At 41.4% G+C, this 132,040-nt stretch overlaps 1 protein-coding gene across 7 annotated transcripts; it reads right to left on the bottom strand.

Moving 5' to 3' along the window:
• Positions 1-43,388: 43,388 nt before the first annotated feature.
• On the bottom strand, positions 43,389-115,418 carry LOC148026603 (uncharacterized). Of its 7 annotated transcripts, none has more exons than XM_087691050.1 (6): positions 114,782-114,802; positions 69,255-69,355; positions 46,922-47,074; positions 46,423-46,599; positions 44,267-46,208; positions 43,389-44,175 (listed from the first exon to the last, which is right to left on the bottom strand). In XM_087691050.1, the coding sequence occupies exons 4-6, from the start codon at positions 46,458-46,460 to the stop codon at positions 43,984-43,986; spliced, it is 2,172 nt and encodes a 723-aa protein (XP_087547176.1). In that variant the 5' UTR covers positions 46,461-46,599; positions 46,922-47,074; positions 69,255-69,355; positions 114,782-114,802; the 3' UTR covers positions 43,389-43,983. The 7 variants fall into 7 exon arrangements, with proteins under 7 accessions (XP_087547176.1, XP_087547173.1, XP_087547172.1 ...); XM_087691047.1 differs by having other exon boundaries at positions 44,267-46,308; XM_087691046.1 differs by having other exon boundaries at positions 44,267-46,308; positions 46,918-47,074.
• Between the last annotated feature and the right edge of the window lie 16,622 nt (positions 115,419-132,040).

A 132,040-nucleotide genomic window follows, 5' to 3' on the forward strand; every position in this document is an offset into this window, starting at 1 on the left:
TGCTTTCATTTTTCTAGTGTGGAAGCGAGTCTCTGCAGCAGGTAGCACAGCCGAAAAGTGCAGGAGTGCATTGTCTCAGGTTGAGACGCCCTTCGCGGTGAAGCAAGAGGGCAGTATATGCTACGGGAAAGGACTTTAGCCCTTGGTGACCCTGTTTTTTTAATTTGAGGCCATTTCGGGGCCTGTTTTGGAGGCGGAAGTTTTCTGCACGCACTCAGGAAAAGGCCCTGTTTTATGTTGTGCGACCACTATTCTACAGGTCGGTGAAAAGTTACCACAGAAATTGCATCGTATGCTTGTGTGCAGAGACATTGGGAGTTACAAAATCATCCTTGGTTCCTATTTATGCAAAATCGTCACTAGGAAGTGACTATGTGGTCAAATACCACTTTCGCCAGTTTTGCAAATTTGCCCTTGTGAGGGTGAAGCTGTGTTTTTCGCAGTGACAGAATTTTTTGCAGTGTTCTGTAATGGCGTCTGATTCTCTTTCACAGATTGTCACTAAAAAGCTTGACAAGAACAACTTCCAAGCATGGAAGTTTAGAATGACGAAGAAATGGTGGTGCATCTTCTTCAGGAGGAACTTCAAAAGAAGATGTCCTCTACTCAAATGCTAGAAGGGGTAGAGGCAGAGGTAGAGGAGGCTGATTTGGAGGCCGTGGTAGAAATCAGAATATGTAGCAAACTCAAGAAAACCAGTCCTATGGAGGAGGACGTGGTAACTCTAGAGGCAGGGGGAGCCAAAGAGGTCGTGATGGATGGCAAAGAGGCCAAAATGCAAACAGTAATGTTGAATGCTACTACTGTGGTAAAATGGGTCATATAGCTAAAGATTGCTATAAAAAGCAAAATGACATCATGAATGGAAAACTGCAACAAGGAAATTATGCATCTTCTAATAGACAAGGTGATGACAGAAATGAGCATTTGTTTATGATGCAACACATGAACAATTCTGTGACAAGTGCAGAAGAAAGCAACGAAGTGTGGTATATTGACTCAGGTGCATCAAACCACATGACAGGTCATGCAGAATGGATGGAGGATGCAAGGAAAATGGAAAAACCAAGATATGTGGAGACTAGTGATGATACTGCACATCCTATTCTGCAGATTGAAAAAATTCATTTGTCTATGCAAGATGGGAAAAAGAAATACATGTCCGATGTATTTCATGTCCCGAATATCACCAAGAATCTGGTTTCTATTGGACAAATGGTTGAGCAGGGCTTACAGGTCAGATTTAATCCTCATGGATGCTTTGTTGAGGATATGAAAAATAAAGGTCGCTTGATAGCAAAAGGAAAGAAGAAGGGTAGAATGTTTACGTTGGGTGCAGACATGCCTGAAATTGAGTGCAGCAATGTTTGCACATGGGACCGGTGTTGTTGCAGATATTGATATCTGGCATAAACGCATTGGTCATGTTAATGTACAGCGACTTAAATCAATGCAGGCCCAAAATATTGTTGCAGGATTGCCTAAATTCAAGGTTGCAGAAATGCATAAGGTATGTGAAGCCTACCAATTTGGAAAATAGGCAAGGAAACCATTTCCTAGACATGTTCAAGAGAGTAAGAAGCCATTGGAATTAATCCACTCTGATGTGTGGACTACTAAAGCTGCATCTCTTGGAGGCTGTCATTATTTTGTCACTTTTATTGATTACTATAGCAGAAAAGTTTGGGTGTATTTTATGAAAAAGAAAAGTGAAGTTTTTGGGCATTTCAAAACTCTTAAAGCTATGGCTGAAAAAGAAACAGGCCTGCAAATAAAATGCCTAAGGTCAGATGGAGGGGGAGAGTACCTCTCAAATGAGTTTGCAAGGTTCCTGCAGGAGCATGACATAAAGCAGCAATATTCATGCAGTCATACCCCACAACAAAATGGAATTGCAGAAAGGAAAAATAGGCATATTGGAGAGGTATCTCGTGCCATGCTCAACGAAAAAGACTTGCCAGATTTTTACTTGGCTGAAGCAGTTGCTACAGCAGTCTACATAATGAACAGGACTCCCACTGCAGCAATACATGGGATGACTCCAGAGGAGAGGTATACTGGTAGGAAACCAGATATTTCTCATTTGAAAATTTTTGGTTGCATTGCCTATGTTCATATGCTAGATGAGTTGAGATCCAAGTTGGATCCAAAAGCTGAGAAGTGCATCTTTATTGGTTACTCTTTGCAGCATAAAGGGTATAGATGCTATAACCCTTCTACTCGTAAGTTTACAGTGAGCAGAGATGTTGTTTTTGATGAGATGAGTAGCTGGTATAAACCAGTAAATGTGATTAATGATGTAGATGCACAAAATGGTAATGCTGCACAGAATTCACAGCAGCAGTCACAAAATATTAGTGGACTTGGAGCGTCCTCTAGCAATGGTTCACATTCTTCCCCATGGACAAGCAGATTGAGATCAGGAGAATCTTCTCAAAGAAATGTAGATAGTGGTATGCAGGTATCACGAAAAGGAAAAGAGAAGGTAGATCAGTCCATGTTTGATGTGAATGCAGGTCACTCTTATGTGGATGGTGAATCCAGTGGCTCAGAACAGAGCATTGATGATGAGTTAGGTATTCCTTCTATTGTTACACCTGGAGTAAGGAAGACCAGGGATGTTTTGAGAGCACCTGAGAGTGAATCTACTTTGCGCAGGTCTACCAGAGCTAGGTATCCTGTGGATAGGCTGAAATATGATGGATTTACAGCCATTCACTATGCCTATATAGTCAAAGTGATACAGGAACCAGAACCCACTTCTTTTGAGCAAGCCATGGGAAAAGAAAAATGGGAGAAAGTCATGGATGAAGAAATGAATGCCTTGGAAGAAAATGTTACATGGAAATTGGTACCTTTGCCTAAAGGTAAGAATGCAATTGGTTGTAAGTGGGTTTATAAGGTGAAGCACAATGCAGATGGTTCTGTGAACAAATACAAGGCAAGATTAGTAGTCAAGGGGTATGCACAAACATATGGCATTGATTATGAAGAAACATTCAGTCCGGTTGCAAGGATGGCAACCGTAAGAGCAGTCATTGCTATGGCTGCATCAAAGGGATGGTCTTTACATCAGATGGATATAAAGAATGCCTTCTTGCATGGTGATTTGCAAGAAGAGGTCTATATGGAGCAGCCACCAAGTTATGTGCATGCTGTTCATCATGAGTTTGTTTGCAGGTTGAAGAAAGCCTTGTATGGCTTGAAGCAAGCACCTAAAGCATGGTCTGACAAGATAGGACAGTATCTTGTCACTATTGGCTTTCAGATTTCCAAGGCAGATTTCTCACTTTATGTGAGAAAAACAGAGAAATGTATTATGCTACTTGTCATTTATGTTGATGATTTGATTATGACAGGTGACAGTGATGAAGATATCCTTCATGTGAAAATGCTATTGAAGCAGAAGTTTGAGATGAAGGATTTGGGAGAGCTGCGTTATTTCTTGGGCATTGAGGTGATTAGATCACCAAGTGGGATACAGCTCTTGCAGAGGCAGTATGGATTGGACATGCTGTCCAAATATGGGATGACAGGCTGTAAGCCTATTTCAATTCCTTTGGAGCAGAATGTGAAGCGCGCAGATGCAGGTGAGCTTCTGGAAGACCCTACTATGTACAGACGCATAGTAGGAAGTTTGATTTATATTACTATTACCAGGCCAGATTTGAGCTATGCTGTTGGATTGGTAAGTCAGTTTATGTAGGCTCCAAGGAAACCACATTTGGATGCGGCTAGATGCATACTCAGATATGTGAAGTCCACATTGTAGTATGGACTATTTTATGAGACTGGGGTTCAGATACAGTTGCATGGATACACTGATGCTGATTGGGCTAGTAGTATTTCTGATAGACGATCTACCAGTGGATATGTGTTCTGTTTTGGGAGTGCTGCAGTCACTTGGAGCAGCAAGAAACAGCCTACAGTTGCCTTGTCGAGCACAGAGGCTGAGTACAGGGGTGCAGCAATGGCTGCATGTGAGGTAGCTTGGTTGCATAAGCTACTTTATGATATGTATCAACCTACAGATGGGCCAGTTGTCATTTATTGTGACAACATGAGTAGTATACACTTGGCAAATAGCCCAGTCTATCATGCTAGAACAAAGCACATTGAGGTGCATTATCACTATGTGCGGGAGAGGGTTTTACTAGGTCTTATTGATCTAGTTTATGTCAGCACAGAGGATCAGGTAGCTGACATATTTACGAAGGCATTGGGCACAAAGAAGCTGCGCAAGTTCAGAGACATGCTTGGTGTACATGAATTGGGATTGAGCTCGAGGGGGAGTGTTGAGATATCGAGCTCCACTCGTGATATGCCAGGGTGACCGTTGTGCATTTATGTCATCGACTTGTTAGTTGCAGATGCGGTTGGTACACCGCCCATGAATAATAGCTAGATGACAGCTATCCTTATCTACTCTAGTTTGTGGCTCAGTTAGTATGCCACCTTAGTTAGTTGAGTTTGGTTTGAGACCCATATATAGGGTTCTTCTATTTCTTTGTATAAGAGTTCTTTTGGCTTACACAACTAAGAAGAAGAAAACTATTTTCAGCCTCCACCTCTGTGTGTATTCCCCCATTGTGCAAGCAAGAAAGCTACAAGTGAGACTACTTTCTTCTCTCCCACAATCCTGACAATCATAAGTCTCTATCGGCTCATTCAAGGTTATCAAATAAATATCCTCTGTAGTGGACCCTTCCTTAGATCCATCGCTCGATGACGTCTCACTATCAGATGGATCATCTACTATTTCTAGTTTAATGGAGGACAGTGGAGCTCTCTCACTTTGAGGAGACTCAGGGTAAGCATCTACTATTACACAATGGGCACCTCGACCTAGAATCACTCGACCAACGGGTATATCAACTTGACAGTCTATCCGTAGAATCCATGGCCTGCCTAGCAAAACTCAATAGCTTGGATGTCCTCCAAACCTTATCACCCTAAAGTCCAGATAGCATTCCACGCTCGCAATTGTAACGTGGACCTTATTATTGCAACCTTTTGGTTGTCTTAGACTATCATCAGCCATCCTAAGAAGTGTGGAGCAGTCTTTTTGGATCTCTAGACCTAACCTCTCCATCAAGTCTGAACTTATGATATTGACGGAGGATCCAGTTTCCATGATAGCGTGCTCCACTAATATTCCATCCACATATGCTGGAACCCTAGGGCAATGCTTTTCAGCATGATCGAACCAATCTTCCCCCACTCTAGCTATGCCCAAAGGTTCTACTATATACCCTATACACAGGATTTTCTTGAATTCCTTGCATACTCTTGGAGAAAGTTTAATCAAGTGTAGGAGATTCACGTCTAGTTTGACTTCACAAAGGGAACTTGCTAGATCAAAGTCGTGGTAATTAGCCAAAGTTCTCTTCTCGCGCCACACCATTCTTTCCTTTGGTCTTTCCATCGGCTTTGGTGCCTCTTTTTTAGCCTTTACCTTTTTTCTTGGCAATCCTTTATCCTCCTCAGGATCGACTTTACTACCAATAGGTCTTGACGGTCCACCTTCCTTATCAGGATTCAGGATTCACTTTTCCCTAGCATCTTGCTTAGGGCTTCCCTCAACAAGTTTTACAATTCCTTTGTCACCCTCTTTAATCTTTTGACCTCTTGTTACGGCTCGTAGATTAGAAGTTTCAGTATCATTGACACGTACAGCCTCAATAAGGTTGACTCCACTGCCATGAGGTAACTCCTCTACAACAGCCTTTCCTCTTTGCAATATTTGCCTTGGTCCATCATCTTGCTAGAGATTATTCCCTTGTGTGCGATGGTTAACTGGACTTGGTTTTTTACTCCCTTTTTGGAGAGAACTGATCTTACTCCAACAGGTAGCAGCTAAGTGGCCAAACTTCCCACAAATATCACATTTGACATTCGGGCAATTTCTAGGGAAATGTTGGCCCCTACACCACTTACAGTTGAATCTTGAGGGGCCACCCTCTTCAGGGCGTCAGCTCCCTATCAAATTCTGTTGCTTCTTAAGAAAATTGACATCCACAGCTATTTGTCGATACTGTTCAGAGATCATATCGATGTAGTGCTTCATCATATCCTTAACTTCACCAAGGACATTAGAAGAACTTGGCTCATAGCCGTGATCTTCAGTATGTCGTCCCATGGGCCTAACCACTTGATAAGGAATTAGCCACTAACCAATTGGGACAATAGTAGGATTCATTGTCTGGTTTCCACCACTATTTAGTAAGGCCGCCTAACTAGCCATAGACATAGTCATGCTAGGAGGAGCTGGTAACATAGGCAAAATTTGACATAATACTCCCTCTGCTACTCGTATTTAACATGGGGCCCCCTTGACTCCCATTGGTCAAGGCCAAATTATTACCATTCCAATTTATCCTTGCTGCATAAGCCTCTTGCAAACGCGACTCTACTCCTTCTGCTTGGGTAATGGTAGTGTCAATATCGGCCAAAGCAACACTACTCAACTGCACCTGGATATTAAAATCCAATCCATGTAGGAAATATTGCAACTGTGCAGCCACTGGAATGGGAATATAAGCGTTAAGTTTGCAAAGAACTTGCTTTAGTTTCTTGGCATATGCTTGGACATTCTCATTTGGCTCTTGGCGTGTTACGTTCAGAACACGCAACCAATATTGCCCACCCTTCTCAAGGGCAAACTCCCTACGGAAAGCCATAAAGAATTGGGCACTGCTAGTTATGGTTCCGTCTTCTAGACCGTGATACCACACTGCTGCTCTTCCTTTTAATGTCATGTTGAGGAACATCATTAGGTGTCCTTCATCTTGGATTCGATAGTTGAACATGAGTGTTTGAAACTCCTTAATGTGGAGTTCTCCATCTTCTTCTGCTAACCCATGGAAAATGGGCAATGGTGCTCCTAATGCCGGTAAATCCGGTGTACCTATTGGAATTGCAATAGGTTGTGCCATTGCTACCACCGGATTGACAACAAGAGTTTGTGTAGGCAACACTACATCCCCACTTATTGTGGGTTGATTAACTGAAAATAGGAAAGTACCAAGACTTCCACTTGCGCTCAAAGAGCTAGTCTTAACACTTAAGGTACTAGAACCACTACCACTTATGCATAACAAGCTGCTCCTTTGAGGAGAATAGTGTCTTACAATCTCCAACCACTGTCTAGCCCTCTCAGCACGTTCTGCTTTTTGTATTTCGGCCTGACGGTCCTTGTTAGAGGACATAAACCAACTATTTGGTCCCTAAAAACCCTAGATTCGAGAACCACCACTTGTTGGCGGCTCCTAGCAGACGCACCACTGATGGGACCTAAAATGCGCTGGCATTGTCTATAGCACTAGCCGGACCTCATACATACGACGCAGACAACCCCACCACACAGCCTCGCAGGCCAAGAGCATCTCAACTCACTTTACACTAAATGCTTATGATGACTTTGCGTTTGTATCCAATATGTAGTCCAACGTCCACCTTTCCTTCTCCTCAGAGGGAGATCCCATAACATATAGGCATAATGCCTCGTAATATCACATAGGGAAGCACCTCTTGGCTAATTGCCATGGCTCCACTACGACTCTCCTACACCTCAGGGATTAGCCCCAAGATGTGTCGCTAACACATATGACATTCGCACAAACTCTACTCTTTCATAATTCAATGTTCCAGGAGATTTTTATTTTTCCTCACAAAACTTTCCCCAACGGAAGCTCCCGTCTAAACCTACAAATTGGGTTTCCTGTCCTCTCAGCGTTGGTCAAAGCTTATCCAACAAGTGCAATGCATTCCAGGAGATACCATGTGGCATGCTTGATTCAAGGTGTATGACAATTTTGCACAACCATTTTATGGTTAAAAAACTAGCCATGTGAGGTGCGAAAAACAGCCCTTTCATGAATTTTAACTAAGCGTTATGTGTTGCGCTGCTTTAGGGACTAGCACCAAAACTTCCGTGCTACTAGTTGCTTACATTAAATTATGGAATGATCCCTAAATGCTATGCAAAAAAAGAGAACTCAGAGTTTGTATCTTTTTAGCAATTAGATCATCATGCAACCTTCATCCTCCCCTCACCGTTTAGGTGTTGCTACGGTGCATAGGTGTAAATGGTTGTTTTGTATCACTTTTGTATGTAAAAAGTGATAAACACGGACTATAACACAAAGGAAAAGGCCAAACCGAGGCTTGATCTCATAATTTAACCTTGCCAAACATTCACGTACATAAATCTTATTTTTCCATAAATATTTTTAGAGCAAAAGTACTAATTTTCTTCATGTTTTGCTATTTTTTTCTATTTATTATTCATAAAAAATAATTATTTTCTGATTTATTTGTATTGACTTATCATTTTTACTGAAACTTAACATTTTCTCTGATTTTATTCCATTTCCATCCCTTTTCTCCAACTCAAAATCGAAAAAAACCACCAATTTTCATTGAAAATGACATTTTGCGGGTTTTAAAGAATTAATAACGGCTCTAAATCATTACGGGTTCTGTATTTCTATAGTTACAGCCCTCAATCATGATGTAAACAAGGTTCAAACAAAATTTCATTGCATATGAACAACATTTGGACCATGAAACAACAAAAACAATCAAATTTCTTTGTAAAATTGAAGCATACCACATGTCTTATGTGTTGTGGATTTTTTAATAATTATTCTGAGTAGCCCATAGACCGATCAGCAACCATTCTTCAGTACTAAACCTCTTTCCTCAGCCTCCTCTTCATCTTGAAGCAATCCGATCATAGCCGGACAAGCATTCTTCAGCCCCTCTCCTTCTTGATCTCTTGCACACGAATTGCCTCTATGTAGGAGAGAGAGGGAGGAGAGAGAAATACAAGTTTTTTATCTCTTCACTCAGTGCATCATTCCTCGATATGTTTGTGGCGATGGAGGGCAAAGAATAGAAGCATCTCAAGGCCAGGAGCATTCCTCTCCATTCCTTTGATCAGAAAATCATGATTGGGGGGGGGGGGGGGGGGGGGGGGGGGAATGGGGCGCAAAAAACTGACGCCCCTCCCCTCAACGTTTCATATCGTGGGCATTTTTGCTCTTAATTAGAGCTTTAAGGCTAAACACCCCAAATATCTAATTCATGCATTTTGCATTCACACTTTTGGCAAGTGGCTTTTTCAATTTTGGGGGGGCAAACGACATTGAATTCGAGGTTCGTCTCGACAGGTGGCTCCGTGGCATCAAAATCTACAAAGTTGGGGCCCATCACACTCTTCCTGGCTTCTAGATCCAGTAGCTACTTCACAACCCCAAACCTTGCGGAGATTAAATGGGGGATCAAACAACCTCGGAATGGAGATCCGAGACTTGCGTTGGATTCCTGACGTCGTTTTGCGTCTAGGAAAACTCCAGCTCGGCCATCCGCCACCGTTTGATTTCCATGAAAATAAGCACCAGCGCTTTAGGCACTTGCCGCTTAAAATCGTACTAATTTCCACCACCGCCTTCGACGGAGTCTATTTTTCCCTTGATATTCGTAATTTTTGGCTATTTTTAAGCACTTCTCAGCATCAAAATCATATGTCATTCTACTAGTGCCCCTAAGACCTCACAAGCCTCTAGTAGCATGGAACTTGCAACTCCAACCAAGCATATCACACAAGAAGTCCAACCACATCCTTAGGGGCAATTAAAGCTGCAACCATCCGCTACCAAATTATCTAGTTAAGTCAAACCCCAACCACCTACAGACCTTCGACCCTCTTACAAACAAAGATCAATTCTCACTTTGGCCGTGAACTTCCTTGAAAATATAGGGGATGACTTGGTCACACTGGCCTTCAATGGTTGGATGCCACGTTTACCACACTTGCTAAAAGCTATGATCAACTACACCTAGGTCTTTTGGACAAGCCTTTAGTAACGGAGGTATGCATGCTGCCTTACTCATGGGAGGAATCCAAATTCATATTTGTTAAGGCTCCCCATGTAGCCAAGGAATTAATTTCCACTGAGATATCCCAAGAACATACACGAAAACAACACCTCATCACATCTTACGACAAGAGCACAATCCTTGCCACGGATTAGGAAATTGAGGAGTTGAAGCACATTGCTAATAACAACTCCTCTTTCTTGATGAAATGGTATGCTCTCCAAATTCAATGGGAGAAAGAGGGCTACCAAATCATGACTAACGCTGAGAGCAACATTGTGCCATCAAAACCCTGGTGTATGACCCCACATATGTAGCTCCAATCTCCACCACCATTCGTAACTAACCCCTAGAAGAGCACCTCCTATCCACCTGAATTTAGATTGAATTCTGACTGAGGAGGAGTTACACATTGCTAGTTGAATCGACTCCGGTGACTTCCTCATGGATGTTTTTACCTACATCACTTAAGTAGGCATCCGTCCTTTCAACATGGACTGCTATGCTAATCTGGAATACAATCTGAACTTCTATACTTGGCTCATACAAAAGTAAAACACCACGAGCACACACTAAATGCCCTTAACCCCCCAAACCTTAATCCTACGAAGGATTCTTCTCAATTCCAAAGAGGAGGGGGTAAGGTGAATGAAACTTGTAGACAAAAAAGCCTCAATCAATGTCTAAAAGCGGAAAAGAGAGGATGAAAATCAACTTGTGACTAAGGAAAACTGTCATAATTTTTTTTGGAATAAATGGATTGCTTCTCTTTTTGTACTTGAGTATTTTATTCTTTCCATAAAAGCATAATCAATTCCTACTTATCTTTCAACAAGAAATCATCTTAAGGACACTAACAGTGAACTATGGCATCATGGCAAGAACTCAAAATGGCACCACAACAAAATCGAGCCCATCAGCTTCTATTCACAGAAGAAGAAAGGGCAAAGTATTGTATCTCCCTTGATAGTCGTGCCTACAACTAGCTAAAGTTCAGAACTATCTACAACATTGAAGAAGTCCTGGCCAAGGAGGAGGCTACCAAAAGAGTTGCGGAATATTGCAATTTTGTTAAATATGTCGAGAAATTCGGACAGGAGACCGACCACACTAAGTGCATAGAGTTCTTGAGAACCTACAATCCTCCCAATAGAGAATGTGGCACTATGACAATCAAAAGCGAAGAAGGAGCCAAGCAGGTACAAGTCCAGTTGAGTAAAGCCTTGGTGGAGAAGGCACTAGGGCTAGAGCACAAAGTGGAAAGGAGGCCCAAAAGGGATGTCTGTGCCATGTTGAACATGAAGAAGGACCAAGTTCTGACCAATGATGGCATCAGCATCCAAGACATCTCGGATCCAGAAGTAAGGCTTTAGGATAAAGTCATCCACTCCCTGTTCTCTAGACCAATGTATAATCTTCTTATGCACAGGAATCAATGTGCCCATGTTGGAGAGCTTGGCAGCCCATTCATTGGATGAGGTTTATTCGAATGGGTATGTGAGAAAGAGGATCAACCAATCAGCCAAGACACTAGTCTTAGGGAGCAAACTGGCTCTTGCGGGAAATCCCCAATGTCAAAGACGGGAGCTGAAAGAAAGAAACCGTCATCGAAAGCCTTGTTCATTGGATATAGTGGTGTGATGACTACTCTTGTCCAAGAGGTAGTGAAAGAGGCATAGAATGAAGAAGGAGAAGGAGTCGACACCGAACAGGTTGCCTCCCCACCATGAAGGAGAGCAATCTAGTGAAAGAACAATAAGTGAGAAAGAGGAGGAAAAGGAAACACAATCTAGTCATGGAAGGGCTAAGAAAGCAAAGAAAAAGGGTGCATAGGCAAAGCAAGAAAAAGGAGAAGGCAGACTTAGAAAAGGCTAAGAAAGAATCTAAGAAAGTAGAGGAAGAAAGAAAAAAGAAGAAAAAGGAGGATTCAGAGAGGTTAAAAGAAGAATCAAAGAGAATCGAACAGGAGAGAAGGAGGAAGATAGCTAAAAGAGAGGAAGAATTGAGAAGGAAGGGAGAAGAGGACATTGCGCTAGCATCACTCATGTCAATAGAACAGCGGTGCAGACAGGACGAGTTGGGTGCCATGATCCCACCACTAGATGAAGGCCCAAGCTCAAGTGCCCAAGTTCCAGAGATCACGCTGCCTCCAATGAAAGTAGGCAAGGGCAAGGGCCTAATGGATCCCATCCCTACTCTCCTAGTGCCCACCACCACCCCTAAAACCACAACCACCCATGGCTCCACACCTAAAATCAATGCCAATAACATCTTGGCATGGGTGCAATTCTTGGTGAACAAGGAAATGGCCCAAGGGGTAGGTGAAGGAACTCTCAAGGCAAGAACTAAGAGACCGGAAGTAGTTGACGGTGAGTCAAGACAGGACCCTAAGAGGCAGAGGGTGGAGACCTCCACAACCTCCATTCCCACAATGATGATGCCACCTACAAACTATGATGAGTACGTCCAAGATCTTCTCTCATAGTTAGAGAAAGCAAAGGAGGATAAGAAGGTAGGAGTGGGTTGAGCTGGAAGCCTAAAAGGAGTCTGTTGGCGACATTCCAATTAGAGAAGACCCGCTAAGTAGCTATGTGCCAAAAAGAAATACATGAGCTAAAGGTAAAGCTCAAAGCTAGAGAGGACAAAGAAGGAAAGTGGGAAGCAAGGCTGGCTAAGGAGAAACAAAACCTTGTGAGGAGGCACCAACGTATGGATGAGCTGGAAAAGTTGTATGAAGAGCTGCAAGAAGAAATGAGCAACCTTGGGGCAGGAGGAGCAAAAGAGGTTGGAGAGAAAGATTAAAGATCAAGAGCAAAGACTAATGGTCCTAGCTCAAAGGCAAGAAGAGAGTCTTGAAGAAATGAAAAGAAGAGCATAAGATTGGGCTAATCATAATCAAAGAAGAGTCAAGGACTTGGCATGCCATCTGGCCCATGTAGAAGGAGATAAAGTGTTAGTAGAGAGCAAGGCAAAGGCCGCTCAAGTGAGCCTAGAGATCCAACAATGTGCCTTCCTTAACACAATCTTGGATATCACTCAAACAGAAGAAGATGAGGCCATTGAACTATTAAAGAGGAAGTTGGATATTGCTCATAGGGCTCAAAGAGTAGGATTACATATGCTAGCACAACCAATGGTTGTCAGCCTCAGCCTTGAAGAACAGAGAAGTCATCTATTAAAGGGCATGCTTGACCCCACAAGAAGTGGATGCCCTAGGGTTCACTAAGAAAGTACAACAGGAGAATAGACAAGAGGAAGAGGCAGGAACAAGTTTTGAGATGGGACCTCAAGAGGAAGAACCCCCTTCCCCTCGACCAAAAGAGGAGCAGGCAAGTGGACACCTCTGTAGAAAGGAAAGTTGCACTTAAAAGGAAGAGAGAATAGATGGTAGAGAAAGCATGCATGAGGCTAAATGCTCAACCACCAATAGTGCCAATAGTACCTATCCCACCAACCAAGATGGCTTCCCAACAAGCTTTAATGCTGAACTCATAATCTGGGAGCAACAAGAGAATACATGTAAGTCCTTTGACTTTAATTTACGATTTCCCGCCAACTTGTGCAGAATTCTACAAATCAAGGTGGTGGAAGAGGTAATTAATGTCAAAATCAAGTTGGGAGGAAAATGGATATCTGAGAGGGCATAGAACCCTACCTTATGGGGAACAGAGAACCCAGAGTAGTGAAGGGCTATGAATGCAAACCAACGTGGAGAAGGTGCATTTTTATGTAAATATGGATGCCTGGATGGCATTTTGTAACACCCTACCCTTCAAAATGAATAATCAAACTTTCATGCCATATCCAAGAAGGGTAGGAGTGGATTTTAATCCAAGTATCCACAGTAGATATGACTTTCCATGGGTCTATAATGCGAATGCTACTAAACCCGTAGAAGCCCTAGTCTTCATGACAGAGGACCTATACGACTCGATAGTCCACTTCATCGATGAATTATATTATTTCCTCGATCTCGCTTTCATCATCACATGTAACTATCTTAGGCTGCTTAGGATACTACTAAGGCATGATCTGACACTACAAGAACACCATCTTCCAGCCCTCTTTTTTTATCCCAACGGCATAGACAGCTATGCTATGGCTAGATTAATGATGCGAGCTGCTCTACTCCCCTCATTTTGCCTAGCCCTCCTAGAATATATGAATGATATCTGCTCCACCCACTACAATCATCCATTTCTTTCCACTACCACTGTCCAAGTACATCTGAAACTCAAGGGGGTACATGCAGAGCTATAAATTCCTTGAAAAAACTCTTAAGCCCCCAAAACCACTCTCTCATGACTCGGATGACAAAGACTAGCTTCTCATCATGTTTATGTTTTAAAAATTTGAAAAAACAAAGGAAAATGAAAAGAAAAGAGAAGGAAATCACAAGAAAAAACAACCAAATCACCTCAATGCATGTAAGTCATAGCCACTGCACCTAGGGGTTCTCAAGTTAGGAACATCTGATGGCTTTGGTCGGCTAGCTATGTCCCCGACCCCTTAGCCCATTTTGATTCCCCACTTTACGCTTAGGGCACCTCAAGGGCAAGAATTTCATACCTATCTCCCTAATCCGTGCACCGCACCTACAACAATGCACGAACTAGGTCCTTAAGTGTTGGATAACACTACAGGCTTGCCTGAGGTTCTCGACCCAACTCCCAGTTCCACTAGCACCTTCACCACCCACTACAAGGAGAGGTAGGTACACTCCTAGGAAGTGCACAACTTTGTCTTGTAGGTAGAGATCGAGTCGTATCAACCTTGGAGGGAACGAGGGATTCTCCAACATCATCTTCAATTTCAAGGACACATCCATCCATCCACCATTCTCCAAGAAGGATCCATCCAACACCATCTTCAATTTCAAAGGACATATCCATCCACCATTAGCGTCAAGGAGAAACCTGCACCAACCATCTTCACTTTCAAAGGGCAGATCCATCCAACACCATCCTCAGGGGCTTGTATACAAACTCAAAAATCCATCTAGCTCCACCCACCTCACTTTCTAGCCACTACCCACCATTAGTGCCATGGGACTAGCACTCAGCTAGGAGGGGATAATGTTAACCTTAGCACAAGAAAAAGCAAGAAAAGTAGAAAAGTGCTAGTCAGGAGAGCTGAAACAGGTAGCCCAAAAGAAAATCGAACCTGGAAGAGCCCAAAAGCATAGGCATGGCCACAAGAAGTCCAAGGTGCAGTCATCAGAGCCCAAAAAGTTCTAAAAAAGAGAAGGCACGCCTTTGAATGTAAAGGCGTAGCCAAAAACCTTGTAAAAGAGCGTCAAGCTCCCTCCTACACAAATTGTAAGGGTAAACAGGCAGTAGAGAGGAAGCTAGGAAGATAGAAGGACAATAGAAAAGAGGACCTAGGCCACCCTTGACCATGTAAAAAAGGGAATGACCACCCAAAAGGGATAAGGGTTTTGTATATAAACTCAAAAAGTGAATGAGAAGCTCATTCTTTGGTGTGTGGCAAAAGCTCTTCTTCTCCTTCTTGCTTGCTTGTGTGTGCTTGAGAGAGGAAGTGTGAGAGGTGAGGGAGTGTGTGTATGAGGGTGAGGGATCTTGAAGAAGAAGCTCTCCATCATCTCCTCTTTTCTTCTCTTCTCTTGTCTCACACATGGATATGGAGGATGGAGCTTGAAGGAGAGGGATTGAGGTTGCTTGAGCTCACATCACGAATTATGAAGCTACCGGTGTGCACGAAGGAGAAGGGTACTCAATCGGGCATCAAGGTAAGCTCACTATACTCATAGAGAGGGATAGTATGTCAGCTATGTGAGAGGTATCCATTAGTGCTCAGCTTGAAACACTTGAAAGAATAAGTGATCCATGGGTCTTGGTGGTCAAGCGTGAGCTCCCAACAAAGGCATTCGGCTGGGTTCCTAACTCTTATAAGGTTTCTCTCTTTCCAGGCCTCAGCCTTCTCCTCCATCTTGCCTTAACTCAGCCTCGCAGCTCTTGTGATAGTATAGTTAGTACCTCTTCTTGTTCTTTCTATATTGATAGCATCATTTCCTTATTGTGTTTGTGATGATTGAACTCTTCTTTTAGTTGTTCCTACCCTTGGAGGGCCCAAGGAGTTGGTTATCCGCCTCCAGTAGCTTTTTTATTGACCCCATGTCCTTCTAGGCCTTAACCTCTTGCAGTTCCTTCAATATTTGTTCCTTTTGCCTCCTCTCCTTTTAGAACTCATGGGCTTGTGCCTTTATCCTCTTCAGCTCCTCTCTTAGGTTTTTTAATTGTTCGAATTGGTCCTCCATATCCTTTTGCCCCTGTAGTATGAGGCTTGAGAAGTCTGTTTCTAACCCCATTTCTCCCTCTATCTTTTACTTATCTCATTTTAGAACTCATGGGCTTGTGCCTTTATCCTCTTCAACTCCTCTCTTAGGTTTTTTAATTGTTCAAATTTCTCCTCCATATAGTATGAGGCTTGAGAAGTCTGTTTCTAGCCCCATTTCTCCCTCTATCTTTTCCACCGGTAGCTCTTTTGCACTTTCTTCTTCCTTCTTTGCCTCCATTTTCTTCCTTGATTATAATTCCTTATTTAGGTTGTTCACCTATCTCTAATAGATGGTTATCTACTTTGTCTTCTCTAGTTGGTAGGCAATGAACGTGTCCTTTTTCACCTCTAATTCTACCACGATGGCCTTCCTGTCTTCCTTCATCTTTTCAAGTTAACCTAGGAGTTCCTGCACATACTCATCGTAGTTGGTCATTGCTAGCATGGCCAATGGCATAGATGGTGTGGATGCTTCAACCTTGGACTTCTTTAGGTCCTTTCTAGATTTTTTTTCCACGGCAACAGGTCTCTTTATCCCTATTATTGGGGCTCCATTACCAAGCACTGGGATGAGGTGCTTCATCGATTTCAATGGGCACTGCACCCATGCCACCATGTTGCTTTGGTCCACTCCCGCTTTTGAGGTCTCCTAGGGGTGGTAACTGACATGGAATCAAAGTCGGTGGTGGTGGGTTCATGGGGGCCTTTCCCTTGCCCAACACAATGGTTCCTTGGGTTCATGGTGGGTTCATGGGGGCCTTTCTTCTGCTGTAGTGCTGGAGCCTGGCTCATCACTTGGGTTTCTCCTTGTGAGTTCTTCACATCAAAAGGCTTGCTCTATCGACAATTGCAAGGCTAGGACCCTTTGCGTTCATATTTTTCTCTTTTTAACCTTTCCTCATTTTCCATTTGCTTCCTTCTTCATTCATTTTCCTCCCTTCTTGACTCCTCTTCCACCTTTCTTAGTCATTCCTCTTCCTCTTCCTACTTCTTTCTCCATTCATCTTTTAATTCTCTCAATTCCTTTTGTGGGGCTTCTACTTCCTTGTCTTCTTCTGCCACGATTTTCTTCCTCTTTCCTGGGATGTTCAACTTGAGTTTTCTTTTTGCACCTTGGCTTGATGGGACTTAGCCCTCCTTCCTTTCCCCACTAATGGTTCTCTCACTCGAGTCCTCTTGTTGCTATTGAACTTGGGGTGGAGCTTCCCTCTTTTTAGGTGACTACACAGGAGATCTGTGGGCTAGTGAGCGCTTGTGGGTTTCTTCTACCACTTCCTATCTTTCCAAGTCCCCAATAGCCTCCTAGATTATGGCGGTGAGCACACCTCCAAAACCTATTTTGGAGGCCTTAGCTGTTGGCTTTTTCCTTGTCGTCTCTGCTATGGAAGCCGTAGACTCCCCACTTGCTGCTCTGGCTCCTGTATCTAGAGCTTTTGCTGAGGATTCAAATGGTCTTGTCCACATAGCCATTCCAAGTGATTTCATCCAGAGACTTGGTTGCAAGGCTCTCAAGCAATGGTACTCCAATCCTGCTTATCAAGGCATTATACCTCCTCTAACTAGAGAATAGAGCATGGACTTTCTTTTCTTGTAGTTTGATGTCGGGGTTGAGGATGTCGACTAGGCTAACTCCATCATTTGTGTACAATTGGGCCTTGCCATCCCTAGCATATTGTAAACATCTCTTGGGCTGCCTCTCGAACTTGTTGACCAATCTTACAACTATTTCCAGTATTTCAGGGCTCAACTCCACTTCTACTCTGGGAGTCTCTCCTCCTTGTCTCACTATCATGATGCCACAGTTCCTGTTCCCATCAAAAGTTCATAGGAATTTTGTGCACTTGTTGTAGTTGATGGCTTGGCCGACCTTTTGCATATATTTACTAAGGTTAGCCTAGTCGATCATCTATTTCACCACTTGCTCTTTCATCACACACTTTCTAAGTTCTAAATGCTTTTGAATTTAAGCTAATTAAAGGTCCTTGTTTCTATTGTTAGGCCATGTTTGTCCTACTCTTCTTTCGTGAATGGGAGCTTGCTATTTTTATCATGCCCAACCATCTGAGGTTCCTATCATGACGCAACAACTCACTATTAGTTTACTTGAAATGAATTTTTGTGAAAAGATGAGGGGGTTATAAATATATGCTAAGGAAATATGAAGTGCTCAAATATAGAATGAAAATTTTTGCTTCAAGTATTCCACATAGCTCAACTCAAAATTCCACAAACCCTTAAGTACAAATTGACTTTTATTAGTTTTTTTTTGCATTTTAAAGTTCGGTTTAAGGTTCAAGTCATGTCTTCTTTTCCACCTTACCCCGTCCCCCCCCGAGAGTGATGAAAATTCTTCCTTGGATTAGAGGACGAAGGGTTAAGGGCATGAAGTGCATGAGTGTTGTGTTTTACTTCATCATGAGCCAATCGTAGAAGTTTGGTTTATACTCCAAGTGGGCATGACAGTCCGTGTCATGAGGTCTAATGCCTATGTGTGTAATGTAGGTGAGGACATCAGTGAGAAAGTCACTGAAGGCCATCTTGCTAGCGATATGCAATTTCTCCTTAGTTAGGATTCGATCGAAATAGGGGTGGGCCATGATGTGGTCTTCTAACAATTGATTGTGATCAATAGCCAATACTCTGAAAGAGGTAGAGGCTACATACATTGGGTCATACTCTGAGGTTTTGATTGCCCATCTCTGCTCTACTTTTGTCATAATTTGGCAACCCTCTCGTTCCCATTGGAGATGAAGAGCATACCATTTGTCCAGAAAAGAAGAGTCAAAGTTGGCTAGCTTTTTCAGCTCTTCGAGCTCTTGTCTTGTTGCAGAGACTTTGCTCCTACTATATAGAATGTGATCAATCATTGTGTGCGAGATTACTCTTGAGATATTTCAATGTTGATAATCAATTCCTTGGCTACCATGGGAATCTTGACAAACATGAATTCAAATTCTTCCTAAGTGCATGGCAAGGAATGTACCTCTGCTACTAATGGCTTGCTTAGGAGCCCTAAGTCCAACCATTCATAGCTCATGGATAGCATGGTGAATGTGGCATCCAATCATCCTGATGCACATGACAAGTTGGTCCCCCATGTTTGTGGCAAGGTGCGAGGCCAAGGCAAGGATAGACCTATGCTCATAGGATGGTCTGAGGCCTATGAGAGGTTGGGGTTTGGCTAGATAACTCCACTACTGATGCTTGCCTCCTGGGCTATTCAATGGGCTATTTGACAGCCACTTGTGCGATAGATTGGTCCTCCGACTTAGACTATGTGGTGCCTTTTGCTCGTAGAGAAATTGGGATGCTTGGAGTGACAAGTTGATTTGGTATAAGGGAAGCTAGCTGTGGTTTTGGTTGATAGGCTCATTGAGGTTCTATGGGTTTTGTGCTTTTTGGGTCAATAGCTTTGTCATTCCTCGCTACCTTAACATTTTGTTGAGATGGGCTGGAGGGCCTAGATTGAGGGGCACAATCTTGGTTATAGTGGCTACTCTTACATTTATAGGTAGGTTCAACATTGGAGGCTCGTGTGGTGGGTGCGTTGGTGTTGGTCGATTGCTAGAGCTCCTAGCCATCATGCCAATTGGTACTGATGGTGGTGGGACCCTACTCTTCGGCAATTGAGATGGTGGGACTTTATGGGACTCACCGACTACCCTGGTATCCTATTTATAATCCTCCTCTTCATCTAAGAATGGTAAATCAATGGTGCTAACACATGCATCCAATCCCACTCATCCTCAGGGCAAGGGATATACTTTGTTTAGTAGCCCATAGGAATTGCTGGCTTGTTCGTCTCCTTTCAACATGGTGGAGATGGTTCTAGGTTGACTGAAGTAGTCTTCCAAGTATCCATCTCAACTCTCATGGCTTTTGATAATCTTTTGCCTAAGAACATTAGACAGTTGCCTGAGTCTTCTATCACTCCTACATTTTGCATCCAGGGTTGTCCTAACAGGACATTGTAGTCCACTCCTTTCATGACTATGAAGTTCACTGAGAACTCGACTCTCCCACTATCTTCAAGGGAAAGTCTTTTAGCACTTCAAAGGGTTTGATCTTCATTCCATTAGCGAGTATGACATTAAACCATGCAGTCTCCACAAGTGAGTTACCCCAAGCTTGCAAGACTACATGGGTGAGCACACTAACTCCAACTCCCATATCTATAATTCCCTTTCTTGTAGCATCTCCTAATATGTTGATAGGCAAGATTAAATGCATCTCTATGCCTTTTCAAAAGGCATTTACATGCAAAGACTTAGTCATTGAGTTAAAGGTTAAGCTTGGTATGTGTGTTACTATGTCGTTGTCAAGCAAGTTGGTCAATCCAAGCTTGTCATGTCATTTCTACCCACTACTTCAACCCTTGCCATAGCATCGGGTTTTGCCTCAACAATTCTCCCAAAGGTAGGATCACATGGGCCGATATCAATATCGTGAGTAAGTTTCCTGTAGGGGCGAGCTCAACCACAAAGACCCACGGACCACTTATTGTTTCAAGTATTTCAAGCCGAGCACTAATGGCTACCTCTCACATAGCTGATGCACTATCTCTCTCTATGAGTGTAGTGAGCTTACCTCCATGCCTGATCAAGTTGTCTCCTCTCCCAAGCACTCTAGTAGCTCCACGACCCAAGTGCAAGCTTCAAGCGAGCTTGATCCTCAAGCTCCACGCTCGCTCCCAGCTCCATTTCCACGAGTAAGACAAGAGAAGAGAAGAGAAGAGAAGAAGAGAGGAGAAGATGGAGAGCTTCTCCACCACGTTCTCTCACCCTCACACACTCACTCCCTCTCTCAAGCACAAGCTCAAGCAAGCAAGAACAAGAAGAATAAGAATAAGAAGAAGAAGAAGAAGAGAAGAGCTACTTTTGGCCACACACAAGAATGAGCTTCTCATTCACTTTTCAACTTTATATACAAAACCCTAAATTCTTTTTGGGCGGTCATCCTCTTATCCCCTTTTTTACATGGTCGGTCATGGCCTAGGCCCTTTTTTCATTTGTCCTCCTATCTTCCTAGCTTCCTTCCTACTGCCCATCTACCTTTACAATTTGCACAGGTGAGAGCCCATGTCGGCGCTCTTAAAAAAGATCATGGTTCACCTTATGCTCTTTTACAAAATTATTGACTTACGCTTTTTCTTATGTGCCTTTCTCCTTGATTTAGGACTTTTCTGCACTTCTTGGTGTTTCCATATTTTTCTTGGTGCATCTTCGTCTTCGGTTTCACTTTTGCCTTGGCCTTGTCTTCTGCTTTAGATTTTTCAGATTTTCCTCCTTGTTCATCTAAGGATTAACATTAACCCCCTCCTAGACAAGTGACAGTGCACTCATTGTCTTAGGTAGCAGGCTACTTTGGCATGCACCGAAGACGTGGGTGGAAGGGGCTTCTATGGTTTGCCTTAGAGGAGTTTTGGTGGTGGCGCGGATGAAGGTGGTTGGTGGCACTTTGTTGGCTTGATTGGTTGGTGATAAGGTTGTTGAAGTTGGTGATAGGACTAGTTTTTGTTGGGAGTTGCACTCATGGGGTAGCATAGGTGTTGATGTTCTAGGGATTCTATAGGCAATAATTCTTTGGTGGGCTTGCAGGATAATAAAGGATAAGAATTCAAAGTTTAGTGTTGATGAAGAGTTGACGGTACTTTTGTTGGAGTCTTTAGTACCTGCAATTGAAAAACCTCTCATATATGGTCTCTTCCTAGGGATAGTGCTAGTCTTCTTATCATGCACAAGACGTAGTTTGATTAGTTTTGGAGACAGGTTGAACTCTAGGTGAGGCAAAGCCAAGAGTAAGGTCCTGCACTTGAGGACCCAAACTTTGTGGCGCATATATTATCTGAGTGCACGTGCATACTTAGATATTACGTTGTTAAAAGACTATTGGCCTGGTTTCTCGTAGCAATGTGTGGATGAAGCAAGGATTCAATGGGGTGGAAAAAATTGTCAATGTTGAGGAGAAGTACACTTGAAGGCTTCTTGAGACATCATCTGTAATTTTTTCAACAGGATGTAGCATAATTGATCTCATTGATGCCTTATCTTTTGGAAGATGGTGGCTACTTATATTATTCGAAGAGTACAGTTTACTTTTCATGGTCTTTCATGCCTTGCTTACCATCATTGATTGCAATGGTACTGAGAAGGAGTGCAAAAAAGAATTGTGTGAATGGTCCAAGGTGACAGGTCTAACACGCAAGCTCCCTAGGTATGTCCTACCCTTGATGTGCCTTGAACAATTCTGGGGGATGTGTAAAGGGCTAGGAAACTAGGGATGGAGCCAGTCGACCAAGGTCGCTAGACGTACCTAATTTGAGGGGCCCTAGGTGCTGTGATGTGATCCGAAATGAACACAACCAATGCAATACATTGAGACTATTAGCCTTTCATTTGGACTAAGAAATGCAATACATTGAGGCTATTAGCCTTTCATTTGGACTAAGAAATGTCAAGATACAAAAGCTATGAAAAATGCATATTACAAAGATGATGGTGTTACTAGCCTTGATGCCAGAGGAATAGTTGTTGAGATGAAGAGATACATTTGAGATTTTGCAAAAATCTTTGTAACTTGTGAGACATCAGAACAATCGAAGTAGCAACTATAGTGAGCCAAATGTAGAGTCTAGCTAAGAAAGGGAGAGTAGCCAATGACTATGCTTTGGGCCACGCTCAAATGCAATGAGTATTTTTTGCAAGGGTGATTTTGTATTCCAGTGGGGCTTCCATCACAGCTCTTTGTTTCTTGGTATTTATGTCACTTTCTCCATAATGGTTCTTGTGGGGTTAGTGGTCTTATGGGTGACTTGGACATTGAATGCTTTCGTAGAGAGACCTATGTCATCTTGCATTCACTCGGCAACTCTAAGAGTATATGCAATTCATATACTTCGACCACAATGAATAGGTGCAGCTCAAAAAGACATCACTTATCTGAATCCCACAGTGTTGACTTCGATGCATATCACCTACGCTTGATTATCATTGCTTGTGTGTGTGTGTGCTAGCTTTGCTTCTTTTGGTATTATTTATACACAGTCACAAAAAATATTGTTTATTTATATACACATTTATAAATGCATGTCACTTCATGAGGATAAAAACCAATTGTAAAACCTAGGATTGTACTGGAGTGTGGCACACGCATCTAGTACTAGTGGCAACCTACTCAATAATAACAAATATTTTACAACATCGAGTAGCATGGTACCTTGTCCGAGTCTACTTGCAACATGTAACTCCTCCTCAGTGAGAATTTTATCAATCAGAGAGTTCTCTTGGCTAGCTTTGCCTATGTCCATACCCCGAACGACAATTAGTACTCCAAAGGAATTTGGCGCCACATAGGGGCTCTTTGAGACCGCCATTTGGCCAATCTCTCGTCTAAGAATGTCATAATCTAGGCTCCAAGTTTGGCCGTTGTAGCATGGTTTTCAAACCAACTTTTTTCAAATTGACTCCCACACTTTGATTGCCGCTTTAGTTGCTCTATCTCAAAGAGGTTTGGTTGGCAAAGCACTTCATTGAATGTCATAGTTAAGTGTAGTTCGTTGGCCTCCTCGTTAGAGATGAGTTGCATACGTTCATATAGGAGCTTGTCATAGTGCTCGTTAAGATATTCTTGCTCTTCCCAAGATAGCGGATATGACAAATATTCCTCAACCTACTCCCTAGGGAATATGCCCATGTCAACAAGGACGTAAGAACGTGCAAATAATTTGAGTTTAGCCTCCACCTCAGTCAAGCACTCTATGACACTTCTATGTTCTATGAAGGCTTGATCGGTTAGCTATCTTATGCAAGGTTCTGGGAGTTTTCCTAGGCTTTAGCATAGTTGGGGGCTTAGGCCTAGATGAGCAAGATTGGTCAATGCTAGGATTGCTCATATCCTTGGGATTTTATTTTTTCTCCTGGGGCTTTGCTGCTATTGTGTCATGGTTCTCCTCGAATGTGACTGGCATAGTTTTGTCAACCTGTTGTGATAGTGTTATATCCACTCTTGATTGGTGAATGCAAGTTCTATTGTTGTCGGTGGATTAAGTGTTGCAAGAAACCTTTGATGGTAATGGTTGCTTTGACTTATCAGAACACACCGATGTGTCTAAGGTTTCACCTTTATTAGGAGAGATAGCAATGGGTTCATTTGTGGGTGGACTCGATGCTTCATTCCTTAGTTCTTCAACACCCTTGGTCTCAATCTTCTTGGCATCTACCGACACTTGAAACTACCGTTGTTTTCTCCCCTTTTTCTTGGGCAATTGAGGTATATCCTTTAAAGACTTAGGACCCTGAACTAGGTCAGTCATTGATGTGCTTAATTGGGCCTCACTATTCTCTTTCTCTAGTGTGTCCTCATGGGACATAGCTATGGCTTGCTGAACAACCTCGCTAGGTTGTGAGGGTACAACTGCCTCTCTTTGTTGAGAGTCTAGCTCTTTAGCCAATTATCTTTTGTTTAGCCCCTCATCCAATTTCCTTGGCAGTTGCTTGTGGTCAAGCGTTTTCTCTAAACTCTTGTCCTTACCCATTGGAACATGCCGCCATTGCTTCTTATCAAAGCGGGGTGTTGTGTTTAGAGTTGTTTTTCTCTTGCTCAGGAGGTTCAAGTAACTCTAGTGTTCATGTCACGTAGGCTTGTATGAAACCAACTAAAGAAGTTAGGGTTGTATTGATGGGAAGCATAGAGATCTAGGATTGCAGGGCCTTGAGTGAGGCAGAAGACATATGCGCTAACATCAAGTACCATGCTCCTACTGCTAGCGTGCTAGTCACATGTAGATCTTCTTCTAGAAGTAGTTTATCATACAAGGGGTGTTTTTGGACAGTGGGAGAAAGCTAGACCTCATGGATCATTGTCAACACTCTTAATGAGGTCGGGCCAACATACATGGGATCGTGTATTGATGTCCAAAGGGCTTTCCTTTGCTCATCGAGTGTCATTAGTCGGTGACCAATTTTGGTTTCGAAATACCATTTCTACATGGAGTTACCTTGTCCTTTCCCTTTTCATTTCATTGCTTCAAGCTTTTCCTTGTTTGTCTCACATTGAGCAGTATAGAGTGAAGGCATCAAGTGCAATTCTCTAGCTGTGGCCTTTGGGATGTCCTTTGTGACTTCCTCAGTAGAGCTACATAGCGGGAGCAAACATATTGTTGCTCGTCCCAAGTCAAGGGTTTGGCTATGAGCTTTGTGTACTCTTTTGTTGGCATTCCAATGTCCACATGAATGTACGCACATGTGATGGCTGTCAACTTGTGATCAAGCTTCATCATGCACTTCATCTTTGGTTCATTGGTTAAATGTGCCATCGCCTTGGCCAAATCTTCAAAAGATTTCTCCTCAAGCCTAGGCTTTAGGTGCTTCGGAAGCTTTGGAGGTTTCAAGGATGTTGGTTGCAACACCTCTTCTACATATGAATTTCTAATGACACATTCCGCAAGGGGCGTCGTCAAGGCCAAAGGCTGTGATTGTTGTGATTCCTAATGGGAAGTAGTAGTGGCTAGTTCAATGGACTGGCTACTATTGGTAGACTGCAGTGTCAATTCCTTAGGCTTATCAGAAGTGGTTGTGTCTTTAGTTGCCCTTTGAGCATTCACTTGTGTAGATAAAGCTAGTCATGGTGGATTGCACAGTCATATCCTTAGGCCGAGAATTAGGGGTGGTGTCATGTCCCGCATCTTGGACATTTGGAAGCTCAAATGGAGATAAATATTGGGATTAAGCAGTTGTACTTGACAATTGTTGTTGTGCTTCCTGTGTCCATTTAGGGAAAGAGGATGTAGGAGATTTTGGACTCCTAGGTGGACTTGCCAGTTACTTGTGGCTATGAGATGATTCTGCCATTTTCTTTATTAAGCAATCAGTCTTATCATGAGCAATGTTGCACCTATGGTGCTCATTATCCTCTTAGGAAGTCAAATGCTCCTTGGGCACTAGGGGCTTATGTGCACACTCGACCGATACATCTGATATCCTCTTGTTAAGCATGCTATTGAGGATCTATCTTTCAAATAGTCCTATTTGGTTACTTGATTTCAATCATGAGGGGCTCAGTCACTCCAATGTTTTTGACTCGAGACTTGGATTTTTGTTTAGATTTCCTTTTGCCCTTATTCATTTTTTATATGATCTAGCCTTCACTTGATAGAGGTGGTTTAGCAAGGGGTTTTGGTACCCAAATCCATTGGTTACTTGTGTGATACCCTTGAGCACGTAGCAACACTTTGGATATCCATCGCGGCATTGTGCTAGCTCTCCATCGATACCTTCATCTATAAGGCTTGGGGTTCTTTTGTGGTCTTCTACGATATTTGTAAGTCCAAAGCCTATCCTTGGCATTGTCTCCTGACCTTCTTGTTTCAAGCATGGCCTCACTCACTGGTTCTCTCTATTCAACATGCACTTCTATCAACTCTTTCAACAAGTCCTTGCTCTCGTTACTAGGCTTACTTGGCATGTCAGAATGTTCATTGTCTTTCCCCCAAGGTTTGATGAGGTCACCCCTAAAGGTTATGAATATCCTCACACCCAGTAGTGTCAAGTGTATTCTTTGTGCTACATAATCAGTCTCACACTTCCTTACCCTTCTGAAGGGTCTTCCTAGGAGGGTTTCCTTTCCACAATTAGCACTAGTTGGAGGAACATGGAATAGGATAGGCAAGCTTTCTGTTTTAATAGTTACAAGGATTTTGCACTTTCCTATAAGTGCTTATTGTAAGAATATCAAGCTCCTATTACTCTTCAGTCAATCTATCTTTATGTGTGTGATCGATATTAGCTGGATACAGTTGTACACATATGTGACATTCAATAAGTCAGTGTAGTCAATGACTCAACCACAGTTAGTCTTGGTTAGTTATACCTATGAGTGTAAGTCTCTTTTAGTTAGTATGATGGAAGAATAATGGAAGAAAAACAACAATGAGATGAGGCTCATCTTCCACTCCACTCTGTCTCTCTCCCTCTCTTCCAACATGGTATCAGAGCTTGAATGCTTGAAGCCTGAAGGCTTGGTAGTGACCATGACATCAAGACATCAGATCTGAAGAAAACGTCATCAAAGGAGATTGTGCTTGCAGCCCGTTTTTTTACAAAAGCTATATCTTGCTACAAAAATGGTTTATGGAGAAACAGCCAGCAATTCCTGACCGTTTCAACGTGGTCTACAACTTTGCATAAGAAAGTTTTTTCAAATTCCTCACTAATTTTGAGATATTCAGCACAGACCTGTGCAGACTGTGTTTACTGCAGTAAACAGCATGTGATTCCAGGGCACTGGTGCTTTCATCCTAACAATGTATATATCCTTATTATCATGCATCTGAGAATGATATTTGAGTGTTAAATTCTCAGTTTTGGAGCTTATTTGTAGGCTAGAAACAATGAACTAGTTGCTGTCCTAAATTTGGAAACAATATACCTACACGGTTGAAGTATCTGTGATGCTTATTTGCTAGTGACAAATGCTTGGATTATACCACTTGAGTGGTAGATGCTTTTTAGGATATTGTGAGTGATAAAATTCCAAAGTTTGGATTGATTTGTTGCTAGTTATACTAGGGTATTGCTAGTCATTGTTTGTAGGAAGGATACCTATCATCTTCGCTTGACATACATACAATGTTTCCGACCAGTTGGACATGTATCAACTCCAGCATAGAGTGGCAGCTGAATGAGATGTTTTGGGGCTGTTTTGAGGTCTGAATACTCTTTTTTTAACAGGAAAAAAATTATTGGTTATAGTAGTGGGCTAGTTGTATTTGATACTACTACTTACATACACAACAAACATTGATACTTATATGGATATAGTTTGTTGCTGGGATGTTTTGCCACTACCATAGAATGTTTTGAACTAATTTGATCTTGGTTTATGCTTAATTGACTATGTTTTTTCATTGTTGGAATACACTTTATAGCAAGCAGGTTGTCATGAAAATTGTCTTAAATTGCAAGAAGCTGTCCTGAATAGAAAGAAAGTGGTCCTGAATTGTAGGAAAAGGAGTGAGATACTTATAGGTTGTATACATCACTGAATACCTAAGCTGCAACTATGGCAAATGCTCAAGGCACTGACAATATCACTCAAATTGTGGGAGAAAAGCTGGACAACAAAAATTTTGCTTTATGGAAGTTTCGTATGAAGAATTTTTTGGTTGGCAAATGTTATTGGGACTTATGTACAGGTGATGAGGCTAAATCTGAAATACATGAAAGGAGTCCGACAAATGATCAGAAAAGGGCTCATAAGCTATGAATTGAGAGAGTATGCAAGGTGTTGCCTTGGTTTTCCTTATGTATATGCTATGGTTATACAGATTACTGGATGCAACTCCCCAAAGGATGCATGGGACATACTCATGAAGAATTATGGAAATGTAACACATGCAAGAAAGATTCAAGTAAAGCAACAATTCAATAACATGTCTAAGAATGGCAGAAGCATTTATGCCTACACTACAGAGATCAAGAACAGCGGATCAGCTTGCCACCATTGGATCTTCAATGTCTGAGAATGATATGATTGCAGTGACATTGAATGGACTTGGCAAAGAGTAGCATTTGATACGTCTATTTCTGTGAGAGTTGAATCCCCTGATTGGGATGAGCTAATTGCTTTGCTGCTGCATGAGGAAGTTAATCTTGGGCTGAATACAGGTTCTAGTACGTCTCAAAGCAGAGACATTGTTGTTTACGCTAGCTAGCGTGGTAAAGGCAGCAGAGGCCGTGGCTCTTTTCGAGGTCGAGGAGACACTCAAAGCGGCTTTAGAGGCACAGGGAGATCACCCCATGGTAGAGGTGGTAGATCTGGTTCCTGGCAGTCAAATGATCAGACAAACAGAGATAAGAACTGTCATTACTACGGAAGATATGGACAAATTACAAAGGATTGTTACAAGATTCAGGGAAATATAAAGGCAAAGGGGCAAACAACACGGGCACTATTCTAGTAGTGCTCATGATGAGCAAGTTGACAGATTGTTTGCCATGCATCATGTGTCTAAGAATGCATCTAGGTAGAACAAAGATGAGAGATGGTACATTGATTCAGGGGCTTCAAATCATATGATACCCCATGGAGAATGGTTTGATGAGATGGTTGCAAGTTCATATGGTTATGTGTGTATTGGGGATGACACCCAAGATAACATTCAACACACATGAATTGTTTCATTGTTAATGCCTAATCGCAAGAAAAAGAGACTGCATGATGTACTACATGTACCTGCAATAACAAAGAATTTTTTGCCAATTGGACAAATGGTAGAACAAAATCTGCAGGTGAGATTTAATAGAGATGGATGCTTTGTTGAAGAATATGGTAATGGTTGCAAATTGATTGCTAGAGGCCGAAGAGATGGCAGAATGTTTATTCTTGATGCATCAATTCCATAATTGAAAGCAGTCATGTTTGCACATGATGATGGTGCTATACGGGATGTTGATATAGCATAAGCAAATTGGCCATGTGAATGTACAAAAGCTGAAATATATGCAGCAAAAGGAGATTGTAATTGGACTGCCTAAGTTCAAGTATCATGACTTTGGACATGTATGTGATGCATGTCAGTTTGGAAAGCAAGCATGGTTTCCATTTATGAGACATGTACGGAATAGCATGACCCTTGCAGTTGGTACATTCAGATGTATGGGGTCCATCTCATAATGCTTCATTTGGTGGTGCTCGTTACTATGTATCCTTCATTGATGATTTCAGCAGGTATACTTGGCTTTACATACTGAAACATAAGGATGATGTGTTTGATGCATTCAAGGACTTCAAGAAGCATGCTGAAAATGAATTGAGCTGTAAAATTTCATGTCTTAGATCAGATGGAGGTGGATAATATATCTCTCATTACTTTGACAGCTACCTTGCTAAATATGCGATTAGAAGACAATTAACTTGCAGCTATACACCGCAGCAAAATGGTGTAGCAGAAAGGAAAAACATGGTACTACTGGAATCGGCAAGAGCTATGCTGAATGTGAAGAGTTTGCCAAATGGTTATTGGGTTGAAGCAGTAGTGATTATTATCTATGTGCTAAATAGAACCCCGGCAGCAGGGATTCATGATGTAGCTCCATATGAGAGGTTGTATGGTCATAAGCCTGACATTTCACACTTGAAGGTATTTGGCAGCATTGCATATGTGCATGTTCCTGATGAAAAGAGGAAGAAATTGGATCCTAAATCTGTCAAGAGTGTGTTCCTTGGTTATGAACAAAATCGGAAAACTTACAAGTGTTATGTACCATCTACACATGAGACATTGATTAGCAGCAGAAATGTTGTTTTTTATGAGCTAGCATCGTGGTATGGTAATCCTATTGCAGTGGCTACTAATGGATCAATCAGCACTAATAATGCCAAAAATACACCTACGTTGAGTACATCTATGAGTGGTCCTACAAGTGATGGGTCACCTACAGTAAGTCCTTAGTCAGGACGCTTGGGGAGTCGTACTCGTACGTCCACTGACACGGATATGTCAATGAGGGGGAGATTGGATAAGGGAAAAGAAAATATACTTGAGAATGTGGCAGGTCCACTTACAGTACGTTATGAGTCATCTAACAGCGATAGTTTGGATAGTAAGTTGGGAATTTCGTCTATTATGACGCCTGAAGCAAGGCAGAGTTGTTATGTACCGCCTCATGAGAGGCAAGCTCAGAGTGAGCCGCAGTCATGGAGATCTGAGAGAGTCAAAAAACCAGTTGACATGTTTGCATACACTGGTTATTCAGCCCGTCATTATGCATATATGGCTAGTGTGACAGGTTACAAATAACCTACAAAGTTTGATGATGTAGTTACAGATGATAATTGGTGTGCTGCCATGGATGAGGAGTATGCAGCCCTGGCTAAAAATGAGACATGGGAATTGGTTGAGTTGTCTAAAGGAAAAGTCCCCATTGGCTACAAATGGGTGTACAAGGTTAAGTGCAAGCCAGATGGTTTGTTACAATACTGGCAAAGGCTAGAAATCATGGCAAATGGACGTCAAGAATGCTCTCTTGAACGGTGATTTGGTTACGAAAGTATATATGGAGCAGCCTGAAGGCTATGTTCACCCAGACTTTCCAACACATGCATGTAAGCTAAAAAAGGATTTATATAGACTGAAACAAGCACCTAGAGCATGGAATGCTTAGATCAGCAATTATTTACAGCAACATGGATTTAGATTGAGTGATGCAGATTACAGTCTGTTCACGAAGAAGAGAGATCATGGATATGTGTTTCTAGTGGTTTATGTAGATGATCTTATCATCACTGGAGATGATAAAGAGGATATTGCTAAAATTAAATCATGTTTACAAGCTGAATTAGAGTCAAAGACCTTGGTGAACTAAATTATTTGGGATTGAGGTAGTCTCTACACCTCAACGTATATGGCTACTACAGAAGCAGTATGCTCATGACATGTTACAGAAGTATGGTATGGTTGAAAGCCTATGGAGACACCTCTTGATCAGAATATCAAGCTGCAGATTGATGTTGGGAATGACATAGAGAATGTGACCATGTATCAACAGATGGTGGGCAGCTTGATATACTTGACTATTACCCATCCTGGCTTATGTTATGCAGTGGGGCTAATTAGTAAGTTCATACAGAAGCCTCGCAAACCACATTTAGATGCAGTCAGGAGGATCATGAGATATATTAAGGGTACTATAGATTATGGGTTGTTTTATGCATATGGAAATTCCCTTGACTTCACAGGGTTTACTAATGCTGTGAGAATGCATTGTGATAACCTCAGTAGTGTTACGTTGGCTAGCAATCCTGTCTACCATGCTAGGTCCAAACATATTGAGGTTCACTACCATTTCATCAAAGAAATGGTTCTTACAGGGCACATTGACTTGAGTCATTTGAAGATTGAAGACCAAGTAGCAGGCATATTTATGAAGTCTCTTAGTAAAGAAAAGTTCATATACTTCAGACAGCTACTTTGAGTTTATCAGATGATTTGAGCTTGAGGGGGAGTGTTAGAATATCAAGCTCTCGTTGCTCTTCAGTCAGTCTATCTTTATGTGTATGGCCGACATTAGTTGGATACAGTTGTACACGTGTGTGGCATTCAATAAGTCAATGTAGTCAGTGACTTAACCATAGTTAGTCTTGGTTAGTTATATCTATGCGTGTAAGGGTCTTTTAGTCAGTATGATGGAAGAATAATGGAAGAATAACAATAATGAGCTGGGGCTCATCTTCTGCTCCACTCTGCATCTCTCCCTCTCTTCCAATACTTGTGAGTGTCCCCCGTGTAAGGACTAAGAGTTGCATTGGTCCATGTGAGCTCTGGTTGGTCTAGTAGGGTCCATGCTTTATCGGTCAAGATATAAAATCAGCTCCTTCATCGATGAGAGCATCAACACAATGCTCTCTTTTTGCGATGAGTTTGACCCTATGCACAATTTGAAGGACCGTTCATAGCCAAATTTTGAACTATTACTCTAGATTTCAGCCTAGTGATGGATCTATGATGTGCTTTCGGCTCTATACGGTCTCTAGGTCAGTTTCAGGGGTTAGATGTGTCAAATTCGTTTTATGTTCACTTGTCTGATTTTGACCATTTTCTGTCTGATTCTCAGAGGTCCGATTCTCAAGAGTCCAATTATCAGAATCAGAAGCCCGATTTTGGGTTGGTCGGATCGGCCAGTCCGATTATGAGATGGTCTGATTTTTGTGCGTCCGACTTCGAGAGTCCGATTCTGGGAATCAAACGTCCAATTTGACAAGTGTCCAATTTTGGAGTGTACGATTCTAGATGGTCCAATTTTTGTGTCCAATTTTCATGCATCTGATTTTCAAGTAGTCCGATTCTAAGAATTGGACATCCAATTTGACAAGTGTCCGATTCGAAGTGTCCAATTCTGGATGGTCCGATTTTCATGTCTGATTTTTGAAACCAGATGGGGTATGTCTGATCAAACAAGATGGGTTGGTCCGAGTCCGAAAATCAGACCGTCCAATCCTAGTGGGAATCGGACCGTCCGAGTCCGATTCTGAGAATCTCAATATCCAAGAATCGACCAAGCTCTCGCAAGGCGAAACTAAATTTTTTCCTTGCTCACTTTTTTTCTTGCTCCAATCATTCTTGTTTTCTTTTGGCTAGATGTTTACCCCCCCCCCCCTCCCCCCCCAAAAAAGGAAGGCAAGGCAACCTACTAGGTCTTTGCAAGGCAATGAATATCTACTCTTCTTATGTTTTTCTTATTTATATTCTTATTTTAGAAGTTAGATTCCATTTTTACACATCTTTGTATTGTATGTATTATAGATACATTAATCATATTCTTCCTTTATTTCCCAAGCAAACTTTGGTAAGATTGTTCGATTCCTACAGAGGAGTTTCTAGGGATGAAAAAAATCAATGCGATTCTAATGGTTTTGGTTATGAGGGATTACACAAACTTCCAAAATGTAAGAATAGACCCTAATGAAGGACTATATATACCTGGAATAGCAAATAGACTCCAAAATACAATTCCGCAAACAAATCAAACCCTCTTGCCATGTTATGACAGTAGAAACCACAATGCTTGTTTTCCTTTCTTTTCTTTGTTTTTTCCTACCCTAATGCATCCAAATCACAAAGCAAACACCTACGCTACTCCAACCTACTTTTCCAAATACAAAAAACCAAAAACTTACTTGCTAAGAAGATCGAATATCTCTTCAAACTCCCTCACTTCCTACCTATCTATCTCAAGCACCAGTTCGGGGAAATCCCTATTTCAATACTCGATTTGGAGCATGCAAGCACTCAAGGCTTGAATCTGTTGGTCTCGGCACAACGGAACCAAAATGTAGAGGCGAGCTCAAGCTCAACTGCCAAGACCCACGGACCACTTATTGTTTCAAGCATTTCAAGCCGAGCACTAATGGCTACCTCTCACATAGCCAATGCGCTCTCTCTCTATGACTGTAGTTAGCTTACCTCCATGCCTAATCGAGTTGCCTCCTCTCCTAAGCTTCACATGCAGCAAAACAAGCTGCCTTGTACTCTGCTTTGGTAGAAGACAATGCCACTATTGGCTGTTTCTTACTAATCCAAGTGAAAATTCCTGAACCCAAAGAGAAACAATAACCAGAAATTGACTTACTGGAATCACTCTCTCCTGCCCAATCTGAGTCACAATTCCTTACAAGAGAAGTTTTGGAACTCTATGTGATACCATAGTCAAGAAAATCCTTCAAGTATCTGAGCACCCGCATCCCAGCCTTCCAATGACTCTCATGAGGTTTGTTTGAGAACCTGCTCAAAACACCAATAGCAAAACTGATATCCGGTCTGATGTTACACAAGTAGATCAAACTACTGACCATCCTCCTGTACCTCCCAATGTCTACCAGTGATGTGTATCCTCAATGGATAACTTTACCAAAATATTTACTGAAAAAATAGGGGCATAGTAAAATTTTCACAAATGTACCCCAAATTTGTGAGAGATTGCATTTTTAAAACCTACTCTTCAAGAGCTTTACATTGATATATGGCTTGTTAGGGTTTGGAAGTGGGACAACAAAGTTATACCAATGATTCTTTTTTTTCCTAATATAACTTTATTGTCCCACTTTCAAACCCTAACAACTCATATATCAATGGAAATCTCTTGAAGAGTAGATTCTAAAAAGGCAATGTTCAACTAGTTTTGAGTTCATTTTCAAAACTTTTATCATGGCCCCATTCTTTGAGAGAATATTTTGGTCAAACTCCCTTACAATATCATTTTTCGACGTCAAATTTTCCCTAATGGAACTCCAAGTTCTCTACAGCATGAGAACTTGGCCTTCATTGTGGAAATTTTTTTACTAAGCACAACAACAATGGTCTAAAAATCTTCTTTTGTAAACTTCTAGAAAGGTCAAGAGGTATAACAATTAATCTCTAGTTCTTTATTAAAAATAGAATACCCAATCCTAAGATTTTACAGCTTATAGCTATTAAACTTTAAATATTAAAGCTTTATCTCCCAATAAAATAGCACCATTGAGCAAGTGTTTTAGATACTAAATTTGTGGACGTTCGTTGAAGTCTTGGCAGAGGTGGCAATTTTAGAGGTGGTAGAGAGTGATTTTGGAGGCACCCTACTGCTGACTCAGACAAATTGGTAGCAGTTGATTTGCATCTCCTTCCTTCTCAAGAAAAAGCATCCTTGCTCCCAAAACCACTAGTGGAGTGGTGTTTACATATATGTCATGTGGTTTTATGCAATTAAAAGATAGAAAGAACCATAGTAGTCATTTTTCCAAAAAGTTAAAGAGAAGTATACTATCAATATTAATAGAGAACCTTTGAGAGCCAAAACACTTTGTGTAGAGTATTCTTTCAATGTATAATAGAGCAATTATGAGAATTGTATAGCCCTCTAAGATGGATGTATGCCTTCACTATAATGTTGACACATACACCAATCACCTTACTCCGATACCAATGTTCTAGTTCTTTAACATGCAATTGTGTAAATTAATTGAAAACAAAAAGAACACAAATTGCAAGAGAGAAAAGAAAATAGAGAAAGCATGAAAGATGCAATATTAGGTGCAATCTCCCTTTATGCATGGGCAAGCACCTCCCCCATGCATATATTTATGGATTTATATTAAGCTTTTTTAACCTAAAAATTCATTGAAAAGCATTCCCTTTTTTTAGCTCTTATTTTCTTTGCACAAACACCTTTCTTTTGTCCTAATATTTTCTAACTCATATTCTAATAAACATATTCTAAGGTTTTCAAAATAATAATCAACCCCTCTAGGCCTTACACAATAGTTACATCTAAATAAATAAATTGTGTGTATCTGCAAACAATATCATTGCAGTATGCAGTGCCCCAAAAATACAATAATTCCACACTATGAAGCATTCAACAATAAACAATTCTTACACATTGAAATTGTATCTACTCATAGTAGCATAAAACATATTAGTATCCTTCCATCTATCTACTAGGAATAATGTGACCAGTATTGTACACATGCACAGATGCAACAAGTTACAATCCTGTAGCAAAATAAATAATATTCACAAAATAAATAAAATAAAAATCCTTTTATTTTCATAGTGAATTCCATCATTTTTCATAATAGTATTCTTGCTTAGCAGTGTTGACATATACACCAATCACCTCACTTTGATACCAATTTTGTATCCCTTAACCATACAATAAACTTAATCATAAGAAATTTGATAAAGAACTCACAAATTGCAAGGAAAAGAAATAGCAAAAGAGTGAATTACACAATCATGGGTTATAATCTCCCCCCATCCATGGGTGAGTCCCTTGCTCATGCATGTATTTATAGATTTGTGTTATCTTTTCATGCTCAAAATACATTGAAAAAGTCATCCTTTTTTGGGCTTCTTTTACTTAAATACCATGCCTTTGATCTAATAATTTCTAACACATATTTAACATACCTATTTTAAGGTTACAAAAAAAAATTCTGTCCCTTTAGACCTAGCACAAAGGCTACAATCAAATAAATTATGTGTGCGTATACAATAAGATCACACTAAAGAGCACCTAAAAATACAATAATTCCATACTATTGAAGTGGCTGAAAATAATTAATCATTGCATATAAATGCGCTCTACCCAAAATAGTCATTCCTCATAATAGTTCCATCTAATAATTTGCTCACTAAAAAACAAAACACATTAGTTCCCTACGATCTATCTACTAGGCATAATATGACCAATAGTACACACAGGTTCATGCATAACAAGTCACTATTATGAGATAGATAGAAAAATGGAAGTCCAAAAAAATAAATAAATAAAAATCTTCTTATTTTCATAACAAATGGTTCTATCAACATCTACTGATTAGACAATGTTAGTTAGTAATATATGTTAGCAATACTTATTTTTAGTATACCCTAGACGAATACTTATTAATACTATTTAGCTTTACTAGTAAGTAGTACTAGTTGCCAATGTATGTAGCATTTTAATTAACCATGTGCTTGATATTGGAAACAATCAACAACAATATTAGCACAATGCCAATAGTTAGTAGTCCTAATGATATTAAGTACTACCAAGAAATATTGTTAGGAGCTAGTAATGTTAAGTAATATTATTAGTAGTCAATAGTATATACTGCTAACGAATAGGATTACTATTAGTATAGTGCTAGTGGTGGTCAGGAGTGCTAAGTAATGCTGCAAGTAGTTAATAGTGCTAAGTAATATGATTAGTTGTTGCTAGTGCTAACTAGTTTCTATCAATTCTTATTAGTACTTCTACATAGTTCCTATTTTTATTACAATAGCAATTATGTTATCAGTGTTTTCAGTAGTGCCATTCATTCACGATACTATAAGTACAACATGAATATTACTAGCACCCTACTAGGAGTTAATAGTACTAAATAACATTGCTAATAGAATCATTAATAATATAGTAGTGCTAATTAATACTGCAATAGTACAAGCAAAGTGACTAACTCACAAGTCCAACAACATCTCGTGGTCATGTAGATCAAACTCCCTGTTATCTTCCTGAACATAGTAGGGTCTTCTATCTCCTCTCCAACATCAACACTCGACTTTACATTTTGCTCCAATGGCACTAAAATTGGCTTACACGTTGTCATACCACACTTGGATAACATATCCAAGCCATACTGCCTTTGGGACATCCAAATACCATCATCACATTTGATCACCTCAATACCAAGAAAGTACCTCAGCTCACACAAATCCTTCGTCTCAAACTTCTTCTTCAAAAGGTCCTTGACTTTAGCAATCCCATTGTCACTGTTACTTGTAATAATCAGGTCATCTATATAGATGACTATGATAGCCAAGTTGCATCTCCCTTTCTCACATAAAGTGAGTGACAAAGCATCATAAACATAAAATCCAATAGTGACAAGATACTCTCTGATCTTGTTAGACCATGCTCTAGGTGCTTGCTTTAGCCCATAGAGTGCCTTATTTAACATGCACACATATGTGGGATGCTCTAAATCCTCATAATCTATTAGCTACTCCATATACATCTCTTCTTGCAATTCACCATGCAAGAAGGAATTATTCATATCAATTTTCTGCAAACTCCAACCTTTGGTGGTTGCTGCAAAAGTAAGCACACATCTAACAGCTACCATCCTAACAACTCGACTGAATGTTTCATCATAATCCATGCCATATGTTTGAGCATATCCTTTTGCAACCATCCTAGCCTTATACATGCTAATAGAACCATCTAAATTATGCTTAATTTTATAAACCCACTTACAGTCAATCGCTTTCTTGCCTTTAGCAATGGTACTAGATTCCAAGTCTTATTGGCCTCTAATGCAGCCATATCCTCATCCATTGTTGATACATCCCAATGAGTATGACCAACAGCATCCTCAAAACAAGTAGGCTCAACATCCCCAACCACCTTTACTATATAAGCATAATGGTGAGTTGCATAACCTTTAAAACCAAATCTTTTAATAGGTTATCTTACCCTGCTAGACATGCGTACCAGTAGAGCATTCCAATGAAGCCTTTACATTACCATGTGCTCTCTATAAACCTCGTATCTTTTCTGAAGAAATACCAAGCTCATCATCCAAACTCTCTTAATCACATGAGTCTCCATCAAATCCAAAATAACTAGTAAAGGCATCACTATTATCTAACACTTCTTTTTTTCCTTTGTCTTTACCTACAACACTAATAGATACACCTAAAGATGCGAGACTACTCCTTAGTCTCCCAGACTAAGGGCTACAAATAAGAATGAGCTCTCTATTCAATTTAATGCATTGTGTCCTCTCTTGTCTACTTATAATGTCAAGTATTTAGAATAGGACTTTGTGGCTCACCCATGGGATCTTAAAATGTATACAATGGATTTCTCTATTTAGTATGCCATATAGGCTTGCTAGATATTCTAGTTATACTCAAAGATTTCTTTTTCTTGAATTTTAAGAAAAGTGAAGACCTTGGCTCTATGCTAGGACACAAGGGTAAAAACCAGTACAAAAGCTTGGATTATCTCAACCAAGAGTATTAGGGGTAAAGCATCTATCATCAAAGGTGAGGCATGCTTAACTTGGATGATTTTTACAGAGTTTTTGAGAGGGCTATAAGTTTTTTAGTTTCACAGTCTAATGGAAAGAGTTTTTTAGATGAGGAAAAAGAACTAAAACCAAAATATCTAACATAATAACAAATGAGAAAAAGTGACAAGAAGAAGAGCCACCAAAAGCACCTCAAGGTTCCCTCAATGCCACAATTTAAGGACACTCAAGCCAAGGCAAAGATAAGGGAAATACTGATTAGGAGCATGTACTACCACCCAAAATTGAATCATCCTTGGATTAGGTTGCTAGGATGTCACATATCATGAATGTTTCTCAGTCGACCCAAGCTACACATAAATGCCTAAGGCAAAAGCTAGAAGAGGAAAAGGTGGGCATGCAAGCACCGCAAAAGAAGATGAGCGAACACATCTAGGAAGTGGATGCCTCATTGTTAAGAGAGTAAAGCACAAAGCTAGAAGAATGCCACACTCCAATGTGCAAATAATAAGAATAGTATTTAAATACCTTGGGAATAAAAGGTGGAAAAAATAGAAAGAGAACTCCATTTGCTCAAGGATAACTAGTTCAACCAAAGAAATCTCAATACATCATTGATAGCAAAGGTAGCTAAGCTTGAGGTGTAGAAAAACACCCCACCCCCTACCAACAATACTAGCCCCTTTGCTTGTGTACCGCCTCACTCCATCACCTCTTTACCTTAGTCACACAATACATCCCCCTTCTAGACCTTCCTCTCCCGTCCAACATCGATCATGAGCCAAACATGCTATAAGTGCTTATATACATCTCTTCATTTATTGTATTAACCTTGCATTTATAACCATCATAAATTCTCTTTGCGTATTAGTACTCTTACTTAATCACCCTAGGACCCCTTAGAAGGAGAGCTTAGATGCTCATGTAACTTTTCTTTGACATCGATGTTGATATAGATGCTAGGGCAATGAGCTCCTTACATCTCCATGTCTTTCTTTCTCCCACGTACTTAACTTTTCCCCTTAGAAGATATGAGAGTGGGTTCAACACCTACTAATCACCCATTTCTTCTTAGCTCCCCTCTTCATTTTTTCGCTCTCTCGAAAAGCATACTTAGCTAACTTTTTATATTAAGATGAGTGAGGTCTACACATCATACACCGAGTAATGCCCCAACTTTTGTAACATTTCTAAAAAATAAGAAAAAGGCAATAAAAGGCAATCACCATAGGGCACACACTTGGGCACAATACTTAGGGTCCTCACGTTAACAATGCCCAAAAAACCTCAAGTTGACTGGCTCCTTTTGATAATCCCCTAGCTCTTTCCCCCACCCACACTTTAAGGTCCTCAAGTGCAAGAAATGATTGTAGCTAGTGGTGAGACATGTCCCCTTGGATACACCAAACACACATCAACTTTTCACCAATTGGTCCTCAAGGTTGGGACCTACCTAGGGACCTTGCTCACCTAATGTAAGACTCGCACTCCAATTGCACCAACACTTGTATCCCCACTACACCTAAGATACACCCCCTTAGGACTCATTTTTTTCCTTGGAAGTATTGTGGCCCATAAATTGATGACAACAACAATCACGCTGAAGACCCCTCCAAACCTAAACGCAACATCGAAGGGACAAGCACAATTCTATGAGGACAATAATGTTACTAATATTATGGAGCAACATGAAAAAGAAAGAAAAAATAATAAATGAAAGTTGCAATAAACAACAAGAAGAAACAAATGAAAGAGCAAGAAGAAAAGGCAAGAAAAAGACAAAAAAGTAAAAAGCAAGTACGAAGGTTGGCACATGTAGGGCAAGCAAATACGAAGGTGATACCACCATAATTTTGATTCTCATATAATTTTTGAATATTCATTGTAAATCGAGCATAGAGCTCACTCCTATGTAAATTGTAGAATAGGTAAACATTGTGATAAGCTGCAGATGCCTTGGTTAAGGGCCAAGCATTGTAAATATAGCACAAAAAGATTTAGGTTTAGGGGTGCCCATGAAGAGACTCTAAAGCATATAATGTATAGAAGGAATAAAAAGCTCACTCTTGCGTGTGCTCCTTTTGCCCCCCATGCTCTCTCCTCATTTTCTCTTCTATCATAGCTTGTTAGAGAGTGAGTGTGTGAAGGAGGTAGCTTGAGTGAGTGAGTGAGTGAGAAAATGGGAGCTTCTCTCCCTGTCCTCTTCTCTTCTTGGTCAGAGGGGATCAAAGATTGGAGCTAGAGAGCTTGGAGACCTTGGAGCATCAAAGCTTGGAGCCATCGGAAGTCATTGGAGACCATTCAAGGTCAAAGAGAAATTGAAACCATACATACCACCATCCAAGTTGTCTTAAGAGAGGGAGTGGTCGAGGAGGATCCTAAGTGAGAAATAAGCCACCAAGTGAGTGTGGATAAACTTGAACAGGAAAGGGTTCCATCCATGTTTCCTACTTATTGGCTCAATTTCCATTGACATTTATTCTTGTTCAAGTAAATCTTTAATTGAATGCAAGAGGTGACAAAATGATTGTACCCTTCGACTCCTTTTTAGGGATTATTATGCTAGTTCTTCATTATTGATATGTTGCAAGCTTATCTTAAATGTCTTGGGTCTTGAGTAGGTGGTTATATGTGGCCTCATTTCGAAGCTTTCTAATTTCCTTAATCTTGGCCTTTAACTAATGTATCTCATGGTGCTCTAACTTTCAAACATACTTTGGGTGATCTCCCATGCTTCCTCTGCAATTGTGATAACTACATTATCATTGATGTTGATCTTCCTAAAGCCTTGAGCCTCATCATATATCTTGTCCCAATCGAAGTGTAACATCCATTAATCTTGGTTGTTAACCTCTTACAATTTTTCACATCTTCACATAAAAGTTTTTCACAACATCTTCAAGACCATAATAGTTTTCAACTTGCAAGTCCACAGATTATAGTTTTCTAGGTTAAGCTTATGGTCATGGAGAGTAACCCCAACAAGATCTATTGCAAGATAATGAAAGTGCTTGAAAACAATGAATTCAATAGTTATAGGAAAGATCCTAAAGGAAAGAGCTAGGGAGAAAGACTTTAGCATCTTGGTATCTGCCCCAACAAGTAGAATGACCAGCTCATTGTTGATGAGATGGATGACAAAATTCACTTATCATAGACTAGAAGAGCTCGAAAAACAATGATATTCCAGCTCAGACTCCATTCCTCTAGACAACTAACATCACTAGGACACTAAGATGAGCATGTGATGGGCGAATATGGCATCTAGCTAGATGTATTCCTCTCATTTGAATACAATCATGATTATTATTTATGTATTTCAACCACATAGAGCTAAGCAAAGCAATAGTTATAAATTACATTGAAACAAGACATGGGTAATACCCATTGAGCCATTAGGGATGAGGTTTATGTCCTATGATGTGACCTTCGCCTCTCTTCCAAATGAATTCATGACATAACCTGGACATATCGGTATCAACCAATTGCAGAGCAAGACCAATATTTGGTCAGAGCCATATATCGTCCCATGGGCTTCAAATAGGTACTATCAAGGAAGATGCTTTGTGGACCCAAAGGATCGACTTTGCCAGCTTTACTCCATTAGATATAGGACTATATATTGTACGTGCAAAAGCCTGATGTATTATGAACTCTAGGGAAGACTGTTATTTCTCCTGATGTGCAACTACGAACTTTATTTTATTGAGACATCCTAATCATGGATCCTCAGCCTGTAATGGATGCATCTATGGTTATGTGATCCTTGGATATTGTTTCCCATCATTAAGTTTGTCTTGGGAGTATGCATGTGGATGTATTAATAATGTAGTCTTCTAATCTACTAGTTGTTTACCTTGAGGTATCAGTCATTAATCAAACAACCAAGAGTGCACATACACATGCCAGGAGAGTGCTGCAGTTGAAATGACTGGATTGGAAACAAACCCTGAATCCTTCAGTTTAATTACACATAATTGAAAAACAGGGCATATGCATGTTCACATGTGGGAGGGACCCACTTCAAATTTGAAATAAGAATTCCATTTTGCTCCTATTGAGAAGTACGTGTTGATTTTAATAGTCGAGAGAAAAGAGTAAATCAGTAATACTATTTCATCAATCACTATATGCCCACACAACTAAGGTTTTACCATAAATTGAGGTTTACTAAAGGGAAAATTGCAAAATTTCAAATGTACAACAAAGTTGATGCAGAAAATTTGTCTCAAAGATGATGTCCCAAAAATGTACAACAAAGTTGATGCAGAAAAAGACGATGGTTCAAGTCTTGCCAATGCATCACTTGGTTGCACCTATGTTCACATCGTGTCTTCATGAAAGTCCAAGCTCTTGCCAACTCAAACACTGGGTTGATCTCCTCAGTAGGGTCACTCAGGAGGGTCCCAGAATGCCAGCTTTGGCTTTTTTATCATTCTCTCAGCTGATATTTGGAGGGGAGGGGTCCTTAGCTGTGTGTATCTTATTTCAGAAAAAAGAAAGGTTATGCAGAAAGTAAGGTATGTTAATTACAATTCTGCGAATATTTTGGAAGGACAAGCGCCCTGCCCCTCCCCCCCCAAAAAAAAAAAAACAAAAAGACATTGCTAGTTTGTAGTTCAAAAACCTGCTCAAATGTACACTGTATAGGAAAATTGGATGAAACAATGAAGAACACGGCTGATCCTTCCAAGCAAAAGAAAGACTCGCTATGCTTTTCTCATGATGTGGAGGTTAAAGATACTCAACCAGCAGTCACATCTGTAAAAGTGCAGTACTTACTTTGTGTAGCTCTAACAAAGCTGCCTCTACATCCTCAAACCTTGTCTTTCCTGATAGGCATTCCAGAGTATCCTTTGGGTTTTGGCTTAATGTTGATACCTTGGAATCAGTGATCAAGCATTTACTCTCACAGCCATCCATCATAGTAAAGGCATGTTCAATCACCTACACACCCCAGATCAGATTAATCAGCGAGACCCTTCTTAACCTCCTTTTATTGTTCAACACAATGTAAAAGCTTTGATTGGTATACTACCTGTATGTTATCAGATATGCACTGAGCAAGTGCTTCAAACTTAAAAGATTCACCTTCTATTGCAGACCCTGCATGAGAAGCATTGATGCTGGATCTAAGGTCCAGCAGTTCATCTCGAAATGAAACATCCTTCTGTTCTTTAGAGGATAGCAGAGCTGAATCCTGAGAATGCAATGATTCTTTACCCAACTTGGATAGAGACTTCAATGATTCTTTTTCCAACTTGGATAAAGTTTCTGGACCTTCAAAGGCAGCATTTCCACTGGTTGAATCTCTATCAGTTTTTGAAGCTGAATAAAGCCCCCTTTTCTCTCGACTTCCACTACCTAGTTTCCATATCCAGTTCTTCCTAGATTGTGAAGTCACTGGCAAATCACTGGATGCAGCAATGTTAGAGCTCTCCTGTAAATTGGAGATTGATGGAAGAGCTTTAGATCCACTTTCTATCAAGGGATCGTTGACAGACCTCTGAATAGCATTAATATCAAGACTTCTATCACCAGCCAAGAGCTTCTGTGATACAGGGTCTTGCATTATCGACTTGGGGGTTGCAGATGTACCCCACAAATTCCCCTTGCTAGTAGACACAGGCATCAAATCTTTGTATGAAGGCATCACCTGAACTTCTAAAGCATCACCTGATGGAAGCCAAGGTTTATTTATCTTATCACTTTCTTTAGATGATTGCTTAAACCCAGATGTGTGCTTGGACAAAGGATGCAGATAATCCAACACAGTTCCTTTGATGTCGTCTGTGTATAAACATTCCACATTCCCTTCGCTCAGTGCATCTGGTAAGGTAGTTTGACTAGAATTTCTGTCCAAATGATCTGACGAGTCACTCTTGCTGTTTAAATGTGCTTCTGATTCTGGCAAACATTTTGCAGCAATCTTGTAAGTGTTGCCTAGTGTGCTTAGAGTTTCTTCATCAATAGAAGGCAGAGCTTTCTGCAGCACAGATTTTTTCCACTTTTCTTCCCAATATGAATCAGGTAAAGGTTTCCTCAAAATTTCAGGAGAGAAACTTGGAGCACACAAAAAATTGCTCCTCGTTGAAACTGTTTGTACATTATCTCCACTTTGAGGTGATTTTCTGGATTTCCCATTTTCATACATAGCCATAAACTGCCCTGAAGAAGGTACAATCCTAGCCGTGTGCTCAACCACTGGTGTAAGGAGTTTTGCACTCTCGATAAGAATCTCGACATCAGCATTAGAAGGAAAATTCAAGAGTTTCTTAAGACAATCTGTGGCACTTGGAGCAGCTAATAGTGTCTGCCGTAGGTACAAAAGCATAGACACTGCTACTGCCAAAACAAAATCGCTCCTTGATGAATGCTGAAAACTACCAGTGCCTTCCTTGCTTGTCCAAGATTCATTTTTGTTCACCACCAAAAAGATTGCATCCCACAACAAAAGAATCTTATCAAGGTCAAATTCTCTGCCAAAAAGAACCCTCAACCATCTCATAGCAAAAAACTGTGGTTCCACCCCGAGCTCCATGAGATAGTTATACAGTGTCAAGTCAGCAGCAGCCAGGACTCTATAGATTGAGTAAGATGCTTCAAGCACAGGAGACAGACCAGTAATAGAGGTAGACCCATTTGTGGGTAAAAAGTAGTCTGCCATTTTGACTCCCCCACCTTTCCCAGTCATCAAAGCATCAAACATTATATAGGCATCATGTTCAACAAACCTAGCAGATAGAAGAGCACCAAGCTCTCCTTCAGCTCCATATGTGTCACTTCCTAACACCATGATTTTGAAATCAAAACCTGTCTCGTCCACCTTCAAGTGGGGTTCATCACAAGGGGCCCTAATCTCTTGCCATTCTTCACAACGTTTACTGTTGGGCATGGCATATGTGTTATAGAACATAAGATGTTGGCTAGTTTGCTGCTTTCTGTTGCCCAGGATATTAGATAGCAGTGGCCCCTCAAACCTGTCATCAAAAAGGTCTTCATTTTGCTGCTTAATTTGCGAGAGGTGCATAACATCAATATGAAGAACATAAAGAAGTGGAGCAAGTAATTCATGCATCCCTAGAATGACAAAACAGAAAAAGCTTCAGCAATTGAATGATCATAGAACTGTCACTCCTCAAAACAAGCTCCATACTTGTATAGCATACAATACAGTTGTTTTATACACATTACCTTGTCGATAGCTGTAGTGAGGGTGCGTAAGTGACCATACTAGTAAAATCCTACGTAGCATGGCCTGGCAAGAAGAATTTTGGAAGAAACTCTCATGCTCTGGATACAAGCGTGTAAGATCCGTGTCAATTGTCCTTTCTATCTCAGCATTCTGAAAGTACCGGCTCCAAACACTGTCTGCAGCAACAACAAGTCCTTATGGAGGATGTAATGGTTCATCAAAATAGATACACAGTGCCAAGCAGGGAATACAAAAAATCTGAACCATGACTACTGCCACTAAAGTCTTTTCCTCAGCATTAGACCAAAAACAACAAAAGAATCACGAAAAGAGCACAACCCATATTTAATAAACGGATAGAGAAACACGTGTAGACACAAATCTTTTTTTTTTAATGTACTTAGCTCATTTATGTATAGGTAGAATAGGCGTCATCACAAGCTCAATTCAAAGCAATCAATAAAACATAGTCACAAAAGAAGCATCCATATCACCAACATAGCAGCGATCATGTAAAGCTTGTTGAAGCGGGCTTCTATTAGTTGTAGGAATCAAACCACCAAACTCCCAAGAATGCACGATTACTTTTGTTCAATTGTCCAGAAAGCCCAAAACTAAAAGCTTGGAGTCTTCTGAAATCGGGATGAACACCTGCCAAATGATTAGAAGAATTTGCCAAGTCTTTGCGAAAGACATCTAGCATGTAATTACCAAGAAATCATATCCAAGAATGCTCTAGTAACTAGCAATTACAAAGGGGATACTGGACTGTCTCTATAGCATGTAAACATCTCAAACGTTGACTCTATAGCATATAAACATCTCAAACATTGAGGTGAGGCAATGCAATGTCTTTGTTCATGTGTTCCCCACTCCTAGCACTCCAGTCAAAACATCTCCCATAAAATAGCCTTTCCTTAAAGGAAGTTTGTGTTACCAAATTTTGTAACCATTAGATTTCACATTCCAGTGGCTTGTCCACATTCCAAAGAGTATTAGCATGCTTATCCATCCAAAGATGGATGGTAAGCTGTCTAAAAAATTCAATGGGGTAGCATTTCTTGCAGAGAAAGTATGATATTTTCATGTTTTACTTTTGGTTTCCATACCCCAATCTACCCATTTTGATTAGAGGGCAAAGTCTGTATCTTCCTCCAAATGTGTTTGTGGTGCATATAAGGTGACAAGCACATGGAAAGGAGACCTGCTGAGGTCCTGTCCATCATTATCAATTACATCCTCGGTCTATCTAGTGCCCAGTCTCAGTGGATTATTAACCATGCTGAATTGTAAACTGTGCTAGAATGGTAAACTGTTTCAAAAGTTGCATTTTTCAATCCTTCTGCATAAGCTAAACCAGCAATGGTGAATCGTGATCTGCCAAAACATTTATTTTGAGTAAGTCCTCTCTTCCAGTCTTGGATCAATTGAGTCCAATATGAACAGCTTGAAACTTTCTCTTCAAAGGTTCCCAAATCCAATCTCACAATCCCCCCTATTTACCCTACCACCATTACACACCCCCATCTCCTAGTATTATCACTCATGTTGCAACAGCCAAGAATGCCTCCATGGATAATACACATTTTAACGGGTTAAATTTTACCACTTGGTCAAACTTCATTCAACAAGTGCTTGAATTCGAAGAACTTTGGAATCTCGTTGTTGGTACCGAGGCTATACCAAATGCTCAATTAGCTCACCCTTATCACATCCTTCAATGGAAAGCTCACAATGCCACAATCAATGTTGAGTTAATGTAAGGTTTGCTTCCACAATTTCACTCTCAGTTACAGCATTTTCCCCTCACATCTCAGCCTTGGAGTCATCTCATTGACCGCTATGCGACACAAGATTGCACTTGACATATCAATCTCAATTTTGAGCTTCAAGAGTTTTCCATTAAGGAAGGGGATGATCTAAAAGTCAAGTTAGCTGAATATCGACGGTTACACACCAAGTTTACGACTATTGGCTCCCCAAAGTCAGATCACGATCAGGTCACGTTTTTCTTGAAAAAGTTACCCACCAAATACTTCCACTTTATCTAGCACATTATCTCTTTACCTAGATTGCTAACCTTTTATGAGTTTGAGTGCTAGTTCTTGTGTTACTCGAGGCTATACAAGCAAGGATTGATTGCCTCTTCTTCGAGAGGGAAAACCACCAATGGCAAGAACTCACAAGACGCAAAGGCAAGCCAAAAAAAGGGTGATACCACTTCCTATAACAAAACCAAAGAAACACAACTCCTTTGATAGCAAATTCCTAAGAAAAATAGATTTTGCACACACTACCAAAGGTCAAGCTATGTGGATGAGGAGTGTCGTACCAAGGCCCAAGGTCTTCAACCTAGAAAACCATAGTAGACTATTGCAACTACCTCCACTCTAGCTGGCTAGTCCAATGGGGCTACGCCTCTTGCTGCTACATCAACTGCTCCGTCTGCCCCGGCAGCTACCGGATGTGGCATGCGAACAGTCTCAGCAGCCTATCTCCTTCAATACTCCTGAAGGATTGGCTGATTGATCTGCTAGTGGCTCACCTATTGCACTTTACGCATCCATTCCTAGGGCATCCAATGCACCTTCTAGGACCACTTCTTCACCTCGCTATACGCAATGGTGACCACACACTGAGCCTTTTCCTTTTTAGAGTTTCGTTGCATACTTACATATTCACTGCATTGCACATAGCTTTGCTTTCTTTTGTTTTTAGATTTATTTTTTGGAGTATCTCACTACTCACCTATGTGCTTGCAAAATTATTCTCTCTTTTGCAAGGTTTTGTATTTCAGTGTAGGGCTAACGTGCAGGCTTGCACTAGTCCTTCTTAAGTTGGAGAGAGGAGATGTGCACAATATCTTTCATGGTTCCATCTACTGAGTTTTGCTCTTCTACCAGCATGGAGACTTCTCTTCTCGTGGCGGATCGTGCAATATCTCTCTTGATGCTATCATGGCAGTGACTTTTATACTTGCTCTTCAAGAAGGGATGCTTCATCATCTTCATCCACATGGTTCTCAGCACCATATGAAGATGGACATCCTCAGGCTGCTCTTTCTTCTTCGACATCAACATCTAGGTTGAGAGAGGCTTCCTACCCTTCTTAGTATTCTGCAGGTTTTGGCACTTGTCTTCAACATTGGCCTTCCCTCCCCTGTTGTACCTTCCCCTATGCATTGCATAATTTTATTATCTTTATACTAGGACACTTGGGCAAGTCAATAATTTTCCCACGAGGGACATTGTCCAAGTGGCACCTGTTGCATGAGCATTCTTCAACATGTAGCATATTATGTATCCCAATTGTACAAAGCACCATTGAACGGATCCTGAGCTATTTCTACTAGTGGATTGCACCACCATTCTTCTTCACATGATACTTCATCACCTTTGCCTCGTCATTGACATCCTCAAGTGGTTGGGCAAGCTTGTACTATTTTGTGATTTGCTATCCTTGGATTTGGAAGGGGTGTTAGCGGACATTATAATCACCCTTTAAAAACTGCAAAGCACATTTATGTAATGATCTGCTACCCTCATCATAGTCCTTTGCCAAACCTATGGGAGTCAAATTGTCATAAATAGGCTGCTGCAAAAAGAGTGCACTTGCTGCATTTCCATGATAACTACCACTATCAAATGCATTTACATGGCCAGCACTAAATCCTTATAATCCAACAACCCCAAGAGGTGCAAATACATTTCCATATGGCCCACTTTGTGCCCCAGGCATCATGCCTATGCTGCCATACATGGGATTATGCATTCAACCTGACATACCCAAATACATTGAGTGTTGAGAACCATGCATTGGCTACTGCATACCATAGGGATTCATGCCATACATTCCCATATGCAGTCCTTGACCAACTATTACATGCAAAATGGTGCCACCACCATAAGTATCCTTGTTGTCCCATGTTTGCATTTATATGAATACCCTATTATCCCTATTCCCATGGATTCGCACTACCAAGTTGGCCATGCATTTGCACTTGTTATTCCACAAGTACTAACTATTTGTACCCATGAGCAACTTTGGGCTCTTCCAATGGAGGCTTAGGCATTTCCTTGTGTTCTTTTGGTTTTCCCAAAGCTCTAGAAGGTATCTTCTTCTCTTTGCCTTTGAGGTCCTTCTTTGGGGCATTCAAGAATCGAGTAAACTAAGGATCTTTTGCCAACTCAACAAAGATATTTGGTGCTATCCTCCTCATATCTTTGAATCTATCATCAAATTCTTCACCCTCTTCCTGATCGTCAACATCTTGAGGCATGGAAGTCCCTGCATTTGGGTCATTTCCCACATTGTCAACTTGTTGTCCATGTTGAGAACCTTGTCCAAGATCATGCATCGCATTTCCCCCTTCACCATGTGAATGACCAAACTGAGATGCATCATCACCACTTGACCCATATCACTGTGTGAAGATATGCTTGCGGTAATCAGCAGCTGAGCACAATTTCAGCAATAATGCAAAGCTGCTAACTTGCAACCAAGTGACTCGAGCCCACCAATTCAAAGGATTTGATGGTATCCCAGCAATGGAACCATGAAACCAGCCTTAATTCCATGGAGGGGTGGTAATAACCTGATTATAACTTAATTACATCAAGCAATAATTAATGAAATGCTGAAACACAAACATTTACCAATCAATCTTGGACATTGGACACCCTATTGACCCTCAATCCCCTTAGCAATCCAAATGTCCCTTGCTTTCAATAATGACCAGCAAGTCTTCATATTGATTTGCTCGAGCAATTGACCTTCACCGACTCCTTGGGAAATGAAATTAGCCCCAAATACAAACATTGGCTGGTCCTTCACTCGAATCTTGCTAAGAATTAATTCTCAGCTCTAAAAAATCAAGTCTTGAGGCTTTAATCTCCTAACACACTTCTCGAGGTTGCTGTCAAACCCTAATTTTTGCTGTGAATTAGAGTTTACAACAGAGAAAAATACAATTTCTCAACCTCTAGGGACTAGAATGCTGAGGTTTTGAGAGCAAGGCTGGGAAATGGCTAGAGAATGAGACTGAATGTTGAATAGAGAGAAAATTCAGACTTCCATCATGAGAAAATGGAAGAAATCAGCTGCTACCATGTTGAGATAGCCATGAAAGCCGTCTCCATTGATGGAACACACCGAATACGATGTTTATTTGGCTGAAACAGCCCTCAAACTCTTGTCACCTACTACTGAGTCTCTTTAGGGCATGTCAACAACTCCTAAAGGATCTCTTGCTGGCTGGAAATGGGCATGGCCTGTCAACTGTTGAAGCAGCTATGGAGCCTTCTCTTTGTCACTCTCTGCTTGCATAAGGCTGCAATGACCCTCTCTCTCTCCCCCAACCTCAAAGATGTCTTTTCCACTTGGATAGGTAAGTTTTGTCAAGTGGCAACCTTCCAAACTCAATTTTCCAACATTATCTGCATTAGTAAATAATTTTTCAGAAATTTAGTGCCCAAAAATTTAGTCTAACCAGCCAACCATTAAATTGGCTAGGCCAATTCATTTTCCAATTCTTCCGGAGTCTCCTTTAGCCCCCGGATTGGCATTAAGTACCATTAAATGCCAAATCCCTAGTGTCACCAAAACTGACACTTATGGCTAATAAAATGTCTTAGGCCAATTTCTGGCACCAAATACTACATGTATCTATGCAACATTACTTAAGACAACTTTTGCCTTTGACATCCACTGATGTCCTTAGGTCCTTGGCTTGTAAATATAAAATAATCTCCATTACACTTCACATATGCAACCCATACTTATGTGAAGAAATACCCTAACGCAGAAGCATAAACTAAAGCGTACAACAAAGCATAAACTCAAAAGAACATAGTTAGGGTTAGGGTAACGCAAAGACAATGAATATGGTGAATCTAAATAAATGAATGACTAGGGAATATACAATGCTCATGTAACAAACAAACTATGTAGAATGAAAACTGTGCCCCGAACTCTCATGTCTCGAGAACCGAGCCAAAGATAATTAGTCGAAGACTATGTCATACTCCTAACAAATCTCAAAACGTAGCAAAGGCAACCTTTGAGAGTCAAATACTAGCAAACACAGCCTACCAAGGGTTGGATCTGATGCAGACACGCAATGAGAAGAGAGAAATACAAAAAATGCAAGTACTTGAGAATAGAGAAAATTTGGGCGACAACTGGAGACTAAAGGTGAAGTGTTGAATTGTATGCAATAGCTACAAGAGAGAGAAACTTAGAAAACACAAAATCTAGATGAGAGTAACAGCTCCAACAAGTGACATTAGTAATAAACACAGCTCCAAAAGCGACAACTCCAAATGAAGACGACAGCCAATAGGCAAAAAACTGTAGAGTTGAAGCGGAAGCAGAGAAGAGAGCAGGCACAATAGTCGAGGTGCTCAACAATGCTAAACAGTGAGAGTGTGTGAGAGTGAGTTGACGAATAGGTGTGTACCAGTGTGGTACACACAAAGAATAAAAGAATGTATTTATAGTTAGGGTACGGTACACTTACACCTGCTACGATGAGTTCACATGTGTGAAGTAATGTATACACGGGAGAGCGCATAAAGGGCCTTTACATCCAACAACCTCCCATTTAAAGGTCCGAAGCAAACCTTTAACCAACTCCCACAAGTCTGATGCAATGCTCATGTGGAGCCTTTGCAAGACTTTTAGTGAGAACATCTGTAGGGTTATCTTGTGATTTGATCTTAGTCAATGTGACTAGACCATCATCCAGAACCTATCTGATAAAATGATACCGAACATCAATATATTTGGTACGTGCATGAAACATGGCATTCTTAGCCAAACATACAACGCTCTGGCTATCACATCTAAGTACAGGTGTTTTGGTGGGCAGCCCAAAATCCTTCATCGAGCGACCAAGCCAAACTGCTTCTTTTGAAGCTTCAGTGGCTGAAATATATTTAGTCGCAGTGGTAGAGAGTGCTACTATTTTTTGCAATCTAAAGCACCAAGAAACCACCCCACCACTCAAGATAAAGATGTACCCACTAGTAGACTTGCGAGTATCCAAGTCACCTACCATGTTTGCATCACAATACCCTTGCAAATCTAACGTATCCTTGCCATAGCAAATACATTTTCTTTGTGTGCCCTTAAGGTACCATAAGATACATTTCACTGCTTTCCAATGTGCTTTGCCAGGATTTGACATGAACCTGCTTATAACTCCCATTGCATAAGCAATGTCAGATCTACAAGCAACCATAGCATACATCAGTGAACCACAAGCTGAAGCATAAGGAACACCCTTCATAGTACCAGTTGCCTTCTCATCTTTCGGGCAATCTGCTTTGCTAAGCTTAAGATAAGGTGGAAAAGGTACACCAAGAGACTTAGCATCAGCCATAGAAAAATGATCAAGTACTTTGCTAATGTACTTTTCTTGTGAGAGAAATAAAAGTTATTGCTCTCTATCTCGTGTTACATGCATGCCCAAAATATGTTCAGCTACACCCAAATTCTTCATGGAAAAGGCTGAATTCAGCTGCCTTTTCAATGCATTAATCTGGCTTTTATGCTTACCAGCAATAAGCATATCATCCACATAAAGCACAAGTATAATAAGGCTTCCATCATCAGCCTTCTTAATATTTAAGAAATGATCTGCACTACTCCTTTTAAATCCATGTGAGAGCATGAAGGTATCAAACTTTTTATACCATTGTCTAGAAGCCTATTTCAAACCATACAAGCTTCTCTTAAGCTTACATACCAAATGCTCCTTTCCTTGTATAACAAAGCCTTCGGGTTGTTTCATGTACAGCTCTTCTTCCAGATCACCATGCAAAAATGTAGTTCTAACATCCATCTGATCAAGTTCAAGATCCATAGATGCTACAATGGCAAATAACACTCAAAGAGTGGTCATTTTGACAACAGGAGAAAACACTTCCTGAAAACCAATGCCCTCCTTTTGTGTATAGCCCTTGGCCACAAGTCTGGCTTTGTATTTGGGCTTGCCATCCACAAATTTAATTTTATAGACCCATTTGTTAGGAATGGCTTTCCTTTCCTTGGGCAATGTAACCAAATCCCAAGTATCATTCTGATACAATGACTTCATTTCTTCCTGCATAGCTAGCTCCTACTTTTTCTTTAATTCACATGATAAGGTCTCTCTATACGTAAGAAGCTCACGTTCATCCGTGAGCAAAATGCAGTCCAAAGAAGGATCAAATCTTTGTATAGGTCTTCTAACACGTGTAGACCTTCTTACCCAATGATTTGTGTTATCAAGTAATGGATCCACATCCAAGGGAATGTCAATGACCTCATTGTTTGGCTGTTGAACTGCATGTTCAAGTTACTATAATACAATTTCAGGCTGCTGTAATTCATTTTCAGCATGCTGATTTTGGTGCAAGCTGATGTTCAGCATCCCCTTGCTGCCCATTTTCATCTGGCTCAATAATGATATGCCGATTGTCATTATCAGCATCAAAAGGAGCTGAATTTTCATTGGCCGATGGCTGCTCAAGTAACTGATTATGCTGAAATTTAACTTTCTTTGTGTCTGAATCATTAGATGCGACATTTTTTAGCAGCTTTGACTCATTAAATACCACATCTCAGCTGCGTAGCACCTTTTTTATGCTTGGAACCCAAACTCGATAGCCCATTTCCATAGAAACATGAACCGGGGAACGGGAACGGGAACGAGGATGCCAAACCTAGGGAACGGGGATGTGGGAACGGGAATAGCATTTAAAAATTTAAAATTCATGAAAAAAATGTAATATTTCACTCATAATCTATGTGGACTCTGAAGTGTTAAAACCAAGGTATATAATCCACAAGGACAAATCATTTTAAGTTTTAACATTAAGATATCATGCATCAATCTAAAACTACTCATTAGAAATCGAATTGCAACTTACAAGGCTCAAGAGGTAAGCTATTCAATTATAAAATGCATAATACATATGCCATAAATAATAAAACAATGAACAATGAACTAAACTTTAAAGTTTAAGCTGAAAGAACATGCCTATGGTCCCATTGCCAAAAAACTTAAAAGATTACAAACATGAAGTCTAATCTTTGAAAGAACATGTTCATTGCCCCAAAAAAGACTACAAATATAAAGTCCAATCTCTAAACTGAAGCAAAATGTGGCATACCAAAATCGCCCAAAGGGCAACTACAAGATTGCAAGTACAAATATAATATTGGCATGGCACAACAACCCAAGTGTCACACTGTCATCAATGATCATAATATCATATACAATGTACATGTGTCATGTATCATGAGACTCAAAATAAGTAAACTAAATCAAAGATCATCATCATGATCTGAGGCTGCTCTAGCTATTCCTAAAGTGCTAGCCTCATCATCATGTGTACCATGAATTGTTGCATCTCCCTCAACATCAGCATGTGTCTCCTCTTCTTGCTGCATTTCCCACTCTGTGAATGGATTGGGCTTTGTTGTCATACTGTTACATAACATCCTCAAATTAGCACTAACGAATATTAGATCGTTTACCCTCTCCACACCAAGACAGTTCCTCTTCTTTGAAGCAATGTGAGCATATGTACTCCACAATTGCTCCAAACAAGAGAAGCTAACTGACTGACTCAAAATACGGATGGCTAGTTGCTACAACTCAGGACCATCTAAACCATAGTCCTCCCACCACAAAGCTGCCCCAATCTTACAACAATCCTCCTGTGCATCCCCACAACCAAAAAAACCTCGAAAGGTCCTATAACATGAAAGCTGATCTCTGATCTTTCGTTTAGTGCCATAATCAGACACTAGACCGAGACAATATAAGTCTCCATGCATCCATAACCTCAGTGTCATTCTCCTAACCCTTGCCCTGGAACTCAGGATCCACAACAAATGCAGTTGCATGCATGGGTGAGCTATAGGAGTTCCACTTCGTCACAACTAAATGATGTATCTCCTCATACGCCTCATCATTTGGTGCCAACTCCTGTAACTTTTCATTCAGCCTACCCATAGTCTCATATACCTGGCCAATGCAAGGTTGCATAGCATCTATAACCCTCAATAAATGCACAATACCATAGCATCTATCCACTTTACATCATCCCAAAAAGTGGAGTTATTTGCTTTCTTCAAGCATAAGATACCTGTAGGAGTATCTGCCAATGTTGATAAGGTGAACTCATCACTAATAAATAACTGCCTCAAGGCACCACTGCTTTCTCTTAATCTAGCTAGCATCAAGAAGTTAAAGCAAATCTAGTATCAGAGTATTTTAAAAGTGTCTTCTTCCACCGCAAAGAGAAGTGATGGTGAAGAAACTGGTGATTCAAAACAAAGCTAACCATTTGAGCTCCTTGCTCTGTGACAAGTGCAATCCATGACAGGTTACCAATATCCTTTAGTAGGTTGTTCAAGCAATGAGCCATACAATATAAAACTGTGATATGCGGATAATATCCCTGGATAATAGCACCTACTGCCCTATTTGTGGGCTCTCCATCCACAACAAATCCCACAACAATTTAAAAGAGCCATACTCACTATTTGTGGTCTCTGATGATGGAGGTACATACAAAGAGCCATACTCACCAATCTTCTTACACATCAATTTAAAATACTCTGACAATGCACGAAATTGAATGTGGTCATGATAAAAAAAACGTGCCACTGATGTATCCACCTCTTTCTTCTTCCTGGAATCCCAACTAGTATCAAGTGTGCTCTATCTACGCGCAACATGTAGCGTTGTTGATGCCATGGCCGATGCAATGCCTGCAGTAGGTGTAGAGGTAGCACTTCCTAATACTGACCTTGCTCTAGACACATCTGATGGGGATGGTGTCACAAAAGTTGCAAGGTTAACTGCAACATGTCATGGTCTAGATACAAGATAAGCTTGTTGACCTGCTACACGGTCACGAAGCTTCCTTTACTTCTCCAAGGTCACATTCGAACAAAAACTCTACCTCTGAATTTGGCTCGCGTAGGAGATGAGCTCGAACCTGATTATACATAAAACAGAACAAGTGGCAATTGGTATCCCATGTTCTAATATTTAAGTAACTTTGAAAAAATAAAATCAATAAAAATTCTAAATACAAATGCTCGGCTCAATGGATTACCTTGTTTGCTCCACCAGTTCGCTTGTATGGGCAAAGTTTGCAAGTCCATGGTCGAGATCCTCCACCACTCAATGGGCGGTCAGCATTTACTTCTTCCCACCATGACCAATCATCAGATCTTCTTCCTCAACCACCAACCCGACGAGCGGGGCGGAAAGATGAAGCCATTTCAGGCTGAAAATTGAAATAAAAATGGCTCGAGAGAAGTGAGAACTCGAGTCTCAAGAGAAGGGAGAAGGCTCAAGAGTCAAGACTCAAGAGTCAAGAGAGAAGGGAAAAGGAGAGAAGGGAGAAGGAAGAAGAGAAGAGCATAGAGGAGAAGAATGGAGAACTTGGAACTTAAAGAAGAAGGAAGAAAACCACTATGAGTTTTTATTGGCATGGTGCAAACATCAGAATGGACTAAATCCAAGATACATACCTTCCTAGCGGCTCCATGAGAGTATGGACTTTTTACATGTTTACCAAAAACACAATCGTCACAAAAGTCAAGTTGTGTGTTTTTCACATCAACTTTTCCAAGTGAAGAGAGTGCCTGTAAACCCTTTTGGCTCATATGTCCAAGACGCTTGTGCCATAACTCCATGTGTGATTGTACTTCAGAAACTGCAACAAACTTTCCATGAAGTGCCTTGTAGTAGAGATAATACTAAGTCCCCTTTTTACCACCTCCAATGACTAGCATAGATAATTCTGTATTTTCCACATACCACCGCCAAAAGTAGTGAAGCAACCTTTGTTATCTAGCTACCCAACAGAAAGCAAGCTCTTCTTGATACCAAGTGCATACCTAACATCATGAAAAATTTATTCCTGACCATTTTCTAGAGCTAGATGTATGGTGCCCATTCCTTCAATATCACATGCATGATTGTTGCCAAGGTAAACTTTTCCAAGATAACCTTCTGCATAAGTAGAAAAACACTCCAAAAATGGAGTTACATCAAAAGAAGCACCGCTATCAACAATCCACGATTGTGGCAAACCATCATGAGCTAACAACAAAGCATCTATCACATCTGTTTTAGTGATATACATATCCTCCACTGTCATGGCAAGCAGATCTGAAAATGCAACCAGCAAATCAGCATCTTTATCATCTTCTATTTCCTCAATAACAACACTAGATACCACATTTGCTTTTCCTATCTCTTTAGGGTAGAGCTGCCATACTTGTCATTCTTTTTGCCTTTTATATTTACCTACTTCTTGCATTCTTGTTCCTTTTTATAGAACCTGCAATCAAGCTTTTTATGCCCTTTGCGACCACATTGATAACAAGTTACATCTTGCTGTTTTTCCTTGCTTTTGCTGCGATTTTCGTTTTTATTTACAGCATTGTATCTTTTTTCAGTTCTTCCTCTTACTCGTTTTAACGGGTCAAACATTACAACTTGGTCGAACTTCATGAGGCATGTCCTTGACTCAAAGAACCTATGGAATCTTGTAGAGAGCTTGAAACCCTAACCTGATACCGCACTTGTTCCATACGAGATCGTCCACTCCTGAAAGGCTAGGAATGCCTTTGCTATTATCGAACTGATGCAAGGCTTATTGCCTAAGTTTCATTCTCAGCTTCAGCATTTTGACTCAGCGTCAGAGCGATGGGCACACTTGACTAACTGCTATGCAACTCGGGATAGGACCCATCCAATAAATCTTGAGCATGAGCTTCAGAATTTCAAATTCTCTAACCGGGATGACTTGACTATCAAGTTGGCTGAGTATCGGTGTCTCCTTGCCGAATTTTCCATTACAAGGACTCCTAAGTCCTTTAATGATCATGTCACATTGTTTCTTAACAAGCTGCCACGTAAATACTTCAATTTTGTGCAACAAGTGGTTTCTCTACCCAATTTACCCACATTCTATGAATTTGAGTGTCGACTATTGCATTATATACACTTATTCGATTAGTTTCATATGAATAATCCCTCAGAGGGGACTCTTGTTGCTTATTCTCAAGGAGCAGCAAGGAAAGGGTAAACAAAATCAAACTTCAAATCAAAATCAAAAACAAGCAAGGGCATCACGAGGAAACTCCCAGTCTCAACTCAAATCCAGGTGGCAGAATGTACCTAAGAAGAATAGGCATTGTCAACATTGTCAAAAGGCTGGCCATCTTGACAACAAGTGTCGATCAAGGGCAAGAGGCACAACACCAAAACCCAAGTCACAGTCCCACGTCCCTCAGTCAGGCAACCCCCATCAGGGGAAACAGTGATGGCAAGGGGCAGTGGAAAGGTCAAACTCACACTGCCACCAATCAGCCATCTCAATCAATAGCGTTCTCACTCCAGAGGGCTTGTTTGAGTGGTTTGCAGCAGAGGCCCACATCGTCTCCGTAGAGACATCCAATATGAGTCTCATCCACATCGGTGAGTTGCCTCCCGACAAGGTTACCGCTTAGGCCTATTCGTCACAGTCGAGCACATCAGCACCTGTTTGGATTGTGAACAGTGGAGCTACACATCACATGACTCCTATAGAGGACATTTTCCATACCTGAGCCCCTGCAATCGAGTAGGTCTGCGTAGGAAACAACTCCTCAATCAAGATCCAAGCTCAAGGTTACATCAATTCTGCCACTAACAAGGGTCCAGATCTGGCTTCACTGGACAATGTATACTATGTCTCGCAACTTGGGGTAAACTTGTTATCTGTTCAACAGCTTTGCCAGTTGGGGCGATCAGTTTTCTTTATAGCGACCACAGTCGAGGTCCTTGACTCTCTAATTGGTTTAGTGATTGCTCGCAATGAGGCACAACCTAATGGCCTATACCACATGACCCATTTTCGTACCGAGCCGACAGTAGCCGAGGGCTGCGTGTTCACATTGATCTTTGTGGACCCACATCCACTATTGCCTTGAACAACACGTTGTACTTCTTTTTTATAGTAGATGATCATTTGAGATACATGTGGGTGTACTTCCTTGAGCATTAGTTCGATACTTTCAAATATTTCTCTGCTTGGGTGCTGCTAGTTCATAACCAGACAGGTCATTGTGCTGGTTGCATGAGGAGTGATAGCGGTGGTGAGTTCATCTCCCACGAGTTTTCCAAGTTTCTACAGCAGCATGGCATCTCTTACTAGCTCACCTCTACCAACTCCCCCTCTCAAAATGGAGTCGTAGAGCGTAGGAACCAAACAACCATGGAAATGGCATGCAGAAAACTTCTTTGGTTATACTAGGCAGGACTTAGCTTACTTAGTCAACATTCTCAGTCAGTATTTCACAGTACCTAGGATGTCACATTGGATTGCATATCTTGGTATGTTGCATTATTTACAGTATACTTATTATTATGGCCTCACTTATGGTTCTAGTTTATGTTTGCAGGGGTACACTGATCTTGATTGAGGGAGATCCTAACACCTAGTGTTCCCATGGCAGCTACCTCTTCACCTTGGGCACAGCTCCCATTTCTTGGTTCCACCGTAAGCAAGAGATGGTGGCAGCTTCCACAACCGAGGTTGAGTAAGGGCTCTCTTCAATAGCACCACCGAGGCCATCTACCTAAGGAGCTTACTAGCAATGCTTCACTTCCCTTGTGACACTCCCACCGTTCTCTACTACAAGAAACAAAGTGCCATTGCCCTTGCAGGCAATCCGATCATCACACCATAGACGCAGCATATGGGAGTCCAGTTCCACTTTTCCAAAGAACGGGTTGAGCTAGGCACTATCCACTTAGAGTTTGTGCCTCCATTAGACAATTTTGCAGACATTTGGACCAAAGCGGTCAACCTACTTCTTCAAATTGACAAGGAGAGGATGCTTCCCTCTTGCTTTTCCTTCCAGTTTCAAAGGAGGCAGCTACTTCTCTTGATAGTGACAGTGATGATGCTGACAATTTTTAGACATTCATTCATTCATTCATTTATTCTTTTGTATTATACTTATGGACATTTATAACTTCATCCGCACTCTCAGGATGACATGATTATAAAAGGGCACTTGGGCAAATGAATAATTTTCTTGTGAGCGCACTATCCAAGTGGTATCATTGCATTGCATTTTGCGTGAGAATGACATCTTGCATCTCCCTTTGCATTACCCCATGCATTGGTATTCTATTCACATAAACATGCATCTATGTGCATTTATCGCTTTTCGGTCTTTTGAAGTGGTTGACTCTGAATCCACCATATTTGTGGCATTGCACATGGCAGTTCTCCCTAGCTTGCTTGCTTACTTGCTTTGCTTGTCTTGCTTGCTTCATATCTTTGCTATATTTGTGCCACCCACACCTTAGCAATTTTCCTTCTTCACTAATACCTAGTAATGGTAGGGATAATATGCTTGTTTTGTCAAGATCTTGGGTTTGACCATTCCTTATCGCTCTCCCATTTGGGTCACATATACTCAATAGGATGAAAATAGATTTGAAACCCTCACTTAATGTTAAATCTATTAAAACTACAAAGCTCTCCAAAAAAAAAAATCCATAGTTTATTCCATCCACCTTTGGAGGACTTGGTAGGGCATTGAATAGTCACCATACACCCTTTGTCCGATGCCCTAGCCTCTCTGGGGTAATTCCTTGGGCTCCCTTGGTAAGATAATCATCGCTTTTGTAGTCTTAGTAGGCCACTAAGCAGCCGAGGCACACCCTTTGTTCGATGCTCTGGCTACTTTGAGGTGGAACGCCTTAGGGTAAAAGATAAAGAAACAAAAAAAGGGCTTGGTTGGCCTATTTCTTGTGGCACCATTGTTGAGCCAAAGAGGGGACATTGAGCTAAAAATGCATTAGCTTCACTTAAACAGCCCCAAAACATGCTTAATTAAGGAAGATACTATGTTTATTTAAAAGGAAATGCGTTCCTAGAGAGTGTCTATATCCCATAAGCACAAACCCACTTGGGAGGGCCCAAACTTTCTATAAATAGATATGCTACCCTCCATTCAATCTCAATCTCATTTTTGCAGGTTACAAGTGTTTGCAACTTGCTGCCCACACATTGTTCGCAAAGGACATCGCAGTCCAAGCTTTCCATTGCAATCTTCACTCATTCGACGCCTATTTCCAACCCTTCGTCATCAGTTTGCTGCTATTTCCAACCAAGCGATTGCTGCTCTCCATCATCCAGCTGTCGTACAGATGGACTCCATGGTAGTCCGAAGACTCTCTGGTCATGTTAGATGGAGGAGCAAGTTATGGAGCCCACTCCATCCCATGTCTCAATGTACTAGGCTCGAAAGCATCATTATGATATGTTGAATTTGTGTTCGAAGGTCTTGCCCTCCTATTGTTCTTGCTTCTTACAAAGGGCTTTCCGATCAAAGGTCGAGATTTCATGGAAGAGAACCTTGCTCTGATACCATGTGAAGAAATATCCTAATGCAAAAACATAAACTAAAGTGTATGACAAAGCATAAACTCAGAAGAACCAATTAGGGTTAGGATAACACAAAGATAAAAACAGTGAAATTGAATGAATGAATGATTATTGAATATACAATGCTCATGTAGTGAACAAACCGTGCAGGAATGAAAATTGTACCCCGAATAGTCATGTCATAAGAACCGATGCAGAGGTGTTGAGTAGGAGAGAGTATTATACTCTTAACGGATCCCGAAACACAACAAAGGCAACCTCTAAGAGTCGAACACCAGCAAATGCAGCCACAGAAAGCTAGATCTGATCCAAATAGGCAATGAGGAGAGAGAAAGACCAAAAACACAGGTACCTGAGGAGAGAGAAAAGCTAGGCAACAACAGCTGGAGACTGAAGGCGACAGGAAGTGTAGGCAACAACTAGAGAAGAGAGAAACTTAGCAAACACAAAATCTGGATGATGGAGATAGTGTCTAGATGATTGCAACAGCTCCATCAAGTAACATTGGTAATAAACATAGCTCCAAAAGATCCAGGCGACAGCTCCAAATGAAGGTGATAGCCAATGGGTAAAAATGGAGGCTGGAATTAGGCGCCAAATGGTAGCATACAACAAGGGAAAGGTTTGACTACGATGTCCTCCGCAAACGAGGTGTATGGAGCAAAGATAATACCTGAAACCTACAAAAACGAGATTGAGGCTGAATGGAGGGCAGCCGGCCTATTTATAGAAAGTTTTGGGACCTCATATTGCACATCATTTTAAAACTCTCTCCAAATTAGAGATTTAATTAATTAAGCATTTTTAGGACTATTTAAGAGGCTAATTCAGCATGTAATGCTTATTTTAGCTCAACAACTTGAACATTTGATTAAAAATTAATCTAAATGTTAAGTAGAGCAAACAAAATTTCACATCTTCGTGACACGCTACTATGTTGCAAAGGATGCCCATTTGGTTGATTTTATGGAAGTAGATGATTATGATGAGCATGTGTTCATGAGCTTACTATTAGATGATAATGAGCCTACTTCCTTGGACCAAGCTCAGCAAGATGTACATTGGATACAAGCCACGTAAGAAGAGTTAGACTCTATTGTCACTAACTCTACATGGATCTTCTGGATTTACCACCTGATAAGAAGGCAATTGGTACGAAATGGGTTTTTAAACTCAAACGCAAGGCTAATGGTACTATTGACATGTACAAAGTACGATTGGTGGCAAAAGGCTATGCATAGAGAAAGAGCATAGATTATGAGGAAACCTCTGCTTCTACATTCTGTATCAATACAGTGAGATATGCAATTGCTATGGCTGAAAATTATGGTTGGAAAGTACATCAGTTGGACATAAAGATAGTATTTTTGAATGGGAATCTACATGAGGATGTTTATGTTTCAAAACCTCCAAGGTTTATGGTTAAGGGAAAAGAGCACATCGTTTGCAAGTTGTGTAAGACTCTTTATGGCCTCAAGCAAGCTCCTCGTGCATGGTACTCCAAAATCAATGTCCAACTACTCCCACTCTATACATTAAGAATGAAGGAGGAGACTTGTTGATTATCATTCTTTATGTGGATGACATGCTGCTCGCCAAACATAAAGAGGATAAAATTGCAGATTTCAAGGCTGAATTGAAACATGCATTTGCTATATCAGCCATGGGTTGTCTACACTATTATTTGGGGATTCAATTCACCCAAAATCAGCATGGCATCATCATGCCTCAATCACAATATATTGACAAGCCTTTACATAGGTTTAACGTACAAGGTTGCAAACCTATGTGTACTTCCATGGACCAAGGTTGTCTATGCATGATAGTGAAGAGATGTCTAATGTTGCAATTTACAGCTAACCTATTGGCTGTCTTATTTATCTTTGCAACACATGCCTAACATTCAATGTATAGTATCTCAAGTGAGCAAGTATATCATAGCCCACAGACCATACATTAGCAAGCTGTTAAACAGATCTTTAAATGTTTGCAAGGTACTCAATCACAAGCATTATTATTTCCCAGGGGGGACCACAGGCTTACAATGATTCAAATTGGGATGGTGATTCAGACAATAGGCAATCTACTAGTGAACATTGTTTCTTTCTAGGCCGTTCATGCATTTCATGGCTACGTAAGAAACAATCTACAATGGCTACCTCATCTTGTGAGGTTGAGTATAGGGCAATCTTCACGACATCAATAGAATGTGTATAGCTACGCAAATTGCTAGTTGATCTACATATGACATTGGAGGGTCCTACGCTCATTCTTTTTGGCAGTCAAAGAGCTATTGCAGTAGCACGAAATCCAGTGTTTCATGCTCACACAAAGCACATTGAGGTGCATTACCACTATGTCAAAGAGAGATGCTATGCAAGAGAGATCACCTTGATGTATGTACCCACACAGGAAAATGTTGCAAACATTTTCACCAAAGCATTACCATGTGAGAAGTTTGAGGCTTTTCAAAAGTCCTTGAACTTATTACCCTTTGATGATTGATCATCCTTGTACTTCATCACATTGGCACTATAAGGGGGTGTTAGAATTCACCAATTCTAGGTAGTGCCTATGTAATTTATGTGGTGTGGACATTTATTAAAGTGTCAATGTAGTGTATGTGTACCTAGTGTCTTTAGACATTAAAGTAGTGACACTAGGGACTAGAGTAAGTTAGTCTAACTCTAGTTAGTTGGTGGAAGGCTGGTTAGGTCAACCCATGACCTAAACTAGTGTTGTGCTTTCACTCTATCTTTTCAATTCAGCAAGTACATGCTCTACTCTCTTGCTTCAGCTCACTCACTATCACTGTCTCTCATTTCTCTCTCCTCCATAGCTGGTGCATTTCTCATAACATGCAAGGACCAATTTCACAAATTCCAATATTGCAATTGATGTCATAATTTCGTCTAGTACCCAATCCATCTGTTGCTTGAGAGTGACTTTCCATTCATTAGGATATCCCAAGTGTCTAGCAATCTCATGTTGTCATGGAATTAGGATTTGGTCACAAATTGACACATGTAAGTCATGGGCTATGTTTGGATGCAACTACCCATGCATCATTGGTGAAGACCTATCAATGCCCTAAACTTTGGCTGGATTTGTAAGACATGGCTACCCCTTGAATGCTTTCTTACATGCTAATGCTACACCCCATTGTTCTTATACATGGATAGGCTCACATATGTGGGATTGGTACATGGATTGCTTTTACCGAAGTTTCGTAGTTCAGGTTTACATCAATGAATCTTTCATGGTAAAGACATGGACATGCTTGAATATGCAGAAATGCTAGTATTAGGTGCCAAAATTTTCCTAGGCATATACTGATGATCCTTTTTCATGCCCAAAAATGAACCTCACAATGTCATAATCTTTTGGATACCCTATGTGCATTTGGATTGGTAGCTTGTGGCTGCGAATTGATTTTGCGAAATCCCAGCACCTTCGAGATATTGTGATCGGCACATTTTGCTATGATCAGAACGTACTTTGCATAGAAATTAAATCCCAATGCACCAATATCAATGCTTTTTACAAAAGTACTTGCATAATCAACATATCTCACTGAGTATATTTTGCAAACTCAACATCAATAAGGGTGTCCAGTATGTCCTGTCTACACATGTAGCTGTGCATGCACACATCGTTACACTTCAAGCTATCATTGACATGGGAAAAGCACATGGGAGGCAAATATATTGTTGCTTTTTGGATTATCGCAAAGCATTTGATATGATAAGACAGGCTGATGCAAAGACTATAGAAGCTTGGGGTCCTTGTTGAAAATATGTGGTGGTATCACATTGTGTGGCTAAAAACTGAAATCCTCCTACCTCAGGTTGTATGCAAGAATAAAAATCAAAAGGTTGTTGTTCTAAGTGTCAAAATGTTTGAGATGTACCTAGGATACTTTAAATGCTAGGTGATTAGAAAAAATAAGTGACTTATTAAACCTTACCCTAAAATAAACAGAAAAAGAAACTTAGAAAGTAGGTGGATTAGAATAATCCCACAAATGCAACAACTCAATGCATGCCGAAGATACACACAAGAGAAAGCTCAAGGCTGAGAAGAGAAGCAGTGATACAACCCAAGCAGCTCCAATCGATGGACAGCAAGGAAGTACGAGCAGCTACAAGAAGAGATTGAAGCAACGAAGGTGACTCAGAGAAAGAAGGCAAGATAGAGGAAGAGGAGAAAGAAGAAAAGGAAGAGGAGAAACAGGCTGCTAGATTCAGCTTTGGTGAGCAGAGAGAAGTAGGCAAACTGGTTCCAATTTGATCGTTACATGTATAGCCAGGAGTTGGAACTTGTGAGTTGAGTTACAATCTCCCTCGCTTTTGCACAGCTTCTGTACTTTTGTGTATGATTGATGCAGTTGTGGAGCCTCCCTTCTTATCCACCTCATACATCAAATTACCAGTCGTAACTCTTGATAGTGCTTTGAAAATTCTAAAAACTATAGCTAGTCTGCTCCTTCTCTTTCTGAGACTATCCATCTTGTATTTTCTGAGAAGACTTGTGAGTTTCAGACTCACGACGATGAGTTCCATCATATGAATGAAAGAGTGAGATCCTCTCCTTGTCAGTTTGTTTCTACCGGTAATAAATAATTGCAGGCAACCTGCATACTCTTTGTTGCCTGAGTTAAGTCAGATTGTTCTTTCTGACCAGTGTCAGACATCCCATGTTCTTTATTGCAGTGATTACTGAATATGTTAGAGTTTGCAGATTTCAGATACCCATCCATGTACATGCAGTGAAGTATAAATTGCTGTTAGATTATCTGCTCCCATTCTGAATTCACTGGTTTCATATTTTGTGATCAATGTTATACATCATGCTCTACATGATTGGGATGCTGGATATAAATATCACTAATTGAGGTGTCCCCGTCTGGAGAGGAGTGCATGATTATGGGTTACATGGTTGTTTACAAACAGCCTTCGGAGAGTCTTACCTCCCTAGTGATACAGGAAATATAGTACTGGTCTCGGTTTTCAGAGGTTGGACAGTGCTCTACGTAGCCGGCCTCTTCTTGGTCTTCTTGTATGTCAGCTAGAAAGGGCTTTCCTTTATCTCATCATAACATCAATCAATGTGACAAGATTAGAGCTTTGACCAATGCGCTTAGTCCCACTAATGCATATTAAAATAATCTTAAGAATTTCATAAGTGGATAATGAGCTAGGCATGTGTTACACTTACTAAAACTTAGCAATTTATTCAAAAAACTAGTCATGCAAGTCTAGGAGGTAAATCACCACAGCCCTACCCATGTTATTTAGCATCTTCTCTATTTGCTAAACCTCAATAATCATATCACACGAATGGGTTTAACATCACTGGACAAGTCCAAGATCCAAGAGGGATGACAAGGGAGATGACGAGCACCATTGCAAACTCTCACCCACTCTCTTGGGGCTATATACTATTTTCAATTGCAGTTGAATCATCCATATCAATCAATATATATCATATTGTTTGTACAGCACTGTTCATGGTTTTAACCAATCAACTCAATGTACCAGCATATTATCCCTCTTAGAATAAATAGCTTCCATTATTCTATTGGTTAATGGCACCTTAACCATTCAATTGCAATTAAAGCATCCATGTCCAAAGATCTGGTCTGTTTTATTGACAAGAATATTTATAAAGTACTGAATCAAACATGCAACTAGTTTGAATCACTTTGCAGCATATTTAATTGATTCAAAGCAATATATATGCTGGGGACTTCTAGTACCAAAAGGTATAAACAGCACATCATTTCCCAAAGGTGATGTTGCATCATAACCTCTTTTACACTAGTACTTTGCAAGTAAAAGGACTTTCATGAAGCAGCGTTAGAAATCAGTATTAAGGCAAAAGAAGTTTACAAATTTCTAATTCCTTTCTTTCCATAAAGTTGATCATCTGCATAATTGAAGAAATTTTAGCCAAGAAACTTTTCCTCTCATAAATTTAACTTCATGATTTGATTTCCTTGCTCTCCCTTCTATGGATCTCTTAAGAACTTAAAAAGATACATCATTCTTTACACTTGAAAGATATATCAGTTTTACCAACACTACCTTTCATAGCAGTCAAGAACCTACGCTAATTGGAGCTGATCAGTACCCATACTAGAAGAAAGAGATAATATTGTATGCTATACCAGAACAAATACAGAATCACTTTAACATGGTACTATGTGCATGCGTTCACTTCCAAGAATATGTTTAGCTGGCTTTGAAATATCAGCATATCTTGCATAGCTACATTTCCTCATAAGAAATATAAGTGAAAAGAATAGAAGATCTTCCTGAATATGAATTGCTGTGATCCTCGGTATTTCCAAAAGATGGTCTTCCATACCTTACCTGGATTTTGAGACAATGGATTGTCGATGTCTGCTAATGACCTATGGGGCTCCTCCATGGCATGAGGATCAACTAGCAGTCTTCTTCTGAGTTCTGCATACCTGCAGAGGACGATAGGCTCTCAGAAATTGATACCCAAAATTTGAACTGATGCAAACATGCAGCTATAACTTCAGCTTGTGAAAGAGAGCACCAATCAGATGGGCACTCAGGGAAACAGTAAACAAATGAGTAAATCAAGTACAGCAACACAAATGGATCAAAATATTCAAAAGCTAACAGATATGTTTCTTTCCTGGGTTAACAAATTCTTCACAGTTTGCTTCTTGGTTACAGTCATCTTGATCAGGGTGGTTTCGCACAATTCATACAGTACATTCAGTATGCAACTATGCACAGTATGGAACATACACAAAACTTTTAATAATAAAACATATTGTTTCATAAGTTCATTGAAAAATACATATAAATATATATATAAAATCAGCTTGCACGCATAAAACATGCAACTTAAAGAGAGATCATGGAAAGGGAGAAGGAGAGGGAGTATGGATGAATGTGAGAGAAAGTGGGAGGGGAAGAGGGGGTGTGGAAGAAAGTGTGAGAGGGAGAGGGGGGTGGAGAGGAGAGGAGAGGAAGAGAAGGCATGGATGAAAGTGGGAGAGGGAGAGGGAAAGACAAAGAGGGAGAGGGAGGGAGAGGGGATTAAAGCATAGATGAAGCTTGAATGGAAGGTGGATGATGAGATGAGAGGAGGGCTGCCCTTTTATAAGGGCTGAGGTGAGAGAAGACTGGAAGTCTGAATGAGAAGTGGAACTTGAAAGATGAAGTTTGGAAGAGGAGAGTGGGTAGGAGGAAGAGAAACAATGGCTGAATAAATGGTCAGATCACTTTAGCAATGGCCACTTTTTAAAGCAGGGTGCAACAGTCAGTTTAATGGTTGACCGCATGAATGCACGCATACCATACAGAACAGTACCATGCGGAACATTCCGAACACCCACCAAATGCAACCCTGATCTGATGAAAACTGATGGGCAGAGGAGTACAGACAGTGAAGAGACAATGAATGCAAGAAGAAGGCAACATCGCTCCTATGCTGAAGATTTCAACAACAGAACTGGAATAATGAAAACTGTTGTACAAGTCATGAGTGCCTAATAGATAGGCACAGAAGCAAAAGATGATCCAACCTAAATGTAGAAAATATGGGCAGACCTGTGCGGCCATAAATGCAGCTTATCTGCCACATGGTAAGGCAGATAAAATACCCACTAGACGTAACCAATAAAGGGGCCCAAGACATGGGCCATAACACATTGACTTTGACCAAATATGGAGCTTGACATGCTCGATCTCAACATCCCCTTTTAGCAACACATGAGGGTACAAGAGCCCAAACAAATTAGGGCTACAGCCTTCCAAAGCTTTCCTTGCCTTCCAAGTTCCAGTATTGCAGATGAGCATACTCATCAGAGGAACCCCCTATGGGATTTCAGTAGAGCTTTTTTTGGCCTCTTGTAACACCAAATATACATTAAACTCCACTTGAAAAAAACAACCCACAATCTTTCAAACTTCCAAAATGACTTGAAATGATGGGGCACCACCCTTGAGAAAGCAAGGAACTTGGTTATTCAATTAGAAACAAGATCTTGATAAACAACTCCTGGACACACAGTTGCATACACATAATCATGACACGTACCATAGTTGCATGGGATGGGAAATGGAAACAACTGACGGGAGTGGGGACAGCCATGAATTGCAAATCCATGGGACTGTATAGTCACATGGAGTAGATATCGCTATCTATCTCGACAAATCACTATGGGCTGTGGCTGTGGAAATCCAGCCTCAGCCATCATCCTCCGCAACCAAACAATTGTTAGAATTTCTTGTAGTCATGTTGGTGATCTCCTAGTTGTGAGTTCTGCCACAGTCTAACAAAGACAGAGGAGCTCTGACAGCCTTCAATGCATTTCCATTTCAAATTCCAATGTTCTCAGTCAGTTTGTAGCTGTAATGAGACCTTCTGGACTGAGTGCATTTCATTTATGACACATAGCAAGCTGGGTGGCAGTTTGGTCACCTCCTCAGCCAGTATGTATGACCAGTTGACATATTGGCCAACATTTTCGTCATATTTGGCAGCAGGTCAGCCAGTTTCCCTATTTAAAGCTAGCTGCCACCTTTGCAGCCTGCACATCACATTAGTTGTCACCCGGGCACATGCGCATGCACACACACTCTCTCTCTCTCTCTCTCTCTCTCTCTCTCTATAATAGGTAATTGTATTAATTACGAAAAAAAAATACGAGATTGAAATTTTACAAGATGCAAGATGGCTCTAAGCCATCATGCATACTTCTTATGAAGAAGGACAAAAGTCACACGAGAAAAGAATAGAAAAGAGCACAGAAATCAGGGCAAGGTCACTGAGGAGACCGCCTGACGTCAAGGTACTAAATCCTATGTAGACAAAGTATCACCATGCTTAATAAGATCAAACTACCACTGAAGAAGTCCTTTCAGCTTCACAACATGACTCTAGATGCCTGAGGCGACATCAAAAATGAATACATTGTGCGTGACCCAAATATGCCAGCAGCCCCAGAATCTGAGAAAATGAAATAGAATATTCATATGGGTTTGCACCAGACCATGATGCTTAGACTTACCAAAAAACCAATCAAAAGGACCCATCCTTGTGCTCACCACAGCATGGTGTCGGAGCGTATATTGTCAAAGGCATTAATTGCGGGGGTTATGACAAGAAGGATACAGAAATTTAAGACCCAAAAGAATAAGAAAAGAGAGGAATTGAATCAAGTTCAAACACAGAACATTAAGATAGGAACCCTCAGAAAATCCTTTGATTCAATCTTTATATGTCAGAGTTTGTCACATACAATCATTGCATCCACTCAAGTACAAGCACATAACCCAAGCTCTAAGACTTTGACTCAAAGAACACCATGTTCATTAACATAACCCTGCATTACATAGGCGTACTCAAATGATTTTGGCTCCAAAATTATACATTAACTATCAAACAATGTCATATATGGCAGCCCCTATATACATTAACTATCAAACAATGTCATATATGGCAGCCCCTATCAAATCGGGAATATTGCCAAGCTTCAGCATACATTAAATCCTGCTAAAACCCTATATGGGGACCGAATTAGTGCTTTAGCCTTGCTATGACAGTTTTATTACAGCAAAGGAAAAAAATCCCGATGCTGTCCCCAATTTTCATAAAACCATGTACTTTATTCTAACAATGTTTTGTCATCCCTAGAGCACCAGATGCATGAAGGAGATGTCTCTAAAGCCCTAAAACGACCTGAGAAACCTTTGTTATAACAAATACCCTACTAGTTACTGTTATTACAGTAGCAAAAATGCAAGCCTTTGCTCCTCCAATCCTTCATAAAGCCATGGATTCTTATTCTAGCAATGATCTAACAACAATAGAGCATTGTATGCATAAAGGAGATGCCCTGGAAAACTTAGAATTACCTTGCGAATGCTTTATGACAGCAGATACCCTACTCGTTACTATTTTTACAGTAGCCTACACTGTCCAAGATCCAACTTCTAAGCATCAAGCAACTCCCAGCATGTCATTGGGTCCACTCCCATTGAGTTTCTCTCTTGTTTCATCTTTCCAATGAGCTATGGTGGCCTCTTCAAGAGCTTCAAAACTCAATCACGTTTTTTATTTTTTTGGCTACTGCCCTTGTTTTCTTTTTCCCACTTTTTTCTCTTTTTCCAGCCTCATGTTCCCCTCCCTAAAGTTTTGGCATAAGAAACCTTAAAACAAGTCACTTACTTCATTAACTTAGACCCTATGTACACAAACTTCCTCTTCCCAACTTGTGTGACTCGACTCCAACATTTCACCTAATCTCGACCTTGGCATGTTCACCTCCTGTCTTTTCATGCATTGGCAAGTAATTGCAGTGAGGAAATAATTGGCAAATCCTGCCTTTTACTATCCCAGATGCAAACCATGGAAGAATTTAATATATGACTTGTCATATGCTTTCACGATATAGACAAAAAATACTCTGACACCAATGTCTAAGCGTATACTTCCAAAGACCTTAACTGCACACCCCAAGGGGTGTGATGAGAAGAGTACAGAGATTTAAGACCTGAAAGAACAAGAAAAGAGAGGAACAGAATCAAGTTTAGACACAAAACATTGAGATAGGGATCCTTAGAAAATCCTTTGATCCAATCTTTATATGTCAGAGTTTGTCAGATACAATCACTGCATCCACTCAAGTACAAGCACGTAACCCAAGCTCTGAGACTTTGACTCAAAGAACACCCTATTCAGTGACATAACCCTACATTACATAGCCTTACTCAAATGATTTTGGTTCCAAAACTATGCATGAACTGTCAAACAATGTTACATATGGCCAGCCCCTTCAATCGGGCATATTACCAAGCTTCAGCATACACTAAATCCTGCTAAAACCCTGTATGGGGACCGAATTAGTATTTCAGCCCTGTTGCTGAGAAAAAGAATCCCCATGTTGTCCCAAATATTCATAAAACCATATATGCTTATTCTAACAACATTTTGTCATCCCCAAAGCACCAAAGGCATGAAAAAGATGCCTCTAAAGGGCCTAGGACACCCTAAGAAACAATTGTTAGAGTAGATATCCTACTGGTTACTATTATTACAGCAGTGAAAATGCCTTTGCTCCTCCAATCCTTCATTAAACCATGGATTCTTATTCTAGCAATAATCTAACAGCAATAGAGCATCATATACATAAAGGAGATGCCCTGGAAGACTGAGAATCACCCTATGAATGCTTTATGACAGCACATACCCTGCTGGTTACTGTTATTACAGCAGCATACACTATCCAAGATCCAACTTCTAAGCATCAAGCAACTCCCAAGATGTCATTGGGTCCACTCCCATTGGGTTTCTCTCTTGTTTCAGCTTTCTCATGAGCCATGGTTGCCTCTCCAAGAGCTCCAAAACTCAATCACCTTTTTTTATGCTGCTGCCCTTGTTTTCTTTTTCCCACTTTTTTCTCTTTTTCTAGCCTCACGTTCCCCTCCCTAAAGTTTTTGCATGAGAAGCCTTAAAACAAGTCACTCACTTCATTAACTTAGGCCATATGCACACCAACTTCCTCTTCCCAACTTGTGTGACTCAACTTGAACATTCCACCTAATCTCGACCTTGGCATGCTCACCACCTATCTTTTCATGCATTGGCAAGTAACTGCAATGAGGAAATAACTGGCGAATCTCGCCTTTTACCATCCTGCATATAAACCATGGAAAATTTTAATATAAAACTTATCAAATGCTTTCATGGTATAGAAAAAAAATCCTCTGATATCTTCCCCCTCCAAACTTGCACATCCTCCGACATATGCCAGAGTCTCAAAAATTTGCAAATTCAGAGCCTTTACCATCCATCAACATGTCCTCTTCTTCCTCCTCTTCCACACTATCATGTGTAATACATATATCTAGCTCATGTAGCTCATATGTAGTAGCATCCCACCTCTTAAAGAGCTTGATCCGCTTCCTGGCTATAGGAATCTTCAATGCTATCCCATCCAATTCACCGAGTGAATAGGTAGCATCGTCATATATCTTTCTTATCACATAGGGACCAAATCAATGCTTTAAAACTTTCTAAATAGCACTGTGCTGATTATCCAAACTGCTATCATAAATCAGCACTCAATCTCCCTCCTATATGACTCTTGGTCTGAGTCTGCCTCTTGTCAAACCTTTTCTTATTCTTAAGCCTTACTACCCTCAACTTTGCCACTACTGCCTCAATGTCCTCTGGCCTTCTTTCTAACTATCTGATTTGCAATACTAGCAATTCTTCTCTTCTCAACCCTTCTTCCCACGGCAATACACTCCATGTAGCTGCCACCTCCTTCATGGGCATAATGGGCTTCTAACCATACATTAATTTAGCTAACGTATAACCTATTACAGCACTGTGTGTGGTTCTATCGGCCCATAAAGCATAGGGTAGCAACCGTGACCACTCTTTTATCTTTCCTCCACATTATAGGTGCGGTGTCATGGGATTTTATGTTTACAGTGTGAAAAATGGAGATGCTATGGATCATGTAGGTTTACATACTTGGTCTATAGAAGCTTCAGGACAGATCACAGAATAGAATGCAAGGACTCTTTAAGTTTATTAAAGTCACTAAGTTCAGCAAGTCAACTAGATTTGAGCATGGAAAATGGAATAAGACCTGTTAGTGACTTAGGTAACTGAAGAGTGTCTGTGTGAAACTTGAGAGTTGAGTGGGAGTGAACAAGGAGATTAGCGTGATTTGCACCGCAAATCATGGGCGTGGGATGCAGGGACAAAGCTGGACCATAGGTGGAGCTACCAAGGGCATGCAACTGAAGTTCCACTCAAAAACGAGTAAGAGGAAGGAGGGGAAGGTGAGGTGTATCTATGGCATGCATTTTGGGGGAAAAAAAAAAGGAGAGCTATGGTGCTGTCCTGAACAGGAAAGAAGAGGGAATCCATGACCAGCAAGGTTTCTTCTTGTTTCATCTTCATTCACAAGGCTTTTATTGATGCCCAAAGCTTGAATCTTGCCCCGGAACTAACATACCATTTGGGGCAGCCAAAGGAGTGATTTTTCTTGGTCTATGGGCTGTTTTGGACTGTTCAAAACTTTCATAAACAGGGCAGCCCACGGTCCACTCAATTTGGAAGAGCTTGCAAGTGATCTAAAGGCATGTATGCATTGGACAAGGTCCCTAAACAACAGGGCAAACTTGGGCACTCATTAGAGGAGCTTATGATTGGATTTGTATGCATTTTGAAGCCTTGATTGAGAGCTGGAATATACTGTTATTGATAGGTTATTGACAGGGCTGAAATACTTCATTAGCTTTGACAAGGATTTGTCAAAAGTATTTGATATATGTCCTAATTGTAAAGGCTTCCACCACTATTAGATTGAAGCTACATGTACTTTTTTTAGGTGAATACCTATGATAGTCAATGGATGACAGCAGCATGGATCATGGATTATGTTCATGGGTTATGTTATATATTTGTGTATGAGCTAGGCTATTGTTTCAGTGTGTCTTGGGCTTCAATCCTCCCTTATTTGGATGTATTCGGTTATGAGCTATGATTATGAGCTAATATCTTCCATGTATGACAGGATGCTGAAATAATTTAACTAGATTCACCTCTATCAAGTCTCTTCTACATCTCCTATTTAACTAGATTCACCTCTATCAAGTCTCTTCTACATCTCCTATTTCTTTCATTCCCTTCTCTTTTGTCCACCCCTCTCCCTGAATCTCCCTTCACCCTCCTCTCCCTTACCCCCGTGGTAGACTTTTGACCCCAAACGCTCCGACAGCAAACCGAATGCGACACAGTGGATGCCCTGACACATAAGATGAGGCGAAAATCAGCATTCATATGGAAAAAGAACAAAAACGCAGACAAAAATACATGTAAAAACTAATTATGCAAAATCCATCGATCTACCAACGCCTTAATAATAGGCAAATGACCTCTCTCGCTTTTACTATTGCCCTCCAAATTGTAAGCTGAAGTTAGAGCAAGCTTAATCCCCAATCGAGAGAAGAACTCTCAAGCCTTATCAACATCTAACTCTCCTCTATCTCTGTGAAATTTCCCACATGGCCATACCAGCAAAATATCTCTTCCAAGAGAAATGTACACCATACTTGTGTAGTCTTCGTGTGTAAAGCTATTTCTTCTACTTGATTCATCAAATGTTCTCATGCTAGCACAAGGTACCTCATTTGCCAGAGACCTATGGGCATAGTAGCTAAGTCTACTACCCATTCAAAGTGAAAAGACAATGGGTAAGTTGATTGCAATCCATCTTGATGCCTCACAACTAAATACATCTAACAGGTAGTACAAGATTCCACAAAGTGAGCAATGTCTTTATAAATCCCCTGCCACCAATCTCTCTCTTTGATCTATTCAAATGTAGCCCACACACCGCTATGACCAACCCATAAGCTTTCATGAAACTCCTAAATAACATGTACTTGTGTAGCTTTGTCACCAAGAACCCGCAATGGAGATCCTTGCTTATTCTTAGCATGTTTCCATAAATAACCATCTTTCAAGAAAACACCATGTGCCTTCCTCTTTAACCTCTTGAATTCCTCTTCTGTCCATTCTTCCCTCCTCATTAAAAGTGCTGAGATATTGCCCAATTTTTCAGCAAGTCACCTATATATAAGTCTTCCAAAAACACCTCTATAGTACTTATATAGCATCCAAAATGCCATTAGTGTAGTAACATTGTGTACTGCTGAATTTACTGTTACAACACTTTTTCCAGCTAGTTCAGCCGATGTACTTATTCCATTTAATGCTGTCCCTGCATTTATGATAGTTATACCTGCAATTACAGCAGCTGCCAGCTCAACTTTAGCAATAATTTCATCATTTTCAGCAAGAAACTCATCTTCCCCTTTCTCATCCATCATGCCATTTTCATCTTCATACTGTGCTCTTGACAACATGTCTCCCACCACTAGATTATTTCTCCTTGCAATATGCTGAAATTTAGGATTCAATGATTTTATGTATGCAATCCACTGTAACATAGCAAGCAATCTGTTTCAATGACCACATGAGCATGCATAAAATATTCCTTATTACATTTAAGGGCTGTAACAACCCCCCAAAGCTCTCTTTTTCCACTGTAATTATTATTGGTTTCCCTTTTGAGTAATCAACTTTCCTTAAAGTTGGTGCAAATTTTAAGAGCCTATTCCATTTCTTCATAGCTTTTGTGTGTTTTCTCTCTCAATAGAGTCTTAATATTTCCTCAACAACTAATAAAGAGCATCCACTACATGTGCAAAATAAGAATCCATATTAGGTAGAGGACACATGCTCCCAAGAACCTTCGAACTTCTAATACACTAATGCATACATCTTGCATTCTGTCAATCCCATGTATCTTAGCTAGCAATGGCTTTCTCCCATAAGGCCCACATATATGGCCTACAATCAAAACCTCCTCAACTCCAAAACTCACTTTTGGACTGAAAGTGTCAATTGTACCTCTTCCAAACGAACTAATATCTTTTCACAATCATTAATATAGTATGCAACAAACTGTCTACACCCACAAGCATCCAACTTATCATTCCTCTCATCCATTGAACATCCCTTTATCGAAACATCATCCAAGAAGGGCACAGTAAGTTGCAAAATAAAATCCCTAAGCACCTTGTTCATTGTGTTCATCATGCATGCAACCGAGTTTGTCTCACCCTATGAAAGAGTATACATCCTTCCTAATCCTACGGATGTCTTCATTGTTGTGATGTCCCTACTTTCAATAGTCAGTTGAAACTGATCATAGACAAGGTATAAGTCACCCAAAGAATAAATTGCTTGTAAATTCATCTACTATTGGACATGCACCCACATTGCTTATTGTCACTTTATTGATAGGCTGCATATCTTGAATGAACCTCAATGCTCCATTTTTTTTTGGGTGCACTAAACTAGCGATTAGAGTAGGGAGTTGAAGATGATTCCAATATCTTCATGCATATCTTCTCATTCAAGAGTTCCATGAACTTAGGCAAATAAGCTGTAGGTACCCGAATGGACCTCAAATTCCATGGCACATGAAGCACTGTGAAAATCATCATTGGAGACATAATACTCGAGTCCACAAAGCCTATTTCAATTGGCTGAAATGCAAATGCTTTCCCATGCTTGGCCAACATTTGCATGAAACATTCCGTTTCAACAAGCAAGAGAAATGCCTCTCCACCAACTTTCAATTCCTTCAATGTTTACTATAAATTTATGGTCTCTATTCTTCAAATCACGCAAGCTTGACTAGCTGCCTTGGCACCTGCTCATGAATACCCTCACTACCCGGTGGCAATGGCAAAGCAATTGACTTACCTTTCTTATCAAATGTCTTGTATTTTGTTTCTACAATCGCACTAGCCCATTCTTTTACTCGTAACCCTTCCTGCTGATGAAACAATGCTACACCCTCATACATCTCCAAAGAACATACTAAAAGTACCATGTTTTCAATCTCATTTTCAGCATGTACAGCTGCTGAAATTTCAGCCATAGTGTCAATAAAATTCAACCCCTCAAACATGCCCGTAATGCAATCATCTGCAGCCAAAACCTCATATTTTTTTAGCTCTTTTTCAGCTCTTTTGACATACTTCTTTTCAGCTCTATTCATGCTATCAATTCTCTAAAATAGCCCAAAACTACTTACTGTCCAAACATAAAAGCCAATAGTAAAAACAGTTTCCCCTTTACTAGGTGGCAAGAGCTTTCTATAAGCAACACCTCCATAGCCTCCCCTTATGGCAACACCGTCCAAAAACCCTTGAACTATTTGACATTTGACAGTATAAGATAATCTCTAAGCATATCCATACTGCTTATACGAGTATATGATGACCCATCATCAAGCACTTTTGTTTCCATCCTAGTTTGCACAATGTATGGCTGCCCTAAAAATCATTGGATAACTACCAATATCATGCACAAAGAAATGTTGATCATCTTGGACATCCCCTATGGTAACCCAAACATTCCGGCACGCAGCATACAAATCCCCAAACAAGTTATTTGCCGTCCTAATTCTCCATCCAAGATCTACATCAATCAGCCAACCAACATTTTCATACAAGCTTCGTGACATGACATTGATCTCGAACCCATCGTCCAATAATGCAACACATGGAGTTTCCCGCTTGCCAATCTTTACTATAATCTCTGTCGTAGCCCTTGCCCAATATCTACAAGAATAATGGCTGCTAGGAATAAAGCAAGTCTCGTCATCATTATGTGTTTGGTGTTGTGTAACTTGTCTTTGAGCAGTGCTATTTATTAGGACATTTTCAGCCAATATTTTCTCTTTTTTACCCATAATCAATCCATTAGCAGCTTCGGCCCGCTTGCAAATAGCAATGGGATTGTTAGCAAACTACACATTAAGTCCTTGTGAATCCGAATTCTCATCAACCTACAACAAAGCTTGAGTGGTTTCCCCAGTAAACTATCTTTTTCTCTTAATGATGTCTATTGTTTCATCATGGAATTCACACTTGGCAATTCCAAGAACTTCACCAAGTGCAAACCTTGCTATTTACGATTTTCTCCTCAAACACTCTCTTTATGTCTGTGGCAATTTCTATGTCAAACTGCACTTTATAGCCAGGCTGCTTACCTTTCTTTTTCTCATCTTGCCTCTTTTCCTTCACTATATCTTCTGTGACATGCTCAAGACTCACTTTTTCAGCAGCCTTCTCCTACTTTGATTTACTTCATGTCATCCATTTTGAAGTATTTGCAACCTCATCATCTCTTTTTCTCTTTTCCTCAACAACATCATCAATATTCTGCACTTTGGCCAACTATGCATATGCTATAAACGAATCAACCAAAGCATCTCAACCTATTCTACTCCGTATATTTTGCCCAACACATAATAGATCAGCCGTAGATGCTTTTCCCTTTTCCGCAAAATCCAAAGCTTGTGACCATACATCTGATTTCGGAACAACAACCACCCTGGCAGGGACTCCTTTATCTACAAGCCAAAAGTAGATGCATGGACTGCTGAAATTGCATTCTTGATAGTCAAATCTTCCACCAAATCCCACATACCTCCCTTTCCAAAATTCAAGGCAAGAGGCATACCCGTTTCTCGGGCATGAATTTTAATATTTTCCTAATAAATTATCTTACAACCCAAAGCTTCAAGATACGTCTCACAAGCTTGCCACTCATGCTACGAGCTATCACACCACATACACTCTTTGACAAAGCCCTCCTTAAGTGCCTTAGAACCTGCTGAACAACCAAATTTTTCAAGCTTTGCATACTTACGATGTGAGTCACGCAAAGATTTTGTTATCTTCTCAATAACATCATCTCTAGCATAGTTGCCTTCTTACGATGTACGAATGGGTTCATACCGTATGTACTTGTACGGTACCATACGAATTCATACAATATATTTTGATGCATTTTTGCCACCCATCCTACAGATGCAAACCAACTGTCCAGAACCATTTTGGTGCATTTTCGCGAGGTTTGGGGCAGCATCTAGCAAAAAGGCAGGAGTGTTCGACTTGGGACTCATTTGCACACTCTCTCAAGTCTCACTCTCTTCTCAAGGCTCGTCCCTACCCTCTTGTCTCCAAGCATCAACCTCCCACCCCTCCCTCTTCAAGCATCATCTCCTCTTCCCCTCTCCTCTTTCCCCCCATCCCCTCCCTCTTCAAGCATCATCTCCCCACCCCATCCCTCTCAGGTCTTCAAGTCTCCAAAGCTCACACTCTCTCCTCTTCCTCCCATCCCCTCCCTCTTCAAGCATCATTGTGATCCGAGTGACATGTCTTGACTCTCTTCTCTCCATCAAGCCTCGCCTTGACACCTTGGCATCATGACACAAGAGAAGCATAAGGCCTTCAATTTGCATGCCATCCATGTGGAGAAGGACACAAAGAAGTCCAACTTCAACCATTGGACATGCAAGTATTGCAAGAAATGCTACACAAGTGGTGCGACCCAGCTTCTTGAACATCTTTCCAAGACGAGGGGCAAGTTGCCGCATGCAAGAAGATCCCTCGACACATTGCGAAGGAGATTTGGTGACAACACCCACACCTATGCCTACTCGTGAGGAAGCCTCAAATGTAGACGTATCTTCAATCGATACGGGTGAGGCCTCCACCATTGGTGGTGCCAACTCCACATCTGCTTCTACTTCCGGCTCTGGCCTTGGTAGAAGGCAAAGATGTGAGGCTCATGTGGCACCAGAGAGGCAATTCTCTCTCTCTCAAGCTCCCGATCATATGCTTGGATCGATTGCCTTTCTTAGAGAAAGGCAACGACAAGCAGACATTGAAATTGCACGCACGATGATCGAGTGCAATCTTGCATTCAATGTCCTAAGCAATGGAGAAAGATGGTGAGAACCATCGCCATTGTGGACCCATGTGAAGAATGGAGTAGTGTTATATACAATGACATGAGGACGAAGAAGACTGATGAAGAGAAGGAGAGAATTGATAAAGCCCTTAATCCTATTCGAGCCACATGGACAAAATACAGTTGCTCCATTCTCACCGATGAATGGAGAGACGGTAGGAAATGGGGCATCATCAATATACTCATTTCATGTCCACTTGGCACATATTTTTTGCAGGCCGTAGACACCTACAAGAGGGGAAGTAAAACAACTGGCACATTCATCTCCCACCACATTCAGCAAACTATCATTGAGGTATACGGTCTTTTTAAATTTTAAAGTTGTTGCTTTCATTATTGTAAATTTTAATTCATGTCCCTCCGAAGCTTTCCTTATCATAATTTTGAATTTGTGCCATGTATTAAATGGTTGTAGGTGGGCCCATCAAATGTGGTGCCAATTGTTGCCGACAATGCATCCAATTGTCGAGACATGGGCCATTTGTTTGAGGCCAAGTTTCCTTCAATAGTATGGACTCCATGTGCAAATCATTATTTGAACTTGCTCATGGAGGACATTGGGAAGCTCAAATGGATGAAGAGAGTGTTATATAAGGCTACATCAGTTATCACCTTCTTCACAGTGAAGGTGAAGTTGCTTGCAATGTATCGCGAGCATAGCATGCTTGAGTTGAAGAAGCCTTCTTCAACTCACTTTGCTTATATGTGGTTGCTATTGGAGCGCCTTCACGAGGTGCAGTTCTTGCCCTATGCCAGACAGTGGTGTCCACTCTATGGAATGAGTGGGATGGGCATGAGACAGAGGAGGGGAAAGCCATGCAGTGCTTGTGCCTCAATGAGCAGTTTTGGCAAAGTTTGTGGGATCGCGATTTCCATGACTCCCTTTTTTAGGGTGTTACGTATGAGTGAATATGAGGGGTCCACCATGGGCCTTCTTGTTCACTTCTTTAGAGCAGTATTGGTGGAGGCACGAACTTGCACGGTGATCACGGAGTCACAGCGTGCACACATCATTGATGTAGCAGAGAAGAGATGGGCATGGATGCATAAACCCATCCATGGATTTGTAGCACTATTACATCCGGCCTACAAGTCTCTAGCAATCATGGATGATAGAGAGTTGCATTCTGAACAGTTTGCATATCTCACTTGTGTGGTCCGTGTGGATGACCACAACACAGTTATAGAGGAGCTTGGATGCTATGCGGATCAAAGAGGGCATGTGGTTTTTAGTTCTCCCACTTGTTGGAGAAGAGAGTCGCTTATGAAGCCTCTCTTTTGGTGGCAGAATTTTGAATATGAGTTGCAAACTCTTCAACCCTTTGCCATTGAGAGTCCTTGCTCAACATTGCTCTTCGAGTGCATGTGAGAAATTGGAGTGTATATGCTTTCATTCACATGAAGATTCGCTATCGTCTTAGCACACGACAATTAAAGTGGCTAGTCTATTGCCGCACTAACTTGTGCATGATGAAGACCATGATGACCGTGGATAGTCCAAAGCAGATAAACACTTATTGTTTTGGCTAAGTCTAAGTTTAAATTTGTAATTTTGTTGTTTTCAATTTTATACAAGTTAGTGGGAATAAAAGCCATCGTGCCTTTTATATGTGCACGGGTGTGAACACACCCTTAGCACATTTGTACTTTCATATATATCTATCTAAAACCTAAAGAGGTACACTAGTCTTTTGTACCCAAGAACATCATGCACCTCTCTCTGACTCTCACTCTCTACTCTACACTCACACACACACACTGTGTATGTGTGCGCGCGTGCGCTAAGAGAAAGCATTGTGTGTCTCAATCCTCACGCTCTCTGTCGTAACAAACTGGTATCAAAGCATGGCAAGGAGTGCACACTTCTCAAGAAAGCTTAGGAGTACATGCTTCTCAAGGTGTAGTCAACTGTGAGTTGGGTGAGCAGGCGATTGCCAAACGGACAGTTGGCGAGCTGTTGGAGAGCAGGTGAGCAAGCACAATCGTCACGTGTAGGGAGTCACCAGGCATGTTGGTCGGGTGCAATCGACTGCTACACGAACGACGACTGGTGACGGGCTGGTGACCAAGCGACGACCTGCAGGCGACGACGGACAGAAGTCGTCCACGTGAGGCTAGGTGTCGACGGGCAGGTCAACGATCCCTTTTAGAAATATCCTTTTCTCTTTTCTCCCTCATCGGGTGTTCACATGCAAAGGCACAAAGTCAAATTTCACCAAAGGAATTTGGGGCTTTTCCCAGATTTGAGGACTTTAATGCAGAATTGGACAATCTGACTCAGAAAATTGCAAAATCGGTGCACATTTGCCTGGGAATTTTGGGGCTTTTCACATTTTAAGTGAATTTTTTTCAATTTCACTACAATTTGTGCACACCAGACCCGAGAAATTTGGGGATTTGTCCAGATTTGATGTGAGCAAGACACAACAATGATATTTGTCTCGAAAATTGCAGGAATTTGTGACATTTTACCTCCAACATTTGGGGTTTTTCATGTACATGCAAGAATTGGGCTGAAATTTACCCAATTTCTTGACATTGATACACATTGGACCCGTGCAATTTGGGGCTTTTGCTGTTTGGGTGAAATTTGTGCGCCATTTGGTCATTTTGTGTACATGTGGGTTTAATTCCATGCAATTTGGACATCTAGCATTTGGAAAATTTGGGGGTTTTGCTGAAATTGCTCTATTTTGGCAAAATTGGCCTATTCTATGCATGTCAAAGACAGTGCAGATGTATGGTTGATGCTTTGAGCACAAAAATTTTGAGGCTTTAGACCGTGCATGTCAAATTTTATGCCCGTGGGTGCATGTACAATAGAAATTACGATTAAAATTTGGGACTTCTCATGTAATGTGATGTATTTGTCCTTGGAACAGCTGTAATCAGTTGTGATTGCTGGTAAGTACTTGTTTGTACCTTGGTCACTTGTATGACAGTTTGGACCTACATTTGCTAAGTTTTTTTGCCACATTTGGGCTGAAAATCATGGCTGGCAGCAGTGACAACAGTCATCTCATGCACATTAAGAAGCTTGAAGGAGCACATAACTTTGCAGTCTGGCAAAAACAGTGCTATAATATCCTGTTGCATAAGAAGCAGGCAAAGCCGATTAAGACCAAAGGGGCAAAACCCACAAATATGGAACAAGAAGACTGGGAGGATGAGTTAAATGAGCTTGCATGCTCAACCATCAAGCTATCAATTTCTGATGCCTTGTTGTTTAACATTGAAGGTTTGGACTTTGCCTATGCTATTTGAACTCGACTAGAAGAACTGTATGCCCAAAAGAGTGCTGCAAGCAAAGTTTATTGGCTGAGAAAGCTTATGGATTTGCGTATGAAAGAGGGTACAGCAATGTCTACTCATTTGAGTCAGTTTAACTCCATTTTCAGCCAGCTCCTTGCCTTGAAGTTCATGACTGATGAAGAATTTAAGGCTATGTTCTTGCTTTGCACTCTCCTAGAGAGTTGGCATACATTCAAGACTGCTATGAGCAATTCTAATGCGATCCTTTTGTATGCTGATGTAGAGAGTGCTCTACTCATGGAAGAAATAAATCAGCAAAACAATGCATCCAGTAAGTCTTCCAATGCTTACATACTAAGGACAGATCATAGCAGAAAGGTAAATCTGATAGCAAGGGACGCAGTAAATCACGTCGTAAGGATGTTGAATGCCATCATTGTGGCAAAAGGGTCACTTTAAACGTGACTGCTACAAATGGAAGAAAGAGAAAGGAAATGGCAAGATGGCAAATGATAGCAAGAAAGAGAAGAAAGAGAGTCAATCTAAGAAGAGCAGTGTCAGAATTGAAGAGGTGAATGTAATCACTCATTACAGTGACAACAGGAATGATAAACTCTTTGTCTCTTCACACTTTAGTACACATGCTTTACTTGCAAATATGGATGATGTCATGCACACTTGGACTCTAGATTCATGTGCTTTCTTTCATATCACCCCTCACCGTGAGTGATTTTCTGACTATACAGGGGGTCGACATGATGTTGTCCATCTTGGGGGCAACTATGCATGTGACATTGCAGGTATTGACAGTGTGTAGTTGCAGTTTCAGCATGGTTGTGTCTTCACACTTCAATATGTACGGCATGTACCTCAACTCAAGAAGAGCTTGATTAGCACAAGGCAACTAGATGATAATAGATTTCATACCACCTTTGGTGATGGAAAATGGAAGATCTATAAGGGATCTAGAGTGATTGCCAGAGGTTGTAAAAGTGATACCTTGTATCTTCTCCATGTATCTAGTGTGCGTGACCATGTTGTTGCCGTGACCGAGCAGCCAAGTGTTTCTTTGTGGCATGGCCGGTTGGGACACGTGTCAAACTGGAATGAATGTGCTTTCTCGTTTGGGTTACTTGCCTTGTCTTTGTTATGCTAATTTTGAGCATTGTGATCATTGTTTATGGTAACATGCACAGACGTCTCATAAGAAGCCTATTTCGCTAAAATATTCTCCTCTAGATTTAGTACATTCCGATGTATGTCAAATGCCAGGGTTATCTTTTGGGGAAAAGAAACACTTTGTCACCTTTGTTGATGATGCTACACGGAAAGTATGGGTTTACCCTATTCGTAGCAAGAACGAAGTGCTTGACAAGTTTCAAAAATTCTTGGCATTGGTTGAAAATAAGATTGATAAGACACTTAAGTGTCTTCGCTCTAACAATGGTGGGTAATATGTATCCAAGGCCTTTCAGGCATTTTTATACAACAAAGGGATAAAAAAGAAGCTCACTACCCTTCATAGTCCGCCCCAAAATGGTGTTGCAGAGCGTATGAATCGGACCATTCAAGACAAGGTCCCCACACAATGGTAACACATGTTGCTTTACCTCATGGTTTTTGGGCAGAGGCTGTTACGACAGCCGTACACTTGATTAATCAGTCACCAAATAGGTCTTTCAAGGGGGGTTCCCCAAGAAGCATGATCGGGCAAGCCACCTTCGTATGCACACTTGAAAGTGTTTGGTTGCGAAGCATTTGTGCACATACGTAAGGAAGAACACAGCAAACTTGAGCCGAAGTCCTGTAAATGTATTTTCCTAGGATATGGTGATGAAGGTGAAATGAGATATAGATTATGAGATCTTGAGAAAAGAAAAGTAGTACGTAGCAATGATGTTATCTTCCGGGAAGATCGCATGCACAAACATCCCGAAAGAATAGAGGAAGTCCATAGGTTGTATTCCGGGAAGAAATACCGTTTGGACAGCAAAATGTGCCCGTTGTACAGTAGCAAATACCTACTGTAAATGAACCTGCAAATGCAAAAAATAATGCTAAAAATGATCAGCTAGCCATTCCCCATAATGATGAGCCACTAGATATGCAGGAACAGCCAGGATAGCAAGCTGTTAATGCTGATTTGTAGGCTGAAATGCCAAGACAGCAAGCTGAAAATGGAAATTTGCATGCTCAACAGCCAACAAACAATGATCATTGGGTTAGGAGATCATCTAGGGCTACTAGACAACCTAATAGATTCGTTCCTAGTGTAAACAATGTGGCTGATTATGTCATGTTGACAGACTGTGGTGAACCATCCTGCTTCAAGGAAGCAATGGACAGACAAGACAGAAAGAAATGGTATAAAGTCATGTTGTCAGAGATGGAATCTCTTGAGAAAAATGGCACTTGGGACTTGGTGCAGCTGCCTAAAGGGCAGAAAACCCTTCCATGCAAATGGGTTTACAAGATGAAGGTCACTTCTAGTTCCTCGCCAAAGTACAAAGTAAGATTGGTTGCGAAGGGGTACAAGCAGGAACATGGAGTGACTTTGATGAGATCTTCTATCTTGTAATCAAGATGACTACATTGAGAACCATTTTGGGCTTGATTGCAGCTGAAGATATGGAGCTCATACAAATGGATGTAAAGACTGCATTCTTACATGGTGATCTGCATGAGGACATATATATGCAGCAGTCTAAAGGGTTTGTGGCAAAAGGAAAAGAGAAGATGGTATGTAAACTTAAAAGGAGTTTGTATGGGCTGAAACAAGCACCAAGAGAATGATATCATAAGTTGATACATTTATGCAATCTCAAGGTTTTCATAGAAGTCAAGTGGATCATTGCTTGTACACCAAGAAGGCAAGAAATGGCAACTTGATTATCTTGGTTCTGTATGTTGATGGCATGCTCATTGCTGGCAGGGATACTCATGCCTTGGACTCACTAAAGCAAAGTCTTCATGGCAACTTTGACATGAAGGATCTTGGTGATGCAAATCACATTCTTGACATGAGAATACTCAGAGATAGGTCAAAAGGATTACTCTATCTCTCTCAGCAGGAGTATATCTCCAAGGTTTTGCAATGTTTCAATATGGAGGGTGGGAAAACAATTGGGGTTCCATTGCCTCCATATGTGAAACTCAGTGCAGAGGACAGCCCTACATCTGATGATGAGAAGGCTGAAATGGCCAAGATACCATATGCTTCAATTGTTGGCGATTTGATGTATGCTATGGTTGCTACACGTCCTGACATTGCCTTTGCAATGGAAGTGGTTAGCAGATACATGGCAAACCGTGGTAAAAAGCATTGGGAAGCAATGAAAGGTATTATGAGATACCTCAAAGGCACAAAGGATTTGTGCATCTGCTTTGGAAAGCAGAAGGCATTTGTCATTGGCTTAACGGATGCAGACTATGCTGGTTATGCGAACTGCAAAAAGTCCACTTTTAGGTATGTGTTTACCTCACAGGAGGAGCAGTCTCTTGGATCTCCAAGCCACAAAAGTGTGTTGCATTGTCTACTACATAGACAGAGTATATGGCTACCACTGAGGCATGCAAGGAGGCTTTATGGCGTCTAGTGGGAGAGCTTAGCATTACAGAGTTACACGTTCTCCATTGTGATAGTCAAAGTGCTATCATGCAAGCACGAATCCCGTCTTTCATGAAAAGACGAATCACATACAGGTGAAGTATCACTTCATTAGAGATGTACTTGAGAGCAAGAGCATTGAGCTTGCAAAGTGCATACTGATGATAATCCTGCAGATCTTCTCACAAAGGGTCTTCCAGCAAAGCGGTTTGCTCATTGCCGACAGATGATAGGAATTGGATAGGTATATGTATTTCAGCTTTGTACATACCTAGACTTAGCTGATTCTTTTCTCCTCTTAAGGCACATTGCCTTTAGGTGGGAGGTTGGTGGGAGTAAAGGGCCATCATGCCTTTTATATATGCACGGGTGTGAACATACCCTTAGCACATTTGTACTTTCATATATATCTATCTAAAACCTAAAGAGATACACTAGTCTTTTGTACCCAAGAATATCGTGCACACCTCTCTCTCTCTCTCTCTCTCTCTCTCTCTCTCTCTCTCTCTCTCTCTCTCTCTCTCTGTGTGTGTTGAGAGAAAGCATTGCATGTCTTGATCCTCACGCTCTCTGTCATAACACAAGTTAATAATTTAGTATTTATAATCTTATGTCAAGTTATGTGCGTTGTATAGGTGAATAATTATGCATTCAAGTTGACAGGTGACACTCTTCGAAGTGTACACCAGGAGGTTAATGCAGAGGAGAAGCAAATCTTTGCAAAGCTCTATAGAGAGCCCATAGAAACAAACACTCATGACACTCACAGTCAACATGCTCGTGGGCGAGGATTTCGACCAATTCCAAGAGTTTGAGTTGCAATAGTTGCTAGCAAGGGCATGGTTATTCGACACACTCTGAGATTGATGAGAGGTGGTTCGAGTAGTTTGCAAACATATGTGAGGCAAGGCTCTAGTAGCTCTCATCCCATGCCTGATGATGACATCCCCCCCTTGCCTACAATTACACAACCATTGCCTAGGGAGACATCATTTGATGATGATGGTAACCTCATCAGTGAGGATGAGTGTGAGTGTCTCATCATCCAATGCTGAGGGGTCATCATTTGACTCTCTTGATGAGCGCTCTAATGATGATGATGATGATTATAATGTATGAAGTATCATTGAAGATTGTGTCCAGATTAGCATATTCCACTCCTAACTCTTGAGTCCCTCCTAACTCGTCCGACTCCTGACTCCTATGACAATTGTATGGTGTATCATGTATGATTATTGATCTCATTTTGTAATGGCATTGCTATAGCCTATTTTCACTTTAAAAATGTCTTATCATTTATAGTTTTTTTTTAAATGAAGTTCTTTTTTTCGTCCTAATATCGTACTATACCTTCTAAAATCATAAGATACCATTTAGTATTGTATTTTATCATACTGTACCGTATCGTACATTTTGAACTTGACAACCATGATCTCTAGATGAAGGAAAAAGAGGCATAGCCAATGGCTGCCTCAAAACAAGCTTTGTCTTAGCAATAGGATCAGCCCTAATAAAAATGAGCTCAGTTTGCAAAGGACTAGCAACAATACCAGGTGTAATTAGCAATTCTTATCTTTTCTCCCTATTGACCAACTTTGTCACTGCGGCTTGTACATCAACCCAATTAGTTTTCAGCCCTTGCACTGCAATAACATCTTCCAAAAGCTTTTCGAACTCACCCTACAATGGTGGGTCTACTGCATGCAAGAATAAGATAATCTTTTTTGTTTCCAAAGACAACTGCTCAACAACATCCAACAACTGATCATAACGCTTCTCAAACTCCCTCAACAACTCAAGAGCAGTATGCCCCTATGTAGGCTTTGCAATTCATTCCAAAAAAGTCATCTTTGTAACCTTGTCTATATCCACAATAAGATATTCGTCCTTTAAGGCTCACTTAAAAGCAGCCTAAAAATGCCCATGGCTTGCATGAATTGTATTTATCCATATACAAATTTTAGGAACTACAACCTTATAAAAATACTGTTGCATCTCGTCTATAGATACATTTGCCCATTCCAATTTCTCCACATAAACCTTCAAGTATCAGGAAACATTCCCGCTATCAAATTTCTACAATTCAGCAACCACACTCTGCAAAGTCTTACAAATCTCCATTTCACTCTTATACATGCCATAGGTCTGCACAAACTCTCTGAATCTTGAACTGAGAGTATCATTTGCATGGTCTCTCCTGCGACGGCCCAAGTTCACCAATGTCAAAACATATACTATCAAAGGCCTTAATCGTAGAGATTGTGATGAGAAGGGTATAAAGATTTAAGACCAGAAAGAATAAGAAAATAGAGTAACAAAATCAAGTTAAGACACAGAACATCAAGGTAGGAACCCTCAGAAAATCCTTTGATTCAATCTTTGTATGTCAAAGTTTCTTAGATACAATCACTGCATGCACTCAAGTACAAGCACATAACCCAAGCTCTAAGACTTTGACTCAAAGAGCACCCTGTTCACTGACATAACCCTACCTTACATAGGCTTACTCAAATGATTTTGGCTCCAAAACTATGCATAAACTGTCAAACAATGTCATGGGGATCAAATTAGTACTTCAGCCCTATTATGACAGTTTTATTACAACAAAGAAAAAGACTCCCTATGCAGTCCCAAATCTTCATAAAACCATATACTCTTATGTTAACAGTGTTTTGTTATCCCCAAAGTACCAGATGCATCAAGGAGATGCCTCTAAAGGCCCTAGAACACCCTGAGAAACCTTTGCTATAGCAAATACCCTGCTAGTTATTGTTATTGCAACAAAGAAAATACAAGCCTTTACTCCTCCAATCCTTCATAAAACCATGGATTTTTATTCTAGAAATAATCTAACAGCAGTAGAGCATCATATACATAAAGGAAACCTTTGTTATAGTAAATACCCTGATGGTTACTTGTTATTACTACAGTGAAAATGCAAGCCTTTGCTCATCCAATCCTTCATAAAACCATGGATACTTATTCTAGCAATGATCTAACAATAGTAGAGCATCATATACATAAAGGAGATGCCTTGGAATACTTAGAATTACCCTTGTGAATGCTTTGTGACAGTAGATACCCTACTGGTTCTTGTTATTACAGAAGCATACACTGTCCAAGATCCAACTTCAAAGCATCAAGTAACTCCTACGATGTCATTGGGTTCACTCCAATTGAATTTCTCTCTTGTTTCAACTTTCTCATGAGCTACGGTGGCCTCTCCAAGAACTCTAAAACTCAATCGCATTTTTTTCTAATGCTGCCCTTATTTTCTTTTCCCCAGTTTTTCCTCTTTTTCTAGCCTCCCGTTCTCCTCCCTAAAGTTTTGGTATGAGAAGCCGTAAAACAAGTCCCTTACTTCATTAAATTAGGCCATATGCACACAAACTTTCTCTTTCCGACTTGTATAACTCGACTCAGACATTTCACCTAATCTCAACCTTGGCATGCTCACCACTTATCTTTTCATGCATTGGCAAGTAACTGCAGTGAGGAAAAAAATTGGCACATTCTACCTTTTACTATCCCACATGTAAACCATGGAAGAATTTAATAGACAATTTGTCAAATACTTTCACGATATTAACAAAAAAGCCTCTGACAACAGCAAATGTCAAAACAAGTAAAAGGACGAGAGAAATCGGTGATAGGAAGACAAATGTTTTTATGAGCCTGGCCTAGTAAAATAAGCGTATTAACATTACCTCATTTGGCTTGGCACCTAGTTTTGGGTCCACCACTTGCAGGTAAGCAAAGGACATTTGATTGTTTGGAGAAGAGCCCGCATGAATGAAATGGGTTGTTTTGTCAAGCTTTTTTTTTTAATAGAGATGGGGACAAAAAGTAGTACAAAAGAAACACTTCCCATTGGAAATACCACAGCTGCGAAGAGCCAAACACACATGCACACACACATCTCTCTCTCTCTCTCTCTCTCTCTCTCTCTCTCTCTCTCTCTCTCTCTTTTTTTGTAAAAGGTAATTGTATTAATTACGGAAAAAAGGTACAAGATTACATGATTACATGATTACAAGAGACATGAGGGCCCTAGGCCAACGTGTGGGAAATCCCCGTACTAATGCACTAAAAAGGTTACACCAATCATGGCAACGACCCAGAGGCAATTGCCATATGCCAGGGATGCAAATCCTCCCGAGGGAGCAAGTCGGAGTGCCGGATGAGATCTAGCTGCCAATGCAAGAGCCCTTTAAGCCTGGCAATATGTCTCGGTACATTAGAGGCCGAATCACAGAGAAAAGCATTGCGCGTGGTCCAAATGTGCCAGCATCCCCAGTATCTGAAAAAGTGAAATAAGATCTTCATATGTAACTGTGGCGGTGTGGGGTACGTTGGGCGCACAAAAACCCAATCGAAAGGAGTTAGTGAGGACCCCACCACTGTGTGCCAGATTTGCGACAAGAGTGACCAGATATTCTTGGCGAGCGGGCAAGAAAGAAAACGATGTCGGGCCGATTCCGCAGTAGTGGTACAGAAGAAACAATTGCCATTGGAGATTCGACGCTTGGAAAGGGCCGAGGCAAGAGGAAGACCACCAATCATTACCCGCCAAAGAAAGACCTTGCATTTAAAAGGTGCCTTATTCAGCCAGCCCTCCATCAGCGTTGCCTGCCACCATGACAGCGATTTCCGCAGTCCCCAAACAGTATTAGCTTTCACACCCAGCCATTGGTGATCTTGAATGAGAAGGTGATACACCTGATTAGTAGAGGCCTTTTCCAGACTCAACCGGCCTGCAAGGTCCCAGTCCTGCCAAGGACGATCCACAACCAGGGCAGGAAAGGGTTGCCTACCCTGAAGCTCCGACAAAAGCTTTCCCCATAAACCACAGTATCCGCGCGGGATCCTGAAAAGTCTCCTAGCAGTCCGAAACGATGCGAGGACATTGCGAGTGGCAAGGGTAGCATCCGCAATCGAAGTCACACCTAAACGGGCCATGCGGTTAAATCTCGATCTGAGCTGATGTTTGTCTTCCCATGAAAGTAATCTCGATACTGCCAACAATTCCAGCTAAAAGGAGTTATCCTACAAGCGGTCCCCCACTGGATGCCAACCGGCCTTTTGGAGCACCACTTTCCAAGAGCCGACCAAGTGCAGTAGCAAAGAAGAAGAGGGACTGGAAAATCGAGAGTCAGCATTAAGGACATGCCACCAAGAGGCCCGAAGCCGTGTGTTACCATGGCGTAGCCCACTGTCCTCAAGAAAATAACGGGCTATGATGGTCCACGGGTGATGATCCACACACATGGCACGAAAAAGAGACCAACGAAGAGCCAACATATGAGTTTCTACATCCAAAATAGCTCCACCACCCATGCGTTTAGGGGTACATGTATGTGACCATGAAATCCACGAAATGCCTGCCTGCAGTGAATCCTTCTTCCATAGCATGAAGCGAATGGGATGAGTGAGAGCCTTCAAAGTAGTAGGCGTCCACGGCAGCAATGGCAGGAAATACGTTAGCATTGGTAGCATAATTGTCTGAGCCACTTTGAGGCGGACATGGAATGGCCACGCTTGTGACTTCCAATACATAAACTTTGCCGCCAGTTTTTGTGAAATCCACTCCAGTAGGTCCTTTGGCCGTGCATCCACCCCCAATGGGTATCCAAGATGCCTGACAATGGAGCCACGGGAAACCACCTGGCCCTGCCAACCTAATGACTGTAAATCAGGCTCCGTGCAACTGAGAATGGCTGACTTAAAGGCATTGATGCGAAGACCAGAGGCCTGACCAAAGAGCGTCCAAACATCTAATGCCTTTCGAATGTTGTCCCTGTCCGCCCGCAAAATCATAAAGGTGTCATCAGCCAAAGATTGGCCAATGAAGTGCTGCCCCAAAGGAAGAGACAATCCTGCTAGCTGAGCAGAAACCGCCATGGAGGATAACATTGAAAGGACCGGGTGAGTCGCCAGGGCAAAGAAGAGAGGACTCAAAGAGCAACCCTGTCTGACCGAGCGTGCAAGGACAAATGGCTCTGTAACCCCACCATTGAGCATAACTCTTGAAGAAGCCGCAGCACTAATGGTGTAGATCAATTGGGACATCCGAGTACCAAAGCCCATAGCAGACATGAGATCTGCAATGAAAGACCAGTCCACATAGTCAAACGCCTTTTCCAAGTCCAATTGAATCAATACCACTTCCTGACTGGAGTGCCGCGCATAGTCAATAGCCATTTGCACATTTAAGATATTATGCAGAATGTTGCGGCCCTTAATGAAACCATATTGGAGAGGATGCACAATAGCTGGAAGGTGCTTGTGAAGCCGATTCACCAGCACTTTGGAGAAGATTTTATACATCGAGCCCATCAAAGAAATTGGTCTCCAGTGTTGCAACATTGACGGCGAAGGGACCTTTGGAATCAGTTTGATAAGGCCTTCTTTCCATGAGGAAGGCATGACCCCTGTTTCCCAAACCTGCTGAAACATGACCGCTAATGGCTTCACCAACTGCGTGGCCGAGTTCTCAAAGAATTCATTAGTGAGACCATCCCAACCAGGACTTTTATCCTTAGGCAGGTGCAACAAAACCTCCATAACCTCCTCCTCGCAAATATCCGCCTCCAAAGTGGCTTGCACATCAGGTGGAACCTACTGGCGGACCAGATGATAGAAGACCGAGCGGGCATGCGTAACCTGGCTAGAAGGCGAGGGAGAAGAACCAAGAAGTTCCATAAAATAATTTCTGCACATATTGACAATGGTCTGCGGATCAGTGACCATGCGCCCTTCCGAATCCTGGAGTCTAGTCATATTTTCGCGAGCCGGAGAAGCATGCAAGGCACGAAAGAACTTATGAGACTGGCAGACACTATCTTGCAATGTGTCAGTCAAGTTATGCAGCTTGGCCTGCTGATAAGATTTCAACTGAAACACTTGAATAAGATGGGCCAAACGCCTCTCCAGTGATAGCAGAAAATCATCATCTGGGGAATCCACGAGCAAGGAACGGACCAAAGCCAATAAGTCCTCTGCTGCATGTCGACGTTGCCGACAAAGAGAGGCATGATGAATCCCATACTGCCGAGCAACCCGCCGCACATTAGAGAGCAGCCGTGCAAATGAAGCCAAGCCCTCAGAGGCGAAGTCCAGTAAGAACCTCTCAATCAATTGCTGCATATAGCCCTAAAAAATTGGATGCTTCAAATAAGAGGAGTTGAAACGTAAAGGGAGCCTATCCAGCAACTGCATAAAAGGTGCAATAGGTTGTGCCCGCATCTCAAGCTGAAGGGGGAAATGGTCCGACAACGCATATTGCTGCAAGACCTTCATTTCCAGCATCTCGGGAAGAAAATCATCCCCCTGCATGATATACATTCGGTCCAACCGCGACCAAGTAGTTGCATATTGTGCGGAATGAAAAGTAAACCCTGAAAAAGAAAGGTGAAGCCAGGACCAAAGATCTTGCTTAAGTACGTGCAAAGCAAAGGAATTCCACACCCGGCTTTCCGGCGTATCCATTACCGAATGCCCTGAAATGGACTGAGAAGAGTCAACACACATATTGAAATCTCCCATCAAAAACCCCCTTCGGCCAAGTGACATGGAGCCCTGCAAAGTCGACCAAAGATCCCGTCGGGATGCGGGATCATTCGGAGCATAGAGGCCCGGCAACCATAAAATCTCTCCTTCAAATAAGACTTCGATTACCAGAAAGCGGCCATGCACATCATTTTTGACAAGAACAGGCTGGTATTTCTCATGGACAATCATCAGCACGCCCGAATAGTGCGTAGCATGTGTCCCTGCATAAAACAGACAGAATCCATGATAATCCACAACTTTTCCTGCTTCACCGTGACTTCTGTGCTCAACTGCACACAATACATCCCACTGGTTCTCATGCAAGATAGTCCACATGGCATGTTGCTTATGGCGAGAGCAAATGCCTCGCACATTCCACGTGGCTATCTTCATATATCTTCAAAAAAAGGAAGTCAGGAACGAGGCGCCTGTTGCCTCGATTTCACCTTTTCCGCGAGAGCATCCAGGACACCCTCATCCAGAAAATCAGCCAATACTGCAAACGAATTCTGGCGACCTGCTTTAGAGGTAGAAGGAAAATCCACTGCCTTGGGAGTGGGGCGGTGATAACGCCGATCCCAGGGTGTAATCACATTACCTTTTGTATCAAACGCCAGCTTAGCAAGTGGGCCCTTGGGACCGTCTGTATAGACTTTCCTTGTAGACTGATTACGGGGGGCAGACGGGGCCATAGTACGCGCAGCCTGCTATGAAGTGAACATTTCTTTCCTGCGCATATACGTGCGCACGGAATCCTGTGAAGCATTAGGCCCATGATCCGCCAGGCTTGCATCGAACTTTTTACCTTTTTTTTGACGTGCCTCAATCCAATCGGTGCTACGGGAATCCAAACCCAGGACCTGTTGTTTGCCTTTATCCACGACATTAGGTGGCTGAAGGGCCTCTTGTGCCGGGGCATCAAGCACCATGTCATCCTTAGGCAGCACAACCTGCACATCCTCGGAAGACGGTTGCCTTTCAGGACATTCGGCCATAAAATGCCCCAATTTACCACATGAAAAGCAGTGTCCTGCAAAGTTGCCCCATTTCAAGCGAAAATGCAAAGGATGCATGCCAGAACAATTGAGGCAAAGCCACGCAGGCCTTTTCCTGGCCGTGTCCCATAACATGCATAAACGGTTTCGATTCATAGCCCTGAGGCTTGGGGGAACCAGCACTGTTCCCACAACTGCCATCGCATCCTTCAATAATGGCCAATAGACTGCCGGACAATTTTCCACTTCCACCCACACCGGGCATTCTCGTTGAAGCAGACGCTGGAAGTCGACCATAGGGCACCATGGTACAACATGGACCAAGCGGCGATCAAAGAATAATGGCAACTTGGACAGGAGCTCAGCTCGATGTGTTTCGGATTTCAACAGCACCTCATAAAAGCCGCGAGGTACAAGGAAGATCTCCTCAACACACTCCCCTTGCAATAAATGGTGCATCCACTGGCGAATATGTGAAAGCACTGGGGGTTTTGAACTGCCACCTGCGGGCAAACGCTCCAAGCATACTTCTAACGAGCCAATGGGTCCTCAGGAACGTTCCTATGCGCAGGTTGCCTCTGATCCTGTGGATTCGCAGGAAATTGACTGGGAGCATTTGCTGGACTTTGCTAATACTATGCTTGGCGATTATGTCCAGCATAATAATGAAACTTTTTCTGATGCGGGAACTGATGATGTGCTGGAAGCCACGGTGGACCCGAAATCAGTCTTGCGGTCCTTCTCGGTGTTTTATGACCGTGTCGTTATACTTCCTCCGTGCACGGCACCATATCCTCCGGCTCCTCTGTATCGGAATCAGGGCCAAGGGCCGCCACCGTCCGGTCTAGAAAATCCATATCCAGGCCAGCCATACTGCTGTCTTCTCTCTGAAGAAGTTGTCAGGCGGCAGTCGTCAGATGGGTCTCCAGGCGGCGCGAAGGTCTAGGCGATCCTCTCTCTCTTGCTCTCGGCTGCCTTAGCTCTGCACGCGGACGTAAAGCTGGGGACCACGGGCGAACAGGCGTGCACTCGTTCAGGCGTCTCTCTCTCTCTCTCTCTCTCTCTCTCGCTCGCTCTGTAGGTCCCGCAGGCCTGCAAAATCAGGAGACCGCCCAACTACAGCAATAGGACTGCAACGGGGCTCCTGTGCTGAACCGGCCAGACGCGAGCAAGTGAACCCCTGACTAACAAGGCGTGTGAACACAGGCGAGTAGCTGAGGCCACAGATCCAGGCAACTGTGCAGCGTCCGAGGGGAGATGTCAGGCAAGACTCCGCACAGTAGGGCAGAGTCGCACCGCAAAGAGGGACTAGGTCGCAACCTGATGGCCACGGCAGACGACGCGACGGCAGCAAAGAAAAGAGGAACGACGCAGACCTGGCAGGCACAGACGTCGACGGCGAACTCTGAGCCTCCACAGGTAGGCGCCCGCGTGCAGGATGACGGTCGCAAGCAGAAAACGACGGCGCAGGCGATTTAGGGCATCCTCTGACGGCGCGAGGACAGGACACCATCGTCGATCTTCACGCTCGCCATCGCAACCTCCATCGCGTCCCCATCTCTCTCTCTCTCTCTCTCTCTCTCTCTCTCTCTCTCTCTCTCTCTCTCTCTCTCTCTCTCTCTCTCTCTCTCTCTCTCTCTCTCTCTCTCTCTCAACCTATTATTCATTCTCCCAATTTGGATTACCCTCACTAATGCATATCAGCTGCATGTAGAGTCTGATCAAGCAAGCCTTGTATTTAGCATTCATTTTCAAATTAGATTAGTTTCATACCTTCATTCTCTATGTTCTTTCTTGTCACTCTCTCTTTCCTTCTCTCCCTATGAAACTAGCCTGCCTTCTTAGGATAGAGTGGCGATAGACCTAATTGAACACAATTTACAACAAGCAATAAATTCGCAAATCTGAAATTTACCAACTAATATTGGAAAGCCAACTTAACAAATTAGCCTCAACAACTGGCACCCCTTATGGTATTTCTTTAGCTTGTATTGATCTAAAATGAAGTACACATACTAAAATTTGGGCTAATCTCCTTCAATCTTTAATGCAAAGTCGCCTCTAACAGAAAGGCCTTGAGGTAAAGCTACAACAATTGAGAGTGGTCTGCCAAGTCGCTCTCTTCCATCCATTTAGCATCCATTGGTGAGTAATTCTGAAACTTCACCTAGTATCTTCTAGAAACTTTACCTCTAATATTTCTCTCTTTGTGTGCCAAAATAAACTCCGATATCAATATCTCATCCAACTCCTCAACCTCTAGCTAAATATCAACAAGATACATCCTCTCACACATTACGATAAAAAGGTATGAATAAGTTTAAGTAAAAGGCATCATGTATCTACCAGTACGGAGGCAATTTCAGCCTACAAGCAACATTGTTGATCGTCTCCAACACTTGGAAGGGCCCATAATATCTCGTACTCAGCTTTGGATACAATCTCTCTCTACCATTCATCTTTTTCACCCTTGCCTTTTTAAAAAGCAACAACACATAATTGCTCTCTGCATCTGTAAAGCATATCTATGGGGATCAACTCCCTTGTTTCGCTTCTCTTGAGACCTTTGAAGAGCATACTTAACCTTTGCATAGGTTGTATCTATGTTTTCCACACAAGGATTAGCCTCAAAGATCTTATTCAATGCGTGTAAAATAGAGGGCACTTTCTTGCCACCCTCCACAACTTCAAATGGAGCTTTCCTAGTGGAATTACGTGTTGTATTATTGTATGGAAATATGAAAACTCTACCAAAGGCAAATATTGCTCCCACTTTGACTTATACTTAGATACATAGCATCTCAAGAGATCAAGCATTGTAGAATTTGCCACTTCTGACTAACCATCTATTTGTGAATGGAAAGACAAAGAAAATTTCAGCGTGGTATTCATTTTTTCAAAAAGCCCTGTCCAAAACAAAATAGTCATCCAAGGGCCATGAACGCATGCTATAAAAATAAGTATGCCATATGATCAATCTTTATCGTCTTCTTGACCAAACTGAAATGGGCATGCTTATTGAATATGCAAATAATGGTCCATAACCCATTATTCCCCGTAGGTGTCGGTTTCCTAGGAAGCTCAAAGATAAAGTCCATAGCAATGCATGCCAAGGCCAATTTGAAATGGGCAAGGGTTGCAATAAATCTGGTATCATTTGGCTATTGTAATTCACTTTCTAACATACGATGGATATCTTGAAAAACTACACAATATCATGTTTTAGAGAGGGCCAATAAAAGAAATGCTTCACTGTCTTAGCTGTAGCATCAATATCTCTATGCCCTACATAAGGAGAAGCATGACTCTCAGTGATCACCTTAAGCCTCAACTGCTTTGTGACTCATAGTTGCCCATGCATCTTAAAAAAACCATCTCCAAGCACAAAGTGCTCATGTCTCTAGCTATTGCAAAATATACATTTGCAAAATCCGAATCAGTAATATATTGTTCTTTCATTCTATCCCTTTCAATGTGATATCTCATAGTGACAACTAAATCTGAGATTTTCGTGACAATGCATCAACCACCACATTCTTTTTCCTATCTATACGCAAAATCTAAAAGTGAAACATAGATAATAAGTTGGCCCATCTCATGTGCTTCTCAAACAACTTAGTCTGGGTCAAAAAGTAGCTCAATGTCTAATGATCTATCTGCACCATGAAATCAGCCCGTAAGAAATAGTGTTTCCATATCAAAAGTACATGAATTACAACTCTGCACTATGAAGAACACAACTCTCATTTGAATACAATGGAATTCCTTCAATTTCCTTAGCAATCCAAAAGCCCCTTGTTGTCAATAATGACCAGTAAACTTCAAATTGATTTGCCCCTTGATTTGCTTGGGCAATTGGCCTTCATCGACTCCTTAGAAAATGAAATTTTTCCCAAATTCGAATGTTAGCTACTTCCTTCCTCAAATCTTGTTGAGAATTAATTCTCAACCTTAAAAATTCAAGTCTTGAGGCTTCAATCTCTTAGCATGCTTCCCGAGGTGCTATCAAACCCTAATTTCTCCTGTAAATTAGGGTTTATGGTAAATAAAAATATAACTTCTCAGCATCAATGGATTAAAATGCTGAGATCTTTGAAGCAAGGCTAGGAAATGGCTAGAGAATGAGAGAGAATGCTGAATAGAGAGAAAATTCAAACTTCCATTGCAAGAAAATGGAAGAAATTAGTTGTTGCCATGTCCAAACAACCATTAAAGCCGTTCCATTGATAAAACACATGGAATGTGATGTTTGTTTGGCTGAAACAGCCCTCAAACTACAGTCACCTACTCCCGCAATCTCTCCAAGGCATGTCCCCAGCTCCCAGATGGGTCCCTTGGTAGCTAGAAATGGCCTATCAACTGTTGTACAACTATGATAACCTTCTCTCTATGTCTCTCAACTTGCACAAGGCTACAATGACCACCCTCTCTTTTGTTTTTTCGTAAAGATAATTAACTTAAGTAGCAACATTTACATCACACCATCACGTCAACTAGAAAACAAAATAGACACAAATCAAGCCGAAAGGGTAATACACAAATATCACATAGAAAGGACAGTTGGAGTGGAGCGAACACTATCCAACCAGGAAAAACCATGTCAGCTGAAACCATAGAGGACATCTACCATAAGAGTAAACCACGAATACGGGCCACATGACCATGGATGCCCGAGACAAAATCAAAAATAAAGGCATTCCAAGTACGCCAAATATGCCACAAAGCTATCCATCAGAGGAACTAGAAAATACAAAAATAATCTGATTGCAAGGCACACATAGAAGGCATCCTTCCCAAAATCCACAAATGAGCTGAAATCCGTTGCTGAGTCAATGAGGACCACACATGGGAAACAAAACTCCAAATCTATCAAGCAACAGGGCAAGAGACAAAGAGGTGAAGCAATGTCTCATTGCATGGTAGTGCAAAATACACAGTGAGCACGAGAGATCTTGCGAGCATGCAACACATCCCCAATTGGAAGACCCCCAATAAGCAACCTCAACATGACCACTTTACCCTAATAAGGAACCTTAGACTTCCAGAGTTGGAGGAATCTTTCCTACCACTTCTTTTTGCTGTCCCGAATATGCCATAATTTTTTGCCCTTTCCAATGACCCATCTCTTGGCCTCGATCATCTAATGATAGATCTCATTAGCTCACCTTTTCTCAAATTCATTAGGAAGCACAAACATCCAATCCTGCCAAGGAGACGATGGTTGTAAAGTAGGTAATGGATAGAACCTCAGAAGCTTCTCCTGTAAGGACAACCAAATGTTATGATAGCCACGAGGCACCCCAAAATGCTGACAAATGCGCTGGAAATACTCTCTCTCTCTCTCTCTCTCTCTTTTTTTTTCGTAAAAGGTAATTGTATTAATTACGAAGAAGGTACAAGTTTTCATGATTACAAGATACACGATGGGTCTACCCCATCGTGTGTAAAGAGGACACACACACACACACACACTCTCTCTCTCTCTCTCTCTCTCTCTCTCTCTCTCTCTCGTGAAGATAATTGAATTCAATAGTAAATATTTACATCAAACCATCAAGTCAACAAAGAAAAAACAGACACAAATAAAAGTCTACCAAGACTCTAATGTGGGAGACTAAGGACTAGCCTCACATCTTCAAGTGGATCTACAAGTGTTGCAAGTAAAGACAAAGAAAAGAAGTATTGGATGGAAATGATGCATCTACTAGTCATTTGGGATTTGATGGAGATTCTAATGGTTCAGGGAGTTTGGATGATGAGCATGGTATTCCTTTAATCAAGACACCAGGTGCACAAAGAGCACATAGTAATGTAAAGGCTCCACTGAGTGATCCAATGAAACGCAAGTCTAGCAAGATCAAATACCCTATTAAAAGATTTGATTTTGAAGGTTATGCAGCTCACCATTATGCTTATATGGCGAAGGTAGTTGAGGATATTGAGCCCACTTGTTTTGAGGATGCCGTTGGTCATGCTCATTGGGATCAGCAATGGATGAGGAGATGGCTACATTGGAAGCCAATAAGACTTGGGATTTGGTACCCTTGCCTAAGGGCAAAAAAGCTATTGGCTGTAAGTGGATTTACAAAGTCAAGCATAATGCACATGGTTCAATTAGCAAGTATAAGGCTACGCTGGTTGCAAAAGGCTATGCTCAAACATATGGCATAGATTATGAAAAGACATTCAGTCCAGATGCTAGGATGGCAACTATTAGATGTGTGATTGCCTTGGCAGCAGCCAAAGGTTAGAGTTTGCAAAGCAAATGGATGTTAAGAATGCCTTCTTGCATGGTGAATTGCAAGAAGAAGTGTATATGGAGCAGCCAGCAAATTATGAGAATTCAGAGCATCCCACATATGTGTGCAGGATAAAGAAGGCGCTCTATGGGCTGAAGCAATCACCTAGAGCATGGTCTAACAAGATCAGAGAGTATCTTGTCAATATTGGCTTTTATATTTCTAATGTTGATCACTCACTTTATGTGAAAAGGAGAGATGCAAGTTTAGTCATCATAGTCATCTATGTGGATGACTTGATTATTACATGTGTCAGTGACAATGGATTGTTGAAGTTAAGGACTTCTTGAAGAAGAAGTTTGAGATGAAAGATTTGGGTGAGCTGAGATACTTTCTTGGTATTGAAGTGATCAGATGTAATGATAGTATATGGCTATCCCAAAGGCAATATGGCTTGGATATGTTATCCAAGTATGGTATGACAGCATGTAAGCCTCTTTCAGTACCATTGGAGTAAAACGTGAAGTTGAGTGCTGACGTTGGGGATGAGATAGAAGACCTTACTATGTTCAGGAGGATAATAGGGAGTTCGACTTACATGACTATCATAAGGTCAGACTTGAGCTACGTTGTTGGCTTTGTCAGTTAGTTTATGCAGATGCCTAGAAAGCCTCATTTGGATGCAGCTAGACGCATATTGAGGTATGTGAAGTCCACTTTACATTATGGACTTTTTTATGAAGCAGGTAAGAATGTACAAGTGTTTGGATATACAGATGCAGATTGGGCTGGTAGCATGTCAGACAAAAGATCTACCAATGGCTTTATATTTTCCCTTGGTAGTGCAGCAGTTACTCGATAAAGCGACCTACAATTGCTTTATCAAGTACAGAGGTTGAGTATAGAGGTACTGCTATGGCAGCATGTGAGGTAATATGGCTACAAAAGTTATTAGGTGATTTGGATGTGCAAAGAGATGATCCAGTTGTCATTTACTCTAACAACATGAGCAACATATAGCTAGCTAGGAATCTAGTATTCCATGCTAGGACAAAACACATTGAGGTGCACTACCACTCTGTGAGAGAAAAGGTACTTGTAGGAGAGATTCACTTGGTATATGTCAGCACACAGGATCAAATAGCTGACATTTTCACAAAGGCATTGGGTGCAGAGAAGCTTTGAAAGTTTCAAGGCTTATATGGAGTTGTAGAGATAGAGTTGAGCTTGAGGGGGAGTGTTGAGATGGCAAGCTCAACACGTGCAGACATTGATGATGGACCACATATCGATGGTCATTATGAACCTCACATGGCCACTGACTTATCACTTATTATATTTAGTTTGTTACACCTACCTACAGCTAGCATAGATATAGCACCAGTCGATTAGTGTAGTTTGTTATGCACTATTTGACTTAGTAGGCCACTTTTCTTTATGTTGTATCTTATCTATGTTAGAGTCATTTCCTGGACAACATAGAGTGCCACGTCAGCAGGCAATATAGTACGGACAGTGCAGAGTGCCATGTCAATAGGCAGTACAGTCAGACAGTTGCCATATTAGCATAGTCAGACAAGGGCATGAGCAATCAGACTGTTTTATGCAACCAACCTGTTTTTTATCATTTTCGTAGCATTTTTCCACTGTTGTTTATAGCAATTTCAATCCAACATTTTGATCACATTCTGATCTGACATCTAACAAGGACGGCTTGCTAAGACTGACAACATGCGGGCTGACGGAGATCGAGGTTCTCAAGGCAAAAACACACACAGATATTTTCTCTGCACTGGTGTATATTTCTGCACTCCTATACAGCATACTACACTGCAGATTTTCTGTGTTTCACTGTCTCCTCTCTCTCTCTCTCTCTCTTCTCTCTGTGTTTACTCTCTCTCAGTATTGTCCTACGCTTCCGCATCGCTGCACTCTGACATGGTATCAGAGCGGTAAATTCAGATTGACTGATAGAAGAACCTACCTAAAGAGGAGATTTCAGCATGACACAAGGCTGTGTTTTCAGCATTTGAGGGCGAGGGGGAGGGATGCGCATTGGAACAAGGCTCGAGCAAGTGTGGGCGTGCGGGAAAGGAGTCTAACTGGTGAATTTGCTGCAGGTTATTGCTGTTCGAAGGGGAGGAAGGCTGTGTTTTAGGTCTTCTACTGCACATTTTACCTTTTCATCGCCTTCGGTGGCAGAAGAAGGTTCAGGAAGCGGAGGAAACAGCCCTGGCAGACTGTGTTTATACAGTCAGAGGGGGCTAATTTTGCGTTTGTGCAAGCATTGCAAGTGAACATGTCTACAAAGACTGATTTGGGGTTCCAAGCGATCATGGACAGGAAGGTGCCAGTCCTATCGGCTCTTCCATTAGATCAGAAGCTTCATGGTGACAATTACCACATCTGGTGGGTGATGATGTCGGCCATTCTGGAATCTTATGATTTAGCGGAGCTTGTGATGGAGGAGATTAACAAGCTTTCAATGAGAGATGAGTTCAAACTCTCTTCCATTGCTCGTGCGGAGTTGACCAAGGCCCAGTCTCATTGGGACAAACTAAATGCTAGGATTCGTTCTTTTCTTTTTGTCTTGTACTACAGCCGTGATAGCTCACATCAAGCACTTGACGGTGGCTCGTGAGATATGGCTGGAGCTCGACCAAATGTATAACTAGATGACCCTGATGAAGAGGGTTTCTTAGGAGGTGTAGATGCAGACCTTGTCCGTGAATAAGTATTCTTTCCATTGGGAACACATCAACAAGCTTTGACAGCTTCAAATACAGATCCAAAATGCGGGGAAGTCTATTTCCTCTGAAGACATGGCGATCACTTTGTTGTCCTAGTTACCGCCACAATTCAGTACCTTTTATTCTGCTCTTATTGCATCAGCGCGGGAATCGACTCTTCGGTGGGAAGAGTTGATTCCTATGGTCTTGGACCAAGAGGAATAGTTGAAGGGATAGAATGCTTCCAAATCGAAGGCTTTGGTTGGTCAAGCCTCTCAGAAGAAGGGGAAGGACCAAAAGAAGGAGGATGATAACAAATCCAAGAAGGACAAGGAGAAGGAATCGACTTGCCATATTTGTGGTAAGACCCCGGTCATTGAAAGAAGAATTGCCCCGACAAAGACAAGAAGGACACCAAGAAGAAGGACATGAAGGATTCTGTAGCGGTGGCTACACCCTCATCAACTGCTTTTCTACACTTAGCAGTCATTGAGGACTCTACACCGAAGCCTTCTGATGCTGCGATGACAGCTCCCCAGGCTCGAGAGTGGATCGTGGACAATGGTGCCTCACGGCACATGACTCCTCCCGTTGGCGTTGCCCATTTGCGACCTTCGCATGGGCAAATTCTCATTGGAGATAGCTCTTCTATGTCTATTGCTGCATGGGTGAGATGCAGCTAATTCCAGATGGACGTGGTGGTACCCACACTTCCGAGGTGTTGCATGTGCCAAGCTTGGGTATCATTTGCTTTCGATTCATAAGCTTTGTTCTCTTGGTCTGTTAGTGGAGTTTGACAGTGATGCTATTCAGTCCTTGATCGTGGATCGAGGCAAGTTCTTTCCTCAGGATATGAGGAGAATGGCATCCACAAATTGAAGTCTTCTACAGCTCTTACCTCTCTTCTTCTTACCTCTCAATCACAGTCCGAGCTATGGCATGCTCGGTTTGGCCACTTGAACTATGAGTACCTTCGGAAGGCGTCGCAAGCATCGTTTGCCGGACATAGTGGTGAGCCATCAGCCATGTGTCTCCAGCATTTGTGGGAAACTGCATCGACATGCGATTCCCAACAAAGCTTTGAGGCGGTCTACTTCACCTATGGAGCTTGTATCTATGGATCTTTGTTGCCCGATGAGGACCGAGTCCCTAAAGGGGAGCTTGTACTTCATGTTGATCGTAGATGACTACAGCAGGATGACATGGGCTTATTTCTTGGCATTGAAGTCGGATGCTTTCTCCCACTTCAAGGATTGGCGTCTCTTTAAGGAGAACCGATCTGGCCGGCCACTGAAGACCTTGCATTCAAACAATGGCAATGAATTTATGACTAATGAGTTTGCTCATTTTTGGGCAGATAGAGGCATTCACCAGGAGTTTGCTAACACCAACACTCCTCAAAAGAATGGCATTTTGGAGCGGAAGAGCAAAAGTGTGATCGAGATGGCGTGCACCATGACGAAGCACCAACAAGCACCTCAGTTTCTGTGGGCCGAGGCCATAGCTACTGCAATTTACATCCTCAATGGATCACCCACTTTGGCCATTGACAAGATGATACCTTTTGAGGCTTACTTTAGGACTCAGCTTGATGTCTCTTATTTCTGGATCTTTGGGTGTCACGCCTATGTGCACATCCCGAAGACGCAGCGTGACAAGTTCAAGGCGGCTTCCCAACTACAGGTTTTTATTGGCTACAGCTCCTAGTCCCAAGGTTATCATTTGTTTGATCCTGTCAAGCGGGATGTGTACACGAGCCGTGATATATGGTTCGTGGAAGTTCCGGCCACAGAGGGGGGTAAGGAGCACCCCGTCCTTGGAGATCCAGGGGAGAGTTGGGCTCCCAAGATAGTTCCTTTGGAGCCAAAGCCTCCTAATGAAGATTCTTCTTCTGATTCAGAGTCTTCTCTTCCACCGGCCACCCCAATGGAGCTTCCGCCAGTGGATGTTCCCAAGTCTTTAGTAGATGGAGAGCGACATGGAGAGGTCCGGCCTCCTCATTGGGCCCGTGACACACTCCAAGATTCAAAGATCGAGGGGGTCCCTGAGAAGTGGGAACAGCAGAATGCACCGTGGAGGTCACGGAGGAACCAGACACATTCTACGGAGCTTGTTTGCTCTAACTATTGTTTAATGACCCGTGTTATGCAAGATCGAGAGCCCACTTCAATGAAGGAAGCTTTACAGTTTGACCATTGGCGTAAGGCTATGGAAGACGAGCTGGAGGCTATTGAGAGGAATGGCACTTAGTCTCTTGTGCCTCGTCCCTCTCACAAGAAGGTGATTGGCGTCAACTGGGTCTTCAAGACCAAGTACCTTAGCAATGGTTCTTTGGACAAGCACAAGGCTCGCCTTGTTGCTAAAGGTCTTGCTCAATGCCCAGGCATTGACTTCCATGATGCTTTTTCCCCCACTGCTCGTATGGCAACTATTTGAGCTATTCTTGCCTTGGCTGGCCATAGGAGATGACATGTCTATCAGTTGGATGTGAAGTCGGCCTTTCTCAATGGAAATTTGCAGGAGGATATCTATATTAAGCAGCCTCCTAGCTTTGGATCCTCGGACGGGAAAGTTTACATGTTGAAGAAGGTCTTGTATGGCCTCAAGCAGGCACCGCGTGCATGGAACGAGAAGATTAACTCGTTTCTTCAGTCAAAGTTGGGATATTGGTGCTCCAAGACCGATCCGCAACTTTATGTGCACACTTCCGCGGCTGGTCGTGTGTTGTTTGTGTTGTATGTTGATGATTTGATTCTGACAGGGGATCATACACAAAAGATCCAAGCAACCAAGACAACTTTACATTAGATGTTCGAGATGCCGAATTGGGCTTCTTCGTTTCTTCTTGGGTCACAAGATTTATCAATCTCAAAGGGGGATTTTCATCTCTCAGCAAAGATACATTCAGGAGCTCTTGGTGACTTTTGAGATGGAGACTTGTCGGACCATTTCTACTCCTATGGATCCGAACTGGAAGGCCACTTCACACTCAAATTCTCCCTTGATGGATGCTTCCCACTACCATCAATTGATTGGATCCTTGATTTGGCTGCTCAACACTCGTGTTGATTTTTGTTTTGTTGTGGGTCTTTTGGCGGGGTTCATGGGTTAACCCAAACAAGTACATTGGCAAGCTGTCCTACGGATTCTTCAGTATTTGCGGGGGACCTCTGACTTAGGGATTTCTTATCCAGCAAGTACAGATACTTCTGATCTTGTTCTTGCAGGTTAGAGCGACTCAGATTGGGCTGGTGATGTGGACCACCAACTGTCTTCTACAGGCTACTATTTTACCTTGGGTAAAGGTGTTATCTCATGGAGTAGTAAGAAGCAACCCACAGTAGCCCTTTCTTCTACTGAGGCGGATTATCGGGCCGCATCTTCCACCACATGTGAGGTTGTGTGGCTTTGGAGATTGTTGGAGGAGTTTGGATGCTCCCAAACTCGTCCTACTCTTATGCGGTGCAACAATGAGAGTTGCATTGCCTTGGTACAAAATCGTGTATTCCATGCCCGTACGAAGCACATTGAGATCCAGTATCACTTCATTCAGGAGAAGCTTTTGGATGGGACCATTGATGTGGAATACTGCAAGATAGAAGATAATCTTACAAATTTGTTCACGAAGGTGCTTTCCTGGGCTCTTCTTCGGAGACATGCCAAATCCCTTAGTCTTTTGCCCTGTCCAGGCTCTAAGAGAGGTGTTAGAGAGTCATTACTTGAACAACGCAGAGTGCCACATTAGCAAGCAGTACAGTACGGATAGCACAGAGTGCCACGTCAACAGTCAGTACAATCAAACAGGTGCCACATCAATACAATCGGACAGGGGCAAGAGCAATCAGACTATTTTATGCAGTCCACTTGTTTTTTATCATTTTCGTAGCATTTTTCCACTACTATTTATAGCAATTTCAGTCTAGCATTTTGATAATATTCTGATCTGATATCTAACAAAGACGGCCTGCTGAGAGTGACAGTGCGTGGGCTGACAGAGATCGAGATTCTCAAGGCAGAGACACACGCAGATATTTTCTCTGCACCCGTATATATTTCTACACTCCTATATAGCATACTACACTACAGATTTTCTGTGTTTCACTGTCTCCTCTCTCTCTCTCTTCTCTCTATGTTCACTCTCTCTCAATCTTTATCCTACGCTTCCGCATCGCTACACTCTGATAATCTATATTTTGTGTACATTGTATAGTGTATGAAAGAAGAAGAAACACATACATGATGCCACTATGATGCATCATCGATGGACCATCATCCATGTATATACTAGACTGTAGTTGTATCGCATGTTTTGTGCAACCCATGCGACCACGATGGCCACGGTCTGCCCTCATCTATTCATCTTATTTTGTAATGAAATGGCTATTTCCACTTTAAACATATATTCTATCATTTAATGATTTATGCTTTTTTTTTTACATGCTAGATTTTTTTTCGCACTAATATCATACTGTACCTTATAAAATCATAAGGTACCATTTAGTACTATATTTTATCATATTGTACCATATCGTACCTTTCATACCTGACAACTATGCTCTCAAACCAATTCGGTTTCCTTCTTCCACTTTTTAACCACCCAAACTTTTTTCTCTATTTTCTATGTTGTGTGTGTGTGTGTGTGTGTGTGTGTGTGTGGAGGGACCTGTCATGATGTCAGACCTGTCATGAGACAGTATCCCTCTGACGTGAGGCAAACCTATCGTGAGGCAAACACCTCTCTAGCATGAGGCAAACCTGTCATTAGCACTATAGTGATGCAGAGATGTACTAAATACATTGACGCAGGCATACTGTATGCAGTAAAGCACTGACACATCAATGTACTAACACAGACCCAGATGCCAATGTACTGAGATTACAGACGTAATCAAATTGATATAACAAGAATGTACTCAGAATGACATGAATGAAGACCTGGGTAAATGTATTGATGCACTGGCTTGTGGACTAGGCAATGATGCATTGACTTTGATTTTGATCATGTCCTGGAGAATGCAGTAATGCACTAACTGGGGCTACAATTTGTATTTCTATAGTGATTGTAAACAGTGTGAAGGCATTTCGGCTCGTAAAAGATTACTGGGCTTGCAAAAATTTAGTGAGGGGTTAGGAAAACCCTGGAAATTCGCAGGAATCACAGAAATTGCTCTGATTTGACGATACAAAGTACAAGCTGAGTGGCTTTGCACAGTGTGTGAGAGATGGATAATGTAGACAAAGGCAAGCATCAAACCGTGCAAAATGAATATCTGGGAGACGAATCTGATCAAGAACTGACACAATCGTCCATGGAAGCAATGTTCAACACCCCTTCTAAGAACACACGGTACAAGACGTATGGCCGTAGGGTCCGTCTCCCCAGCATCTGACAAGCATGGAAAGACCTCACGCACCATGAATGAAAAGACATACAAAGAAATTCATCTCATGATTTGCTCTAACCTACGAATTATGAGACAAGCATTGGAGAAAGAAATACGAGAGCAGGTCAAAGCCGAACTGATAGTAAATCAAAGGGTAAAAATGCAAGACATGCAAATAAAGATTAAGAATGGCTTATAAGCACAAATGCTATCTAAAATGCACACGCTGAAAACTGAAATTCTGAAAGTGGTAGATGCCTACAAATCTGAAATCTTAGAACTGGGGAAAGAATTGAATACATTTAAGAAAAAAGAAATGAACGTGCAAGAAGAACTACAAAAAGAGAAAGAGGATTTGAAGGCATGTGAAAGGGAGGTTCACTCATGGGCAGAAGTGGCAAAGACAACACAGAAGCAAATAGAAAAAGCCAGCCCATGGATTGAGGTAGTAAAAAAGGATAAGGGAACATCAGTGAACAAGACTGAAGTAATGAATGCTACCTTGGAAGAAGAGGCTAGGAGATGGGCTAGGGTTTTACATGTACGGGTGGTAGGATGGGAGGAGAAAAGCAGCCCACACGAAAATGCTAAGACGCTGACAAAATTGGGGCTTCAAATGTACCTATCGTCAGTGCTTGGAGAGTGGGAAAAGAGGACTCTAAGTCCAAGGCTCTAATTCTTCGCTTTGGGGACATAGAGAAAAAAAAAGGCCTTCCTCTCCAAGAGGAGAGCCCTCAAGGGTGAGAAGATTTATTTGGATGAGGACCTTACCCCAACACAAATAGCACATCGTAGAGAACACATGCCCCAAGGTATTGGAGGCTCACAAAGAGGGAAAGTGAGCTGTTTATAGGGATGGACGAGTCATCATCACTGACAAAAGGACTTCATGACGGTACAAGGCCTATGAAACACTTCGGATGTCAATATGGAATTGTAATGGAGCCTACACTTGGATGCTGGTTACTTTGAAGATAGCTTCCGAAACATAGATATAGCAATGTACACAAAAACACACCAGTGTAAAGGTAGCTGACTACCAGACGTGCGGGGATACAGGTGGGAAAGTGCATTTCGTCCAACAGCTAGAAAACCAAGAAGCACTAGGGGTTTTGGAGGTGTGGCCGGTGCCACCTGCAAAACAAAGAAATGATGCTGGTGCTGAGGAAAACAAACTAAAAAAGATGACACCAGTCTGTAAGGGTTCCGCCTAGTTGTTGTATGGCAAATCTATAATAGCATCAATAGTAAGAATGGGATATAACTAAGGCGAAATGCCAAAACACTGCTAGAAGGAGATGCCTATTTGTAAAATGCAAAGTGTATGGTGGGATGGGACAGAAAATATAGCTTGCAAAGGGCTCGTTCTGATCTATGCAGCATGTGGGACAACCCAATCTGGTCAAACTTGTGAGAGTGCACAATGGAAGAACATGAACATTGAGAAAGAAAGCAAGAGAAAGACCGCGATGAAAGAAGAGAACGGAAGAAGAAAATGTGCATTGAACTCTAAGAGATGCTGAATACAATGTGGACCAATGACTCCCTGCATGCAGCCCAAAGTATCAGTGAGGATACTAGATCAAGCTGATGCCAAAGAGAAGCACCGGATGATGAAGGAATGCCACCAAAAGTGGGAGAGTACCGAAATCTGCAAAACAGAATGGCTGTCAATGATCAAGGGGCTCCTATAAATAGGGCACAACCCCAGAATCGACTGCATCAAAATGTGCATTAAAATACTGGCTAACCAGCATTTAACACTGGTCACCTACAGAAAAAACAAAAATGCTGCCTGCTGCCCATGAAGACCTGATTGGCAGTGTGAATGCAGCCTCTCAAGGCACTGAAAAAGAAACACTTTGTGCTGGTTCACTAAAACAGCCAGTGTGAACACACTAAGATAGACTGAAAATTGTAATGCACTGAAATGCACACTCTAGAAAGAACCGCCTCCTGCATGAAAACACATGAAATGACAGAAAGATTGAATGTCATAGCTCTAATGTCCCCATTTGACTCAAACTAAGGCTCGCAGGCAAGAGATGATTGTGCATGACACAAATGGCTTCTAACAAAAACAGCACGGACAGCACTCCAATGATGACGTCCAAAAATTTGATGTCACCCCCCAGCATACTAATGTGCTGCCCAGCAAACTGTAGCACAAACAGAGGTTCCTCTTCAATCGACTCCGGATGAAATACTATGTAAAGGCAATTCACTGGTCAGCTGTCTGGATGCCCAAATTTGAGAAGAGCAACCCCCAGAAGACCAGATTTAACACGTAGACAACCATGTAATAAAAGAGACAGCAAAAGCATATCGAACAAGCACAGCTTGCCTCTAATCTATGCTGATTGGAAGGGAGTTAAGTGAGACTCTAAAAATGAAATTATCCAAGAGCCTAGATGTTTAAATTTGAGGCTGCCAAGAAGTCTTCACTCCCCCTTCATTGAGAAGGTTCACGTGTGATACTTGCAGTGATTGTGACTGTGGGACCATTACTAAAAGACTTCAAGTACACCCCTCTAGCTTTCTGAGCAGGTTGCATTTGTACTATGTATTGTCCTCATTGGACAGGTCCCAAACTCAAAGCACCATGGCACCTGCCTGAGGGTGAGCACTGTACAGTGCCTTGCAAAAACTATCATAATTTTGTAGCAGACAGAAAACAATTCGAATAGTGGTGATGATAATGGAACTGAAGAAGCAAGTGGCAGGTTGCAATCGATCGCACCTCCGTCTTCCATCTGCCGCTGCCTGCCGCAGCTGATCAATAGTGGATGAACTAGAAGGCAGGACATCCAAATGAAGGCGCCATTGCAGACCTCTGAGGGTGCCAACAGATGACATTTCTGCATATTTTGTCTTGTGTGACCCTGACTCGCGTCGGACTAATGCTTGGTTGAGCTGCATTGGGCAATTCACCCCAAAATGCACATATAGGCTCTCTGTAGATTACTGATTCAGACCAGCAATTCATCTGACATAGGCCAACCTTTTGCATGGCATGCTAGTAACATTTTTTAGTTCTCAAAACTTGCCCTTTCTTCTTCTGTGCAATGCCGCTGCTACCAAAACAGACCTCTCCCTTGCACTAGAAAGCTTCGCCTGATGATCCAGGAAGGGTCCTCACAAGATCGAGCATCCGGATGTTGGCATCAGTGCGAGAGAACTTGGTTTGGGGGGGGTCAACAGTGCGAGCCGACACGGTGAGCTCATTTACTTCGGCTATACTCCCGTGGCAGCCCTGAGACAACGAACGCTTGTACCTGTCAAAATCTTAGATGTACCATCGCGATATATTGGACCGGAGCAGCCTAGGCTTGAATGTACGAGTAATGGATTATGGGCGCTTGGCAAAAGAGCATTATTAGCCCAGGCCCCGTGGAAGAACATTAGACCATGAGCTTTGTCTAAAGGGCATAAAGATAAAGAGGATTCCAATTGTTGCAAAGTGTTCCTACGGCTGACTCGTCAAGTCGTTTGTTAAATTGACTGGTCTCCTCCATGTAACTCCTACATCAAAGCCAAATTGAACCATAGTGACAAGGCAAATAACGCAACTTAAATATGAAAATACAATCGATCATGACACACAAAAGTATCTTGAGGATGTAAGTTGAGCTTTAGTTTTCTGTATCCATAGTATGTGGTCTCACGCATCTCCTTAGTACTACGAGATTAACCATAATATTTTAATTGTCATTTCAAACTTTTGGTATGTTATTTGTGATTGTTATGAATAAAGTTACTTATGTATGTAACTAATTACATTTGAGTAAATCAAATAGTTGACATTTACAAAAGTCACTCAAAAGCCTAATATGCCCATCCTTTTAAGATCCAAAGTATCATCATATGTAACTATAGTTGCTACATGTTACCTCTTATAGGTTGGCCATTATTTGATCAGGGGACAACAACTACTAGGGTAAAGGATTCTAAGCAATAGATTGGCTATTATTTGATCAAGGACAAGAGCTACTAGGGTAAACAGGCCAATAGAGTGTCATCGACAAGTCCTCGGTTATAATTTTCTTTTCCAAGTGGGTTGCATAAATGTTTTTTTAATAGTCAAACTACGTATCTCATATGGAGCTCCCAAAAAAAAAACTTTAGGCCATTTTGATATCTTACTACTATATTATTTTCATTGTAAGTTCGAAAAGCATCGAACCTCCAGAGGGCTTCCCGAACCTACCCCCTTTTCCAAACCTCCCTTCTTTAATTAAAACCCCTCCCCCTCCCCTCTCTCTCACGTGTAATCTCTCCTTTTCTCTTCCCCCTCCCCTTTTTAATTAAAAGCCCCTTCCCCCTCCTCCCCCCCCCCCCTCCTTCTCTCTTTCTCTCTCTCTCTCTCTCTCTCTTTTTTAAATTAAAACCCCCTCCCCTCTCTCTCTCTTATAATCTCTCTCTTTCTTTTCCCTCTCCCCTTTTTAATTAAATTCCTCCCCCCCTCATATGTGGGGCCTAAGTTCTCTCTCTCTCTCTCTCTCTCTCTCTCTCTCTCTCTCTCTGTGTTAGATTAAACTTCCCCCCTCTCTCTCTCTCATGTTTAGGGCCTAGGTTTTCTCTCTCTCTGACTTAGAGAGAGAGACAGAGAAGAACTATATAATTTGAAAGAGAGAGAAAATAAGGGAAGAGAAAGGGAAAGAGAGAAAAGAGAGCGAGAGAAAAAACTTGAAAGAGAAAGAAAGAGAAAAAGAAAAATAAGGAGAGAGAAAAAGAGAGAGACCGATAGAAAGACACAAAGAGCAAAAAAGAAAGAAGATGAGAGAGAGGGGGAACAGAGAGAAAGAGAATTATAGAGAGAGAAAATATAAAATTTAAGAGAGAGAGAGAGAGATAGAAAGAAAAAAGAAAAAGAGAGGAAAGAGAACGAAGAGAGATACAAAGAAGAAAATGAGAGAGAAAGAGAGATTAGAGAGGAAAAATAAAATTTAAAAGAAAGAGAAAAGAAAATAATTTACAGAGAAAAGGAAGAGAGAGAATAAGAAAAAAAGTAAAAAAGAGGAGGAGAGAAGAAAAAGAGAGGAGAGAGGGGCAAGAGAAGAAAAGCAGGGAGAGAGAGAAAGAGAGAAGATGAAGAAAGAGGAAAAGAGAAATAGAGGTGGGAAAAAAGAGTAAAGAGAAAGATCTTTTTTAAATTTAAATATTTTTTGAGAGGAAAAAAGGGAGAGAGGAGAGAGGAGGAAGAGAGAGAGAGAGAGAATATAAAATTTAAAAGAGAGAAAAGAAAAAAAGGAAAATTAAGAGAAAGGGGAGGAGAAGAAAAAGGGAGGAGAGAGAGAGAGAAAGAATATGAACATAAAGAGAGAATTATATATATGAAAAATATAAATTTTACATAGAGAATTAAAAAATAAAAATTAGGAGAAAGGTGAGGAGAAGAAAAGGGGGCGGAGAGAAAGAGAGAGGAGAATAAGAGAGAAAATTATATATAGGAAAAAGATAAAATTTACATACCTTAAGAGAGATTGAGGGGGGGAAAGAAAGTGAAAGAAGAAGAAGAATAAGAAGAAGAGACACAGAGAGAGGGAAAATGTTGAGCGCAGCTGTAGCCTAGTGTTCCGTGCACATGAAGCGCGCTCGGAATGCTAGTTTTTACTAAGTAGACTTAGTTATAAATAAATGTTCACAAAAGAGTGATGATGAGGGGTCAATAGAATGACACTTAGGGATGCATTGTTTTAAGGTTTTATAAATTTGAAAATTAAAAAAAATTGTATGGCATGATTGTTTGACTCACATTAAGCTTATAATGATATTAAAAATTTTGTATCATAACTTGAAGTGATTTAAAAAGCTACATCATTTTGCAAAATTGTCACTGAATTGGGCTTTGATGCAATTTGCTTTTTTTTTTTGTGGGAGGCGGGGGGGGGGGGGGGGGGGGGGGGGGTCTCACTTTATTGGCCCCTTCACCCTAGAGTCCCACTAAAAACTCAATTGTTCTTAGTGCCTTCAATTCTCTAGCAATGTATGGCTCATTTGATTCAGGGTTTTAGGACACAATCTTCCGGGGGGGGTCACTTTATTGGCCCCTTCACCCTAGAGTCCCACTAAAAACTCAATTGTTCTTAGGGCCTTCAATTCTCTAGCAATGTATGGCTCATTTGATTCAGGGTTTTAGGACACAATCTTCCTCTCCTTGCATAAACTTTGTATATGCATTTCCAATCCTTAGGGTTTCTTGCTTAAACTTTAGCTTAATTCCAAACCTTTGAGTTTTCCCACACCATAGTGGTTTCTATGGGTCATCATATTAGGCTTCCATAGATGTTCATACATTCTTTTTTCCATAGCCAACTTTGGGATACCTTAGCTTTTTGGCAAATAGCTACAACCACAAAGCCTATGCCCATGCTCATGCTCATGCCAATTAAATAGTGAGGACCTAAAAGTGGTTGTGCTCCATGACACTTGTCATAGTTAGGGTAGTCCTTTACATTTTCTACTCCTTTTTTAATTTGCATTAATTTATACTTCAATACATCATCTCCTTCTGCACACATTTGGGTTCCTATGGTTGGACATGGAGAACATTCATCCCCTCACTTCCTCAAACTTCCAATGCACAATAGGAGATGCATGCTTACTACAAGGAGAGAGCTCTATATAGGTATGATTGATGGGGTGTTGAGACATACAATCGTAGATGGCAAGGAGCATCAATGTTGAGGGATGGAGTTTTGGATGCTCACTTTTTTATCACCTCATCCACATTCTCAATGGAGGGCAAGGCCTATCCTTTCTGCATGACTCACATATGCCACCTCAATCAACAAATGTCACTCTTGATTTTTATATCTTTTTGTGTGCATATGGATCATTGGAGTGCCCAACATCAACTTGTTCATTAGATCACTATTATCAACAAATATGGAATATATTTTAATGATACCTCTTTTATTAGAAGGGACATTACACATAACTAGGGACCAACATTTTTATATTGATGAATGATAAACCCTACAAGGAAACATAGCAAGTTTAATGAATCTTAGGAGGGGAGAGATAGTGGATGTAATTGTAACTTGTAGAGTGAGAGAATGGCCATGAGTCATGATATGTTAATAAACATGTGCCTAGATATATTGTAATAAATCTTATGAGGCCATCATGTGTTTGTGAGGAAGTATTTGTAAATCATGAATGCTATAGAAAACTATCATATCCCCTAAAGAAGAATCCATGTTATAGGTCTTTGTGTCATCGTACTCGAATGATCAAATGGGCCATTTCTACAACCTATTTAGAATTAGTCGGCACAAATGCTTGCACATGATTGTATAGTTTTTGAAGATTACATTGGTGCTTCGATGTCTCTTTGAGGTGCTTCCGGCAATATAGTGGTTCTTTTGCAAATTACTTTGGTTAGTATTTGTCACTTTGAAGTCCTTGCGAGATTATATATATTTTGTGAATATCAAGTTGCTAATGTTTTACATGAGTGATGTGAATATTGAACATGGTCATTAAAAACGTTTTTAAAATATAGAACCACTATTTAAATTCAATTGTTTTATATGATATGTGACAACTATCGAGTTACGATTTTGTGCATAATGTACCCTTATGTTACTCATGCTTGTCAATGGAATACATGAAAGTCCTATGCCTTATGATCCCAATACTTTCCAAAGGTTAAAGGGTTAACATTAGATTAATATGGCTACATATATGTGTTAAACAAGGCATAGAGGAAGAGTACCCAATATGATGTTCATCAACGTGAGAAAATTCTTCCAAATGAAGCACACAAAAATTTCAATTATAGTTTAGGATTGTTAACTCTCACAAAGAAAAAGGCTACTGAAGACAAGTTGGAAGATTGAAGTGTTACAAAACATAGTTGAGCAAGAAGATAAGATGAGCTATGAGGAAAAGAAGAAAAACAAGTATACTAGGATCATGATGACATGAAATAGACCTAATTGATTTGATAGTGAAGCAAGTACATTATTTTATAGCTTTTTAGCTATGCCACTCTTCTTTCTCATTGCCTATGGGATATAGTCTTTATGCCTATAGTATTTGTCACTTTTAAACCATGCATTATTTGTGCCCCTAGTACCACCTCTAGCACCATGCTTATAATAGACTCAATGACAATGTCTAATCTTGATTATAATAAACTTTTGATATGATTGATTTTTAATAGACCAAATCTCATATAAGAACATCTCAAGGCTTGCATGTAAATGGATTTTTTGCTTTTACAACTTGTTGCACAGTTTTTGCAAGTGAGAATACTTCCCTTTTTCATGTGATTTTTAAAATTGAACTAATTCAATGTGAATCCATATTGATTTTACCTAGTTCATAGCAATTTAGTGTGAAAGAAGCTCACCTCAATGTGAACAAGGCTTAAGAATAACCAGTTTGTGGGCAAGTAAGGTGAAAGATGGTTAAATTAACAAAAGAAAGCTTATCCTCTTGTGCAATTGCGACCATTTTGAGATGACATCAATTTTGCAAAGTCTCAAGTTTATCGCCGCTAAGATTAGTCGTCTTGAAAATGTCATCTATTCTTAACGATTGAGATTAGAGCTTTGAGCTCTCTTCAAAGTACACACGATCTTCTCTTTTCTCCTCTGTGTCTATCCAACCAAAAGTAGATCCCATGCTTACGTAATAAGGAAGCCTTGAGCTTGTGCAACAAGTTGCTCCCCCAGCTTATTTGGTAAGTAGGCCCTCAACTTAGCCCCTTAAGTAGAGGGTTTAAGTAGCCCCCTTACTTAGCAATAGCACTTAACAAACATGAAAGATTTTGACCTTGAACTAGCCTTGTAATGATTGTATCTTCAATGGCAACCACTCAAGAATGTGAGAATGACCAAATGAGGATAATGTTGGGGGTAAAGGCACATGTGCCTAGCCACCCATGTATTAGTTACCTATACACCTATACACTATAGGTGGCGAGTGCCCATCACTGTCACTTTATTCTTTATTCTTTCAGTGACATTTGAATAAAGGGAAGGCCAATCACACATTGTAAATGTTAGAGTTCCCACATCTTGTGTGTCTCTCTCTCTCTGTTGCTCTTGCTCCTTCCACCATAGCTCTTGCTTCTGCTCCGTGCTTCCACTTCAAGGCTTACTCCCTTCAATTGGTATTAAAGCCATATAGTTCACAAGTTTCATTGGCAGTCATATCCTCACCATTTGAGGTTTGTATTGATCTGTCATTGCTCCACCAGTCCTTAGGACCTCTTGAGGCTTCATCTAGAACCTTGTTAGAGGTGATTGATAATTATTTTGATCCCTATTATGGGCAGCACAAGTAGTAGCAATAAGATAGCACCTAACGTGATTTGCACATGATCTTCAGGCTGTTTGGACAGCATGCGTAGCAGCTAAGTGCTTGCTCTGACACTTCAATAATCATTGGACATTATGTTGGCAACTCTTTATCATAAGCATTATGGTCTTGGATACTCCTATTGAGTTGAAAGATCTCTGACATTGACTGTATACTGTGGACAGTTTGCTATAAAAACATCTGGGATAGCATACTCTCAAAGCTTGGAGCTCTTGTTTATGCCTATTGATGCTCATATGGTAATTCGATGCTTAAGGCGTGTCATGACATTGTCTTGGATGCTTCTTGGACTACTTTGAGCACTTATTTGCTCAATTTTATAGAGGTATTTTATTGTTATAATAAGTAGGATTGAATGCTATCTTGTCAGAGAAACTTGGTGGCTATTGTCATTGGATGCTTTTCGAGCGCTTTGGATGTTACATTGCGTTATACCATGAAAGGTGAGAAGGATCAAAGCTTGCACTCGAGAGCTATGGTGGGAGAGCAAGAGCAAGAAAGAGAGAGATAAGAAATGGGAACTCCAACAGTCACAATGTGTGACCGGGCCTTCCTTTATTCAAACTATCACTAAAAGAATAAAGAATAAAGTGACGGTGATGGGCGCCCGCCACCTGCAGTGTGCAGTGGCGGTGACTGTCAGTGTAGTAATACACGGGTGGCTAGACGGATGCGCCTTTACCCCCAACAACCTCCCACTTAAAGGCGAATCTGCCCTGGTGAGGAGTGAAAAGAGAAAAAAAAAAGACAGTACAACATGTACACATGTACAACAGGATGAGGAAAGACGTCATTTCATCCCACGCCTATCAACCTCCTGAGGAAGGCAAATCCGAATGCAGTGTAGGGATAGCATCAATACCAAGGTCAGCACCAAATGACCCAACCAAATGGCCTCCTTGCAAGCCTCAGTGGCTGCAACATACTTGGCCTCTGTAGTAGAAAGGGCCGTGCATTTCTGCACCCTGGACATCCAAGAAACAGCACCTCCAACATAGGTGAATACATAGCCAGAAGTGGACTTCCTACTATCTGCATGTCCTGTATAATCAAAGTCAGTGTACCCCATGACTCCTGTATCCTGGCTGCCATAGCATATGTACATATCTGTAGTGCCCTTCACGTACCTCATGATAACCCTTCACGGCATCCCAAAATGCTTCTTGCCAGGTGTAGCCATATAGCGTGCCACAACACCAACTGCAAAGGCAATATATGGACGAGTGGCTATCATGGCATACATAAGACTGCCCACTGCGGATGCATAGGGGATCTTGGCCATCTCGACCCTGCGCTCATCTGTCTGTGGACAATCAGCCTATGATACCTTCACATAAGAAGGCAATGGACAACCAATAGGCTTTACGTCCTGCATGCGGAAGCGCTCAAGGACTTTATGAATGTACTCCCTCTGTGACAAGTAGAGTCGTCCCTGATGCCTGTCACGTCTAATGAGCATACCAAGTATGTGAGAGGCATGTCCCAGATCTTTCATCTCAAAGCTCTTTTTGAGCTGAGCGTTAAGAGCATCTAGCTCATCATGAGCTTTCCTTGCTATCAGCATATCATCCACATAGAGTACCAAAATCAATAAAGAACCATCATGGGCTTTCTTCGTGTAAAGACATGGATTCATAGTACACCTTCTGTAGCCCAATGACTGCATAAAGACATCAAACTTATGATATCACTCCCTAGGTGCCTGTTTCAAGCCATAAAGACTTTTCTTCAATTTGTACACTAGGTGCTCCCTGCCAGGTTTTACAAAGCCCTTAGGCTGCTCCATATAAATCTCATCATGCAAGTCCCCTTGTAAGAAAGCCGTCTTGACATCCATTTGGTATAAATCCAAGTCAAGCTGAGAAACCAAAGCTAAGACTAAGCGCAGGGTGGTCATCTTAATCACAGGAGAAAAGACCTCATCAAAGTCCACACCATGCTCTTGCTTAAAACCCTTTGCTACCAATCTAGCCTTGTATGCCGGCTTGGGATGTCCAGGGGTACTTTTCAGCTTGTACACCTACTTGCATGGCAAAGCTTTCTTGCCCTTAGGCAAGGAAACCAAATCCCAAGTCTCATTCTTATGCAAGGAGTCTATCTCAGACTGCATAGCCCTCTCCCAGGAGTGACTATCATCCATGCACATAGCCTCATCATAAGTGAAAGATTCTCCTGCATCTGTAATCAAGACATAATGCATTGAGGGCTGAAATCTATTAGGTGGATGTCTGTCTCTGGTAGACCATCTCACGGCAAGCTCTGTTGCCTGCCCAGCTGCCTATCCAACACCCTGATCATGAGCATCTGCTGTAGCTATAGGATGACCAACTGGCTGTGCGGGAACTCTCGGCTCCTCCTGAAATATAACCCTATGGATCTCAACAACTCTCTCATGTTGGCTATGCATCTTGTCTTCATGGAAGACTACATCATGACTGCGGATGGCTTTCCACGCTTGTGGATCCCAAAGACGGTAACCCATCTCGCCTACATCCCCATAACCAAGGAAAATGCATTTGACACTCTTAGGATCCAACTTACTTCTCTTGTCCCTGGGCACATGGCAAAATGCCTCACATCCAAAGACACGGAGATGTGCATAAGAGAGAGGTTTTCCAATCCATACCTCCTCGACAACCTGGAAATCCAAACCACTAGAAGGTGATCTGTTTATGATATGCACAGTTGTACTAAGTGCCTCAGCCCAAAAGCTCTGTGGTAGGCCTGCGTGGCTAAGCATACTACGTACACACTCCTGGATGGTTCTATTCATCCACTCAACCAAACCATTCTGGTGGGGGGGATGTAGGGGGCGGTCAACTGACACTTAATACCCCTCTCATCACATAACTGCTCAAAAGCACGTGAGACATACTCACCCCCATTATTTGTCCTTAGGCATTTTAGCCTATACCCAGACTGGTTCTCAACCAATGCAAGCCATCTCTGAAACACAGCCAAGATATCGGATTTTAGCTTAGTGGGATAAGCCCAAACTTTTCGTGAAAAATCATCTATGAAGGTAACAAAATACTTGGCACCACCCATAGACTGACAAGGCATGGGCCCACACACATCCGAATGTATCAATACCAAGGGCTCACTCATGCATGGCCTACCAGACTTCTTATGCGTAGATCTAGTCTGCCTGCCATAAAGACAATGCTCACATGAATCAAAACATGCATGATCAAGGGGCGGTAAGTACTGCAAACCAGAAAGCATTTTCATTGTCTTCGAAGACATATGGCCCAAACGGGCATGCCAAAGAGATACATGATAGAACCCACAGACAAAACATGATCAAGGGAAGAAGCGAATACAATCAAGGATAGAGGCTACCAACCTTGGCACCTCTCGCAATCACGTCTGCCATGAGTGATCTTCCATGCAGAGTCTCCAAAAGATACATGATAACATGCGTCATCAAGCTGTCCAGCTGACATGAGATTGCGTGTCAAAGCAGGTACATGATGTACATCCTGCATAACAAAACTGTTGCCAGAAGAAAACTGCACCCTAACATCACCAATACCCACAATATCAAGAGAGCTGTCACCACCCAAGCGCACAGAACCCTAAACAGTACGGTATGAATGAAACCACTCTCGACACGATATCACATGAAAGGATGCACCTGAGTCCAAGAGCCAACACTGTGTATACATAGAGTGTATCTTTGTCATCTGCGAAGCACTAGAAGAAGCTGCAAGGATATAATCATCATCAACATACTCAGGTTGCATAGCATTGATCTCTTCAATTTTAATATTGGACTTTGCATGCACTATGCTGAGATCAGAAGACTTATCCTGCACTTTGTCTTTCCCCTTATCTTTGCGCCTTTCATTGCGTAGTTCGTGGCATTGTGGCCTAATATGGCCCTTTTTCCCACAATAGTGACAAGTAACATATGCATTCCTATCACAGGATTTGCTACGTGACTTCCCACGAGACTTGGACCGAGATTTTTGAGAATCCCGTCCACAGCCACTGCTATTGCCATGATTTCTATATCCATCATTCCTACCTCTAACTGTCATAGCATGTGATACATGAGAGGCAGCCAAATTCTTACGGTTAACCTCTTCCTGCAAAAGAGCACTCTCAACATCATATAATTTCAAGGTAGTAGTAGAGGCACATAATGTAGTGCGGAATGCATACACCTACCGGTGTCAAGTCTTACCAGTGTTATGTATACTTGATAACACTAAAGTAGGCTTTGCACTTTAGTGAGCATACACCTACCGGTGTCAAACCCCCTAAACAGTAGGGCAAATTATACATAACACTGGTAGGACTTGACACCAGTAGGTGTATGCTCACTAAAGTGCAAAGCCCAAGCTCAGGTCAAAAGCAATTCCAAGATATCAGTGCATGAACCATGCAACATGTAAGTGTAAGAGATCCCAAAGTCTCAAGTATCTGCAAAATGCTCAAATAGCATAAACCTCCTGCTCAATGTCGATCAAGCATACAAGATGCTCCCATTGGCTCAAAAGGCGGATAAACGAGCTCAACAGCTCAAGCAAACCAAGTCAAAGTACCAAAGATAAGTAACCAAGACAATGCCTCAATAGCATCCAAGGTCGTAATAAAAAAAGCCAAGTCGTAACGGAAAAATCCAAGTCAATGTCCAACTGCTCAAGGGAATACTCAAATGAATGTCGAGACGAGCTCAAACAACTGCCATCCACAGCTAAAGCATAAAGCATTCACCCAAACATCATAACCCGTACTGGGTAGCCTAGGTATAAACCATATCATAGATGAAATGCCAACTGCAAAGAAGTGACAATCAAGTCCAAATCGAGCTCTAATCTCAGCTCAAAAGCATTCCCGAGCATAAATAAGACACGTGGCATAGTCCAAATACATCATGACATCATATCGAGTAGCCGTGAGCACCCCGTGACCAATAGGCATAACCCAACTGTAGCATAAATAGCTTCAGCCTTGAAGTTTCCAGCAGCATATAACCTCTATAAACTAAGCCTATTAGTGCTCAATCCAAGATCAAATCCATAAGCATACATTCCCATATGTATAGGCACCAATCGGGCATAATCAGGTATCAAATGCCAAGACCTGTAAGCATAAAATTGAAGTAATAGGTGGCTGCCCTCTTTTGGACAGATCTAGGATTGTTCAAAACAGTCGATGGCTGAGCTAAATCAGCTCCAAATGCATCTCACATAAGAAGCATAATATCCACAAGTGATCCGGTATTAATAGACATCAGTAGAAGCATCACATAAGCCATAGACATACAAATATATGTTGTCTTAGACCTGAAATCTATTGCAAAATATTCTATCATCAGAATTTGGCAAATCCGACATCACCATCATGTTTGGAGCATGCCAAAACCCCAACTTAGACTCTTACCTTACCTAAATTGGGTTCCGAATGCCCGAGATATGACAAAAAGAGTGATTTTTGGGCTAGATTTTGAAACAGGCACAAAAAAAACGTGAGCTGGCTGGGGGGGTCTGCTGTTCCACGTGTCAACAATGGGGCCCAAAGGGGGCACAAATGGGGTCCAAAGAAGGCCTACACCAAGCCTCAGCAAGCCTTGATAGGCTGGAAGCAAGATCCAGGTGAAGGAAGCTCCAAGAGGTGTGAGCTATGACTGCCCATAACATGTGAAAACCCTGTTTACCTAGACCTGTGGACTGAGATAAATCTCTGAAATAATGAAGCAATACCTCAATGTCAATGCTCTAATGGTGCCTCGATAGGCCGGGAAGAAGCTCGGGAAGCTGGGGAGTGACGGGAGCTCAAGAGAATGAGTTATGGCTGTCGGGAAGGAGACCCAATGCAAGTGGGGAGTCGATGGGAAGCTGAGAATGCCACGAGCCAAGCTCAAGAGTCGGAAGCCGTGCTTTGAAAGATGAGAAGGATTGAAGCTTGCACTCGAGAGCTATGGCGGGAGAGCAAGAGCAAGAAAGAGAGAGACAAGAAATGGGAACTCCAACAGTCACAATGTGTGACCGGGCCTTCCTTTATTCAAACTGTCACTAAAATAATAAAGAATAAAGTGACAATGACGGGCGCTCACCACCTGCAGTGTGCAATGGCGGTGACTGTCAGTGTAGTAATACACGGGCAGCTAGGTGGAGGCGCCTTTACCCCCAACATACCATTGATCTTACATGCTTGGTTATGCTTTTTACATGCTCTTGCGTTGAGATTAGAGCTTTGACCTCTTGACCTTGGCTGTCATTCACTATTATATATAGTCATTTGTTGCTATAGTAAGAGCTTTGCAAGTTATTTGGGTTGGATGCTCTTGGATATATGCTACTTGGATGTTGGATGTATGGATGCCTTCCACATGATGTTTTGAACCTTGTTTACTTCTCTGGCATTCAACTTTTGTCGCAATGGGAGCTACTGGGCTTTATGTATTGCGCCCAATTGACACTTGGATGTTACATTGAGCATTTGGTTACGCAGTTGAGCTTGAGGGTCTTATAGTGAGACCATGGGACTTGGTCACATGTACATGCTCTCATTATGCTTTATGTATGCAGTTAATGTTTAGTGGGCTGATCTGACATTACTTTTGGATTGACACCTATCCCTGTCACACTATTGTCAATGATGCACAAATCTTGGTTGCTATGTATTGAGATTATGTTACATTGCTTAGTCAGTTGTACCTTTGGTTAGTCTCTTCTATTACCTGTGAGATAGTACCGTATTGTTAGTTTGTGCATCTGCTTCGTAAACTGTACTATCATCTTTTGTGATTGTCCCCTTTTGTGATTCTCTTTTGTGATGATTGTCAGTTCACGATAGATGATAGTATAGTTCACAAAAGATGATTGTCAGTTTGTGCTTCTACTTCGTAAACCATGAGACAATACAATATTGTCAGTTAATTGCAATTTACTATACTGTGCATCTACTTTGTCTCAGTATAGTTGGTGATTCCAATGATAGTTCTATCCTTAATATTAACAAGTTGGATGGCACAAACTACAACTATTGGAAGGCCCAAATTTGGCAAGTTTTAATGCAAAAAATGTAGGTTAAGCCTTTGAAACATGAGGATGTCAAGCCTAAACGTATTGAAGCAAACAATTGGGCTAAATTGGATGAGCTATGTAAGTCCACAATCATATCGTCCCTCTCTAAGTAGGTTTTTTAAAATGTTGTCTTTGATGGGCAATCCACATGGGGCTTATGGGACAAGGTTCACAATGTCTATGATGGGATAAGTAGAACCGCGCTTCTAAGATATATTGGCTAAAGCAACTCATGGATCTTTGCATGAAGGAGGACACTTCCATGTCAATACACTTAAATGAGTTTCATTCCATTCTTAGCCATTTGTCTTTGCAAGGGATTGAATTTAAGGGCAATCTCTGCCCTTTGTTCCTCTTGGTTACACTGCCTGAATCATGGGATACATTTTGTATTGCTATGTGTGTAAGCATGCCTATAGATGGGCTAAAGTTATAGGATGTAGAGGGTGCACTTTTGAATGAGGAGGTTAATAGAAAGAATGTCGATGCTTCCCACACCTCTCATACTTTGATAGTTAGAGGCAATAATGGTAGGAGCGGTAATGACCGCCATGGGGAGAAGCTCTTAGCAGTCTCATTCTCAATCATGTGGATAGTCTCGCAATAAGTCCTATGGTTGTAAGTCCTCGTTGACTTATCATTATTATGGGAAAGTGGGACGTATTTGGCCATAATGCCATAAAATGTGTGAGGATAAGTGCAAGGAAACGGGCAAGGGTAAAGTACATAACAAATATGATGATTATTGCAACATTGTCCCTAACAAGTCCATCGTTAAGATTGAAGAGATTAATGTCATGTAGTGTGGGAGCTTTCACTCAACCGCCAAGACCCTCGGACCGCTTATTGTTTCAAGCGTTCCAAGCCGAGCACTAATGGCTACCTCTCACATAGCCGACGCGCCATCCATATCTACGGGTGTAGTGAGCTTACCTCCGTGCCGTTCGAGTTACCTCCTCTCCCGCACACTCCGGTAGCTCCACGATCCAAGTGCAAGCTTCAAGCAAGCTCCATCCTCAAGCTCCACGCTCCAAGCTCCATTGCCGCGAGCAAGACAAGAGAAGAGAAGAAGAAGAGAAGAAGAGAGGAGACGATGGAGAGCTTCTCCTCCTCGGTCCCTCACCCTCACACACTCACTCCCTCACACTCTCACACTCCCTCTCTCAAGCACAAGCTCAAGCAAGCAAGAACAAGAAGAAGAAGAAGAAGAAGAGGAGAGCTACTTTTGGCCACACACAAGAATGAGCTTCTCATTCACTTTTCAACTTTATATACAAAACCCTAAATCCCTTTTGGGCAGTCATCCCCTTTTCCCCTTTTTACATGGCCGGCCGTAGCCCATGCCCTTTTTCCCATTGTCCTTCTATCTTCCTAGCTTCCTTTCCACCGCCCATCTTCATTTACAAATTGCACGGGTGAGAGCCAGGCGCTCTTTTACAAGATTTCAGGGTGCGCCTTTTTATTTTAAAATGCGCATTTCCCCTTTTGCCTTTGCCTTGGACTTTTAAGGTTGCCCTTGCGCTTTTGGCCTTTTCTTCTTTTCTTTCTTCAGTCGGGCTACCGTTTTTCCGCCTTTGCCCTACGTCTTTTCCACTTCCTTTTGCTTTCTTCGTGTTGGAGTTAACATGTAGACTGATCCTAATGATGATTTCATACTTGTAGCTTCTTTTCTTAATACTTCATAGCTTATTGATGCTTTGTCAAGATATACTCAGTGTTGGCTGATACATTCAGAGGCTTCCTTTCATGTGACCCCTCATAGAGAGTGGTTCCACTTCTATCGTAGTTTGATTGGATCTGTCCGTTTGGGTAATGACTTGCCATTAGAGATCATTGGTATTGGTGCAAGTGTAGTGTCATTCAGGTAGTATGTTTACTCTTCACGATGTATGTCATGTACCGACTCTCATGAAGAGCCTTATCTCTGTTGGCACTTTGGATGATACATGTTATGTAGTTTCTTTTGTTAATTCCTCATGGAAGATTATATGTGGGAAACTTGTCATGCACACGGTACTAAGTCCAATACTCTCTATTCCTTGATTGTATCTAGGTAGGTCAGTTGACCGTGTTTTGGCAGTGGATGTAGTTCCACATATATCTCTTTGGCATCATCGCCTTGGGCACATGTCTTTGAAAGTAATAAAAATGCTTATCCATTTGTAGCATCTTCTGCCTCCCCTTAACTATAAGTGCTTTGAGTCTTGTGATCGTTTTTTATATGACAGGCTGACACATAATACACATAAAAAGTTTGGTATGACATGTATGGGTGAGCCTTTGGCTCTTGTTCATTTGGATGTATATAGTCCCATGTCTTGCAAGTTGTTAGGTGGCATGAAGTATTTTGTTACCTTCATTGATGACTATATGCATAAGGTTTGGGAATATCCTATTGAGCAAAAATTGAAAGTCTTAGCTACATTTTAGCATTGGCTTGCTTTGGTTGAGAAGAACCAATCTCCCGGTTGAAATGTATTAAGTCAGATAATGGGGGTGAGTATGCCTCTAAAGTCTTTGAGCAGTTTTGTGATAAAAGGGATACTAAGTGTCAGTTGACTACCCCGTACACCCCACCCCAAAATGGTATGGCTGAGTACATAAATAGGACAATTTAGGAGTGAGTCCAAAGTATTCTTAGCTAGATAGGCTCACCACACCATTTTTGGAATGAGGTAGTTACTACTACTGTACATTTGATAAATTAGTCCCCATGTACTACTCTTGACTATTAGGTTGTAGAGGAGGTATGGTATGAAAAACCTCCCTCATATACTCATTTGTGTATCTTTGGTTGTGAGGCTTTCTACCATATTCCCAAAGACAAGTGTAATAAGCTAGATCCTAAGTCTAGAAAATGCATCTTTCTTGGTTATGGGGATGTAAGTGAGATGGGCTATCACCTATGGGATCCATAGGTTCAAAAGGTTGTCCATAGCCATAATGTTGTTTTCCATGAGTAGAAAATGCATAAGCAGTATGAGCATATCATTAAGGTATACATGGTGATATTTCAAGAGGAGCCTCATTCTATTGTACAACCAGCTAGACAACCTGCAATAGCATCTAATGCTCAAGTGGCCCAGGTCCCTAATGCTCCATAGGATGCACATGCCTCACAACTTGTTTTTAGGTGGGAAAATACGAAACAAAAAGAGAGTATAGATACTTCAAGATTCAAGCCCCATCTGAGTGGCACGAATGGAGCTTAAAAGAAGACACTTGGGTTGCCATAGCTAGGAACTCCATAATGAGAGAGAAATATCCTATGTTATTAGCATTGGCTCATATTGCATTATTGTAATGCTGTAGTACAACCTCTTATGAGAGAGGTTTTAGCAAACAAAATCGAATAAAATCCAAGCTATGGAATCACTTGAATGTAAGGACTGTTGAGTCTCTAATGAGAGTATCAATAGAAGGTAGGCTCTACAAGATTTTGATTTCTCAAATGTTATTGAGATATGGAGACGAGGTGCAAAGACAAGCAGACTTCTTTCTAGTGATACTATCAAGTGAATTTATGTTATTTATGTGTTTCTTTGGGGTATATTTTATAATCTTAATTAGCTTTCTCAATATCTTATGAAATATGAATGTAGGTTGAATGATATGGGATGAGCTATCGA

This window comes from Lygodium microphyllum, chromosome 13 (genome assembly GCF_053477565.2).
Source record: "Lygodium microphyllum isolate KBCC chromosome 13, Lygodium_microphyllum_v1.1.10, whole genome shotgun sequence".
Taxonomy (NCBI): domain Eukaryota; kingdom Viridiplantae; phylum Streptophyta; class Polypodiopsida; order Schizaeales; family Lygodiaceae; genus Lygodium; species Lygodium microphyllum.

Bases quoted from the DNA above. Each gene is read 5' to 3' on its own strand.
- LOC148026603 (XM_087691044.1), bottom strand. From the start codon at position 114,960: ATGCAGCTCAACCAAGCATTAGTCCGACGCGAGTCAGGGTCACACAAG. The intron at 46,309-46,422 runs GTAATGTGTATA...TTGTCATTCTAG, and splicing joins TCACTACAGCTATCGACAAG to GGATGCATGAATTACTTGCT. The intron at 44,176-44,266 runs GTAGTATACCAA...TGGGGTGTGTAG, and splicing joins GCATATCTGATAACATACAG to GTGATTGAACATGCCTTTAC.